The sequence below is a fragment of the Nuphar pumila genome, chromosome 15 (genome assembly GCF_984573655.1).
Source record: "Nuphar pumila chromosome 15, dmNupPumi1.hap1.1, whole genome shotgun sequence".
Taxonomy (NCBI): Eukaryota; Viridiplantae; Streptophyta; class Magnoliopsida; order Nymphaeales; family Nymphaeaceae; genus Nuphar; species Nuphar pumila.
Window position 1 is genome coordinate 10,619,662 of NC_143263.1, and position 121,896 is coordinate 10,741,557.

The 121,896-nt window shown below is 37.5% G+C and overlaps 4 protein-coding genes and 1 pseudogene across 5 annotated transcripts; 4 read left to right on the forward strand and 1 right to left on the reverse strand.

Annotated features, from left to right (window-relative positions):
- Window positions 1-5,928: 5,928 nt before the first annotated feature.
- On the forward strand, window positions 5,929-19,043 carry LOC149814460 (uncharacterized protein At2g34460, chloroplastic-like). 2 transcript variants are annotated; one of them, XM_089990040.1, is made up of 9 exons: window positions 5,929-6,266; window positions 7,065-7,177; window positions 7,342-7,395; window positions 7,510-7,594; window positions 7,912-8,017; window positions 15,898-15,984; window positions 16,128-16,225; window positions 17,761-17,870; window positions 18,780-19,043. In XM_089990040.1, exons 1-9 carry the CDS (start codon window positions 5,981-5,983, stop codon window positions 18,843-18,845), a joined length of 1,005 nt encoding a protein of 334 aa, XP_089846166.1. In that variant the 5' UTR covers window positions 5,929-5,980; the 3' UTR covers window positions 18,846-19,043. The 2 variants fall into 2 exon arrangements, with proteins under 2 accessions (XP_089846166.1, XP_089846167.1); XM_089990041.1 differs by lacking the exon at window positions 17,761-17,870 and having other exon boundaries at window positions 16,128-16,229; window positions 18,784-19,043.
- Window positions 19,044-20,253: 1,210 nt separating this feature from the next.
- On the reverse strand, window positions 20,254-21,939 carry LOC149814461 (pentatricopeptide repeat-containing protein At3g26782, mitochondrial pseudogene; annotated as a pseudogene).
- A 17,222-nt stretch (window positions 21,940-39,161) lies between these two features.
- LOC149814462 (protein GAST1-like) lies at window positions 39,162-41,124 on the forward strand. The gene is made up of 4 exons (XM_089989224.1): window positions 39,162-39,295; window positions 40,258-40,302; window positions 40,610-40,643; window positions 40,771-41,124. Exons 1-4 carry the CDS (start codon window positions 39,233-39,235, stop codon window positions 40,950-40,952), a joined length of 324 nt encoding a protein of 107 aa, XP_089845350.1. The 5' UTR covers window positions 39,162-39,232; the 3' UTR covers window positions 40,953-41,124.
- Window positions 41,125-45,069: 3,945 nt separating this feature from the next.
- On the forward strand, window positions 45,070-102,492 carry MUS81 (Restriction endonuclease, type II-like superfamily protein). Its single transcript, XM_089990042.1, has 15 exons — window positions 45,070-45,362; window positions 45,465-45,553; window positions 45,648-45,726; window positions 45,831-45,917; window positions 46,025-46,150; window positions 46,868-47,060; window positions 47,503-47,578; window positions 52,329-52,450; window positions 52,604-52,746; window positions 60,112-60,169; window positions 62,962-63,120; window positions 63,997-64,076; window positions 68,000-68,231; window positions 100,480-100,566; window positions 102,011-102,492. The coding sequence occupies exons 1-15, from the start codon at window positions 45,169-45,171 to the stop codon at window positions 102,110-102,112; spliced, it is 1,827 nt and encodes a 608-aa protein (XP_089846168.1). The 5' UTR covers window positions 45,070-45,168; the 3' UTR covers window positions 102,113-102,492.
- Window positions 102,493-105,079: 2,587 nt separating this feature from the next.
- Window positions 105,080-121,059, forward strand: LOC149814464 (uncharacterized). Its single transcript, XM_089988486.1, has 10 exons — window positions 105,080-105,903; window positions 109,660-109,737; window positions 118,356-118,397; window positions 118,502-118,607; window positions 119,049-119,113; window positions 119,269-119,313; window positions 119,385-119,492; window positions 120,387-120,474; window positions 120,586-120,632; window positions 120,722-121,059. The coding sequence occupies exons 1-10, from the start codon at window positions 105,136-105,138 to the stop codon at window positions 120,797-120,799; spliced, it is 1,425 nt and encodes a 474-aa protein (XP_089844612.1). The 5' UTR covers window positions 105,080-105,135; the 3' UTR covers window positions 120,800-121,059.
- The last annotated feature ends 837 nt before the right edge of the window (window positions 121,060-121,896 follow it).

Genomic DNA, 121,896 nt, shown 5'->3' on the forward strand with positions numbered 1-121,896 from the left:
ACTAAATGCAACAACAAAAAATGTTTGCACGTCCAATTTAGGGATGCCAATAGATCAAATTTAGACAAACCTCTAATTTAAATCTGATGTAGATATGGATTTTTAAAATAGAACTGAAATGTGTTTTAGGATCAAAACTCAGGCTTCTGTGATCAGACTTTTCTTTGTCTTGGATTGGCGGTTGGATCAACATTTTTTCAGATATGCATTAGGATCTGGATCTGATCCTTTTGTAATTTTTACATATGAAGCATATGTTTTCAAGCTATTTATACTGGATCCAATAATGTCATTTGAAATTTGGATCCAAACTGAACTATTCTTTAACGAATCTAATTCACATTTGGATTCGCACCTACTGCTTAAATTTTGGATTCAGGTCGATCATGGTACAGACTATAATCTATCCATTTGCATCCCTAAACTCCATCAATATTACAGAGAAGGTTTAGGCCTCCAAGTAGCCTACAACCAACAAAATTGAACCAAGCAGTTCATATATAGATCCCCAAACTCCTAATTCAACTTGAATATCTCAAGTACTGGTCTCCACTTTTTTTACCTGAATTTTCAGTTTCTTGAACAAAAGTTTGTTGCAATGACCAATTCATTGCCAAAACGCAGCCCATCAACTATTTGCACCAGCCATTTAGCATCTAGTTATTACACTTTAGCCCTTGCTTTATATATGCATGCTTGCTCCTAAAATCATCAATGTTTGCTTTGGTCACATGTGAGAAAGTAAAAAACAATAATTAAGAAGGTAAAAGTTGTGATTGTGAGTATGTTTGGCTTTTTTTTACAAATGTGAAAACATATTTCATGTGATTCCAATCCTCATGTTTGGTTGGTGTGGGGAAATGAATCTCATTTCTATGTGATTTTATCAATTTTTTTTTTTTTGGGGGGGGGGGGGGGGGGGTGTTGGTTGACATGGCTGCAACACTCTAGGAGAGAGCTGTGGAGTCGTCGTATCTATAGGCTACCCTTATCACCTAACCAAGCCTCATATTTATAGTGGAGAATAAGGGTGGGTTGGGATAAGGGAGGTTCATGTTGTGGTAACCCCTACCCTACTAAATTCTACTAATAGCCCACTAAGCTCTCATGAGTGTCAAATCGGGTCATACTATGGGTTAATCCAAAACCCAAATGTCCAACATGGAGCTCCATTTTTTCGGTGAGCTCCACATTGCCTTAGTTTACTATCCAATTAGTAGAGTGAGAAGAGCTTGCCGAACCACTTCCGGCGAGCTCGCCCCTTGATTGCCCCCTTCCTCTCAATTGCAAGCCAAAAAAGAATGGAAGACTGAACAAGGGCTCGCCTATAGGAGCCCCTGTTCAGTCAAAGGGGGGGGCGGAGCTCGCCGAAATCTTGATGGTTGATTCCGGCAAGCTTCCAACCAATAAAACTGATTGAAAAAAGAAGAAAAAAAGAGTTACAAACTGAAATAGGCGCTCACCCCCTACTCCAGTTGATTTTTTTTGGCATGGTAGAGCTCATCGGAGTACAACTTGGTTGTGCTTCCTCTCGACTGAAAGCAACAAAAAAAAAACGAGCAGAAAGAGGGGGACCAAAACAGGGGCTCACCAACCCTCCGCCCTTGTTTGGTCATTGGCCAATGAAGCTCATCGGAATCAATATTTTGGCAAGCTCTGCAATTTCACCACCTCTAGCGATTTTGCAACAACCAAGAAAAGGAAGAATAACAGGCTCATGTGATTTTTCTTGCGAGTTCCCCCCATTTGACAGTCTCTTCGGCATCCTTCCCTCTCTGGCAAGCTTTCCCCCAATCTCCGGCAAGATGCAGGTGGTTGCCTCTTCTTCTTCATATAGGCAAGAAGAAGGAGATGAACGTTGAGGTCTCAAACCCCAAAGTTCAACTCTGCAGACTTTTTGGTACACGGTTATCATGATGTGATTTTCAATCGTGTGATTCAAAACCACTATTTGATTTCTTTGATTCTAATTCACCTGAGCCCCAAATCTCATGTTTGGCTGGGCTTGTGAAATTGGGTCATGTGATGCCAGAGTAATTCTCATGAGGCTCAACCAAACATGCTCAACTTTCACAAGATTCAAGATAAAAACATGCAAAAACCATTATAGTTTTGGCAATCACCATTATACTTTTCATGTTTCACTAACCTTGAGAAAGTAGTGTGATTACTATGTGCAATTACAACATCCAAGAATCACAAGTTATTGCTAATATATAGTCAAAAAATGGTTAAAATGCCCTCATTGTTGATTTGTTCAACAAAGCAACATAAGATGGTGTACTCTCATAAGGAATGACAAGAATATCATTTTGTACCACAGGCAGGTATTTCAGAAAACTTCATTCAAATAAAGTCCGCAGGTGAATGTAATAACCCAAAGATTTGGGTGTGTTTTTTAAATAAATGACAAGAATATCATTTTGTACAACATAAGATGGTGTACTCTCATAAGGAATGACAAGAATATCATTTTGTACCACAGGCAGGTATTTCAGAAAACTTCATTCAAATAAAGTCCGCAGGTGAATGTAATAACCCAAAGATTTGGGTGTGTTTTTTAAATAAATGACAAGTTGTGAGCTTTTTTATAAATTACTCAGTTTATTCCAAGCAAGCCTCAATTATGCCTTTTTCTTATTTATTGGAATACGAGAACTAGAAATATGAGCATTTCCAACACTTTTTTTGCAAATCTAACCATGTGGATGTGTTTGGTACAGTGAGTTTGTTAGGAATCAATCATTGGATTGTTTGTATATTTTTTATGAAAAATATGATTTTTGAATGCTTGAATACTTATGGAAGATTATGAGCCATTGATTTTAAAGCCTTAAAAATCTCATTTATGCCCCAAAATTGGATTATTCAAGAGTGGGCTCATGGTTAGATTCAAGAGAAAAGAACAAAAAATCCATAAAAATCATGATCCACACGTTAGTTCTCATATTTTCAGTTCTCATATTCTAGTCTCTCAAACTCCTATACCTTATAAGAGATATAGGGTCATATTCAGTATCTTTGAAATTTAGTGATATCTAATGTGCACCAGAAATTGTTTTTCCTGCTGTGGTTGTGGTCCCCACATGATTCATTATCACTAAAAATCAGTTATATCGAATGTGCACCAGAAATGTCTCCTCGGCTGTGGTCTCCACATGATTCAATATTATCACTGAAAATTAGTGATATCGAATGTGCACCATCGGGGGCTCTGCTTGTTTGGAAGGATCAGCTAGTACAAGTTACCTTGTGTTGGGACATTGCAAGTAGGGATGCACAACGAACTGAGTCAGCTCGGGTTCGTCCGTGCTTTAAATGAGTCAAGCTTGAATATGGTTTTAAGGGTTTTAAGGCTCATACGAGCAAACAACGAGTCAAGCTTGATCAGCCTTTCGAGCTCAATAAGGCTTGGATATAAGTGTATATATAATATGTTTACAAAAATAATCAACAAGTTAGTTACTTTTTACATTTTTTGTGCAGTACTTTTAGTTTGTATATATCATTTTTGGTCTCAATGAATATAATATAAGCGTTGGCTTAGTGATGGATCACTTGTGAAACCTTGGAAGAGGTTAGGGTTCAAATTTAGCCTTATCCAAAAAAAATTAAAAGTTGAATTTTTTTGGAATGCCTTTAAGCTCAGCTCAGAATCGAGTTGAGTCTAAACACTGTCAGTCAAGCTCGGCTTCGAGCTCCAGCCGAGCTTGGACATAAACATTTTGAACTGAGCCAAGTTAGAACAGTCCAGACTCGGCTAGTGTGGATCCCTAGTTGCAAGTTCAAAACCCAATGGTAGGGTTGTATAATTGGTTGGGATCTGACTCCCGCACTCCATCTTATCAAAAAACAAAAAGGAAAGGAAAGAAAAGGAAGAAGACAAAAAAAATTTGTGATTGTGGCTTGGGGTGTGTCAACGGGTTGGGTTTGGTTCGGACCTAAGTGGAATCAGACTTGAACCCTATTTTTAGGTATGTATCGAATCTGGAAACAGGTCTAATCAGGTTTACTATGTGAAAAAACATACCAGGATCCAATAAGAACTCTGAATAATATTTTTTATCATTTTTACATTAAAAATTGTGGGTCTTAATCAGAACTCAGGTTGGACCTTGGTCTGGTATAAAATTTCACAAACTATACCCAGATCCATGTATTAATCGAACCTGTGTCTTCATTGGGTCTTCTTATTTATCACCATACCCGGACACTTTAGGGTTTGGCCCAGATTGGGTAGACCCTGCTCTCACATGATTACGAAAGGAAATGGTTTTGCCAAGTGGCACACTGTTTGCATTGTGCCTTTCTCCATCAGGTGGGGACCACCAATGTAATATGTGTGTCGTTCCTATTCAATATTACCGATTTTTAGTAATATCGAATATGACCGAGTCCACCAAATTTTGTCAAAGCACAGTCTGTCACCTATTGCAAGATGAAACTGAACAAGCCGAACGGGAGCAGATCAGGTCATATTGAATACAGCCGATTATCCACCACATCTCACTTGATGGAGATGTGCATTAGGGATGCAAACTGGTTGGGTTTCGGATCTCAAAATACATTGGACAGTCAGGTGATCGGGACCGCCAAATTTTGCAAATTCCTCTTCCTGGATCCGACCCATTTGCAACCCTAATGTGCATGGGCCTCTCTCACAGGTTCCAAGATGTGAGAGGTGGGGATTCATCGGTTATGTTCAACGAATTAATTGTGGTCGTTCAACTCTGTTTTCAGAGGATTCCTCCTCATGAGAGTAGGGGTGGCAATCGGGTCCGGTTGGCGGGTTGGCAGGTCGGGTTGGCAGGTCAGCATACCTCAACCCGAACCCGACCCGTTTATTAAACGGGTCGGCTGTGGCAAACACGAACCCGACCCGTTTAATAAACGGGTAACCCGACACGACCCGCCAACCCATTTAATAAATGGATTGGGTCGGGTAAACGGGTTTTCAGGTTGGCGTGTTGACGGATCGGGTTGGCAGGTAGGCAGGTTGGCGGGTCGGGTTGGCGGGTTGACGGGTCGGGCAGACGGGTTGACGGGTCGGGCAGACAGGTTGGCGGGTCAGGTTGGCGGGTTGACCCACCCGCCTAACCCGTTTATTAAACGGGTCAGCCGGGTTGGCATACCCCCAACCCAAACCCGACCTGTTTAATAAACGGGTTACGCGGGTCTACCCGTTTATTAAACGGGTTGGCTTAAGCCCAACCCGAACCCGCCTAAGAGGCGGGTTGGCCGGTCGGGTTGGCGGGTCGTGTCAGAAATTGCCACCCCTACATGAGAGGGAGGATCAGGTGCAATGTGATTGCACTTTTAGTGTGCCGCTGCACCTGATTGCCCTCCGTCATTTCTTGGGCCCACAACTGACAGACCTTACCTCCAAGATGGTGATCAGGTACAGCGGCACAATAAAAGTATGCAATCACATTACACCTGATTTTTTTTTTCTGCGTGATCAGTAGGTCCAATGCCTCGACCTCGCAGCCACCGTTGGTGTGAATGAGAGATCAATCCGGATCAAACCCTTTAGATATATTTCCTTCGGTGAAAAAAAGGAAATTATATTAACCTTTTTTTATTGCAGGGTCGGGTTTGATGAAAAAAAATATTTCTACAACTAGCAAATTCATTGAATTTTAAACCGACTCTTTTTTCACTAATCCCTAAGCAATGAATGACGAGTCAAATGGTTTGGCAATTCTTCGTGTAGGGAAGATTTACTTTTTTTTAGTAAATATACTTGTTGATTGAGTCTATTAGCTTGGTTGGCTCGGGATTGGTACAAATTCAACCGTTGAATTCCCGTCCCCATGTGCTGTCTGAACATTTGTCCCTCGACCCACAACCGTGAGGCTTATCTTATTGCCACAATCTGATTCGTCCAACTGGATATATCACCACCATGTACAAAGTAACACTAACCCACTTGAGAGTTTCTGAGGCTACAGCTCCTTCCGTTCCCCTCTCTGCATCCTCTATGGCTTCAAATTTCTCCTGCAACTCTCTTCTTGAGTTGCGCATCTCTACAGGGAAGACCCCAACCATTGTCAGGAATCCCACCCTTGGCTTCCAAGTATGCAACCATGCCAGCTTCCACTGCTCCATGCTTACAAAGAGAATGGTCATCTCCAGGAAAGCAATAAGAAGCGGTGTTTACTGCGGTTCGGTGAAACAGGAAGGGCCCAGAGTGGAAACCCAAGATCCTGTAACAAAGCCCCCTTCTTCCAAGCTTGTTCTTGTTGTTGGAGGCTCTGGTGGCGTTGGTAAGAATTCCTTGATCAAAAACTTCAAGTTTCAGTTGTACCATGAATTAGTCTATCATCTTTTGGAGTGTTGGATTTTTGTATTCTTATGTGGGTGGTTTGAATTTTTTTCAAAATTAATGAACAAGTTGATCGTCAAAAGGGTGGATGATGGTGTTGAATTTGTACCAATCGTCTCAAGTTTTGGTTGTACCATGAATTAATCTATCGGCTATGGAAGAGGTAGTTTTTGAGTTCTTGTGTGGGTGGTTTGAATTTTTGTTGAAAATTGTTGATCAAGCCACTGGTGTCATAGTGGATGATGGGGTTGAATTTGTTGGTGTCTTTGTCCTTGTGTTAGTATTATCATTCCATGTTTGGGCGAGAAATCGGTGGTGATGATTGTTGTTTTCTTTTAGATTGGTCAGGAAGTGAAAGAGGGTCTTCCAGTTGGGAGTCTGCTACAGTGGATTGTGTAAGGTTTTGGCTTGGGGTTCTTGTTGAAAGTCTGTTAACTTGGAGAGAAGTTCAGAGAACAAGATTATGCAAGGGTGTCTAGTATTGATAGAATTTTTTCCTTCATTTTTAGACTTCCCTGGGCCGTCAACTAGAAGCATCAGTTTTAGATATGAACTTACATGAAATGATTCATGTGTGTATGTTATTAAATTCATCTTCACTGAGTATTACAAACCAAGAGTATTGCAATGGAAATTATGGAAGGTGGCAACTGGAACTAAACTTACAATACACTTTTTCAATTGTTTCTTTTACATTGTACTTGACTCCTGAATTGATGAAGCTTTTATTTGATTTCAGGGCAGCTTGTTGTTGCATCCTTGCTAGACCGAGGCATCAAGACACACTTATTATTACGTGATCCTTTAAAAGCAGCATCTTTGTTTGGTGAACAAGATGAAAGCAATCTAAAGGTGCCTGATCTAGCTTTTCCATGATATAGTTTGAAATTCTTGCGTGCTCTTATTCTGTCAATTCTTCTTTACACAATATAAAATTCGATCATGAGTTACGTGTGAAATATATGTTCATTCATTGAGCTAAAATATGTCAAAACATCGTAACCATTTGATCATAGGTTTGGAAGAGTGACACTAGGAATCCATCCGACCTGTGCCCAGCTATCTTTGAGGTACATGTTTGATTTTCCTATGAGACCTTGTGCACTTTTTTCTTAATGTAGTGGTCTAGTTATTGAATTATTTGTGCCCATGAAAATTCAAAATATAGGAGTCTTGTTTCCTAGGGCATCACACATGTCATTTGCTGCACTGGAACAACTGCTTTTCCTTCAAGGCGCTGGGATGGAGATAATACACCGGAAAGAGTGGGTAAGCATGATGTTTATGGCCATTATGAACCGTCCATGAATCAGACAAACTCAGTTTAAGTGGTTATTTGTATTCAATTTACCAAAACCCACTTTGATATTTGTTTCTTATTGATGTTCATCAGTTTTTTTTTCATTAAACATTTAATGTTGTTCTTTAAATTTTCCAACTTTTAAATTGATAGATCTAAGATTAGTGCTTATGGTTGCTATGGTTGTGCTACCAAGTAAAGATCTCTGTGGAACTACAACTGAATTTAAAAGCCTGAAATGGTTAAATGTGGATGATATTGATTATGAGTTATGACTGTTTTGAAGATTGGGAGGGTGTTTGCAATCTTGTAGCTGCATTGCCTCGGACACTGACAAGATTTGTTCTTATATCATCAGTTGGTGTCACAAAATTCAATGAACTTCCATGGAGGTATGCAAGCTTCTGATGCCTTGAGTTAGCAGTGTAAGGCAGAAATACTTTATGTAGTTTCAGGAGTCCATCTCAATATCTGGAGGAATATTTGATAATTACTGACATTTTTTTGTGTCAGCATGGTTCTTCTATTTACCACATGTATCTGTGCAAATTGATATCTCACCTGGTTGATAGTTAAAGATTTTGTAGTGACCTAGAAATGCATTCCATTACTGAATTCTCCTCGGTTTATTTTGAACTTTCCCTTTAGCTGGTGCAAGATTTGCACTCAATATGCACAATTTCATTGTAGCAGAATTTTTGCTGTAACATTACATGGTGCCCAAAGATCAACCAAATGATGTTTTTGTAGCAAACTTTAAGAGAAGCTTTGAAGCTTATTGATAAACGACATAATTTGAACAATAAAGGTCAGTTGTTGTTCACTTGTTTTAACTTTTAAGCCTTAGGTAGTGTAATGAAATGGTGGTCTTCCACAAAAGCAAGAGAAATCTTCAAAAGAGTGTCTATTGGAGATACTTCAAGCACAACCCATAAAAGGATAAAAATGGAAGAACACACTAAAATAATAAATCTTTATTTTTTCACAAGAAATGCTTAAGAAGCATTGATACTATGTGGAGGGGGATCACCCCTATTTATACAAGTGGGTGAGAGATGAAGGAGCGCTCTCCTTGAGAGTCGTTGGACCTAGTCCAACGGCTTTAAATATAACCGTTAAACTAGGTCCAACGACTATATCCTAGTCAAGTCCTAGTTGGGACTTGACTAGAATACAATGTCTAGTTCAAAATGAACTAGACAATAAATAAAAATAAAAATAAAGAAAAAAAGAGTAAAAATAAATATATATATATATATATAATATTATATTATCATTATATATATTATATATGTTACATTTTAACACTCCCCCTCAAACTTACGGTACAATGAGCGAAAGTTTATTTAAGAGAAAGTAAAATCTGGGAGCAGCAAGAGGTTTGGTGAAGAAGTCTGGTAATTGGTATTCTGATGTAACATAGAGCAGATTAATGGTTCCATGTAGATATTCATCTCTAACATAGTGACAGTCCATCTCAATATGTTTGGTGCGTTCATAAAATGTCTAAAGCTTTGGGAGAGGGTGATTGAGTATAGGTTGAGGAAGGTTGTCATGATATCGGAGAATCAATTTGGTTTTATGCCTAGAAGATCAACTATGGAAGCTATACATCTTCTTAGACAACTTATTGAGAGATATAGAGAGAGGAACAAAGATTTGCATATGGTTTTTATTGATTTGAAGAAGGCATACGATAGAGTACCTAAGGATGTTCTCTGGTGGACAATGATGAAGAAAGGTGTTTCTCTCAAGTACATTAGTACAATTAAAGATATGTACGAAAGAATAGTAACCAATGTCCGCACTTGTGGAGGGATGACAACCAATTTTCCTATAACGGTTGGGTTACATCAAGGATCTGCATTAATCCCTTTCCTATTTGCTATAGTGATGGATGAGCTTACGAGATCAATTCAAGAAAATGTGTCGTGGTGTATGTTGTTTGTTGATGATATTGTTTTGATTGATGAGTCTAGAGTTGGGGTTAATGCTAAGTTAGAATTATGGAGACAGACATTAGAAGCAAGAGGTTTTAAGTTGAGTAAGAGTAAGACAGAATATATGGAATGTCGGTTTAGTAAGCAACAAAGTAGTGATGGGAGTGTAGTGAAGCTTGGTGAGCAAGAAATACCGGTGAATGATTGTTTCAAATATTTGGGATCTATCATTCAAAAGTATGGAGAAATTGATAGAGATGTAAATCATAGGATAAAGGTTGGGTGGATGAAATGGAAAAGTGCAATTGGAGTGTTGTGCGACCGTAGAATGCCATTGCAGTTGAAGGGAAAGTTTTATAGGACGACAATTAGGCCCGCTTTACTATATGGTACGGAATGTTGGGCTGCCAAGTGACATCATATTCAAAAAATGAGTGTAGTTGAGATGCATATGCTTAGATGGATGTGTGAAAATATAATAAAAGATAAGATTCGAAACGAGGAGATACGTAAGAAGGTAGGCGTTGCATCCATTGAAAATAAGATAAGAGAGAATCGTTTACGATGGTTTGGACATATTCGGCGAAGGCCTAATGATACTCCAGTTAGAAGGATGGAGAAATGGGAAAATATATTAGTTAAAAGAGGTCGGGATAGGCCTAAGAAGACTTGGATGGAGATAATAGGAAAGGATATGAATGCTTTGAACCTCACCGAGGACATGGCATTGGATAGAAATGATTGGAGGAGAAGGATTCATGTGGAAGACCCAGAATGATTTTCTTTTTTGGTTCATATCGCCGACCCCAATTGTTTTGGGATGAAGGCGTAGTTGTTGTTGTTGTTGTCTTGTTTTCACAGCACATTCTTGAAGCTCAGCTCGCATGTCAGCTAACAGACGTCTGAGCTAAACTACTTTCATTGTCGTGGTGGTCATGGCTCTATATTCAGCTTTGGTGAAGGCGAGAGAGACCTTTTGTTGCTTTTTGCATCTTCACGAAATTAAGGATTCACCTAAGAAAACACAAAAACTAGTGGTTGAGTGTCTATCATTGGGATCACCTCCCTAGTCTGCATCAGTATAGGCAATTAAATCTAAAGACGATGAAGCAGACAAGAAGAGTACTCGTGAAAGGAAAGACTTTATGTATCTAATAATACGCAAGACTGCTCCATATGAACAGAGGTGGGAGCATGTTGAAATTGACTGGTTGTGTGGAGAGCGTGTGTTATATCTGGCCTAGTAATGGAGAGATAGGAGAGTGCTCTGATAAGCTGTCTGTAAGGAGTGGGATCATCAAGAGGTTTTCCATCATCAATCCTCATTTTGATGTTGACAACCTCTGGAGTGTCTACTTTTTTGTCATCTGTAATTCTGGACCTGGAAACAATATCAAAAGCAAATTTATATTGAGATACTAAATACCCACGAGGGGAATAAGCAACTTCAATTCTTAAAAAATATCTTAATAAACCTAAGTCAGTCATTTCAAAATGAGTTTTAAGAAGAGTTTTGATGTTTACAACTTCATGTTTGTCGCCTCTGGTGATGATCATATCATCCACATAGAGAAGGAGGACAATAATGCCTACATCAAAATTCTTAGTAAACAAAGCAGTGTCAGTCAAATAAGATTGAAAACCAATATCAAGCATAACACGACTAAATCTATCATACCAGGCTTTTGGTGCCTATTTAAGACCATAAAGAGCTTTTTCTAAACGAAGAGTTTTACCCTTAAGGATACTAATACCAGGTGGAACTTCCATGTACACTTCTTCAATTAGATTTTCATTGAGAAAAACATTTTTTATATTCATCTGAAATATAGATCATTTTCTAATGGAGGCCAACGCTATTAATGTTCTGACAGTGGTCATACGAGCAACTGGGGCAAAAGTTTCTTCATAATCGATGGCGTACTCTTTAGCATACCCTTTGGCCACTAATCATGGTTTATACATTTCAAGAGTTTTATCACTCTTGGTTTTGACTTTGTAGACCCATCGACAACCTATAGGTTTCTTACCTTGAGGAATATCTTGAATAGTCCATGTGTTAGCATTTTCTAATGTATCCAATTCTATCTTCATGGCTTCTACCCATTCTATATGGTTTTTTGCTTGAGAATAGGATGACGGATCTGCATATGATTGTATTAATGCAATAACCACCTTGTATGTGGGTGAAAATGATTCATATGACACAAATTTTCCATGAGACCTAGAAATTCTAGATGACCTTCTGGTTGGTACTTCGAAATATTTTTCTACTGCTACATGGAAGATTTGACTCTCTACGTCTTGAATATTGTAGACTAACGTCCCTATAGGTTTGTTCTTCATTATCAACATTATGTTCAACAACAATAGGACTTTGATCATTGTCAAAATCACATTCAAGATCTCATTCATTAGATTTTAAAGTCAAATCTATTAAATAGAATATTCAATGACTTCCTTGGGTTTTTTGAATTCAAAAAAACTTTCTTTCTCTAGGAAAGATACATTTCTTGATATATATAATTTTTCATTTTGAAAATCAAAACACTTATGGCCTTTTTTATTATTTGCATATCCTAAGAAGGCACAAGGAATCGCACGTGGAGAGAAATTGTCATTCTTGTTGGTGAAAACAAAACACTTGTATCCAAAAACTCTTAATCTAGAATAATCATGAGATAAGTTGACAAGTTTTTCAATCAGAGTTATGTTTTTTAAAGAAGAAGATAGCATTCGATTAATAAGATAGGTAGCAGTTAGTGCAGCTTCCGCCCAAAATTCTTTTGGAACTTGATTTGCTATTAATAAGGTCCTAGTAGTTTTCATGATGTGTCGATGTTTATGTTCGGCCAATTCATTTTGTTGTAGTGTGTGTGAACAAGATCTTTTATGTGTGATGCTATGTAAGTTGAGATAGTCTTTGAATTCTTTAGATATAAATTTTTTCCTTGAATCAATGTGAAAAATGTAAATATCATTTTAAAATTTATTTTTAACCATTTTATAAAATGTTTCAAAATATGAAAAAATCTCATATTTATACTCATGTAAATCCAAGCATGCCTAGAAAAATCATCAACAAAAATTACATAATATGTATATTCACCTTTTGAAATAACTGTTGCAAAACCCCAAACATTCGAATGTATTAATTCAAGTGGTCTAGAGGAAACAAAAGTTCTATCATGAAATGGTAATCTTTTCATTTTGCCAAGGCTACACTCTTTACAAGTAAAACTTTCAGAATTACAAAATTTTTCTAAACTTGAAAAATGTTGGATTTTAGACATATGAGGATGACCAAGTCTTTTGTGCCATAAATCCAACTCTAATTTCTGAGCATTATAACAGAAAGAATTCTTAGGCAATTCAAAAAGATCCATGTAATAGAGTCCCCATTCTCTATGGCCTTCCCCAATCAGCTTCCCTAACTGACGATCATGTACCGAACAACCATGAGAAGAGAGGAGATATTACACCCATAATCAGATATTTGAGAAACAGACAAGAGATTTAAATTTAGTTTAGAAATATATCTAACTTCTGGAATAAAAAATTTCTTTGTTTTAAGAAGTTTTTCAAAAAAATTTATTCCTTCTATTTCAAGAGAGGTACCATCAGCTGTGAAAACTTTTGACACACTTGAGTTACTTTTAAGACATTCAGATAAGCTATTGACATTTGGAGTCATATGAAAAGAAGCATCAGAGTCAAGAAGCCAAAGAAAGTTACTAGGATCGAAGAATGATGAAACAGCTACTCCAGTTGAGGCTTCAGTTGAGGATGATGCTCCTTTGAGAAGGGGTTGAAGAATTTTCATCAATTGAGCCATAGATATCGGTGCATCTTGATCTTTTAATTCTGATCCGATCGATGCAACTTTCTTTTTGTCTCTTCTCTTTAACGTAGGACATTGAGGCCTATAGTGCCCGACTCATGACAAATGACTTTTCTTTTGTCAAAATCATCACCTTGTCTACCAAAATGAGGAGGCCTATAAGTGCACACATAGTTACCCGGTCTAGACACAACTAGAATGGAGTCATCTTCAATTTTTGGAGTATTCTTTCTAAGTCTATTTTTCTCCATAGTTAGTTCCTCTATAGTATCAATGATAAAGGAAACTTTTCCTCGATGTAGAAGAGCCGATTTGGTCAACTCAAATTCCGCTTTTAAACCTTTTATAAATTGATAAAAATGTTTTATATCAAGTTGCTTTTAGCGAAGCTTGATATCTTCAGAACAATGCCATTTTGGCTCAAGAATAGTCAATTTCTCCCAAAGTCCGGATAACTCATTGTAATATTCTCTAATAGTTTTGTCCTTTTGAGTCATCGTCCGGACTTTGTCTTATAAATTGCACACATGTGCAATATCTTTAAAGGAATACATGTTTTTAAGATATTCTTAAGTTATATCGATATGTTCAAATTTAGCAAGACTAGAGCATTTCTTAATGTCAACGCTATTAATTAGCCATGACATAATTTTGGCATGCCCTATTCAAAATGAACTAGACAATAAATAAAAATAAAAAGAAAAGAAAAAAAATATATATATATATATATATTATTATATTATATATTTTACATTTTAACGGGTAGGATATGTGTTGCCTTAGCAGATTAGATAGGCTTGGTCTTTTAGGAAATTATTTCTACTGCATGTAGTAATTGTTTGAGGTTTTGGATTTTGTTTTTGGGTTAGTGTGATATGATGAGTTGTGGAGCCTGATTCATAGTTTTTGCCCTTACAGGAAGGGTGGTCCGGGGCTCCCCCCGACGCGGGTCCAAGAATTTTCTGAAGGAGATTGGCATGGAACAGGACAAAAGTATTATCTTCAGTGACAGTCAGAGTGCTTTGTGCCTTGCAAAGAATCCAGTATTTCATTTAAAGACAAAGCACATTCAATTAAAGTATCATTACATTCGAGAGAAGATAAATGATGAGACATTGTCATTAGAGAAGATCCTTTGTGCCGAGAATCCAGCAGATATGTTGACAAAGGGTGTGACCACTGAGAAACTGAGGTTGTGCATTGCCTCAGTTGGAATCCTTCATTGAGCATGAGGGAGGGATGTCGTTCCAGAGATTCAGAGAAGAGTTTGAGAAGAAAGACAGATGGAGAATTTTTTCTTTGTATCAGTCTCCAAGTGGGAGATTGATGAGTTGTGGAGCCTGATTCATAGTTTTTGCCCTTGCAGGAAGAGGGGTCCGGGGCCTCCCCCCGGCGCGGGTCAGCGGGCCATCCAGGGGGGCGCCCCTGGCGGGGTTATAGGGGGGCAGCGCCCCCCCCCAAAAAAAGAAATTTTTTTTGGGGGCTTATGTTTGGGACCCGGTTTTTTATGGATCAGACCCGATTTGGTTAGGGTTAGGGTTGTCGCCCTTGCCTTGTATATATTCTTTCTTTTCTTTCCCCATCTAGTAACTATCGAATAAGAGTAATAAGATTTCTCTCTGGGCGGCCGTGGTTTTTTACTCTCTCTCGGATTTGAGGAGAGGTTTTTCCACGTAAATATGTGTGTTCTTCCTGTGTTTTGTTTGATCGTTCTTGTTCTTTGTTACCTTTTGGTTGTTTCTTTCTCGTGGTTTTCCTAACATGATATTCCTCTCATGCAACTAAGTTACTGAGGGTCCCAAAAATAATTGTCACTCTTGTATGCATTTGTTTGACATTGGTCCATTGTGGTCAAGCGCATCAGATCTGCTTGAATGGGTCAAAGTTTGTTTGTTTTCTGGATTGCGGATCATCATTAGACTCAAACACAAACAGAATTTTTGGTATTCTATTGTTGGACTGATATTACAAATTAGTGCATAAATGCATACGCTTCAACTCATAAATGAATAGAAAACTTGCATACATATAATTGAGTGTGGAAATTTGTGTTGCCTTAGCTCAACATGTAGATGTTTTTTCCAGCTTGTCTACTTTACTTAGCTTAGCAGATTAGACAGCGCTCTAGTGAAATTGGAAGTAAAACAGGGCTGATTGTTTGGAGACATGCATGGAACGAAAGCATAGGCACACCTTAAAAAAAAACTTTTACTCGTGTTATTTGGAGTTCTTAAAATGTCATTTGCATATGATAGAGAAAGGGGTGTTTGAGACTCGTGCATGCTTTGTCAGATTAAGAAAATACAAATGCTTTGTAATCATGATGGTATGGACAGGAATGCCTACAATTAAAGCATGCTAATTTGTAAGTAGAAAATCTATGGTATTTAGTTTATTCATGCAACTGAATTTATTGACACAATCTACCTTTAAAGTATAATTTTGAGAATTGAGCCTCCGAACCAACTTTTTTTGTAAAATCATTTTTCAGCATCATGAATCTGTTTGGCGTTCTTAAGTTCAAGAAGATGGGAGAAGATTTTGTTCGTAATTCTGGCATTCCCTATACTATTATCAGGTTTGAGGTTTCCTATTTCTTCTGTTGCACTCATGAATTCTTGTAATGGAATTCTCATCTTGCATATTTATGCATCACAAAGAAGTATAACCTTGTTTTTTTAATTAGTAATTGAATAGAGTATGATAAAGTTTGATTTCCAGGGCAGGAAGATTGACTGATGGTCCATATACTTCATATGATCTAAATACTCTCTTAAAAGCAACCGCAGGGCAACGTCGTGCAGTTGTTATAAGTCAAGGCAAGTCAATTTTCATTCTTTTAAAGCAGAGAAAAATAATGAGAAGTTGTCTATTCATTGGTAGCTTCTGCTCCATGGTTTTATATTAAAATGCCTCTCTAGAGCGGGCAATAATTCATTGCCCATTTGGTTTACATATTTTTTTTAAGGAAAGGAAAGATTGATATTCCTTAAAAACTGAGTACAATACTTCATTGCCCATTTGGTTTGCATATTGATTTCATGCCCTTGTTGGTTCACTCGTTTCCACCAAAATAATAATTTTCAAGATTTGGTATGTTTTGTGCTACTTATAGGAATGCTGAAAATCGTGGAGTTTTTTTTTTAGGCCAAAGGGATAATTTGTTCAGAACTTCAGAGTTTGGTATTCCTACTAGTAAGGCTAAATTTACAGATCTAGGACATACTAGAAATCTAGTTGCATCTGAATGACCACCCAATATCTCTGAGAAGCTATATAAGGATTCATGCCTCAAAGAAAATTTCCAGTTTTTCAACAACATTTGTGCTATGAACATTAACCAAGAGGAAGTTCTACAAACTCTAGTTTTGCCTGATTAAGGATCTATAGTTCACAATAATTTTATATTTGAATGAAGCTTCATTTTCCTGCTTGGAAAGAATTTAATACAAATTAATATCTATGTTTGGTCAAATTACATGGAAAAAGTGCAAAAAATTGACTTTTTGCCTTCTGTTCCAGCAAAGTATGAAATTTTTTAACCCTCATTGGCCTGTCACTTATCAATTTATCTCCTTGTATTATATCTTCTACGATGTCTCTTAAGAAGAAAAATGATGTCTCTTGGTAGTGTATTAGAGATACATTAGAATTTATCTCCTTGTATCATCTCTTGTAATGTAAGCTCCTGCCAAACACCAGTGAAAATCTTGATATACAAAAACTTTCATATGTTTGCTGGAACAAAAACAAAAAGTCAATCTGTGCAATTTCTCCATACTGAATGGAAACAACGTTTGAATTTCTTTGCTCATCCTAAGGATTATATTAGTTGTATATTAATACAGAACTGAGTAACGGGTTCCCAACAATCATGAAAAAGTTTGAAACTTGGAATTTAACAGTAACTGGCTTTCCAGTCATTGTTTGCAACACATGCCCCTTGGAGTTGTGGCTAATAAATTGTAAGTGTAGACTTCCTTTAGTATGAATTACAATAATTCTTCTAATTATCTTATGTTGAACTCAAGCCAATAAGCACATTCTAAATTTCCAATGCCTATTTGGAGATAAAATGTTGAATGTTAATGGCATCTTTTACTATGTTATAAGAAAACTTTGTGATGCCAACTTTACTGTACTTCAATAGCCGTTCATGAATGGGCATTTTATCCTCTCAATCATGAGAAACCAACAATTCCATATATACCAATTTATTGAATTTCAGGAAATTTTATTGCTGATAGTTGCAACAATTCTTTTGTGATGACATGGATTGTGTAGTGCTTTTCTATTGTATGCCACTTTCGTTCTATTTTTTTATTCTGGAGGTGTGGGTTTTCATGTTTGTTAGGAGATAAACTTGTGGGGGAGGTAAGCAGGCTTGTTGTGGCAGAAGCTTGCATACAGGCACTGGATATAGAGTTTACTCAGGGTGAAATTTATGAGATAAACTCTGTTGAGGTGAGTGTTTATAGACATTGATCATGTGAATGTGATTATAACATCAAACTTCTAAGCAGTGCTGCAGCATATTGCTTTATTTAGCCATTTCCACTGATCCTTGAGTGAGTGGTTCCTATGGTTTCGAAGGAGCTAACCTAGCAATATAGTCAAATACCAGGATGTATGGTGAAAAATAAAAGAAAGCTTGCATGAGAACCAAATCATGCAATTCTTTGAAGAATGAGGGCCATGCAGTGCTTTTTGCTTTTTGCTTGCTTCAAATCTTAGATCTTAGTCCTCTCTTTATAAGTTATCTTTGAATGGATTATCTTGTGTTCTAATTTGTCATAGCCAAAATTCTATGCATCATAAATGGATATTTTGATAGTATTTTGTTAAAAGGATTTATCAAAACTACTGGAATGGTTACTTGAATTCTGTAAAAATAGTTGTGATGTGGGTTCGAAGTTTAGAATAAGTACAAAAGTGTCTTCAAACAGACTTAAAGAGTATAGAAGAAGAATATAGAAAGATTATTTGACATTAGTAGTAGTTAGATTCATCAGTTTGTTGCCAGAAGCATTTTCCTAATCTTATACATGGAACTTTTCAAAGACTCACTGTGGAAAGAGGGAGTGACAGTAAATGTTTTCTCTTCATTCAGAATATGATTAAAAGCAGTAGTTTTTATATGTTGCTTCCACTCTTTATTCCCCTGTTATTTTTCCCATCTGTTAATGCATCCTCTGCTTGCATTTTATGGTTTGCCTTGCTCTTTGATGATGTTATTACATGAGCTGTCAAACCTTTCTGGTTGTCTTTTTGAGACATGCTTTCTGTTGTGATCAGTTTGTTTAGAGGAGTTATTTTATAACTGAGCAGCTATTTTTAACCATTCTTTCTCAAACTTAATATTTACTTGAATAGGGAGAAGGACCTGGAAGCGACTCTAAGAAATGGAAGGAGCTTTTCAGAGCTGCTCAGACTTCATAACCCAGTGTTCTGTAGCTATGATATGATGCTTCAATTGACGACTATCATACAGTTATCATGTATATTTGTGATGTATCTTTAGAAAATTTGGAGTTATTGAGTTCCATCTGATCATAAATTTAAATTTTATATGTTCTATAAAGTGACTTAAAAGCTGATAAGCTTTCAATGACATGAAAGAAAAATCAAAGGTGAAAAGGATATTGTCATGCAATTTCCTTAGACAGTGAAAGCTTTCTATCTTGAAATAGCCCTGTTTCATCTTGTGCTAATGAATCATGTTTGGCAGGTTGAGTCACATTTTGCCTTGATATGGGCAAGCAAGTCATTCTTATTATTAATTTCTTATAGTTGCAGCAGTCCAAGTTCAATCTTGTAGATATAGACCATTAGTGTAACGGCTAAGGCTACAGATCTTAACTTACACAAGTTTATGGATTCTTTACATAGATTTGAAGTTGGTTCCTGGCTGATCTTCGTAGTAAGGTCATCTTACGGGCCTACCAAATATAATCAGTAATTTCCCCTTGTTTCCCTAATCAACATCCTTCAAGAGAGAGAGAGAGAGAGAGAGAGAGAGAGAGAGAGAGAGAGAGAGAGAGAGAGAGAAAGAGAGACTTTGTATCTCAAATTGAAGATCTCTGTATCAACATCAAATATATTTCTTGCATCTCGTGGTCTGGAAAACCAACTTTATCAGCTAGATGTGTCAAGTGTGCTGGTCTTTTGTACACATCTGGAATACGTGGCTATGTTATAGTTATTAGAATGTTTACAAGAAACTAAAATCTAAGTTTAGAAAGAGAGAAGTACAGAAGTTTGAGTGATAAAGTTACTTAAGGTGTCACCAGAAACACGACAGAGACATGCCCCTTCTCTGAAATGATGATGGAGTTTGGTCACTCAAGAAGATTTGAATGCTTGAAAGTTTGTGATGTAAACATAAAACTTCCTGACAATCTCCACTCAGATATTCTTGCTGATTCATATGAGAATCATCTCCTGATGTCAAGTGCCATCACACCCATCTTTGCCATTTCACCAGTGCTATGACTTACGCCCAATACAATCTGCTGACTTGCTATATCCATCATCTTCAATAATATACACAAAAATCTGCAAGAATTATCTCAGAAGTGTTGATATTTATCAATGGCAAAGAACTTGTAAACCTTTCTTTTTATTCACCCAATTGGAAGTAGCTTCTGGCTTCCTACCCGGCTCCCACCAACAACCTGGCTTACATATGTTCCCGTTAACCTGAATTTGCATAATTGCTTGGTGAAGTTATACACTTCCCTGTTGAATCTATACAACTGCCACTTTAATTTCACATTTTCAGGAATGCTCACGAGACAGACAAGACTAAGGAGAGAGAACAAGTATAAACAAGAAAGTGTTCAAGACTTCACCAGTAATCACCACATGAGCATGATCCTTGTGTGAAATGGTGATAGCGATTTGGATCTTTGAGAAAGACTTCCTGCTTGAAAAATTGTGAGGTAAACTTGAAAAACTCATGGCAATCTTCACAGACACGGAGATTCTTGCTGATTCTTAGGGGCATCTCATGTCCACAGGCATTCAATGCAAAAGCAAGTGCCAACTTCTCACTATGTCCACATAGTGCGTGCATCTTTTGTGCCTCATCAACATCACGACTCACACCTGATGTATTCCGTACATAACCGGCTGCCTCCATCGTGTTCAATAATTCATCCAAAAATCTGTTAAGCTTATATGAAAAGGGCCGAGAATTGTCAGAGACTGTGAACTTATAAACCCTTCTTTGTATTTCCACCCAACTGCATGCAGTGTCCGGTTTTAGCCCCAGCTCCTTCATCAGTAACCTCACTCTAGAGACGTTCTCCCAACAACCCAAATCTGCATAAATCCTTGATAAAAGTATGTAAGTTCCTACATTATATTGGTTGAAACCAAGAGCTTTCTTAGCTGCAAATTGGCCTAATTCCAAGCTCTTGTGGTTCCTGCAACTAGCAAGAAGTGCTGTCCAGACTATTTCAGATGGTTCTATGGTCATATTACATATAAAATTATAAGCTTCCTGAAGACGACCAGCACGACCATAAATATCTATTATGGATGCAAAATGTTTCACTTCTGGTGTAATGTTATAGTCCTGCTGCATGGATAGAAACTGCTTCAATCCTTCCTCAACTAGCCCCGCATGACTACATGTTGATAGAACTGCCGTAAATGTGACAGCATCCGGCCTAATTCCAGACTCCAACATCAACTTAAATGTTTCTAATGCTTTCTTGCTCAGACCATGCATCCCATAGCCCATAATCATAGTGGTCCATGTTATCACATTTCTTTCAGGCATTCTTCTAAATACCAACACAGCATAGTCCAGCTTACAACTCTTTACATACATGTCTATGAGGGCATTTCCCATCTTGATCACTACTTCTCCACTTTCAAATTTGAAGAGTCTGCCATGAATTTCTCTACCACATTGCAGATCTGCCACTCCTGCACATGCCTGCAAAACAGGTGCAAGCATCTCCAACTTGGGTGGTTCAGTCCCACCATGGATCATCAGCCTGAACATTTGGAGTGCAGTTTCTGGCAGTCCATCTGTTGTATAAGCTGAGATCATAATGTTCCATGATACCATATTCCTTTCAACCATCCTATCAAAGACTCGCCGAGCATAGCTCAAATTCCTGCACTTTACATACATGTCCATAAAACTAGTTTCAATTATAATGTCCCTCTTGAGCCTGGATCTAATGAAAAAACCGTGAATGGATTTTCCAAGCTTATGTTGCATCACTTGAGCACATGCCGATAGGCTACTAGACAGTGTTATCTGATTTGGCTTGACTCCTTCCTGCAACATCTGTCTAAAGAGCTCAAGAGACTCAAATCCAAGCTGATTCTGGTTCAACCCAGAAATCATGGTCGTCCATGAGATAACATCTCTTTTATCAATTTCTACAAACAGTTGGCGCGCTGCCGCACAGTCTCCCGAGACAAGATACAGTTCCACCAGGCCAGTGCTGACAAAGATATCTTGTTGGTACCCAGATCGAATAACGAACGCATGGATCTGTTTGTAATTACACATGGGGAATTTCAGGCTAGAGCAGAGCTTCAGCAGTAAAGAAATGGTGAAATTGTCTGGAAAGATGCCATGTTTTCTCATAAGAAAGTAGTGTTTCAGAGCTTGGTCAGACCTATTGGTTCTAAGATGGCTTCTGATGATGGCATTGTAGTGGAAGGTAGTTACTGGATGTTTCATATCATTCAGAAGTGTTTGTGGTTTAGTAGGCGTGGAGTAGAAAGCATGGAGTTCAAAGAACAGAGAGTAGAAATCCTTGGTTCTGTGATATGGGTGGTGTAATTGAGACGTAAAAACTGAGCTGCCTTTCTGCATGGTGGCATCATAGTGGAAGTAGGAAGAACCTACTCTGATTTTCTAAGAGCTTATTATCAGGTGATCTGTCATATCACTGCTTGTCGGTGCTATTGCATCGCCACCGTCCACTTGCAAAATTTGTGGGGCCCAGCTCACCTTGCACATGACATCACCGTCGGCGGCTTTGCTGGTGGCCCTTCATCACCATAATGGACGGCCTTGATGCCAAATCACTGGTGCAAATTGGACTCGATGACTAAATATACCCGTTGCACCGCCTGCTAAGTTTGGATAGTGCCTACATGACAAATATCATGTAAAAAGAAGTTCGGATCCACTCATCCTATGACATCCCCCATCTTCATACCCCTTTTAAATCTTATGATGCAAGTTGTTTTGAACAAATCTGACCATATAGATAGATTCAGCACGGTCTATTCAATAAGAAACCACATTTGGAACATAGTTTTTGAACAAAATTTTGATTTTCTAAATTATGAAATTGCTTGTTTTGTCAACCGTTGATTTTTTTAATCACTAAAAAATCTTTCACAAAAGTCAGATTTTAACGATTTAAATGTTGATCTTCACTAATTGAATTATGTAGATAACGTATCTCCCATTTGAACAAACGCAGTGAAATCCCAAGAAAGGGTATGGAGATAGGAATGACACGGGATGAATGGACCTGGACCTGGTAAGGGTTTATAGTTGGGCCTGAACCTTGGCCCACCAGGCAGGTCCACTCATATAGAAAGATTGTACACATACCTTTTCATTCCCATGTATCATTCCATATAGATGCCATAAAAGTAATACATGAACCTAGTAAGAGTGTACGTACACCCCCCTCATATACCATAATATTATAATATGAACCTGGTATGGTTCACCTTATAGCTGGGCCTGGACCCGGCCCCACACAGGGCATTGCAAATCCAGCCCATTGACAGCCCTACTTGCTAACATCAGAATGTTATGTATGTTCTAAAATTTTAGCCCTAGAAATGCTGGCCTACCTGACCAAGGCAAGCCCATGATTCACTGGGAAAAACAAAAAGGCCAACTTCAGCTTTTCAACGCTGGAGTTGCAAAATTAGGAAAATACAAACATGGTGAGTGAATGACACCAATGAACTTTCACAGTGAATCATTAATTTCAACATCTTCACAGTACATAATTGTACAAAAAAGCACATGCTCATGCACCATGTCTGCTTTGCTGTGTTCCCTTGTTTTGCCAAGCAATAAATGTTGCATAATCAGACATTAATGCCTCTCCCACCACAACCACCAAAAATAAAAAGTATAAAAAAAAGAGAGAGAATACCTAGTGTGTGTGTGTGGTTGTAGTGCAATGCCTTTAACCAACTTTGGACACCTTCCATGTGAGCAGCTCAACAAAGTGTAAAGTGTGACTTGAGTTGATCAAGACCCAAAATAATTCACTGGGACCCACTCAGATAGACCCTCCCAATATTTGGATACCTTTACATAAGTTCATGCATTTTATGAGTAGGCATATTCCCTCTCTAGAATATGTGATTTCCTTAACACAATGAGTTTTTTGCTACCAAATTTGGCACTATCAGATCTAATGTGGTTTGCTTAACAAAAATGCATGGCCGGGCATCTAGCGAGTAGCGACCTTTAGATGCTATGGTGGGGAGTAGGTTAAGGAGTAAAAGTGAAGGGAATGGCTAGGTGAAGTGGGTTTTACACCAGCCTTAGCATTGAACTTAACATTGTTGTGAACTTACCACGATTCATTGCTCTTAACATCACAATTTCTTGGCTCTCTAGCTTAAACCAGTTATCATTTATTAACTGGATATATATATTTTGTTGGGGTTTTGGCTTAAAACTATCTAAGTTTTTTGTCCATTGTCTTACATTTACCTAAGTAGTAGTAGTTCATCTATTCTTACAAGTTCAGTCTCACATTGAAGGTTGTTAGAAATCCATTAGGCTTTAGGTGTTGCTGGGAAAGGCTAGATCTTGAGCTTGCAATTAAACTTTGGTCTTTAGACTTTAGATATTGAACTTTGAACTTGAACTTAGACCTTGAACATTGGACTTTGGATTTGAATCTGGCTTGATATAGTTTGGTTTGGTCTTTGACCATTCTTTTTTGTACGTGGAACGGTTTTAGTCCTCAAGTCTAAAATGGACATTGATTTACCACTTATGGACTTTGACCCAGCCTTAAAACTCATTGGATTCGCTTTTAACCTGACCAACATTGACTTACCACTTGTGGACTTTGACCTAGCCATTTTAGACCAGGGCTATATCCTTTTTGTTATTTGACTGCACCCTTCCTTGGTCAGCCATTTAGGACATTATGGTTGACCATTATAACTTATTGCTTGGATCATTTCAATGCCTTTTATGACCATTTATTGGTAGTTGTTGGGCTGAAGCCAATATAAATCCCAACCCTCACCCATTCTCACCATCACTCACAATGAGCTCCCCTCTACTCTCTACTCTCTCCCTCTTCCACAAGCTCTCTCTCTCTCTCTCTCTCTCTCTCTCTCTCTCTCTCTCTCTCTCTCTCTCTCTCTCTCTCTCGGTCTCTAGCTCACTCTAAGCTCTCTCTCCGCCTCATCCTTTCTTTGGTGAGCTTAGACCTAGACTTAGTCAAGGCCTAGGATCCTTATTCAAAGATGAACCTAGATCCCAACTAAAGTTGAACTTATAATGCTTACTTAAATTGAACTTAGGGTTCCTACCCAAGCTGAGCCCAGGGTTTAGCCTACGTTGATCCAAATTAATTAATAGGTTTTTCAAGGTGGTTTGTGTCAAGATACTTGGTCTCACCCAGTGCAGAGTATGGTCTGGTCTTTAAAAGAAAGCGAAAGCTCATTTGTATCATGGGAGCGTAGTTGCACTAATATCCTTTGCATCAAGAACTTGATCCTAAATGAGGCAATTGTAACTTGAAAGATAATATGTATAATGTGTGCCTCCAAGCGCACCTGGTTCAAGCTCAACCAGCATAGTGAGTTATTTTTCAATAATTTTCCAGTGATATATCTGCAAATGGCAACTATGAAGGTTAAAAACTAAGAACTACCCAACTTGTCCCAATTCGATAGCACGAATTTAAAAAAGATAGTAACACAAAGTTTTTATCTACCCAACAATTGTAAATATGGTGCATGTGCTCATGAATGAATGTCTAGAAGAATAGAAGGACAAGACTATTGTTGAAAACTAAAAGAGATGAAAGAGGTTATGGGATGACTTCATGTGTATCAGCCATGTACTGAATGCACTCTCATACACCCTATTTGACCTTTACTTGAAAGTCACTATGGTGAAGAAGTTGTGACATGCTCTTGAAAGCAAATACAAGACAGAAGATGCAGGAAATCATTTTTTATTAATAAGTATATAAATTTCAAATTCTTAGATGGTAAGTCACTATTACTTCAAATCCATGAGATGCATATTTTGGTTAATCAGATCACGTCTAAGGGTATGCAACTTGATGAATCATTATAGGTGACTGTAATTATTGGTAAATTATCTACATCTTAGAAAGATTATTGAAACTAATTAAAGTATAAGAGTGAAGAGTTTACCGTAGAACAACTTCTTTAACATCTTAGAATCGAGGAAGAAGCTTGATCTCGAAATAAGAAAGGTTCAAACTCAAACATAGGAATAAGAATAATAAATTCAAGGCAGAGAAGAGAGATTTTATTTTTTGTTATACTTGTAGTAAACCAGGTCACTATACGAGAGAATGTCAACATAGAAAGAAATTTTAAGACAATAAGTCTAGTAAACTCAATGACAACCTAATGATTATAGTAAGTGAGATATATATGATCAATTTGAATAAATAGTGGTATGTAGATTTGGTATCAACAATACATTCATTCAATTATAGAAATATATTCAAAACATACAAAACCATGGAGGGAGACTATAAGATCTACACGAGTAATTCACATAAAGCTAAGGTTTATGAAAAAGGGAGTGCGTAGCTTCATTTCACATCTGAAAAATGTTTAACCCTCTAAAATGTGTATCATGTACCTACCATTATGAAGAATCTTGTACTTACCTATCTGTTTACAATAAATAGTTTCAAAGTTGTAATAGAATCGAGTAGTATTATATTATCAAAGAACCACAAGTTTGTAAACCAAAGCTACTCCATTGATGGGTTTTTTAAGCTCAATTTAATCAATAAAATTGATTTGGCTTCTGTTTATATGCTTAATCTGTATGATTTATGGCATGCTAAACTAGAGCATCTTAATTATAAGTCTTTGATAAGCATGAATAACTTAGGACTTATTCTTAAATGTAAAACTAAGCATGTTAGAAAATGTGATGTTCATATTCAAACAAAGTTTGCAAAAAAATATTTTTCAAATGTTGAAAGAAATTCTAAATTACTCAATTTAATACATAGTGATGTATGTGATTTGAAAAATACTCCTTACTCATACTCATAGGGGTAACAACTACTTTATAACTTTCATTGATGGTTTTTTAAAATATGCTTAATTGTACCTCATGAAAACAAAAGATGATTTTTTTAAAAAAATTAAGATTTTAAAGGAAAAAGTTTAAATTTTTTATAATTATAAATAAAATTTATTAAATCTTATAGAGATTAATATCTTTTGAACGAGTTCATTAAATTTTGTGAAGTTCATGGGATACATAGATAAAACATTGATCATTATACTCCTCAACATAATAATGTAGCAAAACATAAGAATGGGACCTTGACATATATGGTTAATGCAATACTTATAAGTTTTGAGATAGAATATAATCTATGCGGTGATGCTTTACTTAGTTCATCTTATATCTTAAATAAAGTTTCATATTATGATTCAAACACTACACCTTATGAACTTTGAAAATATAGAAAATCAAATTTGAGTTATTTAAAAGTTTGGAGTTGCATTGCTTATGTAAAACTTATTAAATTAAAATTAACCAACTTTATGAAAAAACCCAAACATGTGTCTTTTTCATTGAATAATCTCAAAATAGCAAAAACTATAGTTTTATAGATATTGAAACCAAAGTTATTTTAGAATTTATCCATGTTGAATTTAGAAAAGATTTAACTTTAAAATCACTTGAAGCTCCAAGAAAAAGAATTTATGAGCCCTAAAAAACTAAAATTTGAAAATGTAGAAAATTAAAAAAATTAAAAGATTTTGGTCCTGACTTTCATCTTTACATGATAATTAGAAATGTTTATTTTTCGAAAGTTATGACCTCTCTAAATGACCCTTCTTGGAAAGAAGCTATAGAGAATAAACTAGATTATATCCTCGAAAATAAAACTTCGATTTTAGCATCTATTTTCAAACTTAAAATTCACCAAATAGATGTTAAAACCATAGTTTTGAATGGTATTTTGAATGAAGAGATTTAGATAGAATAACCCGAAGGCTATGTTGTATCACGCCAAGAAGAAAAAGTTTACAAACTACTATGATCTTTATATGACTTCAAACAAACACCTAAATAGTGGCATGAGAAATTTGATGATGTGATTATATCATATGGTTTTAAGATTCATGACTTTAATAAATGTATATATAGTAGAGTAAAGAGTAGTCATGTTATGATTAGTTATTTTTATGTGAATGATATGTTAATCATGAGCAATACTATAGAATGCATAAATAATATCAAATATTTTCTTTCATCTAAATTTGACATGAAAGATATGGGCTTAGTCGATGTTATACTTGGCATTAAATTGTTTAGACATGAGAATGGATATGCATTAACTCAATCCTATTGCATAGAGAAAAATTTAAGAAAATAAAATTATTATGATTATAAGTTTGTTGTTATTTTGTTTGATCCTAGCGTTAAACTATTGATTAGCACTATAAAAAGTATATCACAGTTAAAGTATGAAAGTATTATTAGCAGTTTCATATATGTTATAAATGAATCTAGAACACACATAGCATTTTGCATAAGCAAGTCGAGCTGATATACTAGTAATCAAGGATAAGAGCATTATGATGCTTTAGATCGAGTCTTAAAGTATTTGAGATGAATTTTAGATTATGAGATATTTAGTGAGAAAAAACTTGTTGTACTTGAAGGGTACAATGATACAAACTAAAATTCTAATTTTGGTGAGTCATTATCCACAAGTGGTTGGATATTTACCCTTAGATCTAGAGTAGTTGTTTGGGGATCCAAGAAGTAAACTATGAAAACTCATTCTATAATGAAGGTAGAGCTAATAGCACTAGTAGTATAAAATTTGAATGGTTAAAGAATCTCTTAATGAAAATACCATTAGGAAATATGTTGGTACCCTCGATAGCCATGCATTACGATAATCAAGCAGCTATATATATAAAATGAAAAGTAATATTTATGGTAAAAAATCTAGACATATTAACTTAAAACACCATTCTATTAACAATTTACTCAAGCAATGAGTAATCTCTATTGAGTATGTGAAATTTTGTCAAAACTTAGTGAATTTGTTGAAAAAGTGACTTTCTCAAGAAATTGTCTTTAAAACATCGAGGGGAATAAGGCTAAAGTCTATAAAATCAATCACTATTGATAAATACTTAACCACATGATATGGGTCAAACCAAGTCTAGTGTGAATAATTGGATTAAGGACTTAATATTTTCTCATTCTTGATACAAATATTAAGTTCAAAGTGAACTATTAATAAGATCCATATGCCTTATGGTTGGAGTGTTTCAAACAAGTTTACACTATTGATGAATAGACTATGTGAGTGTGAACGTAGGAATCACCTTTTATGGGATTTGAACATTGTCTCTATATATAGCACTAACGAAACTGCTATACAACATAAGAACCTTATTATGTATCTTATATATGCTGGTAGACATAATATGATTGCCTAAAGCAAAAATGTGTATTATTGCATTTGAAAAGTCAAATAGGGTTCTCAATTTAAAACTAATGCTATTAGGGTCCTAGACAATAAAACTAAGACAGATAATATAGAGGTTCAAACCTAAAAGATACTTTCATTTATGCATTGGATCTTTGCAAATAGCATTTTGAGTTGTTTTCATAGTTTTAATTTACGTGAGGGATTGTTGATGTTTTAGCTCAAAACTATCCAAGTTTCTTACACATTATCCTATATTTTCCTAAATAGTGGGAGTTTATTTATTCCTACAAGTTTAGTTTTACATTGAAGGTCATTAGAACTCCACTATGCTTTATATAGTGCGGTGTTGCCTTAAAAAGCAAGGCCCTCAAGGGCCTTGGATCTTGGGCTTGCAATTAAACTTTGAACTTTAAATATTGAATCTTGAACCTTTAACTTTTAACCTTGAACTTTGAATTTGACTTTAGACCTTGGATTTGGGTTTTGGTTTCGATCCTGCCCCAACTCGGTTCGGCTCGGTCTAGTTTGGTTTAGTTTTGTCTTTGACCATTCTTTTTAGTACTTAAGACAATTTTAATCCTCAAGTCTAAAATCGATGTGGGCTGGCCATTTATGGACTTTGACCCAACCTTAAAATTCATTGGATTTGTTTTTGACCTGAACCTGCTCAACATCCTTGCATGGGGCATTTATGGTCAAACAGTCCTTGAGCCTCCTTTCTTTGTTGATTGTTGACCTTGACCTAAAAAATAAACGATCTTGACCTTGAGAGGGTCATTTTTTATTAGGTTTATACTCTTTTCGTTCTTTGATCGCACTCCGCTTTGGCCAATCATTTGGGCCATTATAGCTGATCATTTGGTCAGCCCAGTCTCATTATGACTAGTTGTTTTAGTCATTTATTGGTAGTTGTTGGGCTGGGGCATATATAAACTTTGGCCTTCACCCATTCTCACCATCACTCACAACGAACTCTTCTTTCCTCTCTCCCTCTCCCATGAGCTCTCTGTCTCTCTCACTCTCTCATTGCTCTCTTGAGGTCCCTAGCTCGCTATAAGCTCTCTCTCTATCCCTAGTCCTTTCTCTAGTGAGCTTAGACCTTGGCTTACTTAAGGCCTAGGGTCTATCCTATGTTGACCCAATCCAGTTGGGATACTCGATCTCACCCAATTCTGGGTGCGGTCTGATCTTAGCGAAAAGGCAAAAGTTTATTTGTATCCAAGGAGCATAGTTGCACAAATGCCCATTGCACTAAGGACTTGATCCTAAGTGAAAGAACTATTGCTTGAAAGATAGTGTGTATAACGTGTGCTCGGAGTGCACCTGTTTCATGCTTAGTTGCCTTACCTATTGAGTGAATTATTTTTTAGCATATTTGCTACAATCATTTATATACGTTATCTAATTGGGATTAGATGATGCAAGTTGTTTTAACTGGATTTGACATCATACATGTGTTTAGCATACACGATTTAGTAGGAATCAACCTTTGGATCATGTTCTTTTAATAAAAAAGTTTGTTCTTTTGAGCCAAATTTTTTTATACATTTAATGTTGTTAATCTTTCAATTACCAGCAAATTTTGCTCAGTGTTGAAATCCAGCAATTTAAATGTCGATTCCCACTAAACAGAACATGTAGTTCACATGCATGGATCTGGTTTACTAAAAAATAAAAAATAAAAGATTCGATTTTGATAACATTGACCCTAATTATTCCCATAGAAATTAACTTTGGTCATTCACTGTTGCTGTTCAATCTACTGCCATAACCATTATGATGTTTACATTCAAATTATCATTTGGATGAACATGGATTGTTGGATTCTCATCATGGCCGACTAACGGTGGAAACAGCTGGTCTCCAGGAAATGCAAGCACTAACCTTTGCAAGTTTCCATGATAACAAAATCCTTTTTGCTGTGTTGAAAAGCTAACATGAGCCGCATCACTACCTATATGAGGTTCTATGCATGCTACTACTTGGGCCTACATGTCATGCCAATGCCTATAACAGCTAAAGGTTCTCTTTTTCTATCTTTGCTTGGTTCCTTGTAGGTTGATCCTAGAGGTGGAAGGCATGTAATATGACTCATCATGTCCTACAAGCATGTTTGACAAGTTACAGCTGGACAATTGAGCACTTAATTAGCTTCCTTGATATTATTATTATTATTTTTTTTATGATGAGGAACCCTAGCCAAGAATCAGGCCACTTAATGGACCCACCCCTCTGGCGATGCAAATCTCGAGTGGGACCCACGACCACCCTGCCTTACGTGGCTCACTTTAGAAAGCTACAAACACATCCATGCATCAGTGGGGTTTGATCCGGCGCCTTCGTCTCAATATGTTTTCTTTGGGACCATAACTTTCATTTAGAGCTGGAAAACGAGATGAGCTGCTCATGGTTCTGCTTATGTTTGGCTGGTAAAGAGCTCGTTTGAACTCGTGAAAATAGGGCTGGCAAACTGAACACGAACAACCGATATTCAGCTCAGCTTGGCTTGCATAGGCTCGTCAATTAATAATAGATATATTTTACATATATTTTATATCATGAAGTGTAAATGGTTGAAGTGACGTTGGCTTGCAAGCAAAAAAAATAGATTTCAATTCGTGTTGTTTGTAAGTTTGAAACAATTATTTGTTTTGTAAATAAGCCAATTCGAGCTTGGTTCAGTAGGTTTAGGGCCCAATTTCTACTATTTTCAACTTTGAAAAATATATATTTTTTGAACCTTGGATGGCATCCATCATTGAGATGAACGGCAACCAAAAATTTACATGTGAATGGCCTCTTATGGATGGCCCCACATACTATTTTTTACTGCATCACTGGCTGTAAAATGAATTGCTAGGATACTTTCATGCATGCATTAAGGTTTGGCTGATCAGTATAAAGATGGTATCCGAGGTTCTTTGAAGTTTTTTGTCCAAGGTCCTTGAACCCGATCTGCTTTTTTATTTTGAAGTGGGGATTTAGTTATTCATTAGATGATTTGGTATTGTAAATAGTCTTGCAACTTTAGGTCATTATTATTATCTTTGTCACAACTATCACGATATATAAATATAAGTATAAATATTATAAAAAAATAGTTATGATACTACTCCCACCTTAAAAAAAATTGAGTTTTTTTCTTTGATGAATACCCTATAGATATAATATATAATCATTATTTAGTGAAAACTAGTTTTGGATCATGTGATTATGACATACATGTAGATTTTTTAAGATCTTCAACGGCTCACAATTAATGTACCAAAATTTCATTACTTAAACAAAAACTTTTTTTTTTCCAAAAAACATTATCAAAAACATATTCCTATCAAATAAACTATGTTAAGTACATCTGTCTGATTGAGAAGATGCAAACTACAAATATGATTTCTAATTTGTGGGAGTAGGTGCTCCCAGAGCAACATAGCATTACTCTATAAAAAAAACTGCAAAAGTGGTTTTATTGTGTTAGTGTTGCAATAAAAATGTGATGTTTTTTAAATAAGCAATATTTTCAAAAGGTTGCATTTTTTCAATATAATATCTGGGATATTTGTGCCTGTGGCTATTACTTGCGGGCAATTGACTTATTATGTTATTACATTGCCAACCGGAGGCCAACCAATGTGCTGTCAGTGGTGGGGTTTTTATTGTTGGATTATAAAAAAAAATTGACTTATTATGTTGAACAAATGAAATATTTTTTGGTACATAAAGTTGCCCATTGCTAACCTTTTTAGTGATAGATGTGAAATGTGGCAACCTTTCCCCATCTTTGCAGCTGGCAGTGTTCTTAGGACTTAGCAAAATTTGCACTCCCCAAAAAGACAAATGCACATGTTGTGGGCTACTTTGTCCTCATTATGCAAGACCAAAAATCTCTCTCTCTCTCTCTCTCTCTCTCTCTCTCTCTCTCTCTCTCTATATATATATATATATATATATATATATATATATATATATATATATATATATATATATAGTAAAGTGTTCCTTATGATGTAAAGTGTTCCTTAGGTTCCGTTAGGTCTTTTCAAAAATCATAGTTTTCAGTATTTTTTCTCATTTCTAACACCTTAGATGTGATCTATAGGTTTTGTTTAGTGAGAAGTGAATTTTGGATCGTTAGAATCTAACTTGTATACAGGTTTTTTCCGTGGGACAGAATGAAAAATAGGGCCTAATATAATCAGTTCTCATATATATATATATATATAGAAATGAATGGAGGAGAAGGATTCACGTGGAAGACCCATAATGATTTTCTTTGTTGGTTCATATCGCCGACCCCAATTATTTTGGGATGAAGGCGTAGTTGTTATATATATATATATATATATATATATATAGAGAGAGAGAGAGAGAGAGAGAGAGAGAGAGAGAGATATGTTGGTTCATTTTATGGTGTAGAGAAAAGAAAAGCACAACCTATTTCGGTGCAGTACTTGTGGGGCATCTCCTACCCTTAAATGCTTATCAATCTATATATCTTTCTATCTCTTCTTTTTTCTTGGTACACTAAAAAGGAATTCTGAAGGTAAGTCACAACCTACAATTACCTTTTTCTTCAGGAAAAAAGTGAATAGAATTAAAACAAGAATATGTACAGAGGACGGCTAGAAGTCTAGAAGTCTACAATACAAACGCTACAGTAGCGGGTTAATGGTCTACTAGCGCCAAACAAAACCGTTAGAATACGTGCTTTGTTTGTGCAAACAAAGGGTGGTGATCATGACCAACTGGGGCTCCGCATGAGCAGTTAGTGCACGTCACCTTGTGTTGGGAAGTTGTAAGTTAGAACCCCAAATGGTATGATTGTATAACTGGTAGGAGTCTGCCTAACCCCAGCTATCTCTATCGAAAGAAAAAAAAGGGTGGTGATCATGAGAATGCACCTAGTCCAGCCCTTCCTTTGGCCAACAGACACGGATAGAATCCATGACATCCGTTCTATAAGTCAAGCAACGTGTTGTGGGCCGTGCGATTGGTCATTGAAAATCCTACCATTCCTTTGCTTTATGGCAGTGGATCGGAGAAAAATGAGGATTAGTACGAACCCATTTCGTTTAGATCGGGGGATAAAGGACATAAAACGGGAAATGGGCCAAATCAAAACTCTTATGGGGATGGACTTACTTTTGCCCCCTGCCCGCCCTGTTCCGGTCTCCGTTCCCAGTTAATGAAATTATTAATATAGTTTTATATATTATAAAATATATATATACACATACATATATTCATAACCCTAAACCCTTCCTCTCCTTGTTTTCTTCTTAATCATTTTTAAATAACAATCAAGTTATTTTAAAATAAGAACGAGGATGAGGATGTAGTGATGGCAATTTTGAGACGGGGATGAAAAGCAAAATTTTGAGACTTGTGGATACAACCTACATTTAAATGTGAGAGTACTCATGAAGTATCGACCCTTTATTTACCTGATGGCCCACGGTGAGAAGAGAGAGGGAGGGAGTTACAAAGGCAAGTACCAAGACCAAATAAGTTAGACATTACCTTACCGTTCGTTCCACGCGCATGGTCTTTAACTACCAACTGGCAGTTGGAGATGGATAGATGAAGCAGTCAAGTTAATAAATATATTGCACTTACACCACTACTAAATGGGTAAATATTAATTTGGTACTAATGAAGGTGCAATTTTACGTTTTCTGGTTTTTTACTTGATTATGCTGCACTTGCTGCTTTGTTTTTGTAGTTCGTTTTACATGATTTGTATAATTTTATATTTTTTGGTTTTCTAGTTTATTATATTGTGTTTATGCATTTCTTCTCTGTTTTGGGGGTTCATTCTGTGATTCTATTTATAAGATTTTGTGTCTTCTGGCTTTCTACTTGATTATGTTTGTTCTTTTGTTTTCGCGATCATTTTGTGATGCAATCAGTGAAATTTTATGTGTTTTCAGTTTGTTTGAATATCTTGCATCTTCTTTTTTTGTATGATTTAGTTTTGAACTTATACCAGTAAGTTGAGGAAAAGTTCTCTTTTTACATTTTTCTTTTTTCTTTTTTGCCAATTTTTACGAAATCATGTTTGTATCTGTCTTTTATTTTGGTTTTCTAGATGACGTAAATATTTAATTAAAGGTTTATTTTCTTTCAATTATTATATCTATAATGTGATATTTGTTAGGATGTAAGGTTTTTATTTGTTAGGATGTAAGGTTTTTATTTGGTTTTTTAAAATGATGTAAATATTTATATTTATTATTTTATTGTGTTTGTAATTACCATTAGGCATAAATTCATGATTTTTGTGTGATTTAATTTTGGTTATTATATTAAAGATTTTGCATTAATTAATAATAAATACATATTTTATAATGTTTGTAGGGATTAGGGTTGTGGTTTTTTTAAATGGCATAAATATTTAGTTATGATTTAAGGGGTTTTGTGCTTTTTTCAATAGTCTCGCACATAAATATATGAATATTTTGAAATGTGATTTTTGTTAGAATATTAGTGTTTTTTTAAAATAACATAAATATTTAGTTTATAGTTATAGGGTTTTTGGTATTTTTTTCTTCTAATTATCATTATACATGAATCCATAAATATTACGTAATTTGATTTCAGTGAAAATATTTGGTTTTTTTATCATCTAGCATAAATGAATAATTTATGATGTTTGTAGAAAATTGAGTTTTGATGTGGATTTTTGAAACATATTGTTAGTATATTTTTTTTACTTTGCATTTGTACCCACCCTGTTTTTACATCCCAAGTACACCCATGGTGGTTACCCATATGGTCAACGAAGTCCTGTGTCAAGTTGACGGCCAAATATCGAATCCTGCTGGTGCTTTGGGGCTGTCATTGCTTTATCATGGTTGCAGCACATAAGGTTGGATTGAGATCAGGTGACCCTGGTGGTTGTGTCTTCAACCTGGAGTTTTACTTGAGAGGGAGGTGGGCCTATCAAGTGACTCCCTTAACAAGAGTTCCTTTAAAGATTTTTTTTTTACATATTATAATCACATAATTCAAAACTTGTTCTTTACTAAAAAAACATATAAATTACATCTATAGGGACTAGTCTACAAAAATATAAAAAAACATGTGAAAAAACAGTATTTTCTAATTGTTTTTTTTGGATAATACAAAGGAAACTCCCTCCGTCACCTACCACACATTGGCCGGCCTCCAATTCGTAAAACCCTTGAGGTCCTCCTTGCCCACCGAGAAGTACACCCAGCTTTGAACTCATGGTAAGAGATGTCACTAGTGGGTTTCAAACTTGTGACATCACTGACCCCTACCAAATGAGCGGAGCCCCTGTGGGAGTACCAAATATCTACCCTGACCAAATTACCATCACCTTGCATCAAAACAAGATTAAAAGATGATGATGCAGATGGTAGATCTATTGGTGCTACGAATTTAGGGGAGGGTGTTGTGTGTTCTCCCTCGAAGACACACTGATTGCTACAGTGCATGTTCGGGGTCCGAATGAGCACCATATATATAAGCACGTGGGGCTCGTATTCCTGTGTGTGTCAACATCACTTAGCATTGGAGTTTGGTACGGTTGAAAAGACTTAAGTACCCTTTCTTGCTATTCTCGTTATGAAATGATGGTTCAAGAAAATGATAAAAATATCCTCCATTCAAAAAAAGGGAAACAACGGTTCGAGAAAAGGACAAAAATGTGCTTCATCCATAAAGTCGAGGATGATGTTAACTCTTCAAAGTCCAAACAGTGAAACGAAACAGAAGCGTTCTCTCTTTCTTTTCCGTTTGAACTTTCCATCGTCATTTTCTTCTTCTTTCTTCTCTATGAAACACTGTAAAACTCTCTCTCTCTAGAGAAGAAATTAAGGGAGGCAAAAAGTCGGTGATCGTCGTCCTCTTCCTGCTAGCAGTGGCCGAAAGGCTACTCTCGTCCAACGGGCAACCGACTGCGGTGGCCCCTCCGTCTCCTTCGAGGACCACCTACAACAGATTTTTCTTCCAGTACACCTACAACAGAGTCTTTCAAAGTACAATCTGTCTATCCTTACGTCGGCAATACTTTCGATCAGGGCTATGCCTTCCAGTCCACCCTGACGCTGCTCAATACGGGCGTTCACACCCTCAAGTTCTAGCAAGCATTCATCGGGTTCTGACACCACGAGGTCCTTATCTCGACCTTTGGTGTTGTGCTCTCCTACAGGACCCACCTCCCTGCCAATGTCGGGAATGGCATGTTCCTTTTCAACTTCCCTATCACGGACCTCAAGATTGCCATCGGACTGGCTGGCTACTACAGCCTGATCACGATGAAGATCGTTCTCAAGGGGGCGGAGTTCGGCATCGCGATTTATGATTTACACACAGTAGCGATTTACGAAAATTGCATAGCGAAAAAAAAATGACAAATCGCTATCGAGTAGTGATTTACGAAAATTGCGTAGCGAAAAAAAAAACTGGCAAATCGCAAAATCGAGTAGCGGTTTATGAAAATCGCGTAGCAAACAAAAAATGGCAAATCGCTACGCGATTTTCATAAATCGCTATATCGAGTAACGATTTTTGAAAATCGCATATCAAAAAAAATGTCAGATCACTAAATCGAGTAGCGATTTACTAAAATCGCGTAGCAGGAAAAAAAATGAAAATTCGCTAAATCGAGTAGCGATTTACGAAAATCACATAGCGAAAAAAGGGAAAATCGCTAAATCGAGTAGCGATTTATGAAAATCGCATAGCAAAAAAAAAACTGCAAATCGCTACGCGATGTTCGTAAATTGCTAAATCATGTTGCAAAAAAAGAGCAAATCGCAACGAGATTTTCATAAATCGCCTAGCGAAAAAAATTGTCATTTTCTAGAATCATCATTTCATGACACCAATGGCGGGAAAGGGTCTTACGAAAATCGTGAGCAAGAAACAATCGAAGAAAACAATAAACAAGAATGATCAAACAAAATACAATGTCACACATATTTACGTGGAAAAACCTCCCCTCAAATCCGAGAGGGAGTAAAAAACCATGACCGCCAAGAGGAAAAACTTTATTGCTCTTTTTCGACAGTTATAAGAGGGAAATAAAAGAAAGAATTTGTACAAGGCCCCCAAAAAAAATCTTCCGGGGGGCACTGCCCTCCAAAGACCCCTGCCAGAGGTGGCCTCCGCTGAACATGCAGTGGGACCCACGTCGGAGGAGCCCCCGGACCTCCTTTGTAAGGGCAAAAACTCTGAATAAGGCTCCACAACTCATCAAGTTGAACCATGCTACAGTCAGTGTGCAGGTCAGTCAGTGCTTGATGTTCATAACCTTCTTTAGGGGGATTCTTTTCTCGAATAATCTTGCAGTGCAGAAACTGAATCTTAAATAATCATCTCTGGAATACTTAAGTCTTTGCAACCGCTTTTTTTTTAGAATCATTGTTTTATGACACCAATGACAACAAGATACGACATGTGCTTTAATACGTGACTTGGGACCCCCCCCCCCCCCCCCCCAAACTTGCACTGTAGCAAACAAACAGTGCATCTTGAGGCCAGGGGGACATACAACCTGCATGGCGAATTTATTAGCATATAATGATCAAATCTTTTTTGCAAAAAGTGATACAATATTGTAATCATCTTCATGAAGGATTTAGCAAGCAACTACCTAATCTATGCAACCAGCCAAGCAATTTACTATCATGGTTCAAGCACGATTGTTGGCATGTATGAACTCCTTTACAGAAGAGCTGGTGCACATGGTGCTGTGGCCAGGTTCTTAGTCCCTTCACGTGTTTCGTACTGTATGATGATTGCAAAAGTCAGAGAGATTGCGTGAATCTGCGTACTAGTTCCATGTGGGTGCACATGCATGGGATCCACTGCCCCCACCCAATCTACTCACATGGTTGAAGATAATGCTACATGTTTTCATCCCCCAATACAATAATAATGTCACTTTTTTTAGCTAGTGCCAACAGTAGCTCTGCATCAATGGTCCTAACCAACCCCACTGCCTGCATGGATAAAGGCAGTTTGGTCAGTCAAATGTGCACTCTTCACTATAAATAGCCTCTCCTTGATCAAGCATTCACCACAACCATCATATTTTTCAAAAGAAAAAAAGAGATTTTGTTTTAAGTTGTTCTCCATTCTTCTGCAATGTCAGTGCGTCAAGGTTCTTTGATTTGTTTGGTGCTATTGCTTCTCTTGTGGGAAAGTAAGGTAAGAACATAGCTTGCTTGTGATTGTTTTTAATATTCATATATGGTTCATTTTTTTTTTCAGGAAAAGATGTTAGTATGGTTCATCAAATTTCAGATGTTTTGTTATGGACAATAGTTTGTATGGTCTACGTTTTAATCTGTGAGAAAACATTATGCAAATTAATCCAATAAGACTAGTATATTAAGAGCAGTATACAGGTCCCAGATAGGCCATTAGATTATAATCTGTCCAAGATACCATTTGATGTGGTTCATTTTGCAGTGAACTTGCAGAACATAGTTGGTTGTCTATTTGATTGGTATTCTCTTTGGTGGCATTTTTTTAGACAGGCAAGCTGGGGTTAGGTATCTCCTGCCGGATATACAATCATACCATTGGGATTTTAACTTGCCACGTCCCAATACAAGGTGGCGTGCACTTGCTGTTCCTACCAGACAAGTGGAGCCACCATTGGCTTCACAGCCTTTCCTATGCAAGAGGTCCCCTTGCGCAATATGTGGTGGAGCCCACATAATAAATGCAAAAAAAAGCATCTTTCATGTCAAAATGGATCGTCTATGAAAGGGGGTCATTTTTTTCTAGTATTTTCATAAGAAATATGGGGGTGGAACTCACATAATAAATGCAAAAAAGCATCTTTCATGTCAAGATGGGTCCTCTTTCTTACCATTACCAAAGAGGTCTTTTTTCTAGTATTTTCATAAAAAACATGTGGTAGAGCTCACATAATAAATGCAACAAAGCCTTTATGTCAAAATGGGTTCACACTATCACACCTCCTTCCATTTTCTCGCTTGGGCATAGCTTTCAAGGAAAAGTGGCTTCCCTTAGATAGGAGTGCAACATACGCTCACTTATAAGGGAATATCAAATAATCACGAGGAGAGCGATGTCTTCGATGATTTCGTGCTACTGTTGTCATCATAATCGTCATTGCTAACGTTATTTTATGTTTCCAGGCTGATGCAGAGACTACTCTATCACAAGCAAACTTTGCCAACATGGTGAGATTATCCCCAAAACCCTTTCTAGCTCACCCTTAATCATATTGCTCTTATGTCTAGCCCCAAAGGGATTTGGCATAGTGGGATGGGACCTGGGCCACTAGGCAGGTGGTCTAGGTTCAATGACGACTCTTTTGGGGTAAAGGTTTAGCCCATAGAATTTTATGCTGCCAGGACAGCGACCAAAAGTACAACAAGCAAAGCTAATGCGGCTAGGTCTCTGATCCTGGGGTGGTTTCTCTGTGTAAATATGAAAAAAGATACTGCTCATATGTTCATAACTAACATCAGGGGTCTTGCCTTGCAGTATGGAGTCACACAAGGCAGTCTTCATCCTCAAGGTACTCTCTCTCTCTCTCTCTCTCTCTCTCTATATATATATATATATATATATATATATATATATATATATATATATATATATATATATATATATGCCAAATTGACCCCCATGTGGTAATTTTGCAGAATGTACCCCAAGGTGCAATATGAGGTGCTCTGCAACTGCTTACAAGAAGCCATGCCTCTTCTTTTGTGAAAAGTGTTGTGCTACATGCTTGTGTGTGCCGCCTGGTACTTATGGGAACAAGCAAGTCTGCCCTTGCTATGCCAACTGGAAGACTAAGAGTGGAGGACCAAAGTGTCCTTGAACACATTAGTTCCATGCTTGTATGACATGGTATTGTACCACTTTATGCAATGTTATTATAGTCAGTGTACTTTCTACTAATGGCTCTCATAGCTCACTGCATACTATTTTGTATTTTTAAGTACTAAAAGAACAATGAATCTTTTCTTCCCCATTGAATGCTGAAGAAATTTGTGTCACATGGCTATGATCTTCAAATTGTTGATGGGACTCTGTTCGTCGAGAAAAACAAGTTTCTTCTCTTCCATTTATTTTCCTTCTCATTACGTTATAAATGGAAAATGAATTCTTGGTCCTTGCTGTTAGAATTTTAAAAATAAAGCCCTGACAAGCGTTCCACAATCATGAAGCATGGTTTCTTAGCCTAGCTTTTGAATTTACAAAGTAAGCCCCGACAGGCGATCACAACCATGTGTAAAGTTGTCAAAGTGTTTCCATGATAGAAAATAGTCCCGAGATTACATGTTTGTATCGAAAAAACAAGCCGTTCACTGTACTACTACCACATTTAAATTTACAGGACTTTCTTCCAATGCTCTCTTTCGTTGGACATGTATAAATACAGTCAAGGGCTTGGAAGACTGAAGAACCAAGCAGCAGAAGAGAATTGCAGAGATGCTGGGAATAGGAGAGGCAGTCTCGGTAGAGTTACAGCCTATGGGCCGGGGCAAAGGAACCGGGAAGGAAGACGAGGAAGGGGAAGTAGGCCGGAGAAAGGGAAAAGAGCAACAAGGCGAAAGAGAGTGAGGGAGAGAAGTGGGAGATGGTGTTGGTTATACGTGACCATAGTGACCATATTTCATGAAGAGTTTCTTAGGTTGATGAGAGACGTGGGCCTACTTTCTCTTCAACTCGTGAAACTTCACGTTTGTAAAGGAGCCTTATCCGCACGATGCACTTTGAACATAGTATAAGTTCGAATAATTGAAACTGTTATCAATTTTTTTTTCTTTAAAAAGAAAATCAGTAAGTCCCATGTAAGTTGGGTAACGGCTACCCAGGTGAAACCACCATGTAAGTTGGGTAACGGCTACCCAGAAAGGTGAAACCACCAGCGCCTATCTCTCTCTTGAATAAGAGAGAGGGCTTACTCAGGATAAAGAACGGCTAACCTGTGGAAGATAGGGATGGCAGTGGGGCGGGGCGGGGCGGGGCGGGGCGAGGTTCAAGGTCTCCACCCCCGTCCTGCCTCAAGATTTTATCCTCCACCCCCGCCTCCATCTCCGGCGGGGATGAATTTTATCCTCCACCCCCGCCTTCATCCCCGTTTCATGTCCTCCATCCCTGGTTCAAACGGGGATGAGGCGGGGATATTGCAGGGAAAAGTAGTCGGGGCGGGGATGAGGCGGGCCGGGGAAAAGTGCACATCCATCCCCGCCTCCATCCCCGGACGGGGATGGATTTTAACCTTCGTCCCCGCCTCCATCCCCGTTTCATACCCTTCATCCCCAGTCCAAACGGGGCGAGGCAGGGCAGGGCCCCGCTTTCCCCCGGTCCACTGCCATCTCTAGTGGAAGCATATCCCCTCCTGAAACAGGCCGCTTATGACTTCTCTAAGAGAAGTTCATTTTACTTTCATCTAGGATCCGGCCCCTTCATATGGGTCATGCAGCAATAGCGTAACCCCCAAAGCGGTCTAGCTCCGAAAGGAAGGTTGGGGTCGGGTCCAACCAGGTCCGGGAAATGAGGCAATCCGAACCAGGGAAGAAAGCAAGGGCGAGAGGGAAGGACCCGAACCAAGGAAGGAAAAGGGTTAGAAACTGGAAAGCCAAGAGAAGGGGACGAGGGAGGATGGAGATAGATATTGGGAGAGGGAAAGACGACCCCCAATGTAGCGTCAAGATTGGGGAAAATAGCTTGGCAACTGATAAGAATTATTGAAGTTATCAGTGCTTTGCATTATAAGAATTTTAAGAGGCAATGAAAATATCGTGGTTATTATGTCAGTTAATCACACATTAATCAGTTCTATACAGAACTTTTTAATTGTAATGCACCTCTAGCGTTATAACACAACATGAGATTGGTATGAGATGAGTCAACCCTTAATATTTTTCATTTACTAGTTAAAGAAATTATATAATAAAAATCATCATACCCAAAGACCACATGTATTAAGGTAGAGCTAGTCATTTTTCATTTTATCTTTTTTTAGAACAAGAAACCCATCAATTACGTAGAGCTAGTCTTGTTTGAACATTGCCTTAGGACGAAGGGTGGACCACCTAAAAATGTGTCCCACTGGATGGGCAGGGCACTGTGTTCCAGGCATCCTGCATGATTGGTGTTTGTGTCGAGCAGTGAGGCCTCGGACACTGGTGTCTGAGCTATCAAACGCCACCCCATCCTATAGTGGTAAACCTTGTGAGAGTAAATCGACCCACAGTGTTGCTCCATGTCTATTGCCAGTTTGATCTTAAGGAGAATCAAAATGGTGACATTTCAAGGCCTTCAGACATTACGATGCTTGCCCTAACCAATTTAAGCAACCCTCTGCAGGCTAACTGCTATTTCAAGGCCTTAAAACTAATTTTTATATTTTAATGTTAAAAAATGCATTTTTTTTTAAATAATACTTTAAAACATTAAAAAATATTAAAATATTATTAGTACATGTCATTGTTCGTGTCTGTGTTTGAGCGTGTCCACTTGTGCCACCAACGTCTTTGTCACATGGTAAGTGAAATGATAGTGATATACATAGAAAGAGAGAAAAATGGGTCTGTGCTAAACCCATTTGGTGCTAAATTGGAGCTAAAGCGCGCTAACTAACCATCGCAGGTGTTGATGGCTGGTCAGCATGCGGAAAACAGATGCACTAAAAGCGCTGGTAAAGGGTTTGGGGCTGATGCTTTTAGTGCACCAGTAAAGACTTTTTAAAAAATGTGCTTGCTTTTAGTGGCGCACTAAAAACGCCAGTAAAAGTAAAAAAAATGTGATTTTTGCCTGCCACGCTTTAGCTCCGATTTAGCATCAAGGTGGTTTATCATGAACTCATTACTTATATATATATATATATATACATGAAATATAAACCTGGGAACAGTGCTACATGAAACATGTTATTGGATTTTTGTGTTTTTTCAAAATTTTGACTGTACATATGTCATTTATATGCTTGTTTTTATAGGAATTGCTTCTGGGAGCATTTGATTCTGATGTATGAATAGGTTTTTATAAGGTTTAAAAAACCATTAAGTTGTAATTTTCATAAAATTTCAAGGCTCTAAATACCATTTTTTCTATAAAAAATGCATGATCCAAGTGTCGTTTTTAGTAAATCAATAACACATCTATGAGGTCAGAATTTGAAAAAAAAAAACAAGAAAAATTCAATATCATGTTTCATTTAGTATGTGCCCATTTATTCAGTTATATATATATATAGGGATGGGAGTAACCGTGGACAAAAACCTTGTCCACTGTTACTTGGACGTGCGCCGATCGGCAGCAGGCACATGTTAATGGGTAAAATACTCCTTTAGCGGCGATCATGGCCGCCGTTAAGGAAATTTTATCTGCCCAGCTTATTAAGCGGTGGTCATCCCAGATCAAAGTCGGGCACATGTTCGTTTTGGGTGTCAGACACACATTATCCCCTTCTCTCTCTCTCTCTCTCTCTCTATATATATATATATATATATATATATATATATATATAAGAGACGCAAAAACGTGTTTTTCGTGCATTTTGCCTGAAAAACCATCGCTAAAGGTCTCATTTTTTTGTTTGGACCTTTAGTAGTGCTAAAAAACCACCGCTAGCAATTTTTGCACTGGTCGTCCATCAAGCCCTGTTAATAACAATCAACATGATCTCTTGGTATAATTAAGAAATGATATATAGATTGGATCAGATGGATTATATATATATATATATACATATGCATATATTATTTTTTCATTACGTGGAGTTCTTGGTATAATTAAGAAATGATATATAGATTGGATCAGATGGATTTATGAGTACTCACGTAACAGATAGCCAAACGCACTCGAGACGTAAACCGTGGAATGTATCCGGACCCGGATCGGTTAGTTGCTACGACCCGCTGTCACGCCCGAAATTTGAACGCCAGAGATTGCTACTTATCATTGCCGCCAGAAACGGTAGGGTAATCTGCTTCATTCATGGAAGCTAACCCTAGAAAAGAAACCACCAATTCGTCTCTCTCCTTCCTCCCGTCTCTCTGATCGCTGAATGAAACCCTAAAAAAATGGCTCGCCAGCAGAGGAAGGTCGTGTGCCCGGAGAACGAAGGGCTCGTGTCCTTCCTGTGGGGGAGGCGCGACGAGATGGCGGAGAAGAACGCGCTCTCGGAGCACCTCGACTTCACCCTCTACAAGTCCTACTGCAACATCTGCGACTCCAAGAAACCCCTCACCACCCTCAAGGACGTCTCCCAAATCAAGTACAAAAGCCCCTTTCTCTTATTCTTCTTGTGTTTTTTTCACAATCCTTTTTGTATTCGTCGCGTTCATTGAATATGGGCCGAATCGTTCGGAGAAAACAGGGGCGTCGGAAAATGGACTGTGCAGCTCCTTCAGGGCTACTTCCAGAAGAATCCCGATCCTTCGGAGTCGCAAGATCGTGAAAAGACGAGTGGGTTTTCCTTTTTTTTCCTGCAAGCTTTTGTGATTCTTGTTCTTTTCTGTTGGTGAAGTTTGTAATTTGGGTTATTTTAACCGTCTGTCAGAGAAGAACTCCAAGGGACCCAAACGGTACGTCCCGAAGAAGAATTCGGCTGCGTATGCCTTGTTGATTACGCTTTATAGGTAACGTTTGTAAACGAACGAACGAGCGGGCGAAGAGGTTTGATTGCATTTTTTTTTTAGCTTAATTGGTGTTTTTTGAGTTTAATGGATTCATGGTGCGCCAGGGGAACCATGAACGGGAAGGGCTTTATGGGGAAACAAGAGCTCATCGACGCCGCTGAATCGAGCGGGCTCTCGAGGGTCTCAATTGGGTAAAATCTCTTGTTAAAGCAGTGTTTGGTGGGACGTCCCATGAGCGTCTAAGTTGGTTTTCATTGGTGTGATTTAAGAGGGTTTATTGGTATGATTTACTTGATAGGCTGGAGAAAAGCGACGGGAAACCGGGTAACTTTGGGAGTTCGAGGAGAGATTGGTATTGTGGGTGGAACTGCATGAAGACACTCATACTCAGGGGGTTGATTGTGAAGTCATGTAACCCTGCAAGGTAAGATGCTAACAATGACCTTTATGTTTCCTTGCCTTCACATTCTTAGGAGCAATGTTGTTAAAATGGATTAACCAGGTGAACTGGTTTCTTGAACGCCCCCCCCCCCCCTCTCTCTCTTCCTGAATAGAATAGAATAGAATCGTTTCCGAATCAGCAACTTTTTACCCGAAACATGTTATTAAGCAATAAAAATATTAAATAATATTTTTACCGCTTAAAAAATTGAAATGAGATGACAGGTGCATCAGCCCCTTCTGAATAGTTAAGGACCAATTCGATCTGAATCGGCCGATTCAGACTGATTCTAACAACATTGCTTAGGAGTGTGTTTTGATTCTCATTGTTTTGTGATTTTCATTTTAGAATAGCAAAATGCTTTATTTATTAGGTTGATTATAGTGCTAATCAGCTGCAGTTATGGGAGTGACATAAACCTTTATTAAGATGGAGTGCTCCCAACCAGCTGAGGTATCCATACTGTTTTATTGTATTCTTCTTAGGCCAGTTATGATGAATATTTCTCCAAGTAACTACGCTAGAGTTTCAGTGATCCATAAAATTTGTTGATTTTTCAGTGTGTGATGATGTTAAGCTGTACTTGTGCCATATTGTGGTTGTGTTGGACTTGAAGACCATTTGATTCCTTATCTTGTTTCTGGCAAACAAGTCTCTGTTCTTTTGTCAAATGCCACCTTTTGATTGTCTTTGTTGCAGGTACATGTTAACCCAAGAAGGTAAAGAGGCTGCATGTGAATGTCTCTCAAGGTCTGGTATTGCGGACTGTGAAGCTGTGACGGGCAGCGAGGATATTCCTATGTCTATGAGATCAATTGATGCAATCAATGCTCTAACATCGAGGCCTGCTTCTCAAACAGTAACTAAAGAATCAACAATCTCTTCCACCATAGTGAGTACTGGAAACACATTGACGAATTTCTTGACACGCAAGATATTCTGGTATTCTTTTTCCTTATACCTATTATTTAGACTAAACACATGCCCATGTTAGCATTTTTTTCACTGCATCATTTGACAGAATTGTTTATGAGGCTCAGTCATCTGCTTTCAATTATTTATGGTATATATTGGCTGGATCAGGGCTAAAACATGAATACTATCAAGTGCCAACCACTTTATTTATTATTTATTTTTTAATTTATAATCTTTGGGTTTTGCATGGCCATTGTTGCCTGTGGTTAATAGTTAGTAGATCTGTCAACAACTGCTTTCCCTAAAAATATCAGAATCTGCAAATGAGCAGATATACCCTTTTTATGAATGAGATGATATTATATGTTTGTTTGGGCTCACTATGAATTCTTCCAAGTTAATTGTTTTGTTGTTGTCAGTCAAATCGATATGAAGTCAAAAAGAGGCGTTCTGCAAACTCAAACTCTTCCATTTCTCACATTTCTCAAGATATAGGTAACTGGTGCTATCTGAATATTTATGATTTTAAATGCTCCATTCTCTGGTTAGTCCTGTAGTTTTCTCCTGTTATTTCCATGCGCACATGCCCATATGTTCACACAAAGAGCTGGTGTCAATGAAAATTGCATTTAGTGGAAGTTTACAAGTTCACTTTTTTGCCATTAACAAATTGGTGAATTCCATGATCTTTCAATACATAACTGTCACTGTTAGGGTCCAAAAGGGCTCTGCTCCTCTGGCAGGGGCGACTCGTGAACATCATCAAGCTGAAGGGTGTCACAAGTTGGAAACCTCCACAGGAGCATCTACCTTGCTGTGAGCTATGTCACATGGGCGCGGGTACGGGTGCGACACTGGTGCAGAGCAATTTCAAAAATTTTGTACATGGGAACACGGCTATATATATATATATATATATTGTTAATAAGACTCGGTCAAAGTTGTGCCATTAGGGGACACGACTATATATATATATATATAACAATAATAAGTCTCGGCTATATATATATATATAACAATAATAAGTCTCGGCTATATATATATATATAAAGATCAATTTTTTTTAGTTTTTATATGTCTTTTGCCCTAAAAAATGGACAAAATAGACTCGGTCAAAGTTGACCGAGTTCAAAATGTGGACAAACTCGGCCCCGATGCGTTGACTGAGTCCAACACTTGGTTGATCGTGTCTGCCCTGTGTCCGAAGCCGCACCCGTGTCGGGGCGTGTCGGGGCGAGTGCGTCGACCTTATAGCCGAGTCCGTGTGACTTAGGCTGTGAGGTATTAGTGCGTGAGGTCCGGATCTGGATCATGCTTGATGTGATCCAGACCCATCATGCCCCATCTCGTCAGCTGTGATTCCCTGATCATGTTTCTTGCATTGTCTATTGTATTTTACAATATATATTGTTCCTAAAATACCCTTTATCATTGTTCTTTCATTTTATGTAAATAAGGGTATTTTAGTAAAGATATATTTTAGTGTAAAAAGGGAATATAAATAGTCTCAATGAGGGCACGAGTTTCCTGTTTTTGGAATCGTGTGAATTCAGCCCACTACTCTGTTGTTTTCTTTTCTTCCTACAAAGGATTCAGAAACCCTAATTTTATCATGGTATCAGAGCCGTGATCCGAAGCAGGGCTGCAATACTTTGGTGAACTTCAAGATCCGATTTTCTTCTTCCAGGTGATATTGGGTTTCTCCAATCCTTCTCTTCTTTTCAGTTCTTCATTCCTCTTCAAATCAGAATCTGTTTCTCTTGATATTCTCTTCTTAGATTTCTGTTTCTTCTCGTTCCTCTTTCTCCCTTAGATCTGATTCATTTTTCTCTTATTCTCTTTCTCTAAACCAGATCTGTGTTTGGCTGAGCCCTATTTCTTGAAATCTCTTAAATCTTTGATTTGAAGTTTCAAATAGATTTGTATTGAATCGTGCTTGGGTCACAATTTTGATTCTTTTCCCTTCTTATTTCATTTTTATCTGATCTGGTTTATCAAGTTGAAAACCAGATTTGACGTCATCTTAGCCCTCACGTTTTTCAATTTATAGTAATCGAAAAATCAAATTCAAAATCTTTATAGATATATTGGATTGCAAGATTTTCATTCGTGGTGAAGTTCCTTTGAGTGCTGATATCACATTTTCCTAAAAGAAAATGTGATAAATTATTGTTCTTGCATCAGGGATTTTCTGCAATCTTTTTTTTATCGAGTAATATTTTGTCTTGCTCCCTGTTGACTGTCCCAATTTAATTATCTTATTTTGTTCCCTAGTTTGTCCCTCATGGATTCAAGTTCTTCTGGATCCATCTTTGCTAACTTCCTTGGTCAGTTGATTTTGGAAAAGCTGAACAATTCCAATTATCTTCTCGGGAAAAAAACAAATTGTTCCTTTTATTAGGAGTCATGATTTCGCTGGTTACCTAAATGGATCAGTAGTTGCTCTTCTTGAATTTCTTATGCAGGAAGATAAAGATGACAAAGGAGTTGTAACTGCAACGAGGACCATTTGCAATCCAGAATTCACCAATTGGATGAAGAAAAACCAAGCTCTAGTTGCCTACATCACTTCCACCTTATCGCAGGAGGTATTGATAGGAATCCCAGATAACTGCACTGCCATGGCATTGTGGAGTACCTCTTGGCAAACCTATTCCCAGATATTAGAAGCTATGGTTATGTACCTGAAAAGAGAGTTCCTGATGTTGAGAAATGAAGCGCCCATGTCCATTAACGAATATTTCAATAATATCAAATCCATCACAGATTATTTAACCCTAATTGGATGCTAAATATTTGAGAAAGATAAAATTCAGCAAGCCTTCGTTGGTTTTAGATCAAAGTATCATGTGTTGTCCACAACTCTTCAATATATCGGGACCATTTCTGATTTTGATGATTTAAAGGTCAAACTCCTCAATTATGAGATGTCATTAAAGGGGATGTCAAATACAGAGAAGACTGAAGCGGATTCATATAATGTGTTGTTCACATGATCTTTTTCAGGCCGTGGATGTGGAGGAGGACGTGGCAGAGGTTACAATAAGGGAGGACTGAGAATCCTACCTACTCCAAATATGCCTTTAGGAGGAAGATGTTTTCCTAAGAATAACATCCCTACATGCTACATCTGTAAAAAGAATGGTCATGTAAAGGCAAAGTGTTGGTTCAAGGATGATCCGAGGTACAATCCAAGGTACATTTTAGAAGCATAGTTGGGATGTTGCAGTATTTCACATTTACTCGTCCAGACATTGTTTTTGCTGTGAACCAGGTCTCACAATTCTTGCATCAACCTAGATGCCACATATGTGTTAAATTCTGTAATCAACCATGTAATCTAATATATATATATTTTATATATATAAGGTAATATATATATATATATATATTAATATATATGTAAATGTATCTACTTATTATATATATAAAATATATATTTTGCTATTGTTTAGCTGTAGGGGTAGTTTAGTCTTTTTATACATTCTTTTTGGAATCTGTTTTGTATTTATTTTTTTCCTTTTTCTTTTTCATTTCATTTTATTATTTTATTTTGTAAAAGGTAGTGTGTACCTTGGAGGGGCCCACCATCTAGTCGTTGGGCCCCTTCCAACGGTCACATTTGTGACCGTTGGAGGGGCTCCAACGACTAGAAGTGGAGCCCCTCCAAGGCATCCACTTTCTCTATTTAAAGGGGCTCTCCCCTTGTGTATTCTCATGGCTTTGGGTCAAAGCCCAAGTTCCTAATAAAGTTTGATTATTTATTTTTATGTTTTTTGTGCATTTGTAAGAGTTTGTGAATTTGTGCTTTTATGCACAAGTGTTCTTATTGTGCATGTGTTTCATTCTTTATCAAGAATATTGAAGTCTTGATCATACTATCTTGTTGAAGATACTTTCACAATATGGAGGGTGTGAAGAGAATTATAAGATATTCAAAGGGGACTATTGTTGATTGCTTGCTTTATAGAAAAAGACCAACACATGAAGATATGATGTTAGTTATAACTTATTCAGATACTGATTGGGCAGGCGATCTTGATGAGAGAAGGTATGTGCTTGGTTAGTGTTTTTCTTTGAAGAAATCTGGTTTCATGGAGTAGCAGGAAGCTAAAGGTTTTTGCAAGGTCTACTACAGATGCGAGATATCGGTCCATGGCTGCAGTCACTACTGAAATGACTTGGATCAGACATATGCTGTATGATTTGGGAGAAGTGATCCCCAAGTCACTCTTGTTATGTGATAATCAAGGTGCTATCAAAATTTCAGTGAATCCTATTCATCATGGGAAAACGAAGCATATTGAGATTGATCAACATTTTATTCGTCAAAAAGTGGTGGATCAAGAGATAGAGACCAGATATGTCCGGACTGAAGATCAAGTTGATGACTTATTTACAAAAGGCCTCACAAGGAATAGATTTTGGTACGTACAATGCAAGTTGTCAATGGTTGATAACTATGTACATCTTGAGGGAGGCTATTAGCGCGTGAGGTGTAGATTTGGATCACGCGTGACGTGATCCAGACCCGTCACGCCCCATCACGTTAGCTGTGATTCACTGATCACGTTTCCTGCACTGTCTATTGTATTTTACAATATATTGTTACTAAAATGCCATTTATCGTTGTTCTTGTATTTTATGTAAATAAGGGTATTTTAGTAAAGATGTATTTTAGTGTAAAAAGGGAATATAGATAGTCTCAATGACGGCACAATTTTCCTGTTTTTGGAATCGTGTGAATTCAGTCCACAACTCTGTTGCTTTCTTTTCTTCTTACAAAAGATTCAGGAACCCTAATTTTATCATGAGGCCTAAGCTGGTTGTACTCCTTGAAGGGCAAGGGGGAGCTAGGGTTTTAAACCAATGAGCTTGCAAGTGAATGAGGTGGTTTTCCTTGGTTATCAAAAAAAGAAAAGAAAAAGAAATTGTCACTGTTAGGGATATTTAAGTAGTTTTATAGTGAAAGGTGTTTTTTCTTATAGAACTTTGAAAATACAAATCATCTTTATCTTTGCTCTTTATGAATTTATTAAAATGTGTTGTGAATATATATATATATATATATATATATATATATATATATATATATATATATATATAAAGTTGTTAAGGAAAAGATGTGGTTAACTTGACATCCCATAAACGCTGGGCATGTTAACATTTCTCTCTCTCACTGTCTAGTTCTGGTGTTTATCAAATGATAAATATATAAAAGGGCCATTTATTTACTCATATGTAGGGGGATTTTCATCTGAAAGTGAGACGCTGGAGAACACCATGGTTTCAGATGGAGTTATTCTGACTTCATTCTCTGATGAATCAAGATTAAGGTCATGCAGTTTGCAGCCCTGCACTTCATCTGTAAGCATTAGAAATTAGAATTGCTTATTGCTGAGTTTTTGCTATCTTGCTTTCTTTTAGATGAAGACTGTTTTCTTGCTTGCTTTTAGATGAAGATCATATCAGTAAATGTAATACCACACTCTTTCTGATGGACATGACTTTCCTTTGCAGAAGTCATTTGATGTTAGTGGTCAGCCATGTAGCACATATTCTTTGGCATTGCCTCCTGGTATGCCTGGAGAGAGCTTTGGGGACATGTATGATGTGATCTTAGTATTGGATGACCGTGAGCAGTTTGCACATAATAAGCATGGGTTTGTATCTGTTTACATGTTTATTTACATCATTGATATTTTTTGGTTTGTCCAAAAACTTTGTTAGATGCCTCACCATTACATATAACTTGTGTTCATCTTGTATATGCCATTGGTTTTTATATGTACTCAGCTTCCCCGCAGAAAATGTTGACGAGGAATTATTCTGGAAGAATAGTTAGTGTTAAAATATATGTACTCATATATATATAATACCATCATACCCAACTAAGGGTATTTCTGTAATTCTGCCCAATAGGGGCATTTTAGTCTTTTTTATGCTTTTCTCCTTTTTCTTTTTCCTCTTTTTATTTTTAATTTTCTGTTTTTATTTTTATTGTGCATGCATTAAATGCATGTTGCATTGGGGTCCCAACCAAGAGTCGTTGGACCCCCAACGATTCCTTGTTGGGCCTCCCAATGCCCACTCCTTCTCCCTTTTTCTCTCACTCTCTCTCTCACTCTCTTGTCTATAAATAAAGGGATAGACCCCTTTGCATTGTAAGGTTTCTTGAAGCCCATTTCTTGCTTTTATAACATTTTTATGTTTGCAAGCCATTTTTGGCTTTTGTGTATGTCCATTGTGGACTTGATCTTTGCATTCTATGTGTGAATGTCCATTACAGGACCCTGTGTTTATTTTCACGTATTTCATTATATGGTATCAGAGCAAGGTTTATGCTCTTGATTCTTGCTATAGTTAGTTGATTAGTTATAGTTTGCATATTGTATTTCTCTTTCTTGGTTTATCATCCTTTCTTGGGTTATTATAGAAGTAGAACAAAATATCGATCTCTCCTTCAAACTTAATGGTACAAACTACATGATGTGGGTCGCCGCCATGGAAAACAACCTCAAGGGTAAAAAGCTTTGGGGATATGTTATGGGCACTATTCCGGAACTCCAACTCCAACTCACAAAGATGGACGATGATCAAGAAAAAGCACTTGAATAAAATGCTCGCATGAAGGCATTGAAGATCACCAATCTAAAGTTGAAGATTGGGAAAGCAAACATGCAAAGATTCTTGCGTGGTTCATGAACAATGTGGAGCTCAAAATTTTCACCAACATTGCAAAATTTTGAATGGCAAACGAAGCATGGTTTTTTATGAAAGGTATGTATACTCAAAAGGACCTTGCTAGACAATTCTTCCTTCAAGAGAAAATTCGTACCATTAAGCAAGGGAAAATGGGTGTAAGAGATTACTTTAGCACTCTTGGACCCTTATGGGATGAGCTATCTCTACTAGAACCAAAATGGGTTTCTAGTGAAGATGTTGAACTTCAGAGAGAACAAATGAAAAAAAAAATATTTTTTCCAATTTTTACATGGGCTTAGGCCCGAATATGAACAAGTTAGATCTTTTCTACTTCATTGATCTAAGCCTCTTCCATTGGAAGAGGCCATAGCCGAGATATGCTAAGAAGAAACTTGTCTTGACATGATTAAAGGAGGAGATGAAGTTTTGACCGTGTCTAAACCCGACAATCATATGAAAGCTTACATGCCTTCACACTTTGGAAGGCAAAATAACTATAATGGCTTCTATAAAAAAGTCATTTGCCATCATTCCCAAGAACTAGGTCACATAAAACCTAATTGCCCTAAGCTAAATGAAGCTCTCAAAAGTAAAGTTGCTTCCGTTGAAGAAACTACTCAAAAGAAGTATCCCATCAAAGGGAAGGATTCCTTCTCTCTTGCTCAACTATTGGAGGCACTTCAAATTCTACTCAAATTACCATCAACTTCGGGTGCTGCCATCACTTTCTCTTCTCCTCCAGTTATGTCCTCTTGGATCCTTGATTCTAGAGCATCCTTTCATATGACATTTCTTGAGAATGAGCTATCTGACTTATGTAGTAACTCAAAAACCTCTTACGTTTCAACTGCGGATGGTACATCTTTACAAGTCAAAAGTTTTGGAACGTTAAGTTTTTTCAAAGATTTCTTTGTGCCAAATGTGAGGGTGATACCTCAACTTAATTTAAACCTTTTCTCTGTTTCTCAATTATGTAATCATGGATGTGAAATCTCCTTCTCAACTAAGGGTTGCTCCATACATGATCTCCAGTCTGGGAAGCAGATTGGGTAAGGCCATAAGAGGGAAGATCTCTACTACATGAGCCACTTGAGAATTCCAACCAACTCTTTTTGTAACCATGTCCAAGATAAAAATATTGAAACTTGGCACCAAAGACTTGGACATCCAAGTTTCTCAAAAATGTACTCCTTTCCCTTTGAAAAGAAATTTTATAATGAGAAACATTTTGTTTGCAAGAGTTGCATTTTTGGGAAAATGAAATCTACTCTTTTTCCAAATAGAACTTGTGTCCAAGTGGCCATTTGAGTTAGTTCATTCGGACGTATGGGGCCCTTCTCCGGTCATATCGAAAGGAGGATACTCCTATTATGTTACTTTCATTGATGACTACACTAGATATGTGTGGATTTGTTTTCTCAACCTAAAATCCAATGTCTTTGCCTTTTTTTAAGAAATTTCATATGATAGTCAAAAATCAATTTTTAAGTAATATCTCTACTCTTAGATCCGATTCGGGTGGAGAGTACCTATCAAATGAATTTCAAAATTATTTAGAATCAAATAGAATTTGTCATAAAAAATCTTGTCCTAGAACTCCTCAAGAAAATGGTTTAGCCGAAAGAAAGCATAGACACATTTTGGAAACCACTAGGACACTTTTTATTTCCAAAGAAATTCCAAAAAAGCTATTGGGCCGAAGCCGCTCTAACATCAACTTACTTGATAAATAGAATGATATCTTCATCTTTACAAAATACATCTCCATATGAAAAACTTTTTGAAAGAACACCCGATTTTAATAGATTAAGAATTTTTGGGTGCAAATGCTTTGTTCTTTCACATAAAAGAGATAAATTATCTCCTAAAGCTATTGAATGCATTTTCTTAGGATATGGAGAAAATAAAAAAGGTTTTAGATGCTTCGACATCAAAAGCAACAAACTATATGTTTCTAAGGATGTAACCTTCCTAGAAAATGAAAATGGTTTTGAGAAAACAAAAGATATTGATGGAAGCGAATATGCTTCCTTGTTTGATCTTCTTCCTTAAGAAGACGTCACTCCTCAAGAAGAGATAATTTTTAATGATTTGTTGAATGACCAAGAGGATATTCTTCTTAACAACGTTGAAAATGAAAGCGATGTCATTGAAAGTAGACTAATTCAAACCTATGTTAGGCGTGGTCAACAAGTTCCCATAAGTGCCTTAGAAAAATACTCTCAAGGTTCCAACATAGAAAAAACCTCTTTAAGAAGATCCGACCGAATCTTTAATCCTCCTAATAGGTTTGTCTTCTATGAGTCTCTAACACCAAAATTTAGGGCGTGTCTAATTGCATTACACTCTTTTCATGAACCATCTCATTATAATGAAGCCAAAAATATCCCCCAGTGGGTTGAAGCCATGAGCTCAGAACTTAGTGCTCTTGTAAAGCCAAAAACTTGAGAAATAACCTCATTACCCACTGAAAAGAAATATACTGGATGTAGATGGGTCTTCAAAATTAAAACTAAAAGTAATGGGTCATTAGAACACTATAAAGCCCGGTTGGTAGCTAAAGGATACTCCTAAGAATACAACATTGACTATGAAGAAACTTTTGCTCCCGCAGCTAGAATGATTAGTGTTAGGACTCTTATTGCGGTTGCTTCAGTTAAAAAATGACCTATTTATGAATTAGATGCTAAGAATGCAGTTCTAAATGGTGAATTAAATAAAGAGGTCTATATGAATCCTCCACCAGGAGTATGTATTGGTAAAGATAAAATTCTCAAACTTAACAAAGCATTATATGGATTAAAACAAGCTCAAAAGTCTTGGCATGATAGATTTAGCAATGCAATGACACGTTTAAATTTCCGTTCATGTTATACTGACACTGCTTTGTTTGCGAAAAGTGTAGGGTTCTCAATAGTTATTCTACTGCTTTATGTTGATGATATGATCATCACTGGAAGTGATGGGCAAAGAATTAATGATATTAAGAAGGTTTTAAAAGAAAATTTTGACATGTCTGATCTTGGTTTGTTAAGATATTTTTTAGGTATTGAAGTAGCATACTCTCCACGAGGGTACATTCTCTCTCAGATGAAGCTTACTGCTGACATTTGTTCTAAGTTTGGCATTTCAGATGACAAAAAATAGAAACCCCTGAAGTTATCAATGCAAAGTTGAGGTTGGAAGATGAAACTCTTCTCGAAGATCCCACTCCCTACCGCCAACTCATTGGGTCTCTGACATACATATCCATCACTCGGTCAGATATAGCTCATGCAGTTCACTCAGTCAGTCAGTTTCAACATGCACCTACAACTATGCACATGAGCGCAGTCTTAAGAATCATCAGATACATTAAAAATACTATAACTAAGCGAGTTTTTCTTTCCTCTTCTTCATCACTTGATTTAATTGCTTATACTGATGTTGATTGGGGAGGAAATCCCAATGATAGAGTCTCAACTACTGATTTCTGTGTATTCTTAGGTGACTATGATTTCTTGGAGGGTGTAAGAAGCAGCACAAAGTATCGTTGTCCTCAACAAAAGCGAAATATCGTGTAATGACTATTACAACCATGAAACTTGTGTGGCTTAAAAGTCTCCTAAGTGATATGAGCATAATTATCTCTACACCTTCGAAGATGTGTTGTGACAATAAAAGTGTCATTTACATCGCAAGCAACCACACCTTCCATGAGCGTACTAAACATATTGAAATGGAATTCTACTATATTCGTGATGAATATCTAAGAGGGACTATAGATTTGCCGTACGTTACATCTGAGTACCAGTTGACGGACTTCTTCACCAAGGCTCTTGCTGCTCTTCACTTTATGTTCCTTCTCAACAAGCTTTCGGTCATGTCCCCGTAAAGCTTGAGAGAGGGTGTTAAAATATATGTACTCATATATATATATATATATATAAAATACCATCATACTCGACTATGGGTATTTTTGTAATTCTACCCAATAGGGGCGTTTTAGTCTTTTTATGCTTTTCTTCTTTTTCTTTTTCCTCTTTTTCTTTTTATTTTTCTGTTTTATTTTTATTGTGCATGCATTAAATGCATGTTGCATTGGGGTCCCAACCAAGAGTCGTTGGACCCCCAACGGTCACAAATGTGGCCGTTGGGGGCCCAACGACTCCTTGTTGGGCCCTCCAATGCCCACTCCTTTCTTTTTCTCCCACTCTCTCACTCACTCTCTTGTCTATAAATAAAGGGCTAGACCCCTTTGCATTGTAAGGCTTCTTGAAGCCCATTTCTTGCTTTTATAACATTTTTATGTTTGCAAGCCATTTTTGGCTTTTGTGTATGTCCATTGTGGACTTGATCTTTGCATTCTATGTGTGAATGTCTATTATAGGACATTGTGTTTATTTCCGCGTATTTCATTACAGTTAGCACTCCTCGGATTGTCGTCAGTAAACCCGATGCCGATGCCGATGACGAATTGTCGTCAGCAACCGAGGGTTTCTAGCTATAGTCCGGCCCCTTTTTGTCCAATTTTGTCTACTAAATCCTACTTTTTTGGTTTCTAAACATGTTTTCAATGATTCAAAACTAGTTTTCTGACTTTCTGAGCCTAAAAATCTAAGATTTAGCTTTGATTTGCCCCAAAATCCTGATTTGGGATTTTTCCTGGATTCCCACTGATTTTGGATGTTTTAAAATTGAAACTGTGAAAATCATTCCTGAATGGTCGTTTTCACTCTAGCAATTGTTTGCAATGATTTTGTCAGTCATTTATGGCTTGAAAAACTGTTTTTATTTGATTCTTTATTGCTGGGTATTCTTTCATTATGCGGCTTCTTTGTTACCAAAGCTATATTTTTTCTACTTGAAATGAATTTTTTATCTTACTGTAAAGAAAACTATTTAGACTATGAGGATCCAAGTTAAGTGTATGTGGGTCATATTTTTTCTGATTTGGGCTCAAACTGGCCCAGCTTAAACTTATGCTGGGCTTTGCTAGATCCTATTTAAATAGATCCAGGAAATAAATTTGTAAGGTTGGGTCTAGGGCTGGTAAGTAAGTTGAATGAACCGAACAGCTTTGTTTGGTTTCGGCTCATTTACACTGAACCCAGCTTGATCTCAGGCTTGGTTTACCGTGGAGCCAAAGTGACAAGCCCGAATTGCCTCATGTAAAAAGTTGTATATATATTTGAAAGAGTGATGAGCAGGAGATTTGAACATTGAACCCCTTTTTCCACAAGCTATGTAATCTAACCAACCATCCTAAGCTGTTTTCTTGACATATGTTATAGTTATATCCTGCATGTTACATCTATGCAAGTTGACATGAACCGAGCTAGATGAATACCCTCTGTTCTTGCACAATTAGTTAAAGCTAAATGAACTAGCTGCTTGTGGCTTGACTCATCTACATGATCCGATCACACTGGTGTCTGGGATGAGCCAAACCAAGTGGAGCCATGAGCTTTTCGGTTTGTTTCCCAAACCCAGTTGGGTCAAACGGAAAGTGCATTCATATATTATCCATATTAGACCCCTGATTTGGGATAAACCCATGAATCATTGAACTCAATTGGTTTTGCATTAAACCATGTTGGGTTCTACTCTTGGTTATTGAACCAAACTTATGCAATTGTTCTGATGTCAACATTCTGTTTAGTCATTCACAAATATGTTGGAATTTACATTTGATTCTTTGATACAATTTCATCACTAATTGTTGTTCGTTATTAATTAAATGTTTACCATCTTGATGTTGTCCAAGTTATTATCTTTTTACTAATTTCACGTGTAAAATAAAAATTAGCAAATTCCAGTTTAGTCATTGAGTTGACCTGTCCAAAACCCACATCAATATTGAATGGGTTGAGTCATGAGGTGTGAAGTTTTCAAACTATGGTTCACAGTTTTAGTTTTCTTCATTTTCTTTTTTAATTTGTTATGGATATTTGTGCTGTTAAATGCTCAGCCACTTCATTCCTTGTTAGTGAAATCAGTTTATATATATATATATATATTGTATTGAGCATTTATTTCTTATGAGCAAAACAAAGCTCTCTCTCTCCTTGTGGACAGTTTCTCTTTTGTTCATATTTTCTTCTGAACATAATGTAACATATGTTTTAGTAACGGGGATCGGATCTGAATGTGGTACAGTTTGTCATATGCTTTAGTTTTTCAGTTTATTTTTTTTTTCAATCTCCTAAACTTTATTTGTTTATTCATATTATGTAGTTCATGTTATTGTGTTTTTGAACATGCTTAGTGCTTGCATGCATTTAGATTTTCATCAAACATGTGATGATCTTTCTCCTTTCCGCACCCCCCTTTCTCTTGTGCAGCTCACGTTCTAGAAAAGTTGTTGAAAGCATAAGTTCACAATTTAACCTTCTTGTAGAGGTGAGTTTATTAGAAGTTACTATTTTATGTTATGTTACTGTTAGAATGTTTGTGCAACATTATGCTTCCCTGCTCAGTATTTTTTTATAAGTTATAAAACATTCATTTTCAAGCATTCATGCCATAGTTGCATAGAAATGCTATTTAGCCCCTGGTTTCCCGTTTCAGCGGGACTGTTACAAAACCAGTTTCTAGTACGTTCAATTATCGTTTCTATACAGTAAGAAACATGTTCCTATTTCAGATGAAACTTGTTTCCATTTGAGTAGAAGACGGTTTCAATTGCTATTGAAACCAGTACCAAATGATGTTCCCATATATAGCAGTGGTAGGTTTGTAATTTATTACATAATGGCTGCCCTTCTAACTAAGGCTTCTCTTTGTGTCCTCAATTCTCCCTCCCCTTGATGGCTGGACACACAACACAGGGGCTTCAGGCGTCCATACAGCCAGATCGCTATAGATAGGGACATGTAGGAACACAACGTTGTGCTAAGTGGCAGTTATTTCCTAGCAATACTTCTCATGGAGTATTTGCCCTTACTCTTTATATGTCAGGCAGCAAACGCAAATTTATTTTTAGAATAAGATAACACATAATTCTTATGGGTTTTCATATGCAATGGTTAGTAGGATAAGTTGGATGGTGTCTATTGAAGTTAGTGATATACTTTTTTTTTTCATCTTCAAATTTGGCATCATGTTTTGTGGTTCTTTGGCTTTATTATTTAAAAAAAACTTGTGTATATATTTTGTTTGCACAGTGGGGTCTGTTAAACAACAAAACTCATCTGATATGTAAACTCTAGGTAGGATTTTCAATCTCGACATGTTTTTTCAGGAAGGTGAAGGTCTAGAGAACAAATAGTTTTGTTGGTGAAGCACATTGTTGTTCAGGATATTGAACGTATGCTCCCATTGTTTTCAGTTCTCACAAGATTAATGTTGGGATATAATTTTTGGAAACTCGTGCCAATGTTCTTAGTGACTCGTTTCAATTTTCCTAAAAACTGGTACCAAAACCTCGTATGAATGTTTATTAGAAACTCGTACCAAAATTTTTAGAGACACATTTCAAATTAAAACGTACCTGAAACTTTTGAGGCCCTTGCGTCCCCGTGCCCATACTCTGTCCTGATACCCATTACCATCTCTGGCAACCGTGATTCATGCTGCCTAGTTTTGGGATTTTTTTTCAAAATCAATCCCTCCCTTTTCATTAACTATCCCCAAAACATCCTTCAATTTAACTCTTGCCAATAGAGGTGACAAATCATTAGTCCCTTGCCAAATTACATTTTTACCTTTAACAAATGAATTTGAAAAAAATAATGCAAGGATATTTTAGAAAAATGTCCGATTTAAGTTAGGAAACATGGGAAAGTGCTAAAAGTTTAAGGCTTTAACAAGGTCAATCACCATTCAATCAAAACTGGAGGACCCAACTTAAGGGATCACTTCCAAAATTGTATTCAACCGAAAATGGGAGGCCTAAATTTTGGTCTAAATTGGATCCAAAACCATTATTCAACCAAACACCGAAAGCCCAACTTGAGATTTTGGGTCCAAATCAGGCCTACCTATTTGACAAAAAATAGAAGGCCCAATTTAAGATTTTAGGTTTGAAATGTAGCCCAAGTCATTATTCAACCAAAAAATGGAAATATTGTTTTTGCGATTGTCTTCTGGTTGGTCCCCATTGTCTTGCTGGTAGACGAGGCACGTTCGCACATACCCCTCCATGTTCATGCACTGTGTAACGCCTCTCTGCATCCTTTAGCTTACGACTCTCATATGCGATTGAATGTTCGTCCTGCATAATAACTCCGCCAATGGCAAAGTCTGAGGCGTCTGTGTGGACCTCAAAGGGTCTCGAGTGATTATGCAGTCATAACACTGGCTCCTTCGCTAAGGCTTTCTTCAAGCCGTCGAAGGCATCTTGGCATGCTCCTATGTAGAGCCATATCCGATTCTTCTTTAACATGTCAATGAGGGGCGCAACAATGAGAGAGTAACCTTCAATGAATCATCGATATTAATTCGCCAAACCAAGGAATGATCACAACTCTGACACTTTACTTGGTGGAACCCATTCCTCGATGGCTCTTATCTTTTGCCCATCCATGCGCAATACACCACGCCCCACAACGTGGCCGAGGAAGCTGATCTCTTCCTGACCGAAGAGACACTTCTCTCGTTTAACACAGAGGTTATTCACCTTTAGAACTTGAAACACTGTTCGCAAGTGCCCGACATGTTCCTCTATGTTGCTGTTATAGATCACGATGTCATCCAAGTAGACTACCATGAACTGGGTAATGAGTGTTTGTTGTCATAACTGGGTAATGAGTTGACAAATGTATTTTGATGTGACCTCACATTACTTTAAAGCCCTGTCTATCTGTAGGTCAACATAGCTTTATTATGTGCCTTTTTTACAACTCTGTGGTATCTGTTTGTGAAATTTTCACCTTTGAAGCTGTATACTGTCGTATGTATGTTCTCTTCCAATGAGAAAGTTTGTGTCGGTGGGTATCCATCATCTGATTACTTCATGGTAAATGTGCTTTTTCTTTTTTCCACTTAGCATCATGAAATTCTTCTCTTTTAAAATATGTGCTGTAAGACTAAGTTATTGCAAGCGTTTCTTTCTAGATTGGTTTTGAGTGTTTCTCTGAAATGTATTGTCTACAGTTAAATCTTTTAAGATACGCCATGTAAATCATTTCTGCTCAGCTATATGCTTTTGAAATGGAGTATGTATTTTATTGTAACATTTTATGTTGATTCAGGTAAGGCGTTTACCTGTTGGAGATGGAATTTGGGTTGCTCGCCATAGACATGACCACAGGGAGTATGTCCTTGATTTTATAGTTGAAAGAAAGAAAATCGATGATCTGAGATGTTCAATCAGAGACAACCGTTATAAAGATCAGAAGCTGAGACTCCTGGTATTAACCATCACTATTCAGTATTTGCCATCATCATCAACAGCGTTAACTACTGTGAAAGCTCTTTTAGATTTTCTTTCTGTTTGTGCTCTCTCTATGTGCTGTATTGTGTTTGACATTTACAGGTAATTTCTTTTGTTTATGCTATGATCATTTGAATATTGGCCAAGCATGAGTTCCAAGAATATTTAATCCCAAACTGTTCTTTGAGGGTGTGTTTGTGCTCCAGAAACCAGAGGGTTTTTAAGAAACACCCAAAGCGAAGTGTGTTTCCATGGCCCTCCATGAAAACACATGGGTCCTTTTCCTTGCAAAAAGGACCCTACTTTTTAACGTGCCCCTCCCCCCTTCTTTTCTGAGGTATTGTTTCCATGTGGTTGTTGGGGGGGTGGGGGTGGGGGTAGGGAAGGAAGTGGGTCTGATTTCAAAATGTAACTGAAACATTTCAGCCTACTAAATGCCACTGGGGCACATACTCTGACATTGTTCGTGCTTATTTGTTTCTCTATTTGTTTTAGTTCATGACATTATTGTGAAAGTGTTTTTTTTTTCCTTCCAAAAAAAAGTTTGTCAATGTCTTCTTTAAGTTTTCGAACCTGTACAGTTGAACTCTTGAAGGTACTTTTGAATGCAACTGACTCTTGGTTTCATGTTTTGTTTGGCAATATATGTCTTTTCATTATTTTTGTTTTCCAACTTAAAAGATATTGTCATCACTTGAAAGATTCAATTTTGCTTTTAATTGCAAACTGGTCTTTGGTAAATTTCATGATTTTAGATTTTGTGCCACCGCTACTTGTAGACAGTTCCTCTTGTTTCATGCGAAGGTGACTTGGATACCCAAGACTTTTCTGATTTATGAATGAATTAATTCAGAGATGTGGACTTCAGAAGTTGATATATCTCGTTGAAGGTGATCCTAATTGTTCAGAGGCAGCAGAGAGCATCAAAACTGCGTAAGAATTACTGTTTATCTTGTCTATGCATTAAAGCATATTCAGAGTTAGATAACATGTTGCCATTTCCGTTGTTCTGGAAGTATAAGGTTGACTATCAAATCATACAAAAACAGCGGAGAATTGCTTCAGAGTTGTCACCAATATGCCATGAGCATAGTGTGATCATCTGTTGGAGAACTGAGGAAGTGGACAAACATGAACCAACTACATTAGCTGCGGATAAAGATTATCCAACTAAATAGAATAGTTATGAAGCTATGGATTGAGGAAGAAGGTGGACCAAAAAATGACTTCATGAATAGCGTCATGCATAAGCCAGTATGGATGCCATGGATGAACAGTTGGAAGATCTATTTCATCATTTCCGAGATGTGTTTAAACTTTAAAATCATCATTCTTCCATGATGTAAGACATTAGGAGTAACACAGAAATAAAAAGAGAAAACAACAACAACAACAACAACAACAACAACAACTACGCCTTCATCCCAAAACAATTGGGGTCGGCGATATGAACCAACAAAGAAAATCATTCTGGGTCTTCCACATGAATCCTTCTTCTCCATTCATTTCTATCCAATGCCATGTCCTCGGTGAGGTTCAAAGCATTCATATCCTTTCCTGTCACCTCCATCCATGTCTTCCTAGGCCTACCCCGACCTCTTTTAACTAATATATTTTCCCATTTCTCCATCCTTCTAACTGGAGCATCACTTTTTCCAATGCCTGTACCACTTTTTTTTTGATAAGCCAAAGCAAGAAATGATAATGGTGCAGGCAACATTATTCAGATTTGTGTTGAGACAGGACAGTACAAAGAAATGCCTACCATGTATCTTACATTATAGTTATTATCAATAAGTTTTTATTTCGCAGCCATAGTAAATTGTTAATATTTATACTTGATAAGTTTTTAATTTATGAGTTTCAACAATGATTGCACTATGTGCATTTGCAACCATGTGGTAATTATCACACAATAGCAATGTAAAATATTGTTAATAATTAGCCATATGTATTTTGGATTTGATGTATAGTCTTCCTTATTGTCAATGAAATTGCTGTATGTTTGAGTGATTTGTTTTTACAATGTGAATGCTATTTTTCTAATTTGCTACTTTCATTGTGTTCTTTTTTTTTGCCAATACTTATGGTTTATGTCAAATATGTTTCTTACTTTTTTAATATTCATGGTTTGTGGTCGTTTCATTATGATCTGATCAAAGCCATCAAGATTCAGCTATCTCATGTAGATCTCTAATTCTACATTGAATGTTATTATGTTGAATATTCAGCTACTAGTTCATTTTCAGAGTCAAAACTCTAGATATTTGAGATGCTGTGGTATAAGCTTTTTCAGATACTTTTTAGCTCTCGTGTTCAACTTATTGAGGATTCTAGGCGAATTGACACTCCAGCTTAAGTTAATATTAAACTTCAACCAGATGGATTTGCTCGAGTCTTGAAAACCATTAATGCTCTTTTTCTGATTACTTGTATATGAAGTTTCGAACATGCACAAAGGGTGCTGTTAAAATAGCATCATTATTCAATGCTCCTTCTTTGGTGCATCTATATAGAGCTTCAAACATGCAAGTCGAGGGCTGTTAAAAGACCACCTTGGCCTGTGCTCCATATTTGATTGTGTAGGTAGAGCTTCAAAAATTCAAAATGGGTGCTGTTAAAAGACCATCCTTGGTCACGGAAACCACATGGCTATGATGCCATATGCGGACTTGTATTTTCTGGGGACAAACCATATGCCGACCTTGTGTTTCTTCTCTTATGGAAAAACATAGAAACTGCTAAGAAATCCTAGGGCAAGAACAGAGATAAGGAAATTTCTGTACTGCTATACCTTAGAGAGAGACATGTAGTTTCTTTTGAAGTCCAATAACTTTCTAGTCCTCTTACCTCTATTCCAAAGTGCCCGTTTATTTGAAACACAGCCATTTGGAATGTAATGGAAAACGCTCATAGCCTTAATTATATTTTTTGTTGTAATGGTATATATAAGATTTCTCTAACCATGACCTCTAGAGGTTGCAACAAGGGTTATGGGGCCTGTGCTTGAGCTCTATGGTACATAGTTGGTCCTACAGGTAGTGCATGACTTTTATAGGTTGCAATCAGAAAGAGTTAGGTGCCACTTGTGAAGGTCATGCTTAGCCTTGACTTCCCGTTGTGCCATCTATGTAGTTCATGGCTGACTAGTGACTCAAATCATGTTGTAACTCATGGTTGGCTCTTGGGTCTGCAAACTTGTGCCCAAGAAAGACTAAGCTAATAAATGAAGCCAAAGATGGCCTGAAAATAACAGCAAATGGATTATGAGCAAACTAAAATGCTTAACCATTTCTGCCGAATATATTTATTGTATATATAATATATTTGGGATCAAGTCAAACTGGTTTGACTTGCTCCTAATGGCTAGAATTCTAGCGGTTGGGAGCTCCCTCTCTCTCTCTCTCTTTTAGCTCTCTCTTCTCCCTCTTGTGTATAAATAAGGGTGTTCCCCCCTTGTACAATATGCTTCTTGCATATTAATGAATGTGAATGAAATATTATTTTTGTATTGTGCGTCTTCTTGTGTGCATCCCTTTGTGGGATTTGTGAGTGTTCCCTAGAGAACACTTAGTGTGATTATCCACTCTTTTAGGTGGATTTCTTGTTCGTGATTGAAAACTCTTAGATTCTTTACACTTGTGAGTGCCCTTTTGTGGCTGTGTGTGAACTATTGAACAACCTCACACAATAATTTACATATCTGATGGTTTCTTGGGTCTTTGACTTGATTTAGGTCGATAAAAAAATCCTCTGAACCTCCATATCTGTAGTGCCTAAATTGCTAGTGTATGAATGCCCAAACTGAAGTAAAGGCCCCGGCCTTAAGTTGAAGTAGATATGCCAAAACTTAGTTGATGGTTGGTACATATAAAACTGAACTTGGAATCACGCAAAGGCGCATATGTTGCATTTGGACCATTGCACAGACAGCTATTTCTGAGTTGAAATTGAGTATCAACATGTGTGTTCACATATTTGACAGCAATTTTTCTTATGGAGCAAATTAATAATAGGGTTTAATGGCTTAATCATGCATATCTACTAAAATGTTGGATCAAGCAAAATGTCAAGTCCAGATTCAACCATAAGCATGAAAACTACTGGCTTGACACATCTTTCTCCTACAAAATCAACAAATATCCGCCACAATTGAAAAAATGAAACCCAAAACTATATTATAAAATTATTTTTTCTGAGAAGATAATAAAGTGATCATGAATCCCACACCCACTTGATAAATTTCTGATTCAAAATAAAAATTCTCTATTAACTGAGAAAATTTGAAAGAAAAACTATATCTTCATGGAATTTTGCAAGGAAAAACCCTACACCTAAACTGGAATCTTTGTTTTTGAAGGTGGAGATTCTCATGAATGCTTCTGCAGTTGAAACCTTAGGTCCGGACTGGAAACATCTTAAAGGACTTGCAATGGGAAGTCCTTTTGCTAGTGCAAAACTTAGATGTGCTGATAGTGCAAAAAATATAAGTGTTGTAATAATGGGTTGCTAGGTTCCAGGCGTTTCCCATGTAGTATGGGTGTATGCGCATGTGTAGGGTTTTAGAGGAGAGAGGTGTTAATATGCATCATAAAGACTGGCATAGGTTATGCTACATGGAATATTGATACTATAAAATGTGAATTTATTGAACGTTTTGCCTTTTATGTATTGGGTACACTTTGGCCTATGTTGAATGTCTTATGATCTGCTAAATCTAATATTAGTTACAAAAGTTATAGGTGCTATTTATATCTTAATGTGAGGTAGTGAAATTTGCTGTGTATTTATATTTTTGTTGTTTTTCCCCTTTTGTATTAATTGATGTTCCTTAATAAGATGTATCATCATTGCAGTTGTTTCACAACAGAGATTTTAGAAGGTTTTGATGTTCATAGAACAAGTGGCTTGGTTGATACTGTGAAGAGGTATGGTTACCTCACACAATCAATAACCAGTTACTACAGATTGAAGTTTCCAGGTGCCAACAACAGCAGAACCTGCCCTACTTATGATGAGTTTGTTAGCAGATGTGAAGATCTTGAAAAAATGACAGTTAGTGATGTCTTTGCTGTTCAACTGATGCAGGTACTAACCATAGCTTGAATTTGAAATTTTGAAGCTTGTCATCTGCATAAATTTGCTGATTATTTTCAGAAATTTTATTGAACAGCCATGTGTTCAGTTAAGCACATTGTAGCAATGCACTGCAAAATTCAAATCATGATATAGGATTAGTATGGAATGGAATTGAATATGCATAGAAATGAAAAAAGTTGTTGCAAGGGACTGGTGATACAGCTCTCATGTAAACCATTTGCTTAAAAAGGATGATATGAAATCAAGTATGCATTGAAATGAAAGGAACCTCAATGGTGATGGGTTTAAAGATTGTTTGGAGCTAATGGGGCTGCTTTCTAGTATCCAGCTGAACAGAGATCCCAATTCCAAGTTTTGAGTGTTATCTTAAACCAAGTATAGACTTTTACCTAAAAGAGTTAGGTGGGGTTGGGAACCTTCTCCATGGAATAAAATGTTTCGGTGGTTGCTTCTCCTGGATAATGTTAATACCCAGGTCAAGTTGGAACATAAGAAGATTTCTCTAGTCGTTAGATGTTTGTGTTTTGAAGAAGTGGAATCAACCTCTTACCTTTTTGGGAGCTATAAGTTTTTTGAGCTTTATTTAAATTGGCTAGAGGCACTGTTCAAATCAGCATGAAAGAAAACTTGTATTCAGGATCTTCTCTTGTATCCTCTTTCAATTGTGTATTAAGCAGTGGTACCTTGTTTGGAAATGGTGGCTATCTACTTGGCAGTGCATTTGGCTGGAAAGAAATAATAGGTTGTTCAAGGAAAAATCTGCTCCTCTGCATGTACATGGACCCATCTTTAGTTCAGGTCTGTATTTGTGTGCTTGTGCTAAGTGGTAGAACCTGATTTATCCTTGGTCGACCCTGCTAGATGATGTAATGTTACTCATATCCTATGTCACACAAACACTTTACTTAGCATGTGCATCCCATTGAAAAAGTCTGAAAGTGTGTTTAGGGTCTGGATATCATATAGACCCGAGTCATATCAGACTTGAGTCCTTTTAATGTATAGTTTTTATTTCATTCCGGGTCTGGATATTATACCAGACCCGGACCCATACTGTACACACTAACATATTAATACATTGTTTAGGTCACAATTTCAATGATGGAAATCGTGACAGCCGCAACCCCTTCTTCTATTCTCTTTCTCTTTCCCTCAATACAGGTTCTAGAGGATTCTAACATGGTATCAGAGCCGAGATCCATCTAGGGGTTGAAGAGGCTTCCAAAGGGTGTGACCGACCAGAGGTTTGAGGATTTCTTCGTCTCTTGTCTTCTTCTCTTCTTCAGTTTTTTTTTTCTTTCTTCCTCTCGTTTCTTCATTTCTTTTCTAACTCCTTCTGGTGGATTCACGTCTCACGTGAATCCCTAAATTCACGTGTGAGGAGTTCACGTGAATCCTTGTTCATGTGAATCCCGTGCGTCATATAAAAAAAAGGGAAAATCTGTTTCACATGAATTTTTGTGTATTCCCCACGACCCACCCTCTCTGCGTCTTCCCCAGACCCACCCTCTCCTTCGTCAGCTTTTTCAGATCTGATGCACGAGATGTACTCACTGCGTATTCCCCTTTTGCTGCCCATATTTGCTGTGTGACAATAAATATTCAATCTGATTCTTATTCTTTCCAGCGATTCCATCTTCAATCTGTTTCTTCTTGCTGTCACAACTGATATCCACATACCAGTTGTCTGCCCACACCATATTCATCTGTGTTTTGTCTGAAAACACAAACAGTTAAAAATTTTCTGTCCAACAATATTTTTTTTTCTTATTGCATCAATCACAAAAAAGGGGGGGGGGGGGGAAGGGAAAATCTAGACGTAATTCCCCTTTGAATCTGACAGTCTCCGATCGTTAGCCTCTCGAAGGTTGCACAACCGCAAAAAAAAAAGCGACCAACACACTTCTCGGGCAGTAGACTGAGCGCTTCGTGAACACCCTTGTTAATTTTCCTTTCTCCATGGATTCTCGTTCTTCTCAATCGAGTCTTTCTTCGAGTTTTCTCAATCAGCTTATATCCGAAAAGTTGACCACCTCAAATTTCTTGATTTGGAAGAGACAAATCATTCCTTTTATAAGGAGACAAGGTCTCTTAGGTCACCTGGATGGTGTAATGAGATATGCGAAAAAACAAAGAGTGCGATAAGCACTTACAACATCCACCAATGGACAAACAAAAGGGATAACACTCAAATCCACAAAGAGACAACACAACATAAAAATATAAATGTCTCTTATTGAAAAGAGAGAGAGCTCTCAAGAGTCAAGAATACAAGAGGGGTTCACCCCTATATATACACAGAAAAAGGAGAGTGAGGGATGGCCTTATGGCCTTAAAAGAAGAGCCACATAGGGGGCTCCCCATGGAGTAGTTTGGAGCTCCCAACGGTCACAAATGTGACCGTTGGGGGCCCTATCGACTCCATGGTGGGGCCCCTATGTGAGTAAAAAAACAAAAAGAAAAAAAGAAAAATAAAGTGCAAAAAAAAATACAAAAGAAGGAAAAAAAGGGAAAATAACAAGTATCCCTATCAGGTACTTGTGAAATGACTAAAATACCCCTATTGGGTATATTAGACACAATATATATATATATATATATATATATATATATATATATATATATATATATATATATATTACATGTATTTTAACACCCTCCCTCAAGCTTTGGGTGATATAGCCGAAAGCTTGTTAAGGAGAAACAAAAAACGAGGAGCAGCAAGAGCTTTAATGAAGAAGTCCGTCAACTGGTACTCGGATGTGACGTAAGGTAGTGCTATGGTTCCTCTTAGGTATTCATCACGTACGTAATGGCAGTCCATCTCGATGTGCTTAGTACGCTCATGGAAGGTGTGATTGCTTGCAATATAAATTGCGCTTTTGTTGTCACAACACATCTTCGAAGGAGTAGAGATGACAATGCCCATATCACTGAGGAGACTTCTTAGCCATACAAGTTCCATGGTTGTAGTGGCCATAGCACGATATTCCGCTTCCGTTGAGGACAATGATACTTTGTGCTGCTTCTTGCATCTCCAAGAAATCATAGAGTCACCTAAGAAAACACAAAAACCCGTAGTTGAGACTCTGTCATTGGGATTTCCTCCCCAATCAACATCAGTAAAAGCAATTAAATCAAGTGATGAAAAGGAGGAAAGAAAAACTCCCTTAGTTATGGTGTTTTTGATGTATCTGACGATCCTTAAGACTGCACTCATGTGCACGGTTGTAGGTGCATGTTGAAACTGACTGACAGAGTGGACGTCATGAGCTATGTCTGGCCTAGTGATGGATAAGTAGGTTAGAGACCTAACAAGTTGACGGTAGAGAGTAGGATCATCGAGAGGTGTTCCATCTTCCAATCTTAACTTTGCATTGATGACTTCAGGGGTTTCTGTCTTATCATCGGAGATACCAGACTTGGAACAAATGTCAGTAGCAAGTTTCATCTGAGAGAGAATGTACCCTCGAGGAGAGTACGCCACTTGAATTCCTAAAAAATATCTTAAGAAACCAAGGTCAGACATGTCAAAATTTTCTTTTAAAACTTTCTTAATATCATTAATTCCTTGCTCATCACTTCCAATGATGATCATATCATCAACATAAAGTAGTAGAATAACTACTGAAGACCCTGCACTTTTCACAAACAAAGCAGTGTCAGTATAACATGAACGCAAATTCAAACTTGTCATTACATTACTGAATCTATCATGCCAAGCCTTTGGGGCTTGTTTCAAACCATATAATGCTCTTTTAAGTTTGAGAATTTTATTTTTACCAATACATACTCCTAGTGGAGGATTCATGTAAACTTCTTCATTTAATTCACCATTTAGGAATGCATTCTTAACATCTAGTTGATAGATAGGCCATTTTTTAACTAACGCAACGACGATAAGAGTCCTAACACTAGTCATCTTAGCTACGGGTGCAAAAGTTTCTTCATAGTCTATACCGTATTCTTGAGCGTATCCTTTTGCTATTAATCAGACTTTATAGCGTTCTAATGAACCATCACTTTTAGTTTTAATTTTGAAGACCCATCTACATCCAATCGATCTCTTTCCAGTGGGTAATGAAGTTATTTCCCAAGTTTTTGCCTTTTCAAGGACACTAAGCTCTAAGTTCATGGCTTCAACCCATTGGGGAATGTTTTTGGCTTCATTATAATGTGAAGGTTCATGAAATGAGTGTAACGCAATTAGATACGCTCTATACCTTGGAGTTAGAGACTCATAGGAAACAAACCTATTAGGAGGATTGAAGATTCGACCGAATCTCCTTAAAGAGGTTTTTTCTATGTTGGACCCTTGAGAGTATTTTAATAAGGCGCTCATTTAAGCTTGTTGACCATGCCTAACGTAGGTTTGGATTGGTCTATCACTTTCATTTTCAACATTGTTAAGAGGAATATCCTCTAGGTCATTCAACGACCCATTAGAGATTTCCTCTTCCTGAGGAGTCTCATCTTCTTGGGAGAGAAGATCAAATAAGAAAGCATATTCACTTTCGTCAATATCTTTAGTTTTCATAAAACCATTTTCATTTTTCAAAAAGGTTACATCTTTGAATACATAGAGTTTGTTATTTTTTAAGTCAAAAGATCTAAAACCCTTTTGATTTTCTCCATACCCTAAGAAAACACATTCAATAGCTTTAGGAGATAATTTGTCTCTTTTATGTGTAAGGACAAAACATTTACACCAAAAAATTCTTAATCTATTGAAATCAGGTGTTCTTTAAATAGTTTTTCATATGGAGATGTATTTTGTAAGGATGAAGATATCATTCTATTTATCAAGTAAGTTGAGGTTAAGGCGGCTTCAGCCCAAAAACTCTTTGGAATTTTCTTGGAAATAAGGAGTGTCCTGGTGGTTTTCATGATGTGTCTATGCTTTCTTTCGGCTAAACTATTTTGTTGAAGAGTTTTAGGACACGATCTTTGATGACAAATTCCATTTATTTCTAAAAAATTTTGAAATTCATTTGATAGATATTCTCCACCCGAATCAGATCTAAGAGTAAAGATATTATTTGAAAATTGATTTTTGACTATCATATGAAATTTCTTGAAGAAGTCAAAGACTTCGGATTTTGAATTGAAAAAGTAGATCCACACATACCTGGTGTAGTCATCAATGAAAGTGACGTAATAGGAGTATCCTCCTTTAGACATGACCGGAGAAGGACCCCAAACGTTCGAATGGACTAACAGATGGAACTACTCCAATCCTGCTAGAATTTGTTACGAGAGAAGAGAAAGATGATACTGGGGCAAGTTCAATTGTGTATGTCAAAAATGCAGAATACCTCAATTGGGGAAATGAAAGATCAATCAGTAGTTGCATACATCACTTCAACCTTGTCTCAAGAGGTTCTTGTTGCAATCCCCGACAATTGTACAACCTTGCAACTTTGGGAGAGATTGGTTCAGACGTATTCACGAGTTTCACAGGCGAGGATGGTTTTTCTCAAGAGGGAATTTCAGTTGTTGAGAAAAGATTCCATGACCATCATGGAATATCTAAACAAAATGAAGACTATCACAGACCAACTTGCAGTTATATGTAAAAGTATCTTCAACAAGATACTAATAGCAATATTGCAATATTCTTGGAAACAAATGCGTACACATACTCACAACAAGAACACTTGAAACACTTGTGCACATAAATCACAACACAAACTCACAAATGCTCAAAAGCATACCCAAGAGTCATAAGATTGAAGAAGTGCTTGAGCTATAATCCCAAAAGCATAAAAAATATACAAGGGGAGAGCCCCTTTAAATAGAGGAGGTGGAGTCCTTGGAGAGGCTCCACCTCTAGCCGTTGGACCCCCTCCAACGGTCACAAATGTGACCGTTGGAAGAGGCCCAACGACCAGATGGTGGGCCCCTCCAAGGTACTTTTCACCTTTTACAAAAAGAACAAAAAAATAAATAATAAAAAGAAAAAGAAAAAGAATTACAAAACATATTCCGAAAAGAATGTGTAAAAAGACTAAACTACCCCTACGGCTAAACAATTAGAAATATATATTTTATATATATAATAAGTAGATACATATACATATATATTAATATATGTATATGTATTACCTTATATATATAAAATATATATATAACATTACATGATTGATTACATAATTTAACACCCCCCTCAAACTAAGGGCAATATGACCCAGAGTTTGCCAAGAAGGAAGTTGAAACGCGCAGCACACAAAGCTTTGTTGAAGAAATCCGCCAACTGTTATTCTAATGTGACATATGGAATGTCAATGACTCCTTTGAGGTACGCCTCACGAACATAGTGACAATGCATCTCTATGTGTTTGGTCCGCTCATGAAAAGTGTGATTCTTAGCAATATAAATTGCACTTTCATTTTCACAGTAGAGCTTGGTAGGTCCTTCGATTGTGATCCCCATATCTTCCAGTAACTGATGAATCCATACAATTTTCATGGTATTAGTTGCCATGGCCCGATATTCGGCTTCAGTTGATGATAGAGACACTTTATGCTGCTTCTTGCATCTCAATGAAATTGACGACTAAGAACACACAAAAACCAGTGGTGGAGTGACGGTTATTTGGGTCACCTCCCCAATCAGAGTCAGTATAAGTAATTAACTTTAAATCAGATGAAGAGGATAGAAAAACTCCCTTGTTTAGAGTACCCTTAGTGTATCTTACGACTTGTAAGATAGCACTCATATGGACGAATGTTGGTGCATGTTGAATCTGACTTGCAGTATGCATTGCATGAGAGATATCTGGTTTGATAATACTCAGATACATCAATGATCCTACAAGCTGTCTGTAGGGAGTAGGATCCGAAAGAGGAACACCGTCATCAATTTTCATTTTAGTTCCCACTATAGCAGGAGTTTCGCAAACCTTTTCATCTGTAATACCTGACCTGTCAATGATCTCAAAGCAAACTTAGTTTGAGATAAAAAATACCCTCTATGAGAGTATGCTACTTCAATTCCCAAAAAATACGTTAGAAAACCCAAGTCAGACATTTCAATTTTATCTTTTAAAATTGATTTTATACCCTTAACCCCATTAGAATCACTTCCGGTGATGATCATATCATTTACATACAACAACAAAATCACAATCCCTGCATTGGATTTTCTAACAAACAAAGCAGTCTCAGTAAAGCAAGAAGAAAAACCATTTTCCAACATTACTAAGTTAAACCTATCATACCAAGCCTTAGGAGCTTGTTTTAGGCCATATAGCGTGTTCCTAAGACAAAACACTTTTCCTTTGGGAGTCTCCATTCCAGGTGGAGTATCTATATAAACTTCCTCATTCAAATCACCATTCAGAAATGCATTCTTAACATCCATTTGATATATGCTCCAATTGTTGATTGATACAACAATGATGAGACATCGAACAATGACCATTCGGGCCACATGCGCAAAAGTTTTTTCATAGTCAATCTCATACCCTTGACTATGACCCTTGGCGACCAAACGAGCCTTATATCTCTGAAGAGATCCATCGCTCTTAGTTTTAACTTTAAAAACCCATCTACATCCTATTGTTTTCTTACCCTTAGAAAGAACTTGAAATTCCCATGTCTTAGCTTTTTTTAGAGCTCCAAGTTTATTTTCCATCGCAACTATCCATTTAGGACTTTTACTAACTTCTGCAAAGTTTCTTGGTTCTACGTAGGAGTGAATGACACTAAAACATGCTTTATATCTAGGTGAAAAAGAATCATATGATATGAACCTAGAGGGAGCTTTTCTGTGTCTTTCGGTTCTATGAAGATTTTTCTCACCTTGAGGAATAGTCTGACTATCATCATATCTTTCAAGAGCACTTCTAAAAGCACTTCTATCTCTATGAGTATAGGTGATGGGTTCTCTTGATGGCCCTTCATCAATAGGTTGGTGAGAGGAGTGAAGCGAAGAAATGATTTCCTCAATATCACTTGAGTCATTCTGATTTGACTCATCATCACTAGAATCATCATCTTTGGCTAATAGTTCAAGCAAAAATGAATAATCAACATTTTCATTATGTAATTCTGGACTTTCAAAACCACTAAGATTTTCCAAAAAACTCACATTTCTGGAAACATAAAGTTTGTCATTTTTAATGTCATAACATCGCAAACCCTTATGGGTTTCGAAATAACCAAGAAAGGCACACAGAATGGCCTTTGAAGAAAGCTTATCATTTTTATCTGTAAGGACAAAGCACTTACATCCAAACACCCTTAACCTGCTGTAATCAGGTTCTTTTTCATACAATTTTTCAAAAGGAGAAATTTTACTCAAATTATTCGATGAAAGTCTGTTTATGAGATATACCGAGGTAAGGGCGACTTCAGCCCATAGTTTCTTTGGAATGTTTTGCGAAATGTGCAAGGTTCTAGTTGTTTCAATAATATCCCTATGCTTTCGTTCGACTAACCCATTTTGTTGTGGGGTTTTCGGGCAAGATTTCTGATGGATAATACCATAACTTTAAAGGTAACTCTTGAACTAATTTGAAAGGTATTCACCACCAGAGTAAGACCTAAGAATTTTTAAGCTTCCATTAAATTGATTTAAAATCATTATATGAAACATTTTAAATATTGAAAAAACTTCATGTTTTTGCTTAAGAAAGTATATGCAACAAAACCTAGTGTAATCATCCTTGAAAATAACATAATACGAGAATCCTCCTTTAGATATCACAGGAGCGGGTCCCCATACATCGGAATGAACAATTTAAAAGGGCTTTGTTGAAAACATGGATCTTTTAGAAAAAGGTAGACTTTTCATTTTCACCAGAATACAATCATTACAAACAAAATCTCCTTTACAAAGATGTTTAATAAAAGGCAAATAAGAGATTTTAAAATTTTAACAATATTGGGATGTCCTAGTCTTTTATGCTATACATGGATATCTTTGTTTTGAACAACATTACAAAATTGATTCTTGGGAACTTGAAGAAAATTAACGCAGTAGAGTTCACCTCTCCTATAGCCTTCCCTAATCAATCTCCCGGACTGGCGATCCTGAATCCAACATTTATCAGAAGTGAATTTTACATCGCAACCATGATCCGAGAGTTGAGAGACCGAAAGTAAATTTAAATTTAATTTTGGTATAAGACGAATTTTAGGGACAAAAAAATTTTGTTTTTCAAAATTTCCTATTTCTTTTATTTCAAGAGGTGTTCCATCCGCCGTTGAGACAAAAGATGGAAGAGGATTTTTAGAAAATTCGGAAAGAGAGCAAACACTTGGAGTCATATGAAAAGATGCGCCGAAATCTAAAAACCAAGATATCTTACCGGAAGGTGAAGAGGTAGACATAGCGGCTCCGGAAGTTCCTCCCTTGAGAAGAGGTTGCAAAGCTTCTACAATTTGATGAAGAGAGAGAGACCCATTTGATGATGGTCGTTCCTCTTGTTGAGATGTCATGGCCATAGCAAGTATTTTCTTCCATTTTGAGCATATAGGTTTAATGTGCCCCGGTTCTTTACAAAAATAACATGTAAGCTTGCTATAGTCCTTCTTAACACCTTGACCAATTGAATTTTGATTCTTGAAGTGAGGAGGCTTATAAGTTTTCAAATTGCTCCTTGGTCTGGATACAACATTAGTGCCTTGATTTTCTTCATTACTTGAAGTAGCAAAAACACTTGAATTGTTTTTGTTAAAGTTCATACGAGTTTCCTCCCCACTTAGCTTTGTAATGACATCTTCAAGATAGGGGGAAACGAAGGAGGAAAGGAGAGAGGACCAAATTTGCTCGAACTCGGGTCTAAGGCCATTCAAAAATTTTTAAAAAACGGTCCTCTTCCAATTGTTTGTATCTAAGCTCAATAGCTTCTCCACTCCACTTAGGCTCAAGCATTGCGAGTTCATCCCATATGGACGACAATTCCGCAAAGTATTCCCTTATGGACATCTTATTTTGTTGAAGGGTCAAAGCCCTTTTTTGGAGATAATACTTGTGTGACAAGTCTCTTGACGTGTACAATTTTTCTAGATATTGCCAAGCTTCCGATGCTTTCTTGAATTTAATAATGTTGGCATTTATCTTTGTTTCAACCGATGAAAACATCCAAGAAAGAATCTTGAAAATTTTCATTTCCCATTCTTCATGTTTTTTGGAGTATTCCTGAAGAGCTTTGTTCCTCTTTTCTCCTTCGAGAATTTTGATTTCGCCTTTCTCTACCAAAATAATCCTTGATTCGGGTTCCGGTATAGAACCAAGAACGTATCCCCAAAGACTCTTACCTTTTATTTGAGCTTTCATGTTTTCGGCCCAAACATTATAGTTTCAGCCATTCAATTTGAAGCCAAGATAGAAATGAGAGTCTTTCTCGCCCATTAAAGAGGATAGAAGTTGAAAAATAATACGTACCTCAAGAAACTTTCACGCCTTCCTTAACAAAAGAGACTCTCAAAATATTGCCCGAAGAAGGTTATCCACTTCAAATGCCAATAGCTTGAAGGCACATTTTTTGAGGCACTCGAAAAATAAATAGAAGCACTAACCTCCTTCTTCAACCAAGCTCTGATATCATGTAAAAGTATCTTCAACAAGATACTAATAGCAATATTACAATATTCTTGGAAACAAATGCGTACACATCTATGTCACATGGGTGCGGGTGCGGGTGCGGGTGCGGGTGCGACACGGGTGCGGCGCAATTTTAAAAATTTTGGACACAGGGACTCGGCTATATATATATATATTTAAAAAATATATATATATATATATATATCCAGTGTGTGCATGTCTATATAAATTTTGGACTCGGCTCGTGACTCTTCCAAGTTGTCTCAGATCCTGAACTAACTGAGTTAAAATAGTAGTATAACTGGGTTAGAACCAAACTAGGCTGAGTTTATCATTGACTCAGCCGAGTCTTAGCTACCATGGGAATAAAACATCATCAAGGTATTAATTAAAAGCATTAACTAAAAGCATGTTCTGGTAAATGCATTAAATATCTTTTGCTAAAATTCATAACATTAATTAAAAGCATTAAAAGCTTTTAATTTTTCAAAGCTAGATTTGAAAAAGAGAGAGAGAGAGAGAGATCTCGGTGGATGAGAAAGTGTTGCTACTCGTGGATGAGAATTTATTAGCTTTTATAAGAGAGAGAACTTGGTGGATGAAAAGTGTTGGTACTCGTGGATGAGAATTTATTAGCTTTTAAGATTGAGAGAGAGAATTAAATGATAATATTTAAGAATAATTTTTTTTCTGGGCCTAATGTTTAAGACTCATGCTATATATATATATATTTTTAAAAAATATATAAAAAGATCTTTTTTTTTTGTACTAAAAATGGACATTTTTGGACTCGGTCAACGTTGACCGAGTCCAAAATTAAGACGGACTCGGCCTGGACTCGTTGACCGAGTCCGACTCGGCGTTGACCGAGTCCAGGCCGTGTCCGAGGCCGCACCCGTGTCCGCACCCGTGTCGGGGCGTGTCGACTCGGGTGTGGCACCTCCCTAGCCGAGTCCGTGTGACATAGGTACACATACTCACAACAAGAACATTTGAAACACTTGTGCACATAAAGCACAACACAAACTCACAAATGCGCAAAAGCATACCCAAGAGTCATAAGATTGAAGAAGTGCTTGGGCTATAATCCCAAAAGCATAAAAAATACACAAGGGGAGAGCCCCTTTAAATAGAGGAGGTGGAGTCCTTGGAGAGGCTCCACCTCTAGCCGTTGAACCCTCTCCAATGGTCACAAATGTGACTGTTGGAAGGGGCCCAACGACTAGATCGTGGGCCCCTCCATGGTACTTTTCACCTTTTACAAAAAAAAAACAAAAAAAAATAATAAAAAGAAAAAGAAAAAGAAAAAGAATTACAAAACATATTCCGAAAAGAATATGTGTTAAAAGATTAAACTACCCCTACGGCTAAACAACAACAACAACAACTACGCCTTCATCCCAATACAATTGGGGTCGGCGATATGAACCAAAAAAGAAAATCATTCTGGGTCTTCCACATGAATCCTTCTCCTCCAATCATTTTTATCCAATGCCATGTCCTCGGTGAGGTTCAAAGCATTCATATCCTTTCCTGTCACCTTCATCCATGTCTTCCTAGGCCTACCCCGACCTCTTTTAACTAATATATTTTTTCATTTCTCTATCCTTCTAACTGGAGCATCATTAGGCCTGAAAATAAAGGAAAGACTCCACAGACAAAACCAAAAAGACAGTCCACCAATATCAGAGACAGTGGAGAGATTAAAGATTTATTGATATCCGCCTTGTCAGAATTGAAAATAAAGCAGAATGATCAAGGCACTTGGTTCGTTGACTCAGGGACAACAACTCACGTGACTGGTGATGCAGGTAAACTTTCTAAACCTATTCCTTATTTTAGCAAAAGTAAAATTGTCACTGGAGATGGATCCTACCATCTTGTTTCTCATGTTGAAAAATCTGTCATTCCTATGTCACATTCTACTCTTGAACTTTCTAATGTTCTTCATGCTCCCAATATCAAGAAAAATATCGTCTCTGTTTCTAAACTTGTTGATGATAATCATGCTTCAGTCAAATTCACTCCCTTCTCTGTGCAGGTCAAGGACCTTCACACGAGGGAAACATTCGCTGAAGGAAAGAGACAAGGCCATATGTATATCTTTGAATAAGCTTCATGTCATCCCATCCGCCCCACTCATCTGGATTCGAAGTCTTCATTAGAGTCGTGTTCCTTCTCTTCAACAAATGTTTTTAGTATTTCTGAATGTAATAAGCCTTTCTTATGGCATAGTCGATTAGGACATTGTGGGGGTCATTTTATTGAGAAACTTGTTTCTAATAATCTCAGTCCAAAAGAAAGTCTCAATGTGGATGAGAAAAATCAGAAGTGTTCTAGTTGTCTTTTATGCAAAAGTCATGTATTGCCTTTTCACTCTATTAATAAGAGAGCTTCAAAGCCTTTTGAGGTAATATGTTCTGATGTATGGGGACTGTAAAAGTATCTCCAACAAGATACTAAGATCAAGACCTTAATATTCTTGATAATAAACTCGATACACATGCATAATAAGAACACTTTAGAACACTTGTGCACAAAAGCACAACTCACAAAATCTCACAAATGCACAACGACATAAAAAATATTGGAATCACTTTATTGAGCACTTGGGATTTGACTCAAAGCCATGAAGAATACAAGAGGGGGACGCCCCTATTTATAAGGAAGCAAAGGAACAACATAGGGGGCTCCCAAGAGAGTCGTTGGTCTCCCCCAACGACTCTTTGAGGAGCCTCCTTATGTGGCACAAAAAACCGAAAAATTAAAAAGAAAAGGTAAAAGGAAAAAAATAAAAGGAAAAAAAGGTTACAAGCATATTCCAAAATGGAATATGCGTAAAATAAGAATTTACAGAAATACCCTTTTCGAGTGGATAAGAATATATATATATATATATATGAGATTACAAATATCGATACATAATTTAACACCCCCCCCCTCAAACTTAGGACATGATGACCGAGAGTTTGCCAAGAAGAAAGTTGAATCTTGGTGCACATAAGGCTTTGGTGAAAAAAATCTGCCAACTTATATTCTGAAGTAACATAAGGTAGATCAATGACTCCTTTCAGGTGGGCTTCACGAACATAGTGACAGTTCATTTCAATGTGCTTAGTCTGTTCATGAAATGTATGATTTTTGGCACTGTAAATTGCACTCTTGTTATCACAACATAGCTTAGTGGGCCCTTCAATAGTGATCCCCATGTCTTCAAGCAGCTGATGAATCCATACAATTTTCATGGTAGTAGTTGCCATGACACGATATTCAGCTTCAGTCGAAGATAGAGAAACTTTTTGTTGCTTCTTACATCTCCATGAGATTAAAGAGTCACCTAAGAATACATAAAAACCCGTAGTGGAGTGAGGGTTATTTGGGTCACCTCCTCAATCAGAGTCAGTATAAGCAATTAATTTTAACTCAGAAGTGGATGACAGAAAAACTCCCTTATTTACAGTACCCTTTAGGTATCTTACGACTCGTAAGACGACACTCATGTGAATAGAAGTTGGTGCATGCTGAAACTGACTTGCCGTATGCACTGCATGTGAGATATCTGTCTGGTAATACTTAGGTACATCAACGATCCTACAAGCTGTCTGTAGGGAGTAGGATCAGAGAGAAGAACACCATCATCAATCTTCATTTTAGCTCCTACTATAACAGGAGTTTCACAAACCTTATCATTTGTAATACCTGACCTGTCAATAATCTCAGATGCATGCTTAGTTTGAGACAAAAAATACCCTCTATGAGAATATGTTACTTCAATACCCAAAAAATAAGTTAAAAATCCCAAGTCAGACATTTCAAACCTATCCTTTAAAATTGATTTTATGCTTTTAATCCCTTTAGAATCGCTTCCGGTTATAAGCATGTCATCCACGTATAGAAGTAAAATAACAATCCCTGCATTAGATTTTCTAACAAACAAAGCAGTATCAGTAAAACAAGTTGAAAAACTATTTTCTAACATTACAGAGTTTAACCTATCATACCAAGCCTTGGGGGCTTGTTTCAAACCATAAAATGCTTTTCGAAGGCGAAACACTTTTCCTTTAAGAGACTTCATTCCAGGAGGAACATCCATATATACTTCTTCATTTAGATCTCCGTTTAAAAATGAATTATTTACATCCATTTGATAGATGTTCCACTTGTTAATTGAGGCAACAATTACAGGACATCGGACGGTGACCATTCGAGCTACCGGGGCAAAGGTCTCTTCATAATCAATCCCATATTCTTGACTATATCCTTTTGCAACTAAACGGGCCTTGTATCTCTCGAGGGACCCATCTACACCCTATTGCTTTCTTATCTTTATGAAGGTCTTGAAATTCCCATGTCTTGGCTCTACTTAGAGCTTCGAGTTCATTATCCATAACGACTATCCATTCAGGACATTTTAGAGCTTCCTCGAAGTTTCTAGGTTCTACGTAAGAGTGAATGACGCTTAGACATGCTCTATATTTAGGTGAAAAAGACTCATATGAGATGAACCTAGAAGGGGCTTTTCTATGTCTTTCGGTCTTACGAAGGTCTTCCTCACTTTGAGGGGTAGTCCCACTAGCATCATCATATCTTTCGAGGGCACTTCTGAAAGCATTTCTATCTCTATGAGTGTAGCTTATGGGATCTCTATGCGGTTCCTCATTGACATGTTGATGAAATGAATGAGGCACATGACTGGTTTCATTATTACTTGAGTCATTCTGATTCGACTCATCATCACTAGTTTCATCATCTTCAGTTAATAGATCAAACAGAAAAAAATAGTCTACATTCTCGTCATTAGATTCAAATTTTTCGAAACCACTGAGATTTTTCAAAAAGCTTATATTTCTGGAAACATATAGTTTATCATTTTTAATATCATAACAACGAAAACCCTTTTGAGTTTCGGCATAACCAAAAAAGGCACAAGGAATGGCCTTGGGGGAGAGTTTGTCATTTTTATCAGTAAAGACAAAACATTTACATCCAAAAACCCTTAACCTGCTATAATCAGGTTTTTTTTCGTACAAATTTTCAAATGGGAAAACCTTGTTCAAATTTTTTGATGGGAGTCTATTTATGAGATAGACCGATATAAGGGTTGCCTCAGCCCATAGTCTTTTCAGAATATTCTGTGAAATGAGCAAAGTTCGTGTTGTTTCAATGATATGCCTATGTTTTCGTTCAACCAACCCATTTTGTTGTGGGGTTTTAGGACAAGATTTTTGATGGAGAATACCATGATTTTCAAGATAACTTTTGAATTCATTAGAAAGATATTCACCACCGGAGTCGGTTCTAAGAATTTTTAAACTTCCATTGAATTGATTTAAAATCATCATATGAAATGTTTTAAAAATCGAGAAAACTTCATGTTTATGTTTAAGAAAATATATCCAACTAAATCTAGTGTAATCGTCCACACAGATAACATAGTATGAGAAACCTCCTTTAGATATCACCGGAGCCGGACCCCATACATCGGAGTGAACAATTTCAAAAGATTTTGTTGTAAGCATGGATCTTTGAGTAAAAGGAAGACTTTTCATTTTCCCAAGAATACATTCATTACATACAAAATTTTCATTACAAAGATGCTTAATAAAAGGCAAAGAAGAAATTTTAATAATGTTGGGATGACTCAATCTCTTATGCCATACATGAATATCTTTGTTTTGAGCAACATTACAAAATTGGTTCTTGGGAATTTTGAGAAAATCAACATAGTAGAGTTCTCCTCTCCTAGATCCTTCCCTAATCAACTTCCCGGACTGGCGATCATGTATCCAACATTTATTAGAAGAGAATTTTATATCGCAACCATAGTCCGAGAGTTGAGAAATCGAGAGTAAATTTAAGTTTAGTTTTGGTATAAGACGAATTTTTGGAATAAAGAAGTCTTGTTTTTCAAAACTGCCTATTCCTTTAATTTCAAGAGGTGTTTCATCTGCCGTTGGGACAAAAGATAGAAGAGAATTTTTAGAAAAATCGGAAAGAAAACAAGCACTAGGAGTCATGTGAAATGATGCACCAGAATCTAGGAGCCAAGATGTCTTACCGAGAGATGAGGATGATGACATTGCGGCTCCGAAAATGCCTCTTTTGAGAAGAGGTTGAAGGGCATCCACAATTTGTTGTAGGGAAAGAGACTCATTTGATGAAGAAGGGCGTTCCTCTGGTTGGGGTGCCATAGCCGCGGCAAAAATTTTCTTCCATTTGGGGCAAGTGGGTTTGATATGCCCGGGTTCTTTACAAAAATGGCAAGTTAATTTGCTATAGTCTCTTTTGCCATATCGATAATTTCCTTCTTGACCTTGATTTTTGAAATGAGGAGGTTTGTAGGCTTTCATATTATTTTCGGGTCTTGACACAACATTAACCGCTTTATAATCATTTTAAGAAGGTGTAGCAAGGATGCTAGGATTATTCTTACTAATCCCCATACGGGTTTCCTCCCCACTTAAATTAGTGATTACATCTTCAATAGAGGGAACTGTGAAGGCGGATAGAAGAGAGGACCGAATTTGCTCAAATTCGGGTCTAAGTCCATTTAAAAAATTGAAGTATCGATCTTCCTCTAGTTGTTTGTGTCTTAACTCAATTGCTTCTCCGCTCCATTTTAGTTCGAGCATAACAAACTCGTCCCAAATGTATTTTTTAAAGGCCAAAAGGGGCTCCAACCATAGAGTCGTTGGAGCCCCCAACGGTCACAAATGTGACTGTTGGGGGCTCCCAACGACTCTATGGGAGCCCCCTTTTGGGCTCTCCTTTTGAGGCATTTTGCCTCTCTTTCTCTCCTCTCCCTTTTGTATAAATAGGGATGATCCCCTTGTATATTTTCCATTCTTGAGAGCTCTCCCTCTTTTCAACAACAACAACAACAACAACTACGCCTTCATCCCAAAACAATTGGGGTCAGCGATATGAACCAAAAAAGAAATTTCATTTTGGGTCTTCCACATGAATCCTTTTCCTCCAATCATTTCTATCCAATGCCATGTCCTCGGTGAGGTTCAAAGCATTCATATCCTTTCCTATCATCTCCATCCAAGTCTTCTTAGGTCTACCCCGACCTCTTTTAACTAATATATTTTCCCATTTCTCCAACCTTCTAACTGGAGCATCATTAGGCCTTCTCCGAATATGTCCAAACCACCGTAAACGATTCTCTCGCATCTTATTTTCAATGGGTGCAACACCTACCTTCTTACGTATCTCCTCGTTCCGAATCTTATCTTTTATTGTATTTCCACACATCCATCTAAGCATCCGCATCTCAGCTACACTCATTTTTTGAATATGATGTCTCTTGGCAGCCCAACATTCCGTACCATATAGTAAAACGGGTCTAATAGTCGTCCTATAAAACTTTCCCTTCAACCGCAATGGCATTCTACGATCGCACAACACTCCAGTTGCACTTTTCCATTTCATCCACCCAACCTTTATCCTATGATTTACATCTCCATCAATTTCTCCATACTTTTGAATGATGGATCCCAAATATTTGAAATAATCATTCACCGGTATTTCTTGCTCACCAAGCTTCACTACACTCCCATCACTACTTCGTTGCTTACTAAACTGACATTCCATATATTCAGTCTTACTCTTACTCAACTTAAAACCTCTAGCTTCCAATGTCTGTCTCCATAATTCTAACTTAGCATTAACCCCAGCTCTAGACTCATCAATCAAAACAATATCATCAGCAAACAACATACACCACGGTACATTTTCTTGAATTGATCTCGTAAGCTCATCCATCACTATCGCAAATAGGAAAGGGCTTAAAGCAGATCCTTGATGTAACCCAACCGTTATCGGAAAATTGGTTGTCACCCCTCCACAAGTGCGGACATTGGTTACTACTCCTTCATACATATCTTTAATTATACTAATGTACTTGAGAGAAACACCTTTCTTCATCATTGTCCACCAGAGAACGTCCCTAGGTACTCTATCGTATGCCTTCTCTAAATCAATAAAAACCATATGCAAATCTTTGTTCCTCTCTCTATATCTTTCAATAAGTTGTCTAAGATGTATAGCTTCCATAGTTGATCTTCCAGGCATAAAACCAAATTGATTCTCCGATATCATGACAACCTTCCTCAACCTAGACTCAATCACCCTCTCCCAAAGTTTCATAGTATGACTCATGAGTTTAATACCACGATAGTTTGTGCATTCTTGTATATCACCCTTATTCTTATATAAAGGCACCAAAGTACTCTTACTCCACTCATTAGGCATCTTATTTGTTCGCCAAATCAAGTTAAAAAGATTTGTCAACCATTCTAAACCTTTCTCTCCCAAGCATTTCCAAGCCTCAATAGGTATACCATCTGGGCCAACTGCCCTTCTTGATTTCATTTTCTTCAAAGCCTCTGCAATTTCTTTCTTTTTGAATCTTGCGCATGAAGTCTCCAAGATCTTGAGCATGACTATCATTAAATAGTTTATCAAAATAATCTTTCCATCTCTCCTTAATCTCCTCATCTTTGACTAAAACCCTTTGCGTTTCATCTTTGATACATCTAACCATACCCAAATCCCTCGATTTCCTATCTCTCATCTTTGCAAGCCTATAAATATCCTTCTCGCCTTCTTTGGTATCCAACTTGTCATAAACCTCCTTATATACCATATCCCTCGCGTTTCGAACTACTTTTTTAGCTTCTTTCTTTGCTATCATATACTTCTCAAAATTCTCATTATCACGACTCTTACTTAGATTTATATAACACTCTCTGTTAACCTTAATAGCTAATTTGACATCCTCATTCCACCATGATGTATCCTTACCTATTGGTGCACCGCCTTTAGACTCACCCAATACCTCCTTAGCCACTTTTCTCATGCCACCCGCTATCTTATTCCACATTGATTCTGAATCCTCCTCGAGACACCAATCAACTTCCTTAACTACCTGCTCTACAAACATTCCTTGTTTAGCTCCTTTCAGTGCCCACCACTTAATTCTAGGATCTATCATATGTCTATCCCTTTTGCGGCATTGTCTAATTCTAAGATCTAAAATTAAGACTCTATGTTGTGTAGCTACACTTTCTCTCGGTATAACCTTACAATCGATGCAACAACCCCTATCTCTCTTTCTAAGTAGGAAAAAATCTATCTGACTCGTATTAACCCCACTTTTAAATGTTACTAGGTGAGACTCCCTCTTCCTAAACCAAGTGTTTGCTAAGATCATATCATAGGACAAACAAAAATCTAAAATCCTTTCTCCACTTTCATTTCTTTCTCCTATACCATAGCCTCCATGGATACTCTCAAATCCATCCTTACTAATGCCTACATGTCCATTAAGGTCACCGCCGATGAAAAGCTTTTCTCCATAAGATATCCCTTGTACTACTCCATCTAAATCTTCCCAAAATTTATGCTTAATAGAATCATCTAAACCTACTTGAGGTGCATAAACACTAATAATATTAATAATATCCGTACCTAATACTAATTTAATAAGTAAAATTCTATCACCCTTCCTACGGACCTCAACTACATTATCTATAAACTGACGACTCATAACAATCCCTACTCCATTCCTATTCCTATTTATTCCTGTATACCAAATCTTATATCCCCAAGGTTCTATCACTTTCTTTCTCACCTACCCATTTGGTCTCTTGTAGACATAAAATATCAATCTTTCTCCTACACATAACATCTACTAACTCTATCAACTTACCAGTTAAAGACCCTATGTTCCAAGTGGCTAACCTAATTTTATGGTCTTGGACTAACTTCTTTACCCCCACCCGTCCAACAAAGTGAGGGAACCCTTGCCTATTTGACACCACACCCGGGCGCCGGTGTGACGCGCCGCTTCTAGGCGACGACCTAGCAACCCTTGCCCATTTATCACTGCCTCCGGACCTAGAGAGTACAGCGTGTCGCTCAGTAGGGAACGCCCCAACGAAATTCTCATATTGGTTCATTTTCATAGGGTATGACTAAGTTTTTATGTTGGCTGTCACAGGCCTACCGCAACCCTCCTCCTTTATCCGGGCTTGTGACCGGCAGTGTATAACTAAACAGTTATACACAGGCAGTGTATAACTAAACAGTGATATTGTGCTTGTATTGTCTCTTAGTGGATTTGTGATATTGTCTCTTTTATTCATTGTTGTAAGTGCTTGTATGCACTTTTTATATTTCCGCAATATCTCATTACATGGTATCAGAGCCACTCGATTCTTGAAGGAAAGGTGTGGTTCGTGTATTTCATATTTGGTGAATCTCTTCTCACTTCTTGGCAACATCATGGAGGCAAAGATTGACCTATCCTTCAAGCTCAATGGAAAGAATTATATGATGTTGGCATCGGCAATGGAAAATAATCTCAAAGGAAAGAAACTTTGGCGTTTTGTCATGGGCACCGTTCCGGAACCTAAGCTTATGCTCACAAAGGACGAAGAAGGTCAAGAAAAGGCTCTTGAAGGAGATGCTCGCCTAAAGGCCATTGAAAATCATCAAAAAGAAGTGGAAGATTGGGAAAGCAATCACGCAAAAATCCTTGCGTGGTTTATGAACAATGTTGAGCTTAAGGTATGTGCTAATATAGCTAAATTTCGTAGAGCCAATGAGGCTTGGTCCTTTATGAAGGGTATGTATACCCAAAAGGATCTTGCAAGAGCATATTTCTTGCAAGAAAAGATTAGAACCACCAAACAAGGTGATTCTAGCATTCAAGACTATTATAGTGCCCTAAACCCACTATGGGATGAATTGGCTGTCTTGGAGCCAAAATGGGTCTCTATGGAAGATATTGATTTAAGACAAAAACAAATGGAACAAAAACGATTGTTTCAATTCCTTTTTGGGCTACGTCCCGAATTTGAGCAAGTGAGATCCTCACTTCTCCATAGATCTATTTTTCCTCCTATTGAGGATGCTATTGCCGAAATCACTCAAGAGGAGATAAGGCTTGGCATGAGTAAACATGTTGATAAAGTACTTGCCGTATCAAAACCGGGTAACAATGTTAGAACCTATAAACCTCCTCATTTTGGGAAACAAGGAAACTACAATGGAGGAAGAAAAATGATTGTTTGTCATCATTGCTATGAGTCGGGTCACATTAAACCCGCTTGCTCAAAGCTTAATGGAACTTTCAAGCCTAAGGTGGCCTCTCTTGAAGAAACTATCACCAAAGAAGATGAAGGCAAGAACAATAACATCAAAGAAACTCTTGGACAAATATCTATGGCTCTCCAACAAATTCTAAAAGTTTCTTCCACCACATCGGGTGCGGCTATTGCTTCGTCATCGTCACTCGGTACGTATTCTTGGATCCTTGACTCCGGAGCTTCTTTTCATATGACCCCCCATGAAAATGCACTTATTGATGTTTGCACCAATTCAAAAGACTCTTGTGTCTCTACGGCCGATGGAACCTTTTTAAAAATTTCAAGCATTGGCTCTTTTAAAGATTCTCAAAATTTTTGTGTTCCAAAAGTAAGAGTTGTTCTCAAACTAAATTTAAACCTTTTTTCGGTCTCTCAAATTGCCGACCATGAATGTGAAATATCTTTCTCATCTAATGGTTGCTTTGTGCAAGATCTCTTGTCCGGGAAGCGGATTGGGCAAGACCATAGAAAGGGAGACCTCTATTATATGGACCATCTCGATCTCCCTACAAATTATTTTTGTTCTTATGTTCAAGAAAAAAACATGGAAACTTGGCATAAAAGACTTGGTCATCCAAGTTATTCCAAAATGTATCTCTTTCCTTTTGAAAATAAATTTTGTAAGAAAAATAAATTAATTGCAAAGATTGCATTTTTGGAAAAATGAAGTCTATTCCATTTCCAACTAGAACTTTTCTTTCATCTAGACCTTTTGAATTGGTGCATTCGGATGTTTGAGGGCCTTCTCCGGTTATGTCTAAAGGGGGTTATTCATATTATGTTACTTTTATTGATGACTTTACTCGGTATGTTTGGATTTATTTTCTTAGTCATAAATCAGAAGTATTTACCTCCTTTAAAGATTTTCATAAAAAAATTCAAAATCAATTTCAAAATAACATATCTATTTTAAGATCTGATTCCGGTGGCGAATACTTATCCCATGAATTTCAAAACTATTTAACCCAAAATGGAATTTGCCATCAAAAGTCATGCCCTAGGACTCCTCAACAAAATGGCCTAGCGGAAAGAAAACATGGGCACATTATAGAAACCTCTAGAACATTACTTGTCTCTTGGAATATTCCAAAGAAGTTTTGGGCCGAAGCCATTCTAACCTCAACTTATCTAATCAATAGAATGCCTTCTTCCAAATTAAAAAATGCTTCTCTCTATAAAAATCTCTTCAAATTTTCACCTGATTTCAATCGTCTTCGTATTTTTGGTTGCAAATGCTTTGTCTTATTACATAATAGGGATAAGTTGTCTTCAAAAGCAATTGAATGTGTTTTTTTAGGATATGGTGAAAATAAAAAAGGGTATAGATGTTATGATTTTAAAAATGATAAACTATATGTTTCAAAAGATGTAACATTTCTAGAAGAAGAGAACGGTTTTGATAAAATAGAAGAAACAAATGAAATTGATTATATATTCTTATATGATCTTATTGTTAACATACAAGAAGATTTTTCTGAAAACATAGAAGATACACGTGAAGTGTCCCATCTTGATGTAACATCCTCAAATGATAGTGATTCAAATATAAATGATAGTGATACAAATATAAATGTCTACTCAAGAAGAAATCAAGAAAATCCTATTAGTGCCCTTGAAAAATACTCTCAAATTTTTGAATCTACTGAGGAACCACAAGTGAGAAATTCATCTAGAATATCAATACCCCCAAATAGATTTGTATCCTATGATTCCTTAACCCCCAACAATCGGACGTGTTTAATAACCTTATATTCTTATTTTGAACCCGCTCACTATAATCAAGCTAAATCTATACCACATTGGGTTGAAGCAATGCAAGTTGAACTAAATGCATTAAAAAAGGCTAATACTTGGGAAATAGTTAATCTGCCCTCACACAAAAAACCTATTGGGTGTCGCTGGGTCTTCAAAGTTAAAACTAAAAGCGATGCCTCTTTGGAACGATATAAAGCTAGATTAGTCGCTAAGGGATACTCCCAAGAATATGGCGTTGATTATAAAGAAACATTCACTCCTGTAGCCCGAATGACTAGTGTCAGAACCTTAATAGTTGTCGCATCAACCAAAAAATGGCCTATTTATCAGCTTGACGTAAAAAATGCATTTTTAAATGGCAGTTTAAGTGAAGAAGTTTACATGGATCCGCCACCCGGAATTAATGTTAAGCAAGGTCAAACACTTCGGCTTTTGAAGGCATTATATGGCCTCAAACAAGCTCCTAAGGCTTGGTATGATCGTTTCAGTGATATCATGGTAAAGTTAGGATTTCACTCTTGTTATACTGACACTGCTCTTTTTGTTAAAAATGCAGGTACTAGTATTATAATATTGTTGCTTTATGTTGATGATATGATTATCACTGGGAATGATCAAAATAGTATTATTGATGTTAAAAAATATGTTTTGATATGTCTGATTTAGGTTTTCTTAGATATTTTCTTGGAATTGAAGTTGCATATTCTTCTCGAGGATATATTTTATCACAGATGAAGCTTGCTGCAGATATCTGTTCTAAGTCTGGGATTTCTGATGACAAGAAAGTAGAGACTCCCGAGGTTATTAATGCCAAATTACGGTTGGAGGATGGGGTTCTTCTGGAAGATCCCACACCTTACAGACAACTCATTGGGTCTCTTACCTATTTAACCATCACCAGACCAGATATCGCCCATGCGGTCCACTCAGTTAGCCCATTTCAGCATGCTCCTACAACTGTGCATATGAGTGTTGTTCTCTGAATCATCCGCTACATTCGGAATACCATCAATAAAGGCCTATTTCTATCCTCCTCTTCTTCCTTGAATCTTCTTGCTTATACTGATGCAAATTGGGGAGATAATCCCAATGATCGAGTCTCAACTACTGGTTTTTGTGTCTTTTTATTGGACTCTTTGATTGCCTGGCGATGCAAGAAGCAACAAAAAGTTTCTCTGTCATCCACGGAAGCTGAGTATCGGGCTATGGCAACCACGACAATGGAACTTGTACGGCTTCGCAGTCTGCTTAAAGACATGGGGGTTGATATTACCGAAGCCTCAAAATTATGTTGAGACAACAAGAGTGCCATCTATATTGCGAGCAATCATACATTCCATGAGCGTACAAAACATATCGAAATGGATTGCCACTATGTTCGTGACGAATTCTTACGAGGAACAATTACCCTACCGTATGTCACTTCAGAATATCAGTTGGCAGACTTCTTTACTAAAGCTCTTCCGGCTCCTCGCTTCATGTTCCTTCTTGGCAAACTTTCCGTCATTTCCCCGTAAAGTTTGGGGGTGTTAAAATGTATCTCTTATATATATATATATATTGCATCAATACCCGATAGGGGTATTTTTGTAAATTTATATAGTTGTTTTAGAAAACAACTATTTTCAGTTTTTTTTGTTAAATGTATTTTTTTTTTCTTATTTTTCATTTATTTTTAAAGGCCAAAAGGGGCTCCAACCATAGAGTCGTTGGAGCCCCCAACAGTCACAAATGTGACCGTTGGGGGCTCCCAACGACTCCATGGGAGCCCCCTTTTGGGCTCTCCTTTTGAGGCATTTTGCCTCTCTTTCTCTCCTCTCCCTTTTGTATAAATAGGGGTGATCCCCTTGTATATTTTCCATTCTTGAGAGCTCTCTCTCTTTTCAATAAGAGGCTTTTTATATTGTTGCCTTCTTAAAGACTTGTGCTTGTATTGTCTCTTAGTGGATTTGTGATATTGTCTCTTTTATTCATTGTTGTAAGTGCTTGTATGCACTTTTTATATTTCCGCAGTATCTCATTACAGAACACCCCCCTGGATATCAAAAGCAAAATTGTAAAACACATGTGTGCAGGCTAAAAAGAGCTATCTATGGCCTAAAACATGCCTCTTGTTCTTGGTTTGATAGCTTCTCCCTTGAGATTCAAAAGCATGAATTTTCACGCTCTCTACTGGATCACTCATTATTCATTTTTAGAAGTCAGAATGTGATCACTCTATTATTAATTTATGTTGAAGATATAGTTATCACAAGAAACTCTGAAGATCACATCAAAGAAGTGAAAGTCCTATTAAGTCAAAGGTTCAAAATGAAAGATCTCGGGGCCTTGCGTTATTTTCTTGGCATAGAAATCGATAGTCAGGCTCATGACTTGACTCTCACTCAGCACAAGTATACGATAGATGTTCTTAGCAAGGCATGCATGAAAGACTGCAAACCTTTAGCAACTCCAAGTGTGTACCACCAAAAATTAAGTACTCATGATGGAGACCTGTGTGAGGACCCCACCAGGTACCACAGTCTAATAGCGATGCTGCAGTATCTCACATTTACTCGACCTAATATTGTTTATTCAGTAAATCAAGTGTCTCAATTTATGCATGCACCACGTACTGGACATATGGAGGCGGCTAAGAGGATACTCAGATATCTGAAAAGGACCATTGGAGATGGGTTGATATGTTCTCCACAGTCGTCTGGCAAGGATGTGCGTGAACTTACTGTATATTGTGTTGCTGATTGGGCAGGAGATCCTGTTGAGCGAAGGTCTACGTCAGGATATTGTGTTTTTATTGGAAGAAATTTAGTCTCTTGGAGTAGTAGAAAACAAAAGGTTGTTGGAAGCTGAGTATAGATCCATGGTTGCCGATACTGCCGAAGTCACATGGGTCAGGCATTTACTAACTGAAGTGGGAGAAACGATCTCTCTGTCTACCTTGCTGTATGACAATCAAAGTGCTCTCAATATGTCATTCAATCCAGTACATCACAGTTGCTCTAAGCATATTGAAATCGACCAACATTTTGTGAGACAAAAAGTCGAAGAAAAAGAGATCACACCTGAGTTTGTCAATACTGAAAGACAAGTTGCAGACATTTTTACAAAGGGCTTGACAAAAGATCGCTTTTGGATGCTAAGGCAAGTTGTTCATGGTTCAAAACCATGATCAACTTGAAGGGGGTTGAAAAAGTGTGAAAGTGTGTTTAGGGTCTGGATATCATATCAGACCCGAGTCATATCAGACTTGAGCCTTTTAATGTATAATTTTTATTTCATTCCGGGTCTGGATATTATACCAGACCCGGACCCATATTGTACACACAAACATATTAATACATTGTTTAGGTCACGATTTCAATGATGGAAATCATGACAGCCGCAGCCCCTTCTTCTTCTATTCTCTTTCTCTTTCCCCTCAGTATAGGTTCCAGAGGATTCTAACACCCATGTCGACACGACCATGACACTCGGATACTATAGGGACACTTAAGGACACTTCATCGGCACAGTCAAACCAGTTCGGCACACAGTCGACATTGTGTCAATAACATTTTGTATTTCCTTTTATGATCTTATTTACACATTTTGTATTCACTTGCATTCTTTTTCTTTTAAAATTTGTCATCAATTACATTACATTTCAATTCGAACTTAGTTTCATGATTTGATGTTCCTAATTATAGTGATTTAGAATTTCTGTTTTATACATGGAAACAAAGACATATCCATGTGTGTGTGTGTGGCTGTCCCTGTCTCCTAATTTTTGAGAATTATTGCTTTGTACCGAGCATATCTGCTTGGTGTCTCGTTCTCACATCCATAACCATGTGTCATAGCTCATATCTCTTAATTTCCTCATGAGCTGGCTTGCACAATGAGTCGGGTAAGCCTGGGCTTGTCTAAGAAGGTAAATGAGCTGAGTCTAGGCACCAAGTCCAAGCGCCTATATATAAATGAGGTGAGCTTGATAAGTAATTGAGCTCAATTAAGCCCAATTAGCTCAGTTATGCTCATATATTAAGATGATTATGTATATAGTATATACATAAGTTTGGTTGCCTAAAAGACAAAAAAATGGTCCTACTCTAATAGGTGAGCCACTTGCCATCTATTCAAGAGTTGGTGAGTTAAATCACATCCCTCAAAGACAAATTTCATCTTTTTATCTCAATACCTGCAGATAGCTCGAGAGCGTCAATCCTAGCCTTACTCAAGCCACTTGAGCTTGACCTGATCTGAGCTTGAACAAGGTTGACTCGAGCTCAAGCCAAGCTTGAGTGTCCTATTTTTTAAGCTAGTCAAGCTTAACTGGCCTAAGGTTAGCTGTTGTGCAGTCTTACCTAGGTGACATCTTGTTGCCCTTTCTTTCTTAAACATTTACTAAGAATTTTTTTTTCATTAAAAAAAAGTTCACTTTCTTGAGCATACTGTGTATTAATACTTCCGCTAGATTTGGCATATGACTCAAGTCGTTTGTTGGAGATGTACTTGCGTATATCTAACATCTATTAAAGTCGATGTAGGGGGTACTCTAATGCAAGTTTTGGATTGGTTTGGAATTTAAAAAGCGACATGAAAATTATTTTGTCAGTATGTCATTTAGCTTTTTACTATGAGAGTGTCTGCTTGCTTAACCTACTTTATGGAAAAGACTAAAGGAACTTTACTCTTTTCTATCTCCTTTTCACATTCTTATTTCTCTTAAAATCTGTTCTCTTTTACTACTGTGAATTCCAAATCTTTACTTTGGTGGCAAAAAGGATCATATGTCAAGTTTGACTATCACTAGAAAAGTTTAAGATGTCTAATCACTTTTTTTTTCACTTTTACCACTCCATTAGGGGAAGTTAGAATCCGATGTGGGCACAGGTCCTACACCAAGATTCAAGGAACTCTAATGCTGGATCTGAGATCCCTCATGTAAAGGGAAAGGACCGTTTTATTTTTTATTTCCTTGGGGGTGTGCAGGTGATGGGAGGATCCAAGGATTTCCTTTCAGTCTGAGATATGTGCATTTCAAATGTGTCCAACAGTTCTCTAGGATTCTCATCTACTTGTGAGTTTTCTAACATAATATTCATAGTTGGCAAACGCGGCCAGGCCAGTCGACTCGGGGATCACCCTAGTCGACCCGAATCCGACCCCAAATGGGTCACCGATTCAAGACCACTCTGATCCCTATGCCTCTTATGTCTTTTTTGTTAAGCAATTAAGAAGGGCAGTTGGCCCAGATGGTATACCTATCGAGGCTTGGAAATGCTTGGGAGAGAAAGGTTTAGAATGGTTGACAAATCTTTTTAACTTGATTTGGCGAACAAATAAGATGCCTAATGAGTGGAGGAAGAGTACTTTGGTGCCTTTATATAAGAATAAGGGTGATATACACGATTGCACAAACTATCGTGGTATAAAACTCATGAGTCATACTATGAAACTTTGGGAGAGGGTGATTGAGTCTAGGTTGAGGAAGGTTGTCATGATATCGGAGAATCAATTTGGTTTTATGCCTGGAAGATCAACTATGGAAGCTATACATCTTCTTAGACAACTTATTGAAAGATATAGAGAGAGGAACAAAGATTTGCATATGGTTTTTATTGATTTAGAGAAGGCATACGATAGAGTACCTAGGGACGTTCTCTGGTGGATAATGATGAAGAAAGGTGTTTCTCTCAAGTACATTAGTATAATTAAAGATATGTATGAAGGAGTAGTAACCAATGTCCGCACTTGTGGAGGGGTGACAACCAATTTTCCGATAACGGTTGGGTTACATCAAGGATCTGCTTTAAGCCCTTTCCTATTTGCGATAGTGATGGATGAGCTTACGAGATCAATTCAAGAAAATGTACCGTGGTGTATGTTGTTTGCTGATGATATTGTTTTGATTGATGAGTCTAGAGCTGGGGTTAATGCTAAGTTAGAATTATGGAGACAGACATTGGAAGCTAGAGGTTTTAAGTTGAGTAAGAGTAAGACTGAATATATGGAATGTCGGTTTAGTAAGCAACGAAGTAGTGATGGGAGTGTAGTGAAGCTTGGTGAGCAAGATATACCGGTGAATGATTATTTCAAATATTTGGGATCCATCATTCAAAAGTATGGAGAAATTGATGGAGATGTAAATCATAGGATAAAGGTTGGGTGGATGAAATGGAAAAGTGCTACTGGAGTGCTGTGCGATCGTAGAATGCCATTGCGGTTGAAGGGAAAGTTTTATAGGACGACTATTAGACCCGCTTTACTATATGGTACGGAATGTTGGGCTGCCAAGAGACATCATATTCAAAAAAATGAGTGTAGCTGAGATGCGGATGCTTAGATGGATGTGTGGAAATACAATAAAAGATAAGATTCAGAACGAAGAGATACGTAAGAAGGTAGGTGTTGCACCCATTGAAAATAAGATGCGAGAGAATCGTTTACGGTGGTTTGGACATATTCGGCGAAGGCCTAATGATGCTCCAGTTAGAAGGTTGGAGAAATGGGAAAATATATTAGTTAAAAGAGGTCGGGGTAGGCCTAGGAAGACTTGGATGGAGATGATAGGAAAGGATATGAATGCTTTGAACCTGACCGAGGACATGGCGTTGGATAGAAATGATTGGAGGAAAAGGATTCATGTGGAAGACCCAAAATGAATTTCTTTTTTGGTTCATATCGCTGACCCCAATTGTTTTGGGATGAAGGCGTAGTTGTTGTTGTTGTTGTTGTATTTTGTGGTTTTAATGTGTAATGCTCATATAAATGTACTTGTTATAAAGAGTTATATTTTTTTAAATCATAATATTAATAATTATGCATAGTTATATACTATTTAACTTAGCTATTGATATCATGTACTAAATTTAGTGATTATGCAGCTTGGAGTTTGATTTTTTGTCTTGTTTGTGTAATAACGTTAAGAAATGTATTGTCCTAACTCCTAATCTGTCCAAGTTACCAAGTGTACCCGGTGACTTGAGAGTCAAGGGTCAGGCGATTCGGATCTGAGTCACGACTTTTCCAACTATGATAGTGTTGCATAACTTTGCATCTTGATCGTCAGTTTATGAGTGCTAGTATTATTACTCGGCTATTATCACTTGAATCATTCTGTACATTGGGAATGCTATGGATTTAGTGTGGCTTTGTTTGTTTTCTATTCTTTCATTTGGTGCATCTACTGGCAGGACATCTGCTCTTGGATATTGCGTTTATGTTTGGGCACTTTGCTCCCTTGGGAAAGTGAAAAGCAACGTGTGATGCCACCTTACTGCAGAGCTGGAAAAAGGAGTGATGATCCAATTCATTTATAGATCTTGTAATTTTGAGTGCTTTTAGGAGATATGCTAGTCACTTTATATAAACCGACTTCCATGTAGGGATTTACAACGAACCGAGCCATCTCGGGCTCGGGTCGTGCTCGTCTGTGTTGTAAATGAGTCGAGCCTGAACCTTGGTCTAAAGCTCAGATAAGGAAAAGAGACAAAGTTGATCAACCTGAGCGTGATCGACCTGTTGAGTTCGATAAGGCTCGGCTTCTTTGGTAACGGGTATTTCAGACCCAATCTGCCCAGTCTCGCTTTAACCCCTTCGAACTAGGGTTTTGATTCCCCCTTTCGGCAGTTCTCTTTCATTCTTCCCCACCTGCTCCCAGCTCGCAGTCACCTCTCCCCAATGGCCAACACCCCCTTGCCGGCTTCGTTCTTTCGACGCCATCGCTCGTCACCCACCGGCTACCGCCATGCCATTGGTCCAAACCATTGCTTTTGTTCCCAGCAAACTCCCTTCCTCTGTGCACTGGTGATACTGACTCTCCTTTTCCTCGCCCCGACGGTCGACGTGGCTTCATTCTTCTAACATTGTTGCCTGTTGCCCACCGGCCACCACCACATCATCGGTCCATCAGACCATCACCTCTGCCTCCCCCTCGCAGTCGTGTTGCCCCGATGGGTGACCCTCCCTCTTTGTAAGGTCTCTCTCTTTCTCTGTAAGCACCTGAACACCAGTGGTGCCGACGCCCCTCTCTGTAAGCACCGAGCCTCAAATTGTGCACGCCATAAAGCTTGGGTGCTCAAGACGAGCTCAACGAACCGAGTTGAGCCCAGGCCAGCTTGGGCCGAGCCTGTACACCAGGTTACTTGGCCAAGCCGAGCTTGTACATGCCAAGCTCAGCTCGTGTGCATCTCTACTTCCATGTATTATGCTAGGAAAACCGCTGTTCATTTTGTGATGAATCCCGATTTTCATTAGAAGTCTAATCATATAAAGTTTAATTGTGTAATGTTTGTAGAGGGTTCTATATCTAGAAACATCTTGCTTTTGTACATTATTGGATCAGCTTCTGGATTTACTTTTACGATCTCATCCACATCCAAGCTTACTCCCATTATCATTACAAAATAATTCTATGAGAAAAATATATGAAACTTGATTTCATGAACCAAAATTTGGATGACTGGATTGTCTTCTGAGCAATCATCCGGCTGCCACTGGAAACAGAAGAAACTTATTAATACAAAACTACAATTTAGAAAGCGTCTCCCAAAGGCATCCTTAATTCATATTAGCCTAAAGTTAGTTAAGACACTGAATATGAATTTCTATTTTTATATTTGCTGACATCGTCAGTGTCTCTAGATGCACCATACACACACAGGTCATCTTTGTGTCTTTTAACTACAAACTTTCAAATCTTCTGTTAGGCCATAATGTTGCAATCATCATGGTTGTAATCTTTCTCCCCCTGCAAGTCTTTGCTCAAATAACCTATGCTTGTTATTTGCAGGTGCCGCAGGTTACCGAGGAGATTGCCCTTGCAGTTGTAGACCTGTACCCAACGCTTCTGTCGCTAGCCCGTGCATACTCACTTTTTGTGAGCTCTCTCTCTCTCTCTCTCTCTCTCTCTCTCTCTCTCTCTCTTTGACCCCACCATCCATCCCTGTCAACGCATACATACACACACATTAAAAAGTTTGTCTGGCCCAGAAATGCTGCTTAAAAGCTTCAGGATGTGCCCTTGATTTTCTTGAAAACATTAATTCATGGTGGGCTTCTCAAAGTGGCTGAAACCAAACAATGTCATCATCGTCATTAAGCATTATTGCAGCTACATGGTCTGGTCATTCCAAATATCTCGGTCAAAAGGGTGACTTGCAATATGTCTGTAGAGAACATATTACTTGTTTCCATAATCCATAATGAATCCATCAGTTGTAATTTGGACCAGCATTTTAGTAGTCAAAAGCAATAGGTGACTTGTACAAGTTGGCCACCCAAGCACTATGCATTCTGCAGGAAAAAACATATAAATATCATACTTTAAAATAAAAATATAAAAACTGAAGAAATCTGAGAAAATTTACAAATCTTACTAGAAGAAGGTTATTGAAACAAAAAGACATAAAACATGGCTTGGTAAATGATAGTTGATGTTGTCAACTAGAAAATTGGTGATTTTCTTCCCAGTTGTATGAAAAAACAGGATTATGTGTAGTGCTTTAGGTGCCTCTCACTTAGGCACTTGCCTAAGTGCTCCTGGATGTGTTTTTGACTGCAAAGGTATTCTAACTCTTAGTGGTAAGTTCAAGGCAGAGCTCTTTGAATTGAACAGATTATCATGCTTTTTCGTGTATAGTCTTTAGTCCATTAAGAGGAGAATTGGTGGCTTACCTGTTGAAAGTTCTCATTGGAAATGCAAGTCTGATGCAATAATGCCCAGCGTGCTACATTCTTCCATCTTAATTGTTTTACTCCTTTTTATATATTTCCTTATGTTTGATAGTTTCTTCTTTTGGGGTATAGTAAGACGCTGGACTCATTGGAGTCGCACTATCCTAACCTAGGTAAGTTGGGTTCAAATCCCACATGAGACTATCCTCCGGCTTGACCATGTAAAGAAAATCTGTCCAAATAATTGCTGCTAGTTTCCCATCAACTTTTGAAGTTAAAAATCTGTAAACGTTATGGAGGCCCAATTTCTTACGATTGCTGTTTCCAAGATGGTGAGCAAGGAGATCTTTGATTGGGATTTCCATTCTCAACAGGTTCATGTGCAAATCTAGATCATTTTCTCAAGAAAGTCTCAGACTGCATATGTTATATAATGTAATAGTCTAATAGAGATGCCTGCTTACATCACTTGTTTGATTGATCTTAAGTCTGATTCCGGTCTAATTAAGGGTCAGTTTGACCGGATGCACCTCTCTGTTTGATTGCGTCTACTCTGAAGTCAATCAGATTTCTCAGATGTTAAGACCAACTTATAAAACAGTTTATGCTACTGGCTTTGTTCTAACTTGAGTCGGCTGCCTTTGAAGGGGAATGATGTGCATGCTCAGGAGGAGATGTTGTCTAATCAGAGTAAGCTGGTCGGAAAGGTAGCCAGCAGAAACATTTTTAAGTTTTTTTGGGGCAGTTGAATGATATGCTGTATGTTGTTCTCGTCTCGCATCTGCAGACTCAGTTACAGCAAACCTCTTTTGTATCACTGGATTTCAGTGTTATGGATCTAGTCAACCCCTGCAATCAAGTCGTGAAATAAAGACCGCCTGTAAATAAGTTAAAAACAGCTTTTTCATTGGCCCTTTCATGTGCTGCAATCTGTGATTTTGTTAATGTTGTAAGAAAGAGCAGCCTTTGTACCATACAACTATCAGGTTGAGGAAGATGAAGCATTAGTTCATAGATGAGTACTTGAAGTTTGTGCACTTTGTCATGGTTGCCTGTTGTAAATGCTCTTTTCAAATGTACATGTGAAACGAAAATTCTGTTCAGTCTCATTATCTTGAACTAGGGGTCACTGATCGAAACCCTGCAAGGTAGCTTTTCTATAAAAAATAGGATAACAATTTATCACTTTGTTCCTTTTATTTTCATGTCTTTTTCTTGAATAATGTTTTATGTACTCATGCAGCAAGTGCAATGCTGCTTTTGTGCCTCTGAATTGCTTGCAGAGAGTTGTTATCAGAGAGAGAGAGAGGGATCCCATTGTTACATTTGTAACTGACCTGTATCTCTAAAACGTATGTTCACATATCATTCATGTGTAACAGTGCACATCCCAGACATACCGAGCTTCATTTAGTAGGATTTGATAAGCCAAATTAATCTGGTTGTAATCAGATGCGAATCTGGTTTTGATTTTTTGCTACAGAATCCAACAAATGTCCATATTTGATGGTTATCCAAATTCAATTGCCTGTAAAAAACTGGATATGGTATGAGCTTTTCACCGTCTGGATCTGAATTTGAATCCTTTAACCAACATCTGCTTAGTTGAATCTGGTATTGGTCACATCCTAACCGAATCCAAACGCTTTACATCCCATTGAGAGAGAGAGAGGTATGACGTGTTAGAGACTTCATGTCTTGGAAATGTGATTTTTTTTCTAGTATTGTCCCTTGAAAATTGAAAATTATTCATCCTCTTACTCATGAAGGTCACTGTGGTAATTTGACTTTTAAGTGGGTGATATAAAATTTGTTCAAAAAGTGGGTGATATAAAATATTTCATATTAATTATATTATTAATATTAACATTCTTTTATAAGTATTAAATAAAAAAAAATACAAAATGTTTCACACGCACAGCACAATATCTTACTTTTGAAAATATTTTTGAACCCGTATCGCATACGAGTCACGTACGCATCCTGTATCATTGTGACAGGATATTAGCAATAGAGGATCCCACGTAATTGAACGGAACCTACTCAGTTTTTTTGGAAATGGATGCAAAAGGCTATCAACAAATTTATCGGATCTGATTCAGATTTGGAGGTAAAACTCCAAAACCAAATCCGTCCATTTAGCCAACCCGAGTATATAACTTATATTCAAATCCAATCCCTTGGCGTCCCTAAATGGCTCGGCATACCATGCAACTGCCAAACTTATGTCCAGATTTTGCATGTAAGCCGGACCTGAATTGGACTCAAATCTCGAGAACCAAACCAAAAACTAACAAAGAGCCCAATAGGTGGTAGTATTAGGGCTGAGAAATGAGATGAGCCGTTCATGGCTCATGGCTCTGCTCATAAAGAGCTTGTTCTAACTTGTGAAATAGGCTTTGCAAGTTCGAGCATGAACAACCAATGTTAATCTCAGATAAGTTCGTATAGGCTTATTAATTAACAATAAATATATTTTACATATACTTTATATCATACAATGAATGTAGGTAAAGTGTTTGGCTTGCAAGCATTAAGGCTCTATTTGGGAGCCGGTGTCAGAAAGGAGATAAGAAGGGTGATGGAAGTAGAGAAGAAAATGGGAGATGGAGCCTGAGTTGTGTCAATTACATAGTTGTAGCTGGGAATGGTCAGATCCACCACTTATCTCTCAACCCCATTCTCATCTCCCAAAACAGGGTTTTCTAAGCTCTCGTGAAGGTAGGTAGTATTAATTATGGAAAATAATTGTATTGTTTTTCACTATTCTTTCGATGTTCAAAATCATAAATACCCAACTTTATTAGAATTTTTTTACATTTTGCAATTGCGAATTGATTGGTTATTGTGATAAAATTGTATCGCTCGTTGGCTAGTGCAAACTCTCACTTAAATCTAGAATCACATGTTTTATGTATTTAAGTGAAAGTTGGCATTGGCGCATGAGTGGTACAATTTTATCGCAATAACTCATCAATTTACTATTATAGAGGTTAAAAAGGTCATAATAAAGTTAAGTGTTTACGATTTTGATCATCGAAAGAATAACAAAAACTATAAGATTTTTAAAAAATTATATCAAATTAGCCAGTACGACGGTTGTTATCCATATTAACGGTTGTTATCCATATTAATTAAAGGCTCTTTAATAGACCCAAGGGGTGTAGCATAGTGGGATGGGGCCTAAACGGCTTGATAGGCTGTCTAGGTTCAAATCCCATGGGTGTCACCCCTTTGCATAAGCTGAAGCTTGGTGGCTCCCTAGGGTCTAAATGGACAGAGTTCATAGTACGGCCGGCTGAGCCAGCATGGCTAGGTCTTCATGCATGAAGTCGTTTCCCTTAGTATAAATAAAAATAAAAAAATTAACCACTAGTTAATACCATCTCTTCTCTCATCTTTGGATGTCAAACAAAGCTTAAGATAAAAGTTCAAATCCTGTCACTTACAAGTTTGAATTAATTATTTATTTTGTAAAATGCGTGAGTTTGAATTGGGCTTAGTAAGTTCAAACTTTTTCTAATATTTTCAACTTTGAAAAAAAAATTAAATGAGTTATTGCTTGATCGGCTAGTTTAGCTCGGGCTTTTCATGAGCTCGGCTCGGCTCGACACAAGAAATGATCCTGAGCTTGAACACAGTTTGTTAGGTATTTTTTATTGGGACCCGGATCCTTGCCCGTGTGCATTCAGCCTCACTCGCGCGTTCGCTTTCATCACTCTTCTCTGTGTGAGAGCTCCTCTTCTCTTCTCTGTTCGCTCTCCGCGTCGCGATGGGGGCGCTAGGGTTAGGGCCTTTCCTTCGACGCCGCTCTGCGATGCGACCCTTCTTCAACGCCTCCTCTTTCCGTCATCCTCTTCTCAGAGACCTCTTTGGTTTTCCCTCCCTCTCTCTGTTCCCTCCTGCCAATGGCTCGGAGTTAGGGTTTATGGCGTCGATTCCTAAGGGGTTGGGATTAGGGTTGACGCGTTCGTTCTCTGATTACCCCTCGGAAGACTCGAAGGATTCCCGGAACTCCGCCGCCGCCGCCGCTTCGTCGATCAAGCCGGTTTCTTATGCAGTCAAGCCCAAGGATGTTTCTTCCCCGGCCGAGGAGGCTGCGGCATCGCCACCGCCGCCTCCGATGCGGCCGAGAACCGCTGCCCCCCGGCAACATTCGTTGGCGACGGAGCGATTGGAGCCCGAGGCTCGTTCGTGGACGCGGGAGGATATTCGCTACGTGAAGGATTCTCCGATTATCACACCTGTTTCCTATCCCTCCCGTGTTGCGCCGCTCCCGGAAGATAGGGTTTCTGCGTTGGAACAAAAGGAAGAAGGAAAAGGGGAGACCGAGGTGGAAGAGAAGAAGGAAATGGAAGAGGACCGCGACGGTCGGAGAGCGGAGCTGGAGAAGGAGAGGGGCAGGATCGAGAGGCAGGTTCGGGTTCGGAGGGTTTCGAGGGCGGAAGAAGAGAATCTTCCGTTTCCGACCGTGATCAAGCAGGAGAAGAGAAAGCCGAAGGTTGTGATGGACTTGCAGGACGCGATAAAAGAAGTCAAGGTCAGTTTTGAGTTTCTTCTAATGGGATGCGTAGTGATGCTTAATGACTCAGCATTGGTTTCCTGGTTTTGCTTTTTTCACCATTCGCGTTTTCATCCGTCTGTGAATGCATTTGCGTAATGTACGAATAGGTAAATTTCTTCTTCTGCTTCTTCTTATGCTGAATCATTTGTTGGTTATAGCGATACCAACTTTTCCTTTCCTTTCCTTTTCTTTCAATACATATGGTAACTTTGGAAGCTGTTTTTTCCGGACACTGCAAAAAAGGATGCTTTTGAAGGAAATTTAGAAAGAGAATATGCTAGTCCGACTCTACAGAGTATTGTTATTCATTCATGGGCTCCAGGAATTGAACCAGTCCAAGATTTAAGCACCTTGCCATTTCTTGCAAGTTGATTCCATCTACGTACATTGCAGTTTAGATAAGATCTAGGACGTGTCTACCTTGGAACTAACTCTAGATGCTAACTGGTTCCTACTTTCAAGATGATTGGTTCTTCTATATTCGTTGAAGATGGTGAGTTGTTTATTGACTGCCTTATTTCTATTCCCTGATCCTGATGTAAGATAATTAGGACAAAATGCTGAAGGATCTTTGGATTGCTGTAAGGAAATCCTGTTGGAAGTTGCAATGGATTTTTCTGTCCTTCAGAAAGGAAGAATAACTTTTGGGACTTTGAGATTCGCTCCTTTATTTGTGACAAGCATTTACCGGGGTTTCTAGATTCAGTTATGTAGGAATTTGTTGGCTTTTGTCACTCTCTTGCTTTATTGTATATGTCCCTCCATCCAGCAAAGGTTCATGATCTCCAGTGTCAAATCTTGCTGATGCAGGCCTTTGCTAACAATAACAATACTTCAACATTGAGTGCCAAACTCAGGGGCGGAGCTAGGGTGGGCACAAATGCACGGTAAAAAAATATTAATTTCTATGACAATAAACTATATTAGCAAGTGCAAAATTTTTCGAAAAACCACAGAGTGTCATATTCATAATTAGGAACCTTGGTTGAAACTAAACAACATGTTTTCAGTAATAAAGAAAATTATTTAATAACTGCATAATTTCATAATAGCATGCCTGTATATTGAAATAAAGACCAAAGAAAGTACCTTCCATGAGTAATGCAGTGTGACTAAGCTCAAGCTTTGATCTTGAAATGCATTCAGCAAGACATGACAAAGGAACACAAACATCCTACAAATAAATAGCCAATTAATTAGTTAATCTTCCAAAAAAACTGCAAAGGACAACAAAAGTGTTTTATAAATAATTAAAAAAAGTACAAGCCACTCAAAACGAAGTAAATGATTCTTAATTTTTCAGTAGTCTTTGGAAAATTAAATTATTTTACATGTTTTATCTGTCAAAACTAGATCAGTAGAAAGTTAGGAAATCTTAATTACATGCATCAATAAAGTCCTAAATTGACTTATTATCCAATCCCATGGATCTAAGTTCTTGAATAAGTTAATTTTTCCTGGCCCAGTTGTTCAGTCCAAGAATAGGAATACATCTCAACCAACAATAACATTGGTGACAACACAAACATTAAGCTTCTCATACTCCTCACCCTACAGCTCAAGTTGCCCCCCTCTGGTACGACAACCATAAAAGAGTCAAATTCACAAAAACAAATTTAAAAAAACAATCTTCATAACAAAAGAATTCAAAAACTCTACAAAACCACACAAAAAGAAAAAAAAAAAGCGAGATGATGACTCTGCTAGGAAACCAAAAATTTGCAGCACCAAAAAGAGAAACAAATCTAGATTCCAGCCTCACCATTCTCATCAGCTGCTCTAATGTAGGAAAAATCTTTGTCACCGAAATTCCTCCCTCCGATATGGCAAAGGAAGAGGAGAGGCCAAAATGGAGAAGAATAACAAACTCTCAAAAATTAGTGTCTCTTCTCAACGCTCCCCCTTATGAGAGAGAGAGAGAGAGAGAGAGAGAGAGAGAGAGAGAGAGAGAGAGAGAGAGAGAGAGAGAGAGATTTCATTGTAAATATTACTGTTAGTCCAGTTGGAGGTTCGGCTCTCCGTATTGGCGGTGCAAAACCAGCAATGTTGTCATTAAAGAACGAAGAAAGAGAGAGATTTTACCGTTGGCGAGTCTCAGTCCGGTTCGCCTCTCCGTGGCAAAACCAGCAATGCCTTCACTAAGCAGAAAGAGAGATTGAGAGAAAGAGGAGGGGACCACAGTAGGGCTGGAGCCTTGCAGAGAGAGAGAGAGAGAGAGAGACCATAGTAGGGGCGGACAGTCGACGTTGGCAGAGCCTCGCAGGCTCGCAAGGAGGCCAGAGGGCTGGAGAGAGAGAGAGATGTCTAAGTCAGGGAGGGAGGGTGGGATTGGTGAAATGTGTAACCAAAGTTGGTCGTTGGCCCCCTTTGAGTTGGGCATGAGTGCCCACCCTGACCGGCTATCAGTGGGCCAGGGTGGGTCTAACCCATAACCCTCTTAAGTGATTCAAGTGGGTCAGGGTGGGCACATGCCCACCCTCCTGCTAACGTGGCTCCACCCCTGGCCAAACTTCAAGGGTGGATTTATCATCCATAGTGTCCCAGAGAGGCATGCCTTTTCAAGCTATTAAGCATCTCACTGCAACTTTATGGTTAGGTGTCATCAACTCAAGTTGTTCCTGATTGAATCATATCAGATCCTTTTGAGGAGTAGATCAATCCTGCAATCTAGGAATCTCAATAGTTGTTTAATTGGAAGAGATATTTACACTGGATGGACAATCTCTCATTGTAACTGCAGAGTTGAGCAGAGCAGTTATTGGTTGTTACATACATTGTTGGCAATTGGGAAGTATATGATGAGGTTTTCGTGGTTACTTTTTCAACTAATGTCATCAATGAGAAGTCTACAATAAATACTGTTTTTATCTTGAAGATTGCAAGTCTTTAAAATATATCATTGAAAATTCTAGAGCAACCTTTTCACACTTGTAACTCTGCATCCATGAGATTGCATTGACCCTTTGACTAGCCCCATTTTGAATCTCTTGGCCTTCTAGTTCGTTCTTGAATTTTCTTACGCTAAGACTCTATAGAAAATGGCTCATGAATCATGATGTCATTGCAGCAGAGTGAAGGAGCCTCTTATGATATTTACCTTGAGATAACACAAGAGGTTTGCTTTAAATTACACTTAGGTTGAGTGCATAGGCATACTTTGGACTCACTGGCATGAAGGGTCATCCCTATTAGGTTGACTAGAAAAGAGAAAGCTTGAGGAGGGCAAGGGATGTTGGAGAAATTACTAAGTGTTTGCATGATTGCCTCTGCCACTGATTCTGATTTTAAGGTTAATTTGGTCTTGATTTCAACTTTCAGGTAAATTTGGCAAACGAAAAAAAATTTTGATTTTTTTTTTGTGGATTTGAAAAATAACAGGAAAACCTGTAATTTTTTTGGAGAGAAACTCTTGATTGTTGAAATTTGTAAAACGGGTAAAAACAATAAGCTTAAAAACTTTCAGATTCGAGATGGAAGTTAAAAGTTAACTACATTTGGCTTCCTACTACAACATGTTTTTTCTTTCCCAAAAAGACATAATATCAGCAATTATAAATTGTACATTTATAATTCCAAGGATGATGGTATAAACTTTGATTTTTAAGTTGGACATCCAAACTCAATCTTAATGTATTAATTATATGTTATTTGTTTCTTTCTATTGATATATTCCTAATGAAAAATGCTTGGTCAGTTGCTAATTGGTTTGCATGATTTCTAGTTGCTATTCAGGCTAATGCTAAAAGGAACTTCATTGAAACTGTTGAAGCTCATGTATTACTGGGAGTTGATCCACGGCGTGGTGACCAGGTTTAGTTTTGTTCTTTCTATTGCTTGCTTTTCATGTAACATATTAGTCTTAACATAATTATGTTGGCATAAAAGACGCTGAAGGTTGAGAAACTTTTAGAGTCTAGATAGCATGGTCCAATGCTTATGCTATTCAAACCACATGCTGGCAGGATCAAAAAGTTTGACAGAACAATAAATATGCTGTGCATGTGAGGTGCTTGATGCCATGTCAGACCTTATTTCTGATGAATATGCCTTTTATTATCTAGTTTAGTTATTTTGTACTCTAAACATAAAATCTACCTTTTTTTAATCTTAAATCTATGGGCTAAAAATTCTGTAACATGGGTGTTGGACCAGGGGTATTATGGGGATGAAAAGGGCATAGAGGCCATTTATTTGGCTGCAAGTGTGGGATGGGAATTCTACATGGATTAGGGACTAATGGGTGTACCAAGTGGCACCCCATCTCCCCTCTCCATGTGACACCTCACCTACCCCCCCTTTCCCTCTCTCTTCCCCTTAGTCGACCCACCCTCTCTCTCTCTCTACCACCTCCACTCCATCCGCCTCCCCCTCCTTGGTATGTATGTATGTGTGTGTGTTTTGATGGAAAAATATGTTTTTACAAGTAATAAATATTGAGCATTGATGGCTTTCCATTTTTGGATTGCCAGAAAAACTGAGTCATGCGTGGGAATCTGGTGTTCCAAATGTCAATCCTCACAACAGAAACCATGTAGATCATATCTACAGGATTAGATTTATGAAGAAAACAAAAATAAAAAATAAAAGAAATTGCTAAGTCATTTGTACATACCAACATTAGTTGTAATTCTTTATATATATACATATATATCATAATAAAATGAATCATTGAATTTCATTTTCTCTTCTGGGAGATAGATGAGCGAGAATACCTGTTGATATTGGGAGACCACAAAGATTCTCCATTGTATCATTCATTGGCCTAATGGAATTCATAGGCGAGACACGGAAAAAGGTTTCAGATGGTTATGGTGTCTGTAGGCTTTTCCATTCCATTACAAAGGGTGTCACAATTCTATGATTAACAGAATTTTGGGTGTTTTCAATACCTCCAGATGAAAGAGCAATTAATCCACGGTCAATTCCCTAAGAGCATAACAGGGAATCACTGGTTGTACCTTGTGAAAATTGTTCATGTTCTTTTCTGAAGCTAGCTATTATGTTTGCTTTATAATTTGAAATTTATAAAGAAAAATCTGCAAATAAAAATGAATATGATGGCCAGGTTTTTGGAGTCTATCCATCATATGCTTCAAGGAAGAATGTGGTATAATTGTTGGGATAAAATAGGGGCCTAGAGGATCAAAGTGATAGCAGCCTAGGTGATCAAATAGAATAATAGAGTTAATCCATTGAGAATTTTAATGTGTTTATTTTGGGAATTCATCATTGAAAAGTGAAGTAGAGTACTTAATTTCACATTTTTATACTGGAATAACTAAGTGAGGAAGTAAAGGGAAGAATGAATCAATCAGACTTGGCCTTGTTGGGAACCTAGGGAGTATCCTTCTGGGGGTTTTCTAGAGCAAAATTTGGGAAGTTAGAACCTCCTTATTTGTTCAAGTACTTAAGCTGGATGAGAGGCAAACTTTATGTTCGATTATTAAGGGGTATATGTTTGCTGTTAGGCACCAAACATGACACTTATATGTAGTTCACAGAAAGAAGTGTCATTAGTGGGACATTCTCAGAAGGGAATTTATTGGACCCAAAAGTGAGTTTTTCTTTGGACAAACATGGTAAATTTTGGTAAAATATAAGACGAGTATTTTTCTTCTTTCTTTAGCAATGTCATATCCGTTTTTAATGCATGTTTTTTGCTATGAAGACTATGGAGACCATAGCTGTGTGGCCCGATCCACAAAATATTCAATTCAACCATTTGAAGATCAATAAGGCTGCTAGAGGGTATGATACTCTTAAGGATGTGCACTGTACATGCACATACACATGTTTATTCATTTATGTTCAGGAGTATTCAATTATTGGTGTCGAAAAAGGAATTAGAAATTGTGCTTGCAAATCTCAACCAAAACTTAGCAACCAGCAGTGACCTACATTTGAGTTATATATTTATTTTAGCATTTTAGCAACATTTCCTTTTGCATTTTTTGTTTATTAAATTATTTTGGCACATAGCATTTATTGTATGATTTGTATCATTCTTCTTATCTATTTGTTATCCTTCCTATTGGATTGGAAATTCTTCTTGCTTGGAATGGGAAGGGTTTTCATCTCTTTCTTGTTGTTCTTCTCTGATTTAAAGCCTACAGCTTTTGTAAATCCAACTTCTAGTTTGTGCCAGTGTGACAAATATCGGCCTTTTCAACAACAACAACAACAACAACTACGCCTTCATCCCAAAACAATTGGGGTCAGCGATATGAACCAAAAAAGAAATTCATTTTGGGTCTTCCACATGAATCCTTTTCCTCCAATCATTTCTATCCAACGCCATGTCCTCGGTGAGGTTCAAAGCATTCATATCCGTTCCTATCATCTCCATCCAAGTCTTCCTAGGCCTACCCAAACCTCTTTTAACTAATATATTTTCCCATTTCTCCAACCTTCTAACTGGAGCATCATTAGGCCTTCGCCGAATATGTCCAAACCACCGTAAACGATTCTCTCGCATCTTATTTTCAATGGGTGCAACACCTACCTTCTTACGTATCTCTTCGTTCCGAATCTTATCTTTTATTGTATTTCCACACATCCATCTAAGCATCCGCATCTCAGCTACACTCATTTTTTGAATATGATGTCTCTTGGCAGCCCAACATTCCGTACCATATAGTAAAGCGGGTCTAATAATCGTCCTATAAAACTTTCCCTTCAACCGCAATGGCATTCTACGATCGCACAGCACTCCAGTAGCACTTTTCCATTTCATCCACCCAACCTTTATCCTATGATTTACATCTCCATCAATTTCTCCATACTTTTGAATGATGGATCCCAAATATTTGAAATAATCATTCACCGGTATATCTTGCTCACCAAGTTTCACTACACTCCCATCACTACTTCGTTGCTTACTAAACCGACATTCCATATATTCAGTCTTACTCTTACTCAACTTAAAACCTCTAGCTTCCAATGTCTGTCTCCATAATTCTAACTTAGCATTAACCCCAGCTTTAATTATACTAATGTACTTGAGAGAAACACCTTTCTTCATCATTGTCCACCAGAGAACGTCCCTAGGTACTCTATCGTATGCCTTCTCTAAATCAATAAAAACCATATGCAAATCTTTGTTCCTCTCTCTATATCTTTCAATAAGTTGTCTAAGAAGATGTATAGCTTCCATAGTTGATCTTCCAGGCATAAAACCAAATTGATTCTCCGATATCATGACAACCTTCCTCAACCTAGACTCAATCACCCTCTCCCAAAGTTTCATAGTATGACTCATGAGTTTTATACCACGATAGTTTGTGCAATCTTGTATATCACCCTTATTCTTATATAAAGGCACCAAAGTACTCTTCCTCCACTCATTAGGCATCTTATTTGTTCGCCAAATCAAGTTAAAAAGATTTGTCAACCATTCTAAACCTTTCTCTCCCAAGCATTTCCAAGCCTCGATAGGTATACCATCTGGGCCAACTGCCCTTCTTGATTTCATTTTCTTCAAAGCCTCTGCAATTTCTTTCTTTTGAATCTTGCGCATGAAGTCACGATTTATCTCATGAAAAGGAATGGAGAAGTCTCCAAGATCTTGAGCATGACTATCATTAAATAGCTTATCAAAATAATCTTTCCATCTCTCCTTAATCTCCTCATCTTTGACTAAAACCCTTTGCGTTTCATCTTTGATACATCTAACCATACCCAAATCCTTCGATTTCCTATCTCTCATCTTTGCAAGCCTATAAATATCCTTCTCGCCTTCTTTGGTATCCAACTTGTCATAAACCTTCTTATATACCTTAGCCCTCGCGTTTCGAACAACTTTTTTAGCTTCCTTCTTTGCTATCATATACTTCTCCAAATTCTCATTATCACGACTCTTACTTAGATTTCTATAACACTCTCTTTTAACCTTAATAGCTAATTTGACATCCTCGTTCCACCATGATGTATCACCTAGTGGTGCACCGCCTTTAGACTCACCCAATACCTCCTTAGCTACTTTTCTCATACCACCCGCTATCTTATTCCACATTGATTCTGAATCCTCCTCGAGACACCAATCAACTTCCTTAACTACCTGCTCTACAAACATTCCTTGTTTAGCTCCTTTCAGTGCCCACCACTTAATTCTAGGATCTATCCTATGTCTATCCCTTTTGCGGCATTGTCTAATTCTAAGATCTAAAATTAAGACTCTATGTTGTGTAGCTACACTTTCTCCTGGTATAACCTTACAATCGATGCAACAACCCCTATCTCTCTTTCTAAGTAGGAAAAAATCTATCTGACTCGTATTAACCCCACTTTTAAATGTTACTAGGTGAGACTCCCTCTTCCTAAACCAAGTGTTTGCTAAGATCATATCATAGGACAAACAAAAATCTAAAATCCTTTCTCCACTTTCATTTCTTTCTCCTATACCATAGCCTCCATGGATATTCTCAAATCCATCCCTACTAATGCCTACATGTCCATTAAGGTCACCGCCGATGAAAAGCTTTTCTCCATAAGATGTCTCTTGTACTACTCCATCTAAATCTTCCCAAAATTGATGCTTAATGGAATCATCTAAACCTACTTGAGGTGCATAAACACTAATAATATTAATAATATTCGTACCTAATACTAATTTAATAAGTAAAATTCTATCACCCTTCCTACGGACCTCAACTACATTATCTATAAACTGACGACTCATAACAATCCCTACTCCATTCCTATTCCTATTTATTCCTGTATACCAAATCTTATATCCCCAAGGTTCTATCACTTTAGCTTTCTCACCTACCCATTTGGTCTCTTGAAGACATAAAATATCAATCTTTCTCCTACACATAACATCTACTAACTCTACCAACTTACCAGTTAAAGACCCTATGTTCCAAGTGGCTAACCTAATTTTATGGTCTTGGACTAACTTCTTTACCCCCACCCGTCCAACAAAGTGAGGGAACCCTTGCCTATTTGACACCACACCCGGGCGCCGGTGTGACGCGTCGCTTCTGGGCGACGACCTAGCAACCCTTGCACATTTATCACTGCCTCCGGGCCTAGAGAGTACAGCGCGTCGCTCAGTAGGGAACGCCCCAACGAAATTCTCATATTGGTTCATTTTCATAGGATATGACAAAGTTTTTATGCTGGCTGTCACAGGCCTACCGCAACCCTCCTCCTTTATCCGGGCTTGGGACCGGCAATGTATAACTACACAGGCCTACCACAAATATCGGCCTTTTGTTTTGAAAAAACATGAGAAAATGGTCTGCCATTTAAAACTTCAGAATCTCGTGGCTTTTACAAAATATCACAATATTATCATTTTTTACTTAACACGATAACATTGAGATATTTCTCAAAACACATGAACATCTATAACTGTGCACTGTTTCCAATTTTTCTTGTACAAATTCAAAAAAGTGACTGACTGGCTGCTTTTTTAACATTACTATGTTTTGTAAAAGTGTCCCCACCTTTAGCTTCACCATAATTCTCTGGTTGACTCTGTGGGTCCCACCTGGAACCCATGCACTAGGTTTATTGCTGAACGTATGCAAAAATTGGATTGGATATAAAAAATATCCTAATTCTTTCTAAATTCAATCTGATTTTATGTTATAACTTGTTCCAATCCAATTATTTAATCAAATTGAGAAGCTCATACCGAACCAACTAACGGGGTTTGTGTTGGAGTCAGGTATCTGACCCACACCTTTATAATTTAAAGTTTAAACATATATTTATTATGTGGAAATGGATATAATTTTTTTGCACATGAAATATATGGTATTCTTATACTTAATTTATTTTTATTTTCTTTTTTTTTACCTAGATTTTGCCTATAAAACCCCAAGAAAGAGAAAAATAAAAAAATTGAAAATCATACGAGAAATTCAAAGCCAATAAATTGCCATTTTAAAATTTTGTCACTATGGTTTATGCCAATATCATAGTAGTTGTTTTTGTTGTATGGTGAGTTTCTTGTCCTTGCTTCTAATTAGTCCAACTCTGGAAAGAATGTGAGATGTCCTTTTGGAAGGTTTATTTTTGGAAGTTATATCATTATTGAACTGGGAGGCAAATGGCAGAATGCCAACTGCTTTTCATTGTTATCTTTCATATATTTATTCTTTTCGTATCCTATATGGAGGGAGATATTGTCAGTGAAGGTATATAAACTAGACTGAATGACTGTTCTCGGAAATTATGATGTCTAAGTTTATTGCATTAACCAGGCTTACAACTCAGTTTGGTCCAAGGTTGACAATCAGGTGATTATGGAAGCACAAGCAGGAAGCAAGAACTTTGGGGTTCATGTGATGTGGAAGTAAAAAGCAGACAAGTGAATTGAGAAGGCTTTGAAACTGTGCTGTCTATGGAAAATTCTGCAATGGAGAGTGGAAGCAGGATGGAAAGCATAGTTATGCTACGGAAATGCAATTCTATTTGCCACAACAATATATAACACTTCTGAAGTGTGCTTTCAAAATGCCAATAGCACTTCCATAACCCTAGTTTTGTATTTGTTCACATGTTCTGCTGGTCCATTTAACATTCTTCGATAATCATTTTCATTTTCCTTACTGCCTTTTTATTCCATCTATCTCACTTCCCTGTCACTTTTGCATATATATTTATGAATTCTTTGATTCTACTTCCAGGCTGAACATATTGATTTACCATCTAAGGAATAAGTTCTAAGTTGATTAATGGTCCTTGACATTTATTATTCACATATCACTTATGACCATGACATCAGTTGGTGTTGGAATATGACAAATATACCTCAAAATCTCTATGTTCAGGTATCCTTATGGCCAAGGACCTGGTCTGGTGTTTGACCAACCACAGACGTAATAAGGACTCAGTGTTGAGTTGATGAACCTTTGGCCAATAATTATATCTGGAGGCTATATGAACTGAGCACACATGCACACAGACTCTGTTACATGTATCCTTATATTAAATTTTTCATAAGGTCACATTCTTTTGATATTAAATATTTTAACAAAATTTTAACCGAGTCTATTGAGCTGTTATCGGGCCTACGGTCTAGGTCAAGCTTGGCTTGTCAACTGAATGAGCTTTGAATTCAACTGGAGCTTGGTTTGTTGATCAAGCAAACGTGCTCCAATCAAGCCTGAGTCTCTCTCTCTCTGTATGTTGTATGGTGAGGGAAGAAATATTAAAAAATCCTGTCTTTTTGACCTGGCAGAGGCTTTAAGGAACATGGAGTTTTCTTTTTTCTATAACAGATTTTTTAGTAATGAAAGAAATGGAAGGATTGACGAGATGTCACCAAAATACGAAAAGTAGACATCTAACAAGTTAGTGCACATCTATTCATCAGAGATCCTTATGAAGCCATTTTTCCCTTGCACACATAAGAACATCTAACTGATTGAGCAGTGAATCACAAACAGCAGCTACCATGTCCATATCAGGTCTCATGTCTACCTTCAAATTCAGTTGAAAAAGCTTCTAAAATATGCCACATGCCACATGCCACATGCCACAAAAGTTGGACAGTTAACTCTTCTTCCCTGCCATGTATGGTGCACCTACTAATCTAATTCCTTCCTCTCTAAAATTTCTAGTGTGCTTACCTTGTCCCAAGATAATGACGAGGCAGAAGTTATGGTCCCAGGTGACGGACCAGATGTGTGGATTTTTCCTTGCTTAGAAGTTATTGGTTTTATAGTCATTTTGAGCTTTCCTATTTTTTGCTTGATATTCCTTGTTGTGGTGAAACATGCATAGGCGTTGTAGCAGACGTCAAAAGCAGTGACTGACTTGCTCCGCGTAGACTACACATGTAGAAGGTTGCTCCATAGTCTTCCCTCATAGTGGAGCAAGGGTAGGCTACACTTACTGCTATTTTTCGGGCGTGCAAAAATGATGGATATAGTAGTGATTTTTCTTTTTATATTCCTTTTTGTCATTGCTTTTGGTGACATTTGTCTCCAATTATTTCATTCTACAATGTAGCTCAGCTTATGCATCTAGGAAGTAGGATTGCTCAAAGATCTCTTATGAACTGGTGCAAGGTGAGATATGTGACACACTAACCAGGATCTCAGGTTTCAGGTTGGAGACCCTGTATGCATGATAGGAGACTTTAGCATGCTAAGTTGTAGGTCACCAGTCACAGCTCTGAGAGAGGGGTAACTAAATACTATGGTTAAGGTGTCTGTGTTGGAATTTGTCAAGTTCTGGTTAACTATGACTGTAGGTTATGGTGATTTCTAATGATTACTGAGTATGATTTGATATTTTTCTGGATCTTTTTTCTTCTTTGGCACTTAAATGATTTTTCCCTTGTTATACCAAGTTTGTAACTGGTGGTATTGATTTGATATTTTCATGGATCTTTTTTCTTTTCTTTGGCACATAAAGGATTTTTCCCTTGTTATATGAAGTTAGTGACTGGTGGTATTGTGGGTCCTTCACAGATGGTTCGTGGTGCTATAACTCTCCCTCATGGTACTGGCAAGGTGCTGTGTCTCTCTCTTGCTTTTCTCTAGGGTCTCTATCATCTCATTTGACTTAAACAAAAGAATATGCTGTGTTCATAGAATGACAACGGTGACTGGTGCAGATAGTCAGAGTTGCAGTCTTTGCTGAAGGCACAGCAGCTGATGAAGCCAGAGCTGCAGGAGCTGACATAGTTGGTGGAGATGAACTGATTGAAGCAATTAAAAATGGTAATTTTCATTTTACCATAAGAGATTTTTTATACATTTCTTTTAATGATCTCAGATATCTTTAGAAGAGCCCTCTCGTTGGACTGTCTCAATCATCATTTTATAGGCAGAGAGTGAGTTGTAATAGTTTCTCAGGAAGCTGCTGTAGGTTGCCTGGTTAACATTGTAACATAGAAAAAAGACTCACAAAAGCCAATATGTGGCCACTGCAAGTGCAGAGTCCCACCATCTGGAGTATCATTTTTCAGAAAACAAAACTACAAAGTTCCCTGACAATTATTATAAAATCATTCATTTATGCTTAAAATTTTTCACTGATAAATATGCATTTATTTATTTATTTTATTTTTATATGGCTGTGGCATTTAATATTCCTGGTTAATAGTTTGATGGATAAATTCGGGCATGTTCTGAATACTATTTCTTAATCGAAATATGCAGGAGGTGGCAAGCTTAATTTTGACAAATGCATTGCAATTCCCAGTTTCATGCCGCGTCTTGGGAAGGTCAGTTTCTTCAGTACGCTGTAATTAATTGGATCAAATAAGTTCACCATCAAAGTTAGTTTCCTTCAGATTTCTGTAGTTAATTGGAAAAAAAATAAGTGCATCAACTTGATGGTTTTGAACCCTCTTTTTGTTTCATTTTCTTCCCCTATCAGATAGCAAGAATTCTTGGCCCTCGAGGTTTGATGCCAAACCCCAAAGTGAGCTCTCTCTCTCTCTCTCTCAAATGAACATTTGTACCTGTTGAAGACCTAATCCTTTTGTTTTGCAGCTAGGATCATTGACAAACGACATCACTGCTGCTGTACAAGCGGCCAAACGTGGTCGTATTGATTTTAAAATTGATAAGACTGCTATCATACATGTTGGCCTTGGGAAGGTATTAGTTTCTTTTCCCTATTTACTTGTTTGCATGCATCTGTATCTTAATCACAAATTTTGTTCTTGGTGATGTGAATTTCTTTGGATATTTTGATTCTTTTTATAGGGAAAATCTTGAAAAAATATCGTTTTTTCAAAAGATAAAATTTATAAACATATAATAGAAAGAACATATGAAAATAAGTCAAAATATTCCCTTAATGTAAAACATAGGAATAGCATCAAGAGGAGGGGAAATGAAGGCGACTTGTATGGGGTATATAATTAGTCCCATACGAAGAAGAGGGGGAACATCTCGCGAAATTATTGGGTTTATTGTGTTTTACGAATATTTTGCGATAATATTGCAAGATTCCAAAATTTTGACTATATTTGTTACTATATTCTGTATTGGTCTCTCTATGTGAGTAGGTAGGAAGGGATTGTTAAGGTAGTCTCAACTTTGACAACCAAAATCTTTTATACCTTTTATGTTGCTACATTAGTCTTGTTGGAAGAATGATGACTCTCTCTCTCTCTCTCTCGTGCACATGCATATCAATGAAAACATGTCATATACCTTCATCATTAATAGGGAAGGTGCACTGTGATATTTTTCATTTTAATCACTTATTCTTTGCTATAATACAACTATGCCCTTCAAATGTTATTTGTGCATATAGTGATGCAATCTTTCACTTTAAGCCTGCTTGCTCTTATCTTCTGTATGTGTGTGCATCACTTCTGGCAAAGCCAAGAAGCCTGCTTGCTCTTATCTTCAACTATTAGATTTTCTCCATTTCTTTGGCATGCACATGCACATAGGCATCTGAGTAAGATGCTATTGTGTGTGTGTTAGGAAAGGTTTGCATGGTTTTGTTTGATCACGTGAGGGTGTTGTAATCATCTGCAGGTAAATTTCTCTGAGGAATACCTCCGTGAGAATGTTGGAGCTTTTGTAAATGCCCTTTTGCTTGCAAAACCAGTGGGTCTGAAGAAGAGTAAGTTTGCCTATTGGAGTGCTCTTCTCAAATGTGCTTTAACTTCTAATGCAATTGTATGAAGGCTGGGTTTGGTTAAATAACTGAAAATGTGTCGTCTTCTTTGTGTAGCATCCAAGTATGCTGGATATGTGAACTCGTTCACCTTGTGCAGCACGGTACAGTTTCCTTATAAGTTATAACCATCATGCAGGTTACTTCTTTTCATATTTTTTTTTCTGACTTTTGTTTAAATTTACTAATGCAGATGGGTCCTGGATTTCCTGTTTCTATACAGTCTCTATCAATGGCTGCGGATCACTACAATAAAGTGAAACTTCAGTGAATTGTTTCCCTTCATGCAAAGGAGGCTGACATTCACAACCATTGGCAGCACACAATTTTTTATGCTCTGGTTGAGTGAATGAAAATTTTCTTTTTTTTATTATATAATCACATTTCTTTTCACCTTTTTCATTTTTTTTAATTAGGTTGTAATTCTTACCGAGTCAGAATGTTTTTGCCATCTGAGCAGGGATTTTGGTCGTCTTTAAAAGTTATTTTGGTACTACAGCTTCTTGTTTAATGCAAGCCTTTTGTCTAAAATAATCTCTTTTTTCTTGAAAGGCAAACTGGGGTTAGGCAGACTCCTTTTGTCTAAAATAATCTTTTTTTTTTTGAAAGGCAAGCTTGGGTTAGTTAGACCCCTTCCAGTTTTACAACTATGCCATTGGGTTTTGAACCTGCAACGTCCCAACACAAGGTGACGTGCACTAGCTACTCCTACCAGACAAGCGTATCCCCCCGTTGGTATTGTCTAAAATAATCCCGTGAATACCATATCATATAATAATTAGAAATGATGGTTCATTCATTGGAAACGGATCTGGCTTGATTTTAATTTCCACTGTCATGATTGTTTGCTTAGAAACGAAGTTCGAAATTTGTTTACGAAGGACAGATACTAGGTTGGTATGAGCTTTGAAATTTGAGGATCTGAGAGTTGATGGTTCCATTGAATTTCATGCCCTAGAGAACCATTCACATTTCCTTAGCAGCAGAATTTGTCGAACCCTTTGTTGGAAGGGGTTGGAGTAGTTGGTTGGGGCTGGGACCGTCATAACGGCAGTTGAGGTTCGAATCCTGCGGGTGTCATATCCTGTTGCATAACCTGATGTCCCAGCCACGGTGGTTTCTCCTCTGAGGGGTTCGATCTATGATCTACACCTACCAAATCAAACAGAGAATCTTAGCAAGCAAAATTTCAAATAGCCGTCTTTTCTCTTTTTCTTCCGAACCTTTAGGGTCCGTTTGCATGTCATGGAAAAAGGGAGTATTCCTTGGAAATGCATGGGTGCCTGTGTCATTTCCGTGGGGCCCCACAATGCAACCCAAACATGGGATCTGCTATTCTTGGGTGGTCCGATTCATTTTCCGCCGAAG

What these genes read in the sequence shown, in the direction of transcription:
- LOC149814460 (XM_089990040.1), top strand. Translation starts at nt 5,981, where the DNA reads ATGGCTTCAAATTTCTCCTGCAACTCTCTTCTTGAGTTGCGCATCTCT. An exon ending in TTCAATGAACTTCCATGGAG is followed by an intron (nt 8,018 to 15,897) that starts GTATGCAAGCTT and finishes ATCATTTTTCAG; the next exon opens with CATCATGAATCTGTTTGGCG. An exon ending in ATTCCCTATACTATTATCAG is followed by an intron (nt 15,985 to 16,127) that starts GTTTGAGGTTTC and finishes TTTGATTTCCAG; the next exon opens with GGCAGGAAGATTGACTGATG.
- LOC149814462 (XM_089989224.1), top strand. Translation starts at nt 39,233, where the DNA reads ATGTCAGTGCGTCAAGGTTCTTTGATTTGTTTGGTGCTATTGCTTCTC. An exon ending in TTCTCTTGTGGGAAAGTAAG is followed by an intron (nt 39,296 to 40,257) that starts GTAAGAACATAG and finishes TTATGTTTCCAG; the next exon opens with GCTGATGCAGAGACTACTCT. An exon ending in AAGCAAACTTTGCCAACATG is followed by an intron (nt 40,303 to 40,609) that starts GTGAGATTATCC and finishes CTTGCCTTGCAG; the next exon opens with TATGGAGTCACACAAGGCAG.
- MUS81 (XM_089990042.1), top strand. Translation starts at nt 45,169, where the DNA reads ATGGCTCGCCAGCAGAGGAAGGTCGTGTGCCCGGAGAACGAAGGGCTC. An exon ending in GCAAGATCGTGAAAAGACGA is followed by an intron (nt 45,554 to 45,647) that starts GTGGGTTTTCCT and finishes ACCGTCTGTCAG; the next exon opens with AGAAGAACTCCAAGGGACCC. An exon ending in CCCGTGCATACTCACTTTTT is followed by an intron (nt 100,567 to 102,010) that starts GTGAGCTCTCTC and finishes CTGCCTTTGAAG; the next exon opens with GGGAATGATGTGCATGCTCA.
- LOC149814464 (XM_089988486.1), top strand. Translation starts at nt 105,136, where the DNA reads ATGGGGGCGCTAGGGTTAGGGCCTTTCCTTCGACGCCGCTCTGCGATG. An exon ending in TCATGCCGCGTCTTGGGAAG is followed by an intron (nt 119,114 to 119,268) that starts GTCAGTTTCTTC and finishes TTCCCCTATCAG; the next exon opens with ATAGCAAGAATTCTTGGCCC. An exon ending in ACCAGTGGGTCTGAAGAAGA is followed by an intron (nt 120,475 to 120,585) that starts GTAAGTTTGCCT and finishes TTCTTTGTGTAG; the next exon opens with CATCCAAGTATGCTGGATAT.